Below are 144,179 nucleotides of genomic sequence, written 5' to 3'. Positions count from 1 at the left end.
TCGTTCCCATAACAACGATTAAAACATTCCCAAACCAGAAACCGTGGATTGATGGCAGCATTCACGTGAAACTGAAAGCCCGAACCACTGCTTTAAATCAGGGCAAGGTGACCGGAAACATGACCGAATACAAACAGTGTAACTATTCCCTCCGCAAGGCAATCAAACAAGCTAAGCGTCAGTATAGAGACAAAGTAGTATCTCAATTCAACGGCTCAGACACAAGAGGTATGTGGCAGGGTCTACAGTCAATCACGGATTACAAAAAGAAAACCAGCCCAGTCACGGACCAGGATGTCTTGCTCCCAGGCAGACTAAATCATTGTTTGCCCGCTTTGAGGACAATACAGTGCCACTGACACGGCCCGCAACTAAAACATGTGGACTCTCCTTCACTGCAGCCGACGTGAGGAAAACATTTAAACGTGTCAACCCTCGCAAGGCTGCAGGCCCAGACGGCATCCCCAGCCGCACCCTCAGAGCATGCGCAGACCAGCTGGCTGGTGTGTTTACGGACATATTCAATCAATCCCTATCCCAGTCTGTTGTTCCCACATGCTTCAAGAGGGCCACCATTGTTCCTGTTCCCAAGAAAGCTAAGGTAACTGAGCTAAACGACTAGCACTCACTTCCGTCATCATGAAGTGCTTTGAGAGACTAGTCAAGGACCATATCACCTCCACCCTACCTGACACCCTAGACCCACTCCAATTTGCTTACCGCCCAAATAGGTCCACAGACGATGCAATCTCAACCACACTGCACACTGCCCTAACCCATCTGGACAAGAGGAATACCTATGTGAGAATGCTGTTCATCGACTACAGCTCGGCATTTAACACCATAGTGCCCTCCAAGCTCGTCATCAAGCTCGAGACCCTGGGTCTCGACCCCGCCCTGTGCAACTGGGTACTGGACTTCCTGACGGGCCGCCCCCAGGTGGTGAGTGTAGGTAACAACATTTCCACCCCGCTGATCCTCAACACTGTGGCCCCACAAGGGTGCGTTCTGAGCCCTCTCCTGTACTCCCTGTTCACCCACGACTGCGTGGCCACGCACGCCTCCAACTCAATCATCAAGTTTGCGGACGACACAACAGTGGTAGGCTTGATTACCAACAACGATGAGACGGCCTACAGGGAGGAGGTGAGGGCCCTCGGAGTGTGGTGTCAGGAAAATAACCTCACACTCAACGTCAACAAAACTAAGGAGATGATTATGACCTTCAGGAAACAGCAGAGGGAACACCCCCCTATCCACATTGATGGAACAGTAGTGGAGAGGGTAGTAAGTTTTAAGTTCCTCGGCGTACACATCACAGACAAACTGAATTGGTCCACCCACACAGACAGCATCGTGAAGAAGGCGCAGCAGCGCCTCTTCAACCTCAGGAGGCTAAAGAAATTCGGCTTGTCACCAAAAGCACTCACAAACTTCTACAGATGCACAATCGAGAGCATCCTGTCGGGCTGTATCACCGCCTGGTACGGCAACTGCTCCGCCCACAACCGTAAGGCTCTCCAGAGGGTAGTGAGGTCTGCACAACGCATCACCGGGGGCAAACTGCCTGCCTTCCAGGACACCTACACCACCCGATGTCACAGGAAGGCCATAAAGATCATCAAGGACAACAACCACCCGAGCCACTGCCTGTTCACCCCGCTATCATCCAGAAGGCGAGGTCAGTACAGGTGCATCAAAGCTGGGACCGAGAGACTGAAAAACAGCTTCTATCTCAAGGCCATCAGACTGTTAAACAGCCACCACTAACATTGAGTGGCTGCTGCCAACACACTGACTCAACTCCAGCCACTTTAATAATGGGAATTGATGGGAAATGATGTAAAATATATCACTAGCCACTTTAAACAATGCTACCTAATATAATGTTTACATACCCTACATTATTCATCTCATATGTATATACTGTACTCTATATCATCTACTGCATCTTTATGTAATACATGTATCACTAGCCACTTTAACTATGCCACTTTGTTTACATACTCATCTCATATGTATATACTGCACTCAATACCATCTACTGTATCTTGCCTATGCCGCTCTGTACCATCACTCACTCATATATCTTTATGTACATATTCTTTATCCCCTTACACTTGTGTGTATAAGGTAGTACTTTTGGAATTGTTAGCTAGATTACTTGTTGGTTATTACTGCATTGTCGGAACTAGAAGCACAAGCATTTCGCTACTGTAACGGTTTTCTGTATGAGAAGGAGAGTCGGACCAAAATGCAGCGTGTAGATTGCGATCCATGTTTTAATGAACAAACGTAAAACACGAATCAATACAAACACTACAAAATAAAGAACGTGATGAACGTAACGAAAACCTAAACAGCCCTATCTGGTGAAAACACATAGACAGAAACAATCACCCACAAACACACAGTGAAACCCAGGCTACCTAAATATGGTTCCCAATCAGAGACAATGACGAACACCTGCCTCTGATTGAGTACCATATCAGGCCGAACATAGAACTGGACAAACTAGACATGTAACATAGAATGCCCACTCAGATCACACCCTGACCAACCAAAACATAGAAACATACAAAGTAAACTATGGTCAGGGTGTGACAGCTACACTCGCATTAACATCTGCTAACCATGTGTATGTGACAAATAAAATTTGATTTGATTTGACATAGTACTCTCCAAAAAAAGAGACCACAGTGACACATTGCTCTGGGATATAGGAGAAATAAAAAATCTATTGCAATAATTTTTTGGTAAAGAACACAAATAAAAAAACAGAAATGTTTAAATCACCGAAATGCATATATCCGAGAATAATGTGTGAAAGCACACAATCCATAGGTGTAGTACAGTTTGTATTCTCTAACAAACAAACCACATAGTTGCCGGTCCTGAATTTCCAGTACTGTCTGAAAGAATCCTGAGAAGTGAGGTCTTCCCTCGCTGCAGTGATAAGTGCAGGCTCTGTCCTCTTGAAGATCTAGACTGCTTCAGAACCCCTCTTGGATCTGTAAACTGCCTTGGTCACCTGACTGAGCCAAGACTGGTGCATGCGGTCAATCATCCGGTCTGCCTCATCAATGATCTGAGAGAAGGATTTATAATGAGAACATCATGAATTATGAATACTTTATTTAAATACTGTTAGTCATAACATCCATGCAAATAAAATGGACACTGTACTTGTATTAGTGACCCACAAGGAAGCGGAGGTGTTCCAAACTGAAACCATAAATCTTATTGATGTGATCAACCAGTCTCCCAGGGGTTGCGACAACAATGTCTGCCAAACTGTGGCTTGTTCCACCTCTGTAAAAATAGCAAAAGGTATCTCTTTCAGACTGATTCTCTTTAAAATCATGGTGCCTGTCACGCCCTGACCATAGTTTACTTTGTATTTTCTATGTTTTGATTGGTCAGGGTGTGATCTGAGTGGGTATTCTATGTTTCATGTCTTGTTTGTCTATTTCTATGTTCAGCCTGATATGGTTCTCAGTCAGAGGCAGGTGTTCGTCATTGTCTCTGATTGGGAACCCTATTTAGGTAGCCTGGGTTTCACTGTGTGTTTGTGGGTGATTGTTCCTGTCTATGTGTTTTTCACCAGATAGGCTGTTTTAGGTTTTTCGTTACGTTCATCACGTTCTTTATTTTGTAGTGTTTGCATTGATTCGTGTTTTACGTTTGTTCATTAAAACATGGATCGCAATCTACACGCTGCATTTTGGTCCGACTCTCCTTCTCATCAAGAAAACCGTGACAGAATCACCCACCACAAAAGGACCAAGCAGCGTGTCAACAGGCAGGAGCAGCGCGAGGAGATGCGCAATAAGGATTTCTGGACATGGGAGGAAATCCTCGACGGGAGAGGACCCTGGGCTAAACCAGGGGAGTGTAGCCACCCAAAGGTGCAGCGGGAGAAGAAACAACAGGAGCAGCCCAAAGAGGAGTGCAGTATGGAGTATACGACTTGGGAGGAGATCGACAGGTGGGCGGCCGACCCAGGGAGAGTGCCGGAGCCCGCCTGGGATTCGATGGAGCAGTGCGCGGAAGGATATAGGAGAATGGAGTTTGCGAAGCAAGCAAGGCGGCGCGGACGGAGGCCCCATAGTCAGCCCAAAAAAATTCTTGGGGGGGGGCTCAGGGAGAGTGTGGCAGAGTCAGGAGCCAGACCTGAGCCAACTCTCCCTGTTTATCGTGAGGAGCCAAGGAGAGCAGAACCAGAGCCGGTGTTGGAGGTGAGTGAAACAGAGACTGTGAAGGAGTTAATGGGGAAATTGGAGGAGAGAGAAATGAGGGAGTTGCTGTGTTGGTGCATTTTGCATAGAATTCGCCTGACGGAACGTGTCAGGGATTTGATGGCACCTGGGTTAGCGCTCCATACTCGTCCTGAGGTCCGTTTTAGTCGGCTGGTGAAGTTGGTTCCAGTCTCACGCATCAGGCCTCCTGTGCCCATCCCTAGCCTTGCACGTCCTGTGCCAGCACTATGCATCAGGCCTACAGTGCGCCTCGCCTGTTCAGCGCAGCCAGAGCCTCTCTCATCTCATGCGCTATCGGAGTCTTCCGCCTGTTCAGCGCAGCTAGAGCCTCTCTCCTCTCCTGCGCTGCCGGAGTCTCCCGCCTGTTCAGCGCAGCCAGAGCCTCTCTTCTCTACTGCGCTATCGGAGTCTCCCGACTGTTCAGCGCAGCCAGAGCCTTTCTACTCTCCTGCGCTGCCGGAGTCTCCCGCCTGTTCAGCGCAGCCAGAGCCTTTCTGCTCTCCTGCGCTGCCGGAATCTCCCGCCTGTTCAGCGCAGCCGGAGCCTCTCTCCTCTCCTGCGCTGTCGGAGTCTCCCGCCTGTTCAGCGCAGCCAGAACTGCCAGTCTGCATGAAGCAGCCCGAGCTGCCAGTCTGCAATGAGCTGCCAGTCTGCAAGGAGCTGCCAGTCTGCAAGGAGCTGTCCGTCTGCATGGAGCAGCCTGAGCTGTCAGTTTGCAAGGAGCAGCCAGAACTGTCAGTCTACATGAAGCAGCCAGAGCTGCCAGTCTGCAAGGAGCTGCCAGTCTGCAAGGAGCTGCCAGTCTGCAAGGAGCTGCCAGCCTGCAAGGAGCTGCCAGTCTGCAAGGAGCTGCCAGTCTGCAAGGAGCCGCCAGAGCTGCCTGTCTGCAAGGAGCCGCCAGAGCTGCCTGTCTGCAAGGAGCCGCCAGAGCTGCCAGCCTGCAAGGAGCTGCCAGCCTGCAAGGAGCTGCCAGCCTGCAAGGAGCTGCCAGTCTGCAAGGAGCTGCCAGTCTGCAAGGAGCTGCCAGCCTGCAAGGAGCTGTCAGTCTGCATGAAGCAGCCCGAGCTGTCAGTTTGCAAGGAGCAGCCAGAGCTGTCAGTCTACATGAAGCAGCCAGAGCTGCCAGTCTGCAAGGAGCTGCCAGTCGGCAAGGAGCTGCCAGTCTGCAAGGAGCTGCCAGTCTGCAAAGAGCTGCCAGTCTGCAAGGAGCTGCCAGCCTGCAAGGAGCTGCCAGCCTGCAAGGAGCTGTCAGTCTGCATGGAGCTGCCAGTCTCCAAGGAGCCGCCAGAGCTGCCTGTCTGCAGGATGCCGCAAAAGCTGCCAGTCTGCAAGGAGCCGCCAGAGCTGCCAGTCTGCAAGGAGCCGCCAGAGCTGCCAGTCTGCAAGGAGCCGCCAGAGCTGCCAGTTAGCATGGAGCAGCCAGGGCCGCCAGTCAGCATTGAGCAGCCAGTCAGCATGGAGCAGCTGGAGCTGCCAGTCGGCATGGAGCTGCCAGTCAGTATGGAGCAGCCAGAGCCGCCAGTCAGCATGGAGCAGCCAGTCAGCATGGAGCAGCCAGAGCTGCCAGTCAGCATGGAGCAGCCAGAGCTGCCAGTCAGTATTGAGCAGCCAGTCAGCATGGAGCAGCCAGATCTGCCGGTCGACCAGACTCTCCCAGATCTGCCGGTCGACCAGACTCTCCCAGATCTGCCGGTCGACCAGACTCTCCCAGATCTGCCGGTCGACCAGACTCTTCCAGAGCTGCCGGTCGACCAGACTCTTCCAGAGTTGTCAGTCGACCAGACTCTTCCAGATCTGCCCGTCGTCCAGACTCTTCCAGATCTGCCCGTCGTCCAGACTCTTCCAGATCTGCCCGTCGTCCAGACTCTTCCAGATCTGCCAGTCGACCAGACTCTTCCAGATCTGCCCGTCGTCCAGACTCTTCCAGATCTGCCCGTCGTCCAGACTCTTCCAGATCTGCCCGTCGTCCAGACTCTTCCAGATCTGCCCGTCGTCCAGACTCTTCCAGATCTGACAGTCGTCCAGACTCTTCCAGATCTGACAGTCGTCCAGACTCTTCCAGATCTGACAGTCGTCCAGACTCTTCCAGATCTGACAGTCGTCCAGACTCTTCCAGATCTGACAGTCGACCAGACTCTTCCAGATCTGACAGTCGACCAGACTTTTCCAGATCTGCCAGTCGACCAGACTCTTCCAGATCTGCCAGTCGACCAGACTCTTCCAGATCCGCCAGTCGTCCAGACTCTCTCAGATCCGCCAGTCGTCCAGACTCTCCCAGATCCGCCAGTCGACCAGATTCTCCCAGATCCGCCAGTCGACCAGATTCTCCCAGATCCGCCAGTCGACCAGATTCTCCCAGATCCGCCAGTCGACCAGATTCTCCCAGATCCGCCAGTCGACCAGATTCTCCCAGATCCGCCAGTCGACCAGATTCTCCCAGATCCGCCAGTCGACCAGATTCTCCCAGATCCGCCAGTCGACCAGATTCTCCCAGATCCGCCAGTCGACCAGATTCTCCCAGATCCGCCAGTCGACCAGATTCTCCCAGATCCGCCAGTCGACCAGATTCTCCCAGATCCGCCAGTCGACCAGATTCTCCCAGATCCGCCAGTCGACCAGATTCTCCCAGATCCGCCAGTCGACCAGATTCTCCCAGATCCGCCAGTCGACCAGATTCTCCCAGATCCGCCAGTCGACCAGATTCTTCCAGATCCGCCAGTCGACCAGATTCTCCCAGATCCGCCAGTCGACCAGATTCTCCCAGATCCGCCAGTCGACCAGATTCTCCCAGATCCGCCAGTCGACCAGATTCTCCCAGATCCGCCAGTCGAACAGATTCTCCCAGATCCGCCAGTCGACCAGATTCTTCCAGATCTGCTAGTCGACCAGGATCTGCTGAAACCGCCAGCCAGCCAGGTTCTGGTAGTTTCTACTACCTGCCTGGGCTTCTTCTCAGTGCTGAGCTTCTTCTCAGTGCTGAGCTTCCTCTCAGTGCTGAGCTACCCATCTGTCCCGAGTTACCTCTGTCCCGAGCTGTCCCTCTGTCCCATGTTATCATTGTGGTGGGTAACCTATTTAGGGACGTTTAGGAGGGGGATTAAAACTGTCATGGAGTGGGGTCCACGTCCAGTGCCAGAGCCGCCACCGCGGACAGATGCCCACCCAGACCCTCCCCTATAGGTTCAGGTTTTGCGGCCGGAGTCCGCACCTTGGGGGGGGGTACTGTCACGCCCTGACCATAGTTTACTTTGTATTTTCTATGTTTTGATTGGTCAGGGTGTGATCTGAGTGGGTATTCTATGTTTCATGTCTTGTTTGTCTATTTCTATGTTCAGCCTGATATGGTTCTCAGTCAGAGGCAGGTGTTCGTCATTGTCTCTGATTGGGAACCATATTTAGGTAGCCTGGGTTTCACTGTGTGTTTGTGGGTGATTGTTCCTGTCTATGTGTTTTTCACCAGATAGGCTGTTTTAGGTTTTTCGTTACGTTCATCACGTTCTTTATTTTGTAGTGTTTGCATTGATTCGTGTTTTACGTTTGTTCATTAAAACATGGATCGCAATCTACACGCTGCATTTTGGTCCGACTCTCCTTCTCATCAAGAAAACCGTGACAGAATCACCCACCACAAAAGGACCAAGCAGCGTGTCAACAGGCAGGAGCAGCGCGAGGAGATGCGCAATAAGGATTTCTGGACATGGGAGGAAATCCTCGACGGGAGAGGACCCTGGGCTAAACCAGGGGAGTGTAGCCACCCAAAGGTGCAGCGGGAGAAGAAACAACAGGAGCAGCCCAAAGAGGAGTGCAGTATGGAGTATACGACTTGGGAGGAGATCGACAGGTGGGCGGCCGACCCAGGGAGAGTGCCGGAGCCCGCCTGGGATTCGATGGAGCAGTGCGCGGAAGGATATAGGAGAATGGAGTTTGCGAAGCAAGCAAGGCGGCGCGGACGGAGGCCCCATAGTCAGCCCAAAAAAATTCTTGGGGGGGGGCTCAGGGAGAGTGTGGCAGAGTCAGGAGCCAGACCTGAGCCAACTCTCCCTGTTTATCGTGAGGAGCCAAGGAGAGCAGAACCAGAGCCGGTGTTGGAGGTGAGTGAAACAGAGACTGTGAAGGAGTTAATGGGGAAATTGGAGGAGAGAGAAATGAGGGAGTTGCTGTGTTGGTGCATTTTGCATAGAATTCGCCTGACGGAACGTGTCAGGGATTTGATGGCACCTGGGTTAGCGCTCCATACTCGTCCTGAGGTCCGTTTTAGTCGGCTGGTGAAGTTGGTTCCAGTCTCACGCATCAGGCCTCCTGTGCCCATCCCTAGCCTTGCACGTCCTGTGCCAGCACTATGCATCAGGCCTACAGTGCGCCTCGCCTGTTCAGCGCAGCCAGAGCCTCTCTCATCTCATGCGCTATCGGAGTCTTCCGCCTGTTCAGCGCAGCTAGAGCCTCTCTCCTCTCCTGCGCTGCCGGAGTCTCCCGCCTGTTCAGCGCAGCCAGAGCCTCTCTTCTCTACTGCGCTATCGGAGTCTCCCGACTGTTCAGCGCAGCCAGAGCCTTTCTACTCTCCTGCGCTGCCGGAGTCTCCCGCCTGTTCAGCGCAGCCAGAGCCTTTCTGCTCTCCTGCGCTGCCGGAATCTCCCGCCTGTTCAGCGCAGCCGGAGCCTCTCTCCTCTCCTGCGCTGTCGGAGTCTCCCGCCTGTTCAGCGCAGCCAGAACTGCCAGTCTGCATGAAGCAGCCCGAGCTGCCAGTCTGCAATGAGCTGCCAGTCTGCAAGGAGCTGCCAGTCTGCAAGGAGCTGTCCGTCTGCATGGAGCAGCCTGAGCTGTCAGTTTGCAAGGAGCAGCCAGAACTGTCAGTCTACATGAAGCAGCCAGAGCTGCCAGTCTGCAAGGAGCTGCCAGTCTGCAAGGAGCTGCCAGTCTGCAAGGAGCTGCCAGCCTGCAAGGAGCTGCCAGTCTGCAAGGAGCTGCCAGTCTGCAAGGAGCCGCCAGAGCTGCCTGTCTGCAAGGAGCCGCCAGAGCTGCCTGTCTGCAAGGAGCCGCCAGAGCTGCCAGCCTGCAAGGAGCTGCCAGCCTGCAAGGAGCTGCCAGCCTGCAAGGAGCTGCCAGTCTGCAAGGAGCTGCCAGTCTGCAAGGAGCTGCCAGCCTGCAAGGAGCTGTCAGTCTGCATGAAGCAGCCCGAGCTGTCAGTTTGCAAGGAGCAGCCAGAGCTGTCAGTCTACATGAAGCAGCCAGAGCTGCCAGTCTGCAAGGAGCTGCCAGTCGGCAAGGAGCTGCCAGTCTGCAAGGAGCTGCCAGTCTGCAAAGAGCTGCCAGTCTGCAAGGAGCTGCCAGCCTGCAAGGAGCTGCCAGCCTGCAAGGAGCTGTCAGTCTGCATGGAGCTGCCAGTCTCCAAGGAGCCGCCAGAGCTGCCTGTCTGCAGGATGCCGCAAAAGCTGCCAGTCTGCAAGGAGCCGCCAGAGCTGCCAGTCTGCAAGGAGCCGCCAGAGCTGCCAGTCTGCAAGGAGCCGCCAGAGCTGCCAGTTAGCATGGAGCAGCCAGGGCCGCCAGTCAGCATTGAGCAGCCAGTCAGCATGGAGCAGCTGGAGCTGCCAGTCGGCATGGAGCTGCCAGTCAGTATGGAGCAGCCAGAGCCGCCAGTCAGCATGGAGCAGCCAGTCAGCATGGAGCAGCCAGAGCTGCCAGTCAGCATGGAGCAGCCAGAGCTGCCAGTCAGTATTGAGCAGCCAGTCAGCATGGAGCAGCCAGATCTGCCGGTCGACCAGACTCTCCCAGATCTGCCGGTCGACCAGACTCTCCCAGATCTGCCGGTCGACCAGACTCTCCCAGATCTGCCGGTCGACCAGACTCTTCCAGAGCTGCCGGTCGACCAGACTCTTCCAGAGTTGTCAGTCGACCAGACTCTTCCAGATCTGCCCGTCGTCCAGACTCTTCCAGATCTGCCCGTCGTCCAGACTCTTCCAGATCTGCCCGTCGTCCAGACTCTTCCAGATCTGCCAGTCGACCAGACTCTTCCAGATCTGCCCGTCGTCCAGACTCTTCCAGATCTGCCCGTCGTCCAGACTCTTCCAGATCTGCCCGTCGTCCAGACTCTTCCAGATCTGCCCGTCGTCCAGACTCTTCCAGATCTGACAGTCGTCCAGACTCTTCCAGATCTGACAGTCGTCCAGACTCTTCCAGATCTGACAGTCGTCCAGACTCTTCCAGATCTGACAGTCGTCCAGACTCTTCCAGATCTGACAGTCGACCAGACTCTTCCAGATCTGACAGTCGACCAGACTTTTCCAGATCTGCCAGTCGACCAGACTCTTCCAGATCTGCCAGTCGACCAGACTCTTCCAGATCCGCCAGTCGTCCAGACTCTCTCAGATCCGCCAGTCGTCCAGACTCTCCCAGATCCGCCAGTCGACCAGATTCTCCCAGATCCGCCAGTCGACCAGATTCTCCCAGATCCGCCAGTCGACCAGATTCTCCCAGATCCGCCAGTCGACCAGATTCTCCCAGATCCGCCAGTCGACCAGATTCTCCCAGATCCGCCAGTCGACCAGATTCTCCCAGATCCGCCAGTCGACCAGATTCTCCCAGATCCGCCAGTCGACCAGATTCTCCCAGATCCGCCAGTCGACCAGATTCTCCCAGATCCGCCAGTCGACCAGATTCTCCCAGATCCGCCAGTCGACCAGATTCTCCCAGATCCGCCAGTCGACCAGATTCTCCCAGATCCGCCAGTCGACCAGATTCTCCCAGATCCGCCAGTCGACCAGATTCTCCCAGATCCGCCAGTCGACCAGATTCTCCCAGATCCGCCAGTCGACCAGATTCTTCCAGATCCGCCAGTCGACCAGATTCTCCCAGATCCGCCAGTCGACCAGATTCTCCCAGATCCGCCAGTCGACCAGATTCTCCCAGATCCGCCAGTCGACCAGATTCTCCCAGATCCGCCAGTCGAACAGATTCTCCCAGATCCGCCAGTCGACCAGATTCTTCCAGATCTGCTAGTCGACCAGGATCTGCTGAAACCGCCAGCCAGCCAGGTTCTGGTAGTTTCTACTACCTGCCTGGGCTTCTTCTCAGTGCTGAGCTTCTTCTCAGTGCTGAGCTTCCTCTCAGTGCTGAGCTACCCATCTGTCCCGAGTTACCTCTGTCCCGAGCTGTCCCTCTGTCCCATGTTATCATTGTGGTGGGTAACCTATTTAGGGACGTTTAGGAGGGGGATTAAAACTGTCATGGAGTGGGGTCCACGTCCAGTGCCAGAGCCGCCACCGCGGACAGATGCCCACCCAGACCCTCCCCTATAGGTTCAGGTTTTGCGGCCGGAGTCCGCACCTTGGGGGGGGGTACTGTCACGCCCTGACCATAGTTTACTTTGTATTTTCTATGTTTTGATTGGTCAGGGTGTGATCTGAGTGGGTATTCTATGTTTCATGTCTTGTTTGTCTATTTCTATGTTCAGCCTGATATGGTTCTCAGTCAGAGGCAGGTGTTCGTCATTGTCTCTGATTGGGAACCATATTTAGGTAGCCTGGGTTTCACTGTGTGTTTGTGGGTGATTGTTCCTGTCTATGTGTTTTTCACCAGATAGGCTGTTTTAGGTTTTTCGTTACGTTCATCACGTTCTTTATTTTGTAGTGTTTGCATTGATTCGTGTTTTACGTTTGTTCATTAAAACATGGATCGCAATCTACACGCTGCATTTTGGTCCGACTCTCCTTCTCATCAAGAAAACCGTGACAGTGCCATTTATGCACAAAGGACTATTTTGAGTGAAAGGAAACTCTAAGCTTAAACAAATAGAATAATTTAATATCTACCCAGGAAGAAAGACCTTGATGTGTCTTGACTGGGTTTCAGAGAGCGATGCCTGCTCTTTGGCAAAAAACTTTTGACCAGCGATTATAACCACTTTCAAGCTGGTGCCCTCCGCATATGAACTGAATACTTTGCAAACCTGTTTGAGGAAAAACATTCAACGATTTTCAGTGGATGTGAGCTAACCAAAAACAATCACAAGTTATCTCCATCATGGAGATTGAAGGTTTGACCCTAGTTACCTGCTGTGCAAGCTCTTTGGTGGGCAACACTGTCAAAACCCGGATGTCACATAAACCTCGCTCCATCAGTGCCTAAGACGACATGAGAACATCAAACTTTCTATCTAATGAAAGAAAACACACCTTCCATAAAAAATGTATGGCTGATGGTTTAATTCATACCTGAATAACAGGTATAACAAATGCACTTTTATTACCATTTTGTTCCACAAATCGAATTGCACCGAATCGTTTCAAACTAAAAGTATTGTATCGTAGCCCATGTATCTAGATGCGTATCGAATTGTGCTTGTAAGGAGAGATGCACATCTCTAGGACAATTTCCACTACAAGTTATATCAATGTGATAGTGCACTTAACCAAAATACGGTACCTTTTGAATAATCTTTTTCTCAAAATCATCCCATCTAAGACCAAGGAGAGAAGCAAAGACAAAATAAGGGATACAAATATAAAAATGTATTCTTATGAATGTTATACTATTTCAAATGTAAATGTGTGACAAAATGATAGATACAGACCTTTGTCTTCTGTTAGTTGTATATTTTTTGTAGCATTTTTCTTCTTTGCATGCATTGTCACCTTTGGAAAGTTCTTCAGGGTCAGGTGGAGACATGTTGGTTTACTTGCTCTTTCCTCTTCTTTGGGTGTTTTGTCTCCTCAAGGTTGTCTCCGTTGTTTTTTATTTTCTTCTTCGCAGAGGTGTCCCTGTCATTCTGAACTATTGTTTTTGACTTGTGTTCCCCTTGACATGCCAAGCTCTGTTGCTCCTCGACTTTGGCCTTCCTCTGAAGCTTAGCCAACAATACTTTGGATCGAGACTCGTTGCTAGAGCCATCACTTTCCTCATCTCCAAGATATCTATGAAAAGCATAATGTATGTCATTGTAGTTCGTTTTAGGTCCTTACTTTATTTAACGTTACTGTACACTTTATAAACACACGTATTACTACATTAATCCAGGAGGTTGCTAGCCATCACACAACAAACACAAACAGTGAACATACATATTAATAAGTAACATAGCTATTGTTCAAATGTTGAAACGGGCTACAACAAAAATATGTGGGCAAACTTCATGTAGCTCTATTAGCCTATCCACGGATGGCTAGCTGGAAATTAAGTCAGGAGTCTACAATATCACAATGCATTTTTCAAACAGTTCACTATGTCAACTATTATGAGTCGATACAATTTAGATCTCAGCGTTTGCTTTGCTTTTACCAAAGATATTAGCCACAGTTCTCTCTGCATTTACACACATGTATTTTCCTGTTGACAGACGCTTTAAAACGATGTTGGTCGCTTTTTGATGCGAAAACAGAAGGCTTGACCACTTAAAAAATATAAAGGGAAATGTTTTCTTCCTATCTTGTGAGTAAGTAAAGCTATTCTAATTATCCTCTTTGTTAATAGATATATTGTTCATATTTTGCTTAGTGATAACAATATTTATATATTTCAAAAATGCATTGAACGCGTTATAAAACAAGCAGCCTTTTCTTTAAGACCCCTTCCACCCTGTAACGTGCAGCCTTCCAAATGATGACGCAGTCCAAAGAAAATCAAAGGATGAGACTGCGCTAATTTGATTCTACAAGCCGTAATCATCCACAACGCGCTCTCTTTTAGCGGTGAAATACGGATAACGTGTAGCTAGTTACCGGAGAATATTACGTTCGGAAACATAGCTGAGAACATCAAGCGGGTCAACTTTATAAAGTAGGTTGTTTTGGGACGCTCCCGACCGACTGGAAACCAAGTAAACGAAAACGTTACAGAACGTGAGCCACATGAGTTCTGACGCTAAGCCCGAGCCTAAACAAGCCTAAATGGAGAATGAAAGCAAGTATCTCCCTGAGCTTCTGTCAGAAAAAGACCGTCTGGATTCTTTATTCACACATGCAATAAAACTTATATCTACAGAGATAGAAAGGAGAGACAAATAAAGAGACAGAAAGAGAAACTAACCTGGGCCTGTTTACCACAAAGAACATCAAGGTCAAGGAACGTGTACTCATTCCAGTCAAACAGTACCCAAGGTTCAACTTTGTTGGTAAGATTTTGGGACCCCAGGGGAACACAATCAAGCGCCTCCAGGAGGAAACTGGAGCAAAGATCTCAGTATTGGGCAAAGGTTCCATGAGGGACAAGGTGAAGGAGCAAGAGCTGAGAAAGGGTGGTGAGCCCAAATATGCTCATCTGGGCATGGAACTGCAGGTCTTCATAGAGGTGTTTGCTCCTATACCTGAGGCATACCTGCGCATGGCTCACGCCATGGACAAGGTCAAGAAGTTCCTCATCCCTCAGAACACCATGGATGGTATATGCCAGGATCAGTTCATGGAGATTGGCTACCTGAATGGCGGTCAAGATTCACAATCCAGGGGACGAGGGGGCCCTCCAGACAGGGGCAAGGGAGCACCCCCACCCAACTCAGTAGGAGCCAGGGGCAGAGGAATGCTACCTCGTGGAGGCACTCAAAGTGGTGCCGCTTCCCAATGAGGACCTCCCAGGGGTGTGTCGGCCAGAGGGGCTCCAGCTGGTCGGGGTGGACCCCCCTCTCCACCTGCTAGAGGAGGCACTACACCCCGTTCCAGACCACCCACCCCAGGGACACCAAGGATGCTACCATCCCCAGCCCACTCCCACCAGCAGCACCACCACCCAAGGCTGAGGCCTACAATGAATATCCTGTCTATGAAGAAAGCTACGCTGAGCCTGCATATGAAGGTTATGACAACTTTTACAGTCAACAACCTCCACAAGCGGACACAGAGTACTATGACTACGGACATGGTGAGGCTCAGGAGACTTATGAACCCTATGCCCAGGATGATTGGGAGGGTTAATGGTCCTCCACTGGAGGCAAAACCCCTCCAGCGAGGCAGGATAAGAGGGGGGCCTACGGAGAGCATCCATATGGAAGATACTGAACAGTCTCTGGTAGAGGGTTGCCATTTATAACTCACTTAACTCTCCAAAGTAATTTCCTTAAATGTTTTTATTTTACATTTTCTGTAGTTTTTTTGTTTTTTAATGATTTGAGAGCAGGACAACTGGATGTATGGTATCGAGTGTGCGTAGCAAGCAAATGCAAGGATTTGGATAATACGTTTTCATTCAATGTTTGTTTCCACTGCATCATTGACAGTTTTAATATCTAATTTAATGGTTACTTAGAGAAACGTGATACCTTGTATAGTGTTAAATGTTATTTTTTAAGGTTTGTTTCAGTTTGTCTTGAAATGATTTGTGGCAGTTGCAGTCTCATTTAGGCTGCATTTCTAACGTATTTTTAGCTAAAACTTGATTAATGACGTCAATGTAACATCGGCAACTAGACTAAGAATATATGGGGAAGAACCAACATTTTCTAGACAAATCATTTTTGCAGAAACTAACTCCCTATAGAGGCATAGATTTCAATGTTTTTTTTCTTTTCTTAGGGTTTTGAAATCTAGCCTTATTAGACACTGAGACAGTCTGTCCTAAAATATCTGTAAGTATTTTAAATTCGACTTGGTAGTAAGTACATTCTACTTTAGATAACTTTTGTTTGGCTTACTTTGGTCTACATTTTATTGGGCTGACTTTGATAGAAATGCTGATAAATTGCTCACTTTGTTTGAATGGTCCTACAAGAATTTGGACATGGTCCTCACATGGTCTTCTTGTGAAGGAAAACTGCAGCCATCTCAATATTATATGCACTTACACTTATTAAGAACGTTTTGTATATTGCTTTCTAAAGTTGTGCCGTCTCCAAAATGCATAGTGCTACGTACGTGTGTACTCTTGCCTAAATAGGATACTAAATATATCCCCAAAATGTTTTTCTGCAGTGCGTTGTATCAATAAAGCATAATCTTTTTTCTTTTTTTTATCACACAAAAAAAAAAGACTGCGCTAATTTTCAGTCAGCTTTTGAGGCTAGCCAGAAAGCTAACGTTATTCATCAAGTGAAGGGTATCGCTAACTGACAGGGAAATTGACGACTTTTTCACAATGGCAGAAGAATCTGCTGTCAAAGTCTGTGTACGTGTTCGACCTCTCATAGAACGGTGAGGCTGTTTTCTCACCTTAAAATATAGCTAGTTAGTTTACTGAACAAGTACCGTTAACAATTTTGATTAAAGTTAGCTAACGTTAGTTTGCGCTGACTTAGTTCTAGTTACAGTAAGTTAGTAGGTAACTAATTAATATAGCAAGCCAACAGATCTAATTTGTACCAACTAATGATTGTATAATAACTGTAAACTGGGTTAGGGTTAGTTGAGACATTGGCTTGCTAACTACCTACAGTAGCTTTATCTGTGGTGGAGCTCTAATGTTGTCGTCGTAGGGAGGAAACTGCTGCAGAAAGCGCCGAGCCGGTCAAGTTGTATTGGAAAGCTGATAAGCAGACAATTCATCAGGTTGATGATGGACATTTTACCAAGAACTTCAGTTTCGGTGAGTATCAATGTTGGACGGAAATGCAGGCAATAACGTGAATTACTTGTTTGTATGATTTGTTTCCTTACAGACCGTGTATTTAGTGTTGAAGAAACAACTCTACAGCTGTACCAGGAACTTGCAAAGTCTCCTGTCTCCACTGTTCAAGGTTATAATGGTAAGGGATTGTGAACAGTATTCCCAACTAATTTTCAGGGTAAGTTGCTAGAGGCAGTGACAACTTCAACAACCGGGGATGAATCAATGAGCATGTCATGTTAGTGGGTCCAGATCGAAGTGGGACATTTGGGTTGCAATGCAGAGCAGACTTACCAATCTCATTGTGGTTGAGGTCATAGAGGCGCTCGAATGGGAAGTTCTTTTCAATCTTAATGACTTCCTCTGGGAGCTTCCTGAACTGACGCAGAGGAAACATGGACTGCCACCTGTGTAGGAGAGGGAAACATTCAGACAGAGAAGACCAGAGGAACATCACATTTCATTCTAGCCTCGTCATGTACACTGAACAAAAATATAAACACAACATTTAAAGTGTTGGTCCCATGTTAAAATAAAATATCCCCAAAATTATACATATGCACAAAAATGTTATTTCTCGCAAATTTCGAGCACAAATTTGTTTAAAACCCTGTTAGTGCGCATTTCTCTTTTGCCAAGATAATCAATCCACCTGACTGTTGTGGCATATCAAGAAGCAGATTAACAGCATCATCATTACACAGATGCACCTTGTGCTGGGGACAATAAAAGACCACTCTAAAAAGTGCAGTTTTGTCACACAACACAACGCCACAGATGTCTAAAATTTTGAGGGAGCGTGCAATTGACATGTTGACTGCAGGAATGTCCACCAGAGCTGTTGCCAGATAATTGAATGCTAATTTCTCTACCATACACCGCCTCCAATGTAGTTTTAGAGAATTTGGCAGTATTTCCAACCGGCCTCACAACCGCAGACCACGTGTATGGTGTCGCGTGGGCGAGGGGTTTGCTGACATCAACGTTTTGAACAGAGTGCCCCATGGTGGCTGTGGGGTTATGGTATGGGCAGACATAAGCTACAGACAACTAACACAATTACATTTTATCGATGGCAATTTGAATGCACAGAGATACCGTGAAAAGATCCTGAGGTCCATTGTTGTGCCATTCATTCGCCACCATCACCTCATGTTTCAGCATGATGATGCACGGCCCATGTCGCAAGGATCTGTACATAATTCCTAGAAGCTGAAAATGTCCCAGTTCTTCCATGGCCTGCGTACTCACCTGACATATCACCCATTGAGCATGTTTGGGATGCTCTGGATTGACATGTACGACATCGTGTTCCAGTTCCTGCCAATATCCAGAAACTTTACACAGCCATTGAAGAGGAGTGGAACAACATTCCACAATCAACCGCCTGATCAACTCTGTGAAGTAGTTGTGTCGTGCTGCATAAGGCAAATGGTGGTCACACCAGATACTTCACACCCCTACTTTTTTTTCCCTAGTCATGTGAAATCCATAGATTTGGGCCTAATGCATTTTTCAATTGACTGATTTCTTTATATGAACTGTAATTATGTAAAATCTTTGAAATTGTTGAGTTTATATTTTTGTTCTGTAGAGATTATAGTATGTTGACCATATAAATTAATTAATTAATATAATTAATTAATATAAATATATTTTGAACACTTAGTAACACTATTTAAACAAATTGTATTTGACTTGTTTATTGACATAGCTATATTAAATGGCAAACATTTTCTCAGGAACAATATTTGCTTATGGACAAACTGCATCTGGGAAGACATTCGCTATGATTGGGAGTTCTCTTACCCCAGGAGAGGATGTCTTCCAGACTATAAAAAACATGAGTAGTTAGAAAATAAACAGCCATATGCATGTGTAAGATGTGTTGTAATTTTTTACTTCAGTGTCCAAAAAAGGAGTTCCTTCTGAGGGTGTCATACTTGGAGATCTACAATGAAACGGTGACAGATTTGCTCTGACAGTTGGAAAAGGAAGCCTCTAGAAATCCGAGAGGGGAACAATGTAAGTTTGATGGAAACATTGTAAAACAATAGAACTGTTGAACTACAATAACCAAGATATGACGGGTGTTTTTAAATGGTGAAATGTCTATGTAGCTGACCTTACTGAGGAACTGGTGACATCTACTGAGCAAGCCCTTGTGTGGGTTAGAAAAGGAGAACGTAAAATGCTCTTAGTCCTTATTTAAACCATCATGTTAGATTAAATACAATACATGAATTGACTTTAACATACTGACACTATTCAATGTTAAATGTATGCCCTAGAGAATCGCCATTATTGAAAGTCAAAAATGAACCAGCGACGCATTTGTTCCCATACAATTTTCCGCATGGTAAGACACTTTATTATACATCACAATAGACCATGCATATCTGGTTAGCTGTGTGCTGGAGATAATGCTGGTGTTTTTTCTCAGATCTTGGAGAGTCGTGACAGGGGTGACCCTGCATCTGGTGAAAATTCAGACAGCGCCATTATTGTGTTCCATTTGGTAAGCTGCCACAGGGAAGTGTGTTTGGTGAACTCAGATGTGTCCTCCATTTTGTATTTTCTTACCAGTCTCATGTTCATGTAGAATTTGGTTAACCTGGCTGGGGCTGAGAGAGCAAGTCAAACAGGCGCTGAAGGTAAGTGGTTTGATATTTGTGCTAATGTAACAATAGTGTGAAATATCTGAACAACCTTCCTTTGGTGGTTGAGTTCAGTTGCATTTTGGGATTTTTGACATCTGATATTGTAGGTACACGTTTCAAAGTAGGATGTAATATAAATCGCAGCCTGTTCACCCTCGCTCAAGTGACCAAGAAACTGTCTGATGAAACCCAGAAGTAGGTGTTTGGTTACTTACCTTTTTCCACAGCATTTGTGTAACTTATGCAATTTGTTTAATGTTCATTAATGTGATTTTATCCATATATTCAGGGGTTTTACTAACTACAGGGACAGTAAACTCACCCGTATCCTCCAAAATTCCTTGGGTGGAAATTGTAAAAACTGTCATCCGCACAATCACCCCAGTTACGGTGGAAGAAACGCTTAGCACTCTTCAAGTGGGTGAAATATTTGTCCATCTTAAATCCTTATTTTAAATGATTAATATCAGACAAATGTAACATTTATTTTTAAATCAAGTATCTGCCCAGCTCTACAATGTAGTTTTCTAGTGCAGCAAAGAACATGAAGAATGTCAGAGGTTTCTGATGACGGAGCCCTTCTTAGAAGATACAGAAATGAAATTGTGGACCTCAAGCACAGACTTCATGAGGCAAATCTAGCTGTACTGGCTATTGGGGTTCTTTAGAAATGTTGCCGGCTTTCCTTTCAAAGAATTTACCCTTTTTACAACTGCAATTTCAACCTTTATTTTTGTGCACTGTCTTAGGTCTCCTCAGTCACTCAAACAACTGCGACAGAAGGAGACTCTGTCCCAGATTTTGCAAGAGAAGGATCAGCTCCAAAGAGAACAAGAAGACAGGATTAAGAATTTTACCAAACTTCTAGTCACCTCCTCAGACTTTGTTTCCATCAAAAAGGTTAACTTTTTGTCCCTTACAGATATGTATTGGATGCTTAATTCCTTAACAGTTGTACTTTTAGGTTATTTTTACTTTGTTTTACCATGTCTTTATATTTGTAAAGATGCCAAAATGGAGGGTTACGTGCGGTGGAAAACTGCCATCACCAGCCTTCCACCATGCTGGAGAGTCTGACCTAAGCTTTGCTGAGCCTTTTCTCAAAAAGAGAAATGCTGATATGTCTGTCTTGACAGAGCATAATGAGGGTAATAACCATAGGAAAAATAAACTAAATGTCAGTGGTAGCTTTTATTCTGCAATACGGTATGCTATATTTTGCCATACTGGCGCATAAATCATGTTGATTAGCTTTTTTTCTGTTTGTGTATTCACAGATGGCGATGAGTTAGATTCTTCTACCTTTGACATGGAGATGAACCAGAGCAGTGTGACTGCGTAGTTTATCAGAAAGGTGAACATGGACTATTGCCATCTTATCGTAACGCTGCATTACCTTCTTGTTGTCCTTCATTCTCATGTTCCTGCGTTCTCTTCTGTTCTAGTGAATTTTTATTTATTTAACCAGAAGGGCTCATTCAGATTTAAAATCCTGGCCAACATAGGCAGCACCAAGTCATTACAAATATTACAGACAAACAACATGAAAAACTACAAGTAATCTAGTAAAAAAAATATAGAATTCACAAGAGTATAACAAAATCAAAAACAGCTAATTAAAATCATTGTCAGGTCAGGGAATCAGTCTCAAGATCATTCATCAGTGATTTAAAAATACCAATCGGGACAAGTTCTTCCAAGACAATGGCGCAAAGTACATAAAAGCCCTTTTACCAAATTCAGTACGGACGTTTGGAACAGTTAGCAGGATAAAGTCCAGCGAACGAAGAGTACCCACCACATTTCTGAACAATAAAAATGACCAAATAAGAAGGTAGTAAACCCAAAATGGCTTTGTAAATAAAAGTATATCAGTGACTGAGCCTATGAGTGACTAGAGAAGGCCAGCCAACCCTGTTATACAAAGTGCAGTGGTGCGTAAGGGTTTTGCAGTTTAAAATAAATCTCAAAGTGCCATGGTAAAGGGTGTCAATTGATCTCAAACACTGAGCGGAAGCATTCATATATAAAATATCCCCATAGTCTAGTAAAGGCATACATGTAGCTGATACTAGCCTCCTCCTGGCTTCAAAAGAAAAACAGGCCTTATTCCTAAAATAAAATCTCAATTTCAGCTTCAATTTTTTTGTAAGTTGTTGAATATGCAATTTAAAAGAGAGGCCGTCATCAATTAAAATCCCAATATATTTATGAGGTAACAACCTCAATCTCCTTGCCATTTTATCTCCAAACGAGTTGAACAAATTGTCTGAGAAGGTGTCCCGTCTGGAGATCCAGCTGTAAAATGAGGCTCGGCAGAAGCAGGAGGCCATGGAGAAAGTGGAGACTTTCGAGAGGAGGGTTGCCGAACTGGAGATGCAGTTAGAGAAGTTGCAAATGCCCACTGATGCACAGCTGGAAAACGAAGTTCAGCAGAACCAGGAGGCCATGGAGAAAGGGGTGGTTTTTGAGAGCAGGGTTGCTGAACTAGAGAAGCGGATAGAAGAAAAGTCACAAATGCCTGCTGATGCGCAGGAGGCCATGGTGAAGGTGGTGACTTTTGAGAGGAGGGTTGCTGAACTGCAGAAGATGCTAGATTTCCACTGACTCACAGGAGCAGGTTGGCTATCACCAATGCCTTCTCACTGGTTTATCGTGCAGAATGTCAGAAATCATTTAATCTAAATGCAAAAATGGTCCAACTGTCATTCTTTACAGATGAAAAGGGGATTTGAGGAGACAATTCAACTCTGAGACGTTGGTGTCTGAGAAGGTATCTAGCTATAATTTGTTTTTCGGTTATTTTTGTATTGAATTCTCAACTCACCATGTGGTCTGTCAACAGGAAATGGCTGCTGCTGAGTGTGATTATCTCAAGCAGGAGCTCAACATTCTAATGGGATGGACTAAAAACTTGAAGAAAAGGCTGCACTTCTTCAGGAGATGGAGGAGAAGAAAGAGATGGATGAGTTCAATTTTCTGGAAGAGGAGAGCAAAAGAGAACGAGGTAATACAGACTGCTGCAAAGATTGCGTAGATTTGTCAAAAGTTATAAAACCAATCTATTTCAATGTAGTAGTTAAGCAAATTGGAATGTACTATGTATGGCATAAGACAATTGCAATTCCATGAATGTCATAGGGACTTACTATAAGTCATTAAGATGGTTTGTGCTTGTAACCTTTTGTATAACTACAGAAAGAACTACTGAATGAAATGTCCTTAAAGAAGGCTGTGGAGGCATCTAGATGCAAATCTCAAGAGCTTGAGGTGAGACTACAAAATGTTTAGGCAGGAGCAAGAAGCGAGGCTAACGAGATGTATTGTATGTCAATGAGTGCTGGGCTGCATGGCTTTTGATTGATTTGCCAATTACGGTCCATCCCTAGGCTAATCTGGTGGCAATGTCAGAGGAGCTGAAAAAGAAAGATGACTGGGCAGAGGAACTACAAAGATCGGTACATTCATTTAAAATCATTTTAGCTCATTGATTTGTGCCAAACGTGTTCACCACACTGGTGTAACATAGCCATCATACTTTTCTCTTTCAGAGTGACATTGACTTGGTCCAACAAATGAAGCAGCTGCGACGCACTCTGGACGATGCTGAGGGACTGAGCTGTGACACTAAGAAGGAGTGGGCCCACCTGCGCAGTGAAAATATCTCACTCAAAGAGAGGGATGTGTCTTCAACCTCAGTGTCAGTTTGCAGCCTGTATTTAAATGCAAACTGCGCTCAATGGATTGACCATTATCGTGTTGCATTAGCTTTAACTCTATGCCTTGGCCTAGCTTTCATGTCACACTAACTGCTGGCTATGAGAGGATGGAAGCTGAGGGGAATGGCCTTAGCTATCAGTTGGAGACAGAAAAATCACGCTTCAAAAAGATGCAGGTTGACCTTCAGAGGGAGTTACAGGGAGCCTTTGAGGAGAACACCAAGCTTACTACTCTCCTGGATGGAAAAGCTCCGAAAAGTATGTAGTTAGTGTTGGTTGTCTTTTGTATAAAATTTCCTCTCTTCCCCAACCTCTTGTTTATTTGCTATCATGCGGTCTCTTTTTGCTTAGATCTCATAGACAGCATTGAACTTGAGAAAAAAAGTTACTGACCTGAAGAAAGAGCTGGAGAAGTCTCATGAAGATGAGAAAACCCTACAAGCTAAGATCAAGGATTTGAGTCCACTGCAGGATCTTCCAGATAAAGTGGACAGTTTGATGAAGCAGGTAACCCCATTGTTGTAATGTAAAGCAATAGAGACTTGTCTTTTAAGAGAAGTTACTTTTAATGAATCCCCTCTTCTCTGGCTGTTCAGGTATATGTCCTCAATGAGGAGTTGTGTGCAGTCCAAATAGCGAGGGAGAGCCTGGGTGTCTGCTAAGGAGGAAGCTCAGCAACTCAGAACATTTCCAGAGCTCCCAGGAGCAGCAAGTCAAACTGCTAGATGACCTGAGTGAAGCAAAGTTGAGGGAAAACGACCTAACCCATCAGTAAATCGACATCACTGAACAACTGGAGACTCTCCGTAAGGACTTGGTGTGCTCGTCTGTGGAGAACAGTCAGCTTCTTACTACTGTGGAAGAGTCCAGCCTGAAAGTAAGTTGGTTCTTGTCAAATCACATGACCTTCAATTGTTTTTTTGTTGTTGAATTTTTTGTAAGGCTGTCCACCAACAATGTATTTTTGATTTAGCTGAAGGAGAATGAAGAGCGTCGAGCATCAATTGAAAATACACTGCTCAAAAAAATAAAGGGAACACTTAAACAACACAATGTAACTCCAAGTCAATCACACTTCTGTGAAATCAAACTGTCCACTTAGGAAGCAACACTGATTGACAATAAATTTCACATGCTGTTGTGCAAATGGGATAGACAACAGGTGGAAATTATAGGCAATTAGCAAGACACCCCCAATAAAGGAGTGGTTCTGCAGGTGGTGACCACAGACCACTTCTCAGTTCCTATGCTTCCTGGCTGATGTGCAAGGAGGAGCAGGAGGAGCACTGCCAGAGCCCTGTAAAATGACCTCCAGCAGGCCACAAATGTGCATGTGTCTGCTCAAACGGTCAGAAACAGACTCCATGAGGGTGGTATGAGGGCCCGACGTCCACAGGTGGGGGTTGTGCTTACAGCCCAACACTGTGCAGGACATTTGGCATTTGCCAGAGAACACCAAGATTGGCAAATTCGCCACTGGCGCCCTGTGCTCTTCACAGATGAAAGCAGGTTCACACTGAGCACATGTGACAGACGTGACAGAGTCTGGAGACGCCGTGGAGAACGTTCTGCCTGCAACATCCTCCAGCATGACCGGTTTGGCGGTGGGTCAGTCATGGTGTGGGGTGGCATTTCTTTGGGGGGCCGCACAGCCCTCCATGTGCTTGCCAGAGGTAGCCTGACTGCCATTAGGTACCGAGATGAGATCCTCAGACCCCTTGTGAGACCATATGCTGGTGCGGTTGGCCCTGGGTTCCCCTAATGCAAGACAATGCTAGACCTGTAGTGTGGTTTTCCACTTTAATGTTGAGTGTGACTCCAAATCCAGACATCCATGGGTTGATAAATTTGATTTCCATTGATAATTTTTGTGTGATTTTGTTGTCAGCACATTCAACTATGTAAAGAAAAAAGTATTTAATAAGAATATTTCATTCATTCAGATCTAGGATGTGTTATTTTTTAGTATTCCCTTTATTTTTTTGAGCAGTGTACATTGTGTGGAATGCAAGAAGTCATGAAAGACTTGATTGAGAAGCTTGCTGACAGTGAATAATTCAAGGACCAAAATGACAATCTATCCCAAGAACACCAAGATCAGGTGCAGTGCCTCTCAAAACAACTAACTTCAGCTGTCTCTCTACAGTAGGTAATTCATTTTGTTAATTTGTCCTTCAGATAAGGCAACTGTGAGGAGCTTGAGTCTGCGATCTGAGTGAGATAATCTCCTGTCTGAGAAGACAGACAGTCCTCAGAATCATGCAGAGGAGTTGGTGCTCTCTACTGTGACCTCCCTGACTGAAGAGAGAGACCAGCTCCAGGAGATACTGGGTGGAGTCAGAGAGGAGAGGAACCAGCTGAAGAGAGACCTGGAGGAGAATGTGGAGATGGTGATTAGTAACTGTTGTATCCTTAGGAAGGTCATTTTGTTTGAGAAAAAATTGGAGCATCAAGCTGTGAACGGGGATGTAAGAGGAATATGCCATTTTCACATAATACAGGTCCAGGCAGAGCTAAAACGGCAACATCTGAACTCAGAACAGCAGACGTGGCCAACAAGATGATCAACTTCAGCAACAAGTCAGTGCCAGTGTCTTTTATACGTAAGTTACTTTCTGGGATCCTTTTTAAATGGAAGATTTCACTTGTGATATTTCCAGTTTGTTCAGGAACTAGAGGCTGCATTGGAGACCATGAACGAGGAAAGTAGTCGAACAGTGACCTACAGCAAAATATGTAGATGGTGAGGACATGTCCAAGTGTTTTTTGGTCTTCCAACAGCTGGACTTTGGTGTAGCTAACTGTCAACAAAAACATCAGTGTCAGTTTTATTCAGTGCTTGACTTGGTCTGAAACAGGTTTGGGTACTAGTTTTGGGGGCTGGTACTGTTTATATTTAAATGCAAGAGCTCCACAATACCTTTGAGCTAATATTCTATTAGAAGAACAAGAGTTCAAATAGTAGAAAATTGGTGGTGCCGGTATTCAGCTCCGGTGAGCTACTGCCCAAGTCAAGCACTGGTTATATTGTGATATTATTCTCCTCTCTAGGCTGCAGACTCGTGGGCGTCTCTGTTCCATCCAAGAAAAGCTCAGACAACAGAGACAACTGAACTCTGACCTCGATAACCAAAGTTTATAGAAGGAGTCTCTCCTAGAACAGCAAGTTAATTTCTTGGACGGTTTGATTTTTCTTCAATTGTTTAGTAATAATACAATTAGATCATATCTTTTTTCTCCTTATAGGAGAAGCAGCTGAGTGAGGAGCTTGAGTCTGTGTGAGCTGAGCGAGAGTGTCTTCTGTCTGAGAATACAGACAGCCCTCAGAATCATGCAGAGGAGTTGGAGAAGCTGCTCTCTACTGTGACCTCACTAACTGAAGAGAGAGACCAGGTCCTGGAGATACTGGGGGAAGTCAGAGAGGAGAGGAACCAGCTCAAGAGAGACTTGGAGGAGAATGTAGAAATGGTGAGTTGTACCCTTAGGAAGGCCATTTTGTTTAAGAAATAGATTGGAGCATCAAGCTGTAAATGGGGATGTAAAAGGAATCTACTTTTCCCCCTCAGAACATCAAGAAGCTCAACTTCAGCAACAAGTTAGTATCTGTCAACCCTTTTACATTCAGGTTACATTAGAACATTGTTGAAACACTGGATACATTTCTTATTTTTTGTTTTGTTCAGATACAGCAGCTAGGAGAGGAACAGGAAACCATGACAGAGGAGAGGCGTCAGTTGAAGGGTGACCTGCAGGAAAAATATGGAGATGGTGAGGCCGTGGCCAAATGTTTTCTAGTTCAACAACCCTCAGTGACTTTGAAGTGTTCACTGTGAGCACCATAATGCTTCTACTGCTACAAGTGTAACACATTATTTTTTATTCTAGGCTGAAGAAACCCAGGGACTTCCCTTGGATGGAATGGAGGAGCTCTGACAACAGAGCCAACTGAACTCTGACCTTGAGAGGCAAAGTTTACAGAAGGAGTCTATTCTAGAACTGCAGGTTAATAGCCTACTCTTCCTTACTTTTTGACACTGTAGCCTCTTCAGATCACATGCATATTGATGAAACATTTCACCGGTTTCCCCCCTGATAAAAGCTAAGCAGCTGAGAGAGGAGGTTGAATCATTGCAAGCTGAGAGAGAGCATCTCCTGTCTGAGAAGACCGATAGCCCTCAGAATCATACAAATTAGTTGGAGAAGCTGCTCTCCACTGTGACCTCACTGACTGAAGAGAGAGACCAGCTCCAGGAGATGCTGGGGGGAGTCACAGAGGAGAGAAACCAGCTCAAGAGGGACCCTGAGTAGAATGTGGAGATGGTGAGTGATTTCATCGATTTTAATTACAATATTTAGAAAATGCATGCATTGATAATTGCAATCAAAATAAGCTTTTTTAAATTCTACTAATGTACCTTTCATCATTTTGCAGATTATTTGAAAACCAGGAGGAGCTGATTCACCATCAAGAGGAAAATATTAAACATATGGATACTGCACATCTGTTACATCTAGTTGAACTGCAAAGTCAGGTAAAATGTGCTTTTACTTAACGACTGAAATTAATTGACAACAACAATGGCGCTGGAGAAGAAGGCTGACGTTTTGTGTCCCCAACCGATTGTGTTTTTTGTTCATTTATTTGTGTTTAACTTATTTTTAAAACTTATTTTGTACATAATGTTGCCGCTACTGTCTCTTATGACCGAAAATAACTTCTGGACATCAGGACTGCGATTACTCACCATGGACTGGCAGAATCCTTTTTTTCCTTTAACGAGTCTGATGAGCCCGACGCAAATTATGTACTGATACACTGCAGTGAGTAAAACAAACTTAGGGAGGAGGCTTCTGATGTTAACATGCATGAAACCAAGGCTTTTATGGTTACAGAAGTCAACAAATGAGAGCGCCTGGGTTAACCTCTACATCACCCAAGGAACAGAGAAGGAGTAGGATGAGGGTATCCGGCAAAAGGGAAGAACAGCCGAGAGCTGCCAGTGGCACGAGCGTACCAGACAAGGCCGCGGGGCCAGATGGATTACCAGAACGTGTAGTACAAGCATGCGTTAACCAACTGGCAAGTGTCTTCACTGACATTTTCAACCTGTCACTGACCGAGTCTGTAATACTAACATGTTTTAAGCAGACCACCATAGTGCCTGTGCCCAAGAACACTAAGGTAACCTGACTAAATGACTACCGACCTGTAGCACTCACGTCTGTAGCCATGAAGTGCTATGAAAGGCTGGTCATGGCTCACATCAACACCATTATCCCAGAAACCCTAGACCCACTCCAATTTGCATACCGCCCCAACAGATCCACAGATAATGCAATCTCTATTGCACTCCACACTGCCCTTTCCTACCTGGACAAAAGGAACACCTACAGTGCCTTGCGAAAGTTTTCGGCCCCCTTGAACTTTGCGACCTTTTGCCACATTTCAGGCTTCAAACATAAAGATATAAAACTGTATTTTATTGTGAAGAATCAACAACAAGTGGGACACAATCATGAAGTGGAACGACATTTATTGGATATTTTAAACTTTTTTAACAATCAAAAACTGAAAAATTGGGCGTGCAAAATTATTCAGCCCCTTTACTTTCAGTGCAGCAAACTCTCTCCAGAAGTTCAGTGAGGATCTCTGAATGATCCAATGTTGACCTAAATGACTAATGATGATAAATACAATCCACCTGTGTGTAATCAAGTCTCCGTATAAATGCACCTGCACTGTGATAGTCTCAGAGGTCCGTTAAAAGCGCAGAGAGCATCATGAAAAACAAGGAACACACCAGGCAGGTCCGAGATACTGTTGTGAAGAAGTTTAAAGCCGGATTTGGATACAAAAATATTTCCCAAGCTTTAAACATCCCAAGGAGCACTGTGCAAGCGATAATATTGAAATGGAAGGAGTATCAGACCACTGCAAATCTACCAAGACCTGGCCGTCCCTCTAAACTTTCAGCTCATACAAGGAGAAGACTGATCAGAGATGCAGCCAAGAGGCCCATGATCACTCTGGATGAACTGCAGAGATCTACAGCTGAGGTGGGAGACTCTGTCCATAGGACAACAATCAGTCGTATATTGCACAAATCTGGCCTTTATGTAAGAGTGGCAAGAAGAAAGCCATTTCTTAAAGATATCCATAAAAAGTGTTGTTTAAAGTTTGCCACAAGCCACCTGGGAGACACACCAAACATGTGGAAGAAGGTGCTCTGGTCAGATGAAACCAAAATTGAACTTTTTGGCAACAATGCAAAACATTATGTTTGGCGTAAAAGCAACACAGCTGAACACACCATCCCCACTGTCAAACATGGTGGTGGCAGCATCATGGTTTGGGCCTGCTTTTCTTCAGCAGGGACAGGGAAGATGGTTCAAATTGATGGGAAGATGGATGGAGCCAAATACAGGACCATTCTGGAAGAAAACCTGATGTAGTCTGCAAAAGACCTGAGACTGGGACGGAGATTTGTCTTCCAACAAGACAATGATCCAAAACATAAAGCAAAATCTACAATGGAATGGTTCATAAATAAACATATCCAGGTGTTAGAATGGCCAAGTCAAAGTCCAGACCTGAATCCAATCGAGAATCTGTGAAAAGAACTGAAAACTGCTGTCACAAATGCTCTCCATCCAACCTCACTGAGCTCGAGCTGTTTTGCAAGGAGGAATGGGAAAACATTTCAGTCTCTCGATGTGCAAAACTGATAGACATACCCCAAGCGACTTACAGCTGTAATCGCAGCAAAAGGTGGCGCTACAAAGTATTAACTTAAGGGGGCTGAATAATTTTGCACGCCCAATTTTTCAGTTTTTGATTTGTCAAAAAAGTTTGAAATATCCAATAAATGTCATTCCACTTCATGATTGTGTCCCACTTGTTGTTGATTCTTCACAAAAAAAATACAGTTTTATATCTTTATGTTTGAAGCCTGAAATGTGGCAAAAGGTCGCAAAGTTCAAGGGGGCCGAATACTTTTGCAAGGCACTGTATGTGAGAATGCTATTCATTGACTACACTAGCATTCAACACCATAGTGTCTTCAAAGCTCACCAATAAGCTAAGGACCATGGGACTAGTACCCCCCCCCTGTATATAATCTCATTATTGTTATTTTACTGCTGCTCTTTAATTACTTGTTACTTTAATTTCTTAAGTAAGCATTTCACTGTAAGGTCTACACCTGTTTTCGGCGCATGTGACTAATACAATTTGATTTGATTGTCACATCAATTGAGATATAGATTCTAATATAAATGCTAACCGCACTGTTCAGCTGAATGAGGAGCTTGAGTCGGTGCGAGCTGAGAGCGAGCGTCTCCTGTCTGAGAAGACAGACAGCCCTCAGAATCATGCAGAGGAGTTGGAGACGCTGCTCTCCACTGTAACATCACTGACTGAAGAGAGAGACCAGCTCCAGGAGATTCTGGGTGGAGTCAAGAGAGGAGAGGAACCAGCTCAAGCGAGAACTGGAGGAGAATGTGGAGATGGTGAGTTGAAGTTAAACATTCTCTAATCACATTGTTCAGAAACCATCATTATGATTTATTTTGTCCATGAATATAATTTGAAGTCTTTGAACCAGTCCATCAAAGTCGAGGAGGAGCTGAAACAGCAGCAACATCTCAACTCTGAGCAGCAGGCTGAGACAGAACAACAAACAACTCAACTTCAGCAACAAGTCAGTAATAGCTTCAACTCATCCAGGTGATGGTGTCTCCTAGTTTCTTGTTGACAGTTTCGATCATTGCATGTTGTTTCACCTTGTTCAGATACAGTAGCTAGAGGAGGAACACGCACACATGAAAGATGAGAGAGCCCAGCTTCAGAGATCTTCTGGAAAATATGGACATGGTGAAGCCTTTGTTAGTTTTAAAATATGAATTTTTATATATTAATTATTATTTTGATGTGGTCTAAAGTGAAATGTCTCCCCAGGTCATACAGGTCCAGAGGACATTAGAACAGCAGCAACATCTGAACACAGAACAGCAGGCTGAGAGAGAACAACAAGAGGCCCTACTTAAACAACAAGTAAGTCGTAGTTAAACCATATACCAGTACAAAGCTGGTGGTGTTAGGCCATTAGGGGAAATATATTTTATTTCCTTGAATGTTGTTTTGCAGGTCCAGCTTCTTGAAGAGCAGTTGAAGACGGTGAAAGATGATAGGAGCCAGGTGAATAGCAACATTCAGGACAGTATGGACATGGTGAGAGTCTGTGACTGTTCTGAACTTAGAGAAGCAGTCATAATGTGAGAGAACCAAGATCAGAATGTTTTGGTACAAGTGGTTTTGGCTTAAATTGCATTAAATGGTTCCTTTGCATTGCCCTCTAATGAAGCAGTTGAAAGAAGAATTGCAGGGCTTCAAAGAAGGACAGTCTGTTTCCTTCTGGTGTGTCTGAAGTTGCTGTGGCATTTTTCTAATTAACTTTTGCCCCCATTCCAGATGCTCAGTGATGCAAATGCAACCATCTCCATATTGACAGAACAGTTCAATAACATGGAGCGCGAAGTGTTTTACCACTAGCGAAGCAGAGGGAATTTGCTCCAGATGTATGCCAGGCTAATCCTTGTATGCCAAGGATTACAAAACACACTTTGAAGCCCTGGTCCTGAATGACTTGGCTGTATTTGAGGAGAAGAGACTGCAGCACCTGCTCATCTGTAGAGCCTAGGCACCCAGTCACTCAGTCAAGGTGGCTGAGAACAAATTTCTTGGAGTCTGGGACCAGAAGCTGAGCTGCTGGACAAGAGTCGATTACCTCCAGGTGGGTAGGCCTCACATTACTGCACCGTTTTGTCTTTAAAATGAAATGCCAGAAAATGCATTTATACTGTATGTTGTGAAACTAATTGTGTTCATGGGTTATCAAAATAATAATGTTTTGGATAAGCTTAAGGAGTGCCTGTCCACTCACTCAGCAGTGGTGTCAGAGGAGCTGAGGGTGTGAGAGAGGAGCAATGAGGAGGCTGAGTGCTCTATGCATGGTCCACTCACCTGGCTCGTCAGCTGTGGAGAGCTTCCTGGCTCGTCAGCTGTGGAGAGCTTCCCGCGGCAGAGCTGGCCCGGCGCTCTGCCGTGGCACAGGCCAACACACGGGCTCTCCAGGTAGTTAACCCCACCAATCATCTCCAGTCTTAGTTAGCACATACAGAATGTCAATTGCTTCACAGGGTTCGATCATGATTTGTGCGTCAGTGTTTTTCCTCTTGTCTTACAGGAATTGTGAGATGAGCACCGTGGTCTGCTGAAAGAGCTAGGTGTGGTCCGAGCACAGGCTGACAGTCAGCTGAAAGAAGAGCGGAGTAAGACCTTTACTCTACTGCAGATACTGGAGAATGACCCAGTCAAGACTGAAGCTGACCAGCTGAGGGACAACCAGCATCTTGCCATGTAATGTCAGCAGTTGGAGGGAGAAATCAAGGTACCATTTTAACCTGTTTTCAATCTCATGGATAATTTCCATTGTTCTTCTATCTGAACCCATGACTAGTTTACAATGTATATTTTGTGTTTGCAGGAAATGCAAATGAGAGTTGAGCACCAGATTAAAGCTGCTAATAGGGTCTCAAACCACAAACAAGCCACCCAGCTCCTACGAACTGAGCTTCAGGATGCTTGTGCACAAGTCAAGGATAGGGAGGGCTCTATCCAAATCCTCAAAGAGAGACTGACGTAGGAGTTGGAACAAGGTGGAATTTCACCCCTACGCGTTTTTGTATTTTGTGTGGGATGTGTTCAATACTGTATAAACTTTACAATACTGTTTTTTTTTCTTCTCTTGTTTGTAGGTTCTGGCCAAGAGAAGAGCATCGCCTAGTGTCTTGAGCTTGAAAAGCTGAATGCTAAAGTTGTGAAGATGGAGATGACTTCATTGTCCTCTAAACACCAAGAAGAGTAAGGCTTAATTTGTTTTAATCATGAGCTTCAATGTCATTTTAAATGTGTATTCTTCCTTTGGTTCCATCAGGTTTGTACCACTACTGAATTTGAGCAGGGCTTGTTTAAAGTATCTCTCCATGAGTCATCATTGGAGAAGATGCATGTTTATGACGTTCTGCATTTGTTTTCCCAAGGTTACTGAGGATGACCACGCTCCTGAACCACAAGGAGGACGCTCTGAGGACGCTGAAGGAGACTCTGAGAAGATCACAGCAGGAGGGAGAACAGTTATGTAAGTCTGCCCCAGACAATATTAAGAATAGAATTTGAAATGACCACAAAACAAGTGAATAGTTATGAGCCCTAATTGAGATGTTTGTTATTGCAGTCATGGGGGGAGAGGATCTGCATGCCAGACTGACAACCACCAGAGGACGTACGGTCCAAAGCAACATTCTCCTTGAAAAGAACAAACTTGAGGAAGTGAAACGGCTACAAAAGAGAATTTCTGAATTGGTGAGGTAAAGATGAATCTAAGATTACTGTAATGTTTCGAAGTTCCTTGAGATATCGTATCACTGACATTCTGCCATTTCTCTCTGTTTTCACAGCCGTGTTTCCACTCAGCAAGGAGATATTTTCAAGTGGAAGGCTTGAGCAGTTAAGCTGAAGGAGAGGAGGGACGTGGTTGAAACGCCTCCATCTGCATGTACTCATACAAAACGACGCCTTCCCATGACTTCTGAGGACCTCAACTCTCCCAAGAAGTTCCTCGACTCGCCCAAGAGAAAGTTCTTTGATGTCCGTCCAGGCTCTGAATGTCAATTAACTGTCCCAATCAGTTTTTTGATAACTCCAACCTTGGAACCGTTCAAGGTAATTACAGTCAAATTTACCTGAGTTTACCTTATATTTAAAGTTTGTATCCAGTCACCAAACAGCAGTTGGCCTTAATGAAGTTACATTTGACCAGAAGTGGTGTGTATTCCCATAACATCACATATGGAGGCTGCTGGAAGTGCAAAAGCGGGTAATTGGTGTAATGTTATCCCCTGTGTTTGTGATAAAATGGTGGTGTTATTATTAATTGGAGCACAAAAAACTTCTCTTCTGGCAGTTAATGTCACTTGTCACGTACTGGTTTAATTGAGTAAGGTACTGTATCATAGGGGTTGGTAACAAAAGTTGGATAACACTTAATCACTGATTTCTCTCTAACATTTCCTCCATCTTTGGAGTTGTAACCTATACCCAGTGTTTCCTTTGGAATTTTTGTTAAGCAAAGGTATCGGGTGTGGGTCTCTTCACTGCACTAGTCTGGGCTCAAGCCCCCTGGGATATTTGGAATGACTGAGAAGGTCACTTCTGGTGACTTTAAAGAAAGATAGTTTACTCCAAAATGCATAAAAATTTACTGATGCGTGCCACCGCACTGTAGGGAGATGAGGAGCAATTGGTGGCTATGCGCTCGTTGGCTCCAAATATACAGTACCAGTCAAACGTTTGGACACATACTGATTTAAAGGGTTTTTCTTTATTTGTACTATTTTCTACATTGTAGAATAATAGTGAAGACATCAACTATGAAATAACGAAGTAACTCCCTACATTATTTTTTTACTATATACACTGCTCAAAAAAATAAAGGGAACACTAAAATAACACATCCTAGATCTGAATGAATTAAATATTTTTATTAAATACTTTTTTCTTTACATAGTTGAATGTGCTGACAACAAAATCACACAAAAATGATCAATGGAAATCAAATTTATCAACCCATGGAGGTCTGGATTTGGAGTGACACTCAAAATTAAAGTGGAAAACTACACTACAGGCTGATCCAACTTTGATGTAATGTCCTTAAAACAAGTCAAAATGAGGCTCAGTAGTGTGTGTGGCCTCCACGTACCTGTATGACCTCCCTACAATGCCTGGGCATGCTCCGGATGAGGTGGCGGATGGTCTCCTGAGTGATCTCCTCCCAGACCTGGACTAAAGCATCCGCCAACTCCTGGACAGTCTGTGGTGCAACGTGGCGTTGGTGGATGGAGCAAAACATGATGTCCCAGATGTGCTCAATTGGATTCAGGTCTGGGGAACGGGCGGGCCAGTCCATAGCATCAATGCCTTCCTCTTGCAGGGACTGCTGACACACTCCAGCCACATGAGGCCTTGCATTAGGAGGAACCCAGGGCCAACCGCACCAGCATATGGTCTGACAAGGGGTCTGAGGATCTCATCTCGGTACCTAATGGCAGTCAGGCTACCTCTGGCGAGCACATGGATGGCTGTGCGGCCCCCCAAAGAAATGCCACCCCACACCATGACTGACCCACCACCAAACCGGTCATGCTGGAGGATGTTGCAGGCAACAGAACGTTCTCCACGGCGTCTCCAGACTCTGTCACGTCTGTCACATGTGCTCAGTGTGAATCTGCTTTCATCTGTGAAGAGCACAGGGCGCCAGTGGCGAATTTGCCAATCTTGGTGTTCTCTGGCAAATGCCAAACGTCCTGCACGGTGTTGGGCTGTAAGCACAACCCCCACCTGTGGACGTCGGCCCTCATACCACCCTCATGGAGTCTGTTTCTGACCGTTTGAGCAGACAAATGCACATTTGTGGCCTGCTGGAGGTCATTTTGCAGGGCTCTGGCAGTGCTCCTCCTGCTCCTCCTTGCACAAAGGCGGAGGTAGCGGTCCTGCTGCTGGGTTGTTGCCCTCCTACGGCCTCCTTCACGTCTCCTGATGTACTGGCCTGTCTCCTGGTAGCGCCTCCATGCTCTTGACACTACGCTGACAGACACAGCAAACCTTCTTGCCACAGCTCGCATTGATGTGCCATCCTGGATGAGCTGCACTACCTGAGCCACTTGTGTGGGTTGTAGACTCCGTCTCATGCTACCACTAGAGTGAAAGCACCGCCAGCATTCAAAAGTGCTTTTGTGCGTTTTGCCAGCAGCTCTTCTCAAGCACATCGGTCATAAACAGCGCTGTGCTTGCGAAGAGCTGCTGGCAAAACGCACAAAAGTACTGTTTGAATGAATGCTTACGAGCCTGCTGCTGCCTACCATCGCTCAGTCAGACTGCTCTATCAAATCATAGACTTAATTATATCATAATAAAACACAGAAATACGAGCCTTTGGTCATTAATATGGTCGAATCCAGAAACTATAATTTTGAAAAGAAAAAGTTTATTTCAGTGAAATACGATCCCTAAGTCTAAATATTCTTGTTACATTGAAGGTTGTGCAATGTTATGTCATAATTACATAAAATTCTGGCAAATTAGTTCGCAATGAGCCAGGCTGCCCAAACTGTTGCATATACCCTGACTCTGCGTGCAATGAACGCAAGAGAAATGACACAATTTCACCTGGTTAATATTGCCTGCTAACCTGGATTTCTTTTAGCTAAATATGCATGTTTAAAAATATGTACTTATGTGTATTGATTATAAGAAAGGCATTGGTGTTTATGGTTAGGTACAGTCGTCCAACGATTGTGCTTTTTTCGCAAATGCGCTTCTGTTAAATCATCCCCCAGCGTTGCATCAATTATATGCAATGCAGGACACGCTAGATAAACAAGTAATATCATCAATCATGTGTAGTTACAACTACTGATTGATTTTTTTTTTAATAAGGTAAGTTTAATGCTAGCTAGCAACTTAACTTGGCTTCTACTGCATTCCCCGAGCTGACACGGTGAAAATCTGTCGTTCTGCCCCTGAACAAGGCAGTTAAACCCACCGTTCCTAGGCCGTTATTGAAAATAAGAATGTGTGTTCTTAACTGACTTGCCTAGTTAAATAAAGGTATAAAATAAAGGTATAAAAAAATCTGCGCCCAAAAATACCGATTTCCGATTGTTATGAAAACTTGAAATCGGCCATTCCGATTATCGGTCGACCTCTAATGCAGAGATCATCCGTTCACCTACTCTGCGTCTCAAAGACATGGCGGTTGGGGCCAAAAATCTCACATTTGGACTCATCACACCAAAGGACAGATTTCCACCGGTCTAATGTCCATTGTGTTTCTTGTCCCAAGCAAGTCTCTTCTTATTATTGGTGTCATTTAGTAGTGATTTCTTTGCAACAATTCGACAATGATGGCCTGATTCACGCAGTCTCCTGAACAGTTGTTGAGATGTGTCTGTTACAGGAACTCTGAAGCATGTATTTGGGCTACAATTTCTGAGTCTAGTAACTCTCTAGTGAACTTATTCTCTGCAGCAGAGGTAACTCTGGGACTTCCTTTCCTGTGGTGGTCCTCTTGAGCCAGTTTCATCATAGCGCTTGATGATTTTTGCGACTGCACTTGAAGAATCTTTCAAAGTTCTTGAAATTTTCCAGATTGATTGACCTTCATGTCTTAAATTAATGATGGACTGTCATTTCTCTTTGCTTATTTGCGCTATTCTTGCCATAATATGGACTTTTACCAAATAGGGCTGTCTACTGTATACCACCCTTAGTGGTAAGTTTTTTTGGTAACTACATGTTTCCATATGTGTTATTTCATAGTTTTGATGTCTTCACTATTATTCTACAAATGTAGAAAATAGTCAAATTAAAGAAAAACCCTTGAATGAGTAGGTGTCAACTTTTGACAGGTACTTTGTTATAACTTGTCACGCTGATCTTAAAGGGACAGTGCGAGATTTTGGCAATTAAGCACTTTTTCTACTTACCCAGTTTATGGAATCCGTAAACTCATGGATACCACTTATGTCTAAGCATGCGGTTTTGGCATATATTACAAACAATATTTGGTGGCGGTGACAAAAATGAACATAGAGGAAACACTGCCATACAAGGCTTGCTTTGGTTTTGCATGGTGGTTTGTTTGCTTTGGTTTTGTTTTGGCTCATTTGGTCTTCTATTTTTACTCTTTTCAGATGCAACTGTGGATTAAAAAGGAGGAATGGTGGCCTGTCACCAAAGCAAGCTGATCTATGCAAACAGCAGTAAATGATTTACCTAAATTGCACTTATCATTCATTGTTTATCTATTTTTCAATATTCAAAGTGTTTGTTTTCATATTGTATTTGATAGCCTTATATTTTAAAATAAAGAGCAGTTTATTTTAATAAGACTCAACTTTACCTGCTCTCTATGTAATAGGACTTTCAGTTGTTCTGACAGCAGATGGCATGCTTACACCATTTAGTTTGAGAATGTTTTATTTTGACAATGATGGAGGATTTTAAACTTGGTGTCTATGCAAAGTGGTCTTGATGTTCAGTTTCTCCCATTAATAATTTTCAGACTAATGCTTTTACATTTTTAACTGTAGATTGCCGTTTTTGAGGATATTGTACATTCATGGCTCCATTGGAAGTGCTTCCTAATTTCAGAGTTTGGAGTTGTCTAAAGGGATATCTGTTACATTTTTGAAGATGGAACATCACTAGGGTAATTTAGCTATATGGCAGAATTAAACTCAGAATTATTCTAAATAACTGTATTTGCCTGTATGTTGTGCAGGTAAACAGGAGGCCTGACTCGGTCCACTTAGACTTGGGTCTCAGTAGCTGCCCCACAGCTACATTCTCTTGGTCGCTTCCTCTGCATGGCTTCACATTTCATTTAAGAGGGTGCAGAAACCACATTCTTCCTGTTCTCTCTGTTGGGATTACTGTAAGAATGGTACTAAGCCTTCAGAAGGAGTACTGGCACCATGGTAAATAACCTTTAGAGTTCTGTAGCACATCATCAAAGGTAATTTGATCACAGGTTCCCAAATGGAAGGGAATTAAGTGATGTTTTCTGACTGCCTGACAAAGTAAAGAAGACAGATCTTAAGATACACGGAATGCATTACTTAATTTGTACTCCAAGACATTCCAGTGACTGAGCCCTGCATACTTATCATGCAGTAGTTTTCTGTAACCTAATGACTGCACCAGCTAAAAAGACACGACCGATTGGGTATGAAAGTGCCACAAGACTGGTAGACTTCTGAGCTGAAGTCTCTGCATTATCTTTGAGAGTTAACAGGTTCAGGCAAGATTATTCAGTACACATGTGCTCCAAAAGTTATTTTCATTAAACATTGTGATGCCATCGAGGCTGAAATACTTTATTTACCAAAACCTCTAGCCGGAGAGGAGTAGTGGTTTTCATTATTTCACAAATATCAACATACAGTAACTGTCAAATCTGGAAATGGAAGAGCTGAAGTCTGCACTCAGATTATCAACAAAATACACTTTCCCCAAGCTTCTCTTGGACACCTAACTCATTAATAGTATTATTAAGACTTGGTATCTTTTGATACTTTTGTTCCAAGGATATCACAATATTGATGGTAAATAGGTTTGCCAGTTTTCTACAGGGCTTTTCTTATGTAGGCAATACAAGAAGAAGATGGAACACAATTGGTCAGAAAAAGAACAAAGTCCTTGTGAAGAAGTTCAAGAATAAAGGGAGACCTTCTTAAAAGGGAATTACAGTCTCAATACTGAACCAGTCATTCCTCAAGCACAAGTTGTCGGAGTAGCCCTCATTGCAATTAAAGTAAGCAAAAGTGTCAAAGTTTGAACCTCTCCCGGCAGCCCACCTAATTGCTGAGGTGGCTTGTTTCATCTAATAGTATTATTTGTATATTTCCATAATGTGTTACAGTGGGAATCATCCAGGACAGGTCTTTCCCTTGTTCAATTATTCAGGGCTCAGTCACAGACAGTCATTAAAGTTTCATGGGAGGCAATTTGGAGGCAGTGCTGGTTGCTTTAGAAAACAAAAAGCCCTCTCTGCCTTTGGAAGTGCATGTTGTGAACTTGTGACAGAGGTAAAATGAAATTCATAATTACATTTGTGGACTATTATTGACCCAGAAACTAAAAGGTGGAATTGTATGGTGACCAAATGTATTTGATTAGGTATGTCACTCAAAGTTCTTCTCAAATATAGCAAGTTTTTTAAGTTAACTAATTTGCTGTATGAGACTGAGGAACACATCCACAAAATAGTCAGGAGTTCTCAAGACAACATTTAATACTGATGCACACAAATAGATGCTCCAAAAAGTTTGTTTCCTTATAATTGTCAGATTTAGAAATGTATTCTTGCCAGTGCTTAAAAACTAAGAGGTAACATGCACACTTAGAAATAACACTTGTTTTGGGAAATACTAATATTACAAACATATTACTTTGATCATTCTGCATGCCTTGAATCCTCTTAACAGCAAAATCACATGCCCACATAAATATCCTTGAGTAGAAAATGGGTCATGTAAGATTTTTTTAGGGAGGTAATTAAAACTTTGAGTGTATGTGGCTTGACATGGGATAATACATACACAACAGCAGCTTACTGTAATACTTTGCTGGTAAAGATTAGGTTGGAAAATATCTGAATCTTCTAAATAAAAATTTGTTTTTAGAGATTACAAATATTTTACAAATAAAACGCAGTGCTCTAAATTGCTGACAGAAATCTTACCGAGATGGGAAAGGAAGTAAAAATGACATTCTTTCTCAATCAAGGACAGTTAAGTTGTTCAGTAGAATTGCAACAGCAATATTCAAACATGCACAGGCCAGGGACAGTGCATGACAGGCAGTCCTGGGCAGGCCAGTTTCTCTCATGAATTCACTGTTAAAGATGTTTGAAAATGTTTTGTAGGAGGACCATCATACTACATTTTCTTCTCTATTAAAGTCTGAATAAAAGTCAAGTCTGAATATGTTTATTCACATTTACTCCTACAATAGGTCTTGATATTGTTCCTTTAAGGCATGTTTTCACGTCAGTGGCTATTTTAAGGATTTTAGGCTTGCTCTATTCTTAGCGCCAACTCACACTGGTAGCATGACTACTTGCAGTGTTTTAATTTCCAATTGTCAGGGTATAAATATTCCATTTGCTCTGGGCTCCATTCCCAGAATAAGATGTGAATACATGAGCTGAATTAGACTTTTTAAAACCCTGTTTACCAAAATAAACTAAATGAACTAAAATGTGTTGGTTATTTGTCCCTTAAATTTTTATTACGTAAGTAAGTATTTAATGTTCCGAATGTGGTTATATGCAGGTGTAAAATGTGGATTTTGGACATTGCATTGTGATGGAACTCCATTCCTGGTTAATCCTCCAATGTAACAACTCTCTTTGGTCAACAGTCTATAACTTACTTTCTGCATTCATAAAACGCATGATGGCATCACAGTGTTATCCCTTGGGCTGTGCTGCCTGCCTAATGACTGAATTGGCTTGATTGGTGCCAACTGCAGTGTATTAGTGATGTGAGCTAAAGTGTACATTTTTGTAGTTAGTGTGGTCACTAAAAGGGCCACACCAGAAATGACTGAGCTTGAGTCAAAGTCCCATTAAGAGGTCATGAGGCAGCGTTTGTTTATTCATGACACATTTAAGTGAGTAAGTGCAAAGTGCAACAATGGCTGAGTAGTGGCCAAAAGTATGTGGACCCCCTTCAAATTGGTAGATGTGGCTATTTCAGCCACACTTGCTGACTGACAGGTGTATGAAATCGATCACACAGCCATGCAATCTCAGCTAGAGCTGCCCCGGTCAACTGTAAGTGCTGTTATTGTGAAGTGGAAACATCTAGGAGCAACAATGGCTCAGTCACAAAGTGGTAGGCCATACAAGCTCACAGAACGGGACTGCTGAGTACTGAAGCATGTAAAAATCATCTCAGTTGCAACACTCACTACCGTGTTCCAAACTGCCTCTGAAAGCAATGTCAGCACAACAACTGTTCGTTGTGCTGACATTGCAAGTCTACCAGTCTTATGGCACTTTCAAACCCATGAAATGGGTTTCCACGGCCGAGCAGCCGCACACAAGCCTAAGATCACCATGCGCAACGACAAGCGTCGGCTGGAGTAGTGTAACGCTCCCTCCGACGTTGGACTCAGAAGCAGTGGAAACGTGGTCTCTGGAGTGATCAATCACGCTTCACCATCTGGCAGTCTGACAGACGAATCTGGGTTTGGCGGCTGGCAGGAGAAAGCTACCTTCCCCAATGCATTGTGCCAACTGTAAACCTTGGTGGAGGAGAAGTAATGGTCTGGAGCTGTTTTTCATGGTTTGGGCTAGGCCCCTTGTGTTCCAGTGAAGGGAAATCTTAACGCTACAGCATACAATGACATTCTAGATGATTTTGTGCTTCCAACTTTGTGGCCACAGCTTAGGGAAGGCCCTTTTCTTTTTCATCATGACAATGCCCCATGCACAACGCGAGACCCATACAGAAATGGTTTGTCAAGATTGGTGTGGAAGAACTTGACTGGCCTGCACAGAGCCCTAACCTCAACCCCATCGAACACCTTTGGGATGAATTGGAACACCGGCTGCGAGCCAGGCCTAATCGCCCAACATCAGTGCGCAACCTCACGAATGCTCTTCTGGCTGAATGGAAGCAAGGCCCCACAGCAATGTTCCAGCATCTAGTGGAAAGCCTTCCCAGAAGAGTGGAGGCTGTTATCGCAGCAAAGGGCGGCCCAACTCCATATTAATGCCATTGATTTTGGAATGAGATGTTAGACAAGAAGGTGTCCGCATACTTTTGGTCATGTAGTGTATCTTTACTGTGCCTCTATGCCTTTTATTTCCTGCATGGTTTAAATGATGAATGGAACGGAATAAACGGCAGAACATATTGCATATGAAGAGAATTTCTACTGAAATTACTAGTGTAGCCTACACCTGATGCCTTTATTTCTTGATATATGGGCTAGATGCTTTTAGCCTTGGCTTTAAGTTTAAGCCTGCAACCTTATATACTTGCTGAAATCAATAAATAATCAGCAACGTTATGTTATTGTGTAGTAAGTAGCCTTACAGTTCATTGTTCAGACATAAAACATGGTCTATTCATTTTGTGTATATTCATCCATCCATTTGATGGCAACTGCTGGCACGCGTTATGGCCAGGAGAGGGCATCCTTAATAGCCTTGTCTGGCGAGGCTGAGCGCACTGGCAGTCGACAGAACTGTATAATTGTATGTATTTCTCTCATCAGGACCAGTTGCGACTAGACTATGGAGCGAAAACCTTTGCCAGTGATCTGCTTGGCTAAATCCCACCAACAAAAGCTTTAACTGGCGCTTGCTGACTGGATTACACGCTTGCTGCTCGGAATATCAGCGTATTTTGTTAGTTGATAGGCTATTAATTTGGCGTTTCTTGAGTTAAGTCACACATAGGCCTAAACTTATTTTCAAAGTGTATTTTTCCATGGGTGGAATTCTGTTTATGGGCTTTTTACATCATCATCTGTTAGAGTACAACGCTTTGCTTTGCTTATGTAATTGGAGTCGTGGTATGCAACTGCTATAAGGATACGAGCGCTAAATAAGGCTACTCCATACTTACAAGACTTTTGATCACAGCGGCAGGTGTGCACAGTGCAGTGCCTTTGGCTGTGGAGCAAATTGGCTGCACTGACTTCGTTGCATTGGTTAGTTGAGCAGTGTTGGTTATTTGTCCAACCAAATGAGGACTGCGCGTGACATGCGGGCTTTGGAGTCAAGCATCAGAAGGCTCTAACCTGTGGAAAGAAGCCGACAGCACGCAGACATGGGTATGTTGAAGACAATATGAAAGAATGTGTTCCATTTGCCCATATACATTGTGCTCATGTTAGGCAAGACAACAGCTCAGAGACGAAGGAATCACGTCATTGATTACATGATTGTGTCATAACCCATGTGTTATGTATTTCCTATGCTACTGGAATATATTGATAGGCCTATAATTTCTTCACAAAATAGAGAAAATCCCTAGAGGCATAATGCCATGCAGACCCTCACACATTGAACGGAACACCATTATCAATCTGCCGCATGCCAATACGAATGTGCCTCTGGGGTAGGCTAGGGTAGCAGCCTTTATGAAATTAGCCTACCAGGCAGACAGCAGGTTAGAAACGATCTTGTATCTCAAATGTCTTGCTATTAAGTTATAGCTTTTATAACTTTATTCCTTGTCTCGAGATGGTAACCAGAGCGAGGACAGACTATGGTCACTACACATAATACAGCTTTTATATATAATACCCTAGATAAATCGTTTTCACTTTGATCAACAGGTTTGCTATGTTTTTGGTTTTATCAGTGTCTGCCTTCATTGGATGATGTTTTGACACTGTTCTCCTGAGCATAATGCCCCAGCTAACAAATCTAGGAAGATATATCGTTTTTGTAATGTTACCCATAATGTTCCTCTAATGCATGAGTGTCCAGTTTTCCTTTTAGTTAGGGGAACATTCTATCTATGTTAGCAAAAACCTTCTGAGATTGTTTTGGTTGGTTCCCTTAATGTATGAGTGTCCAGTGTTCCTGTTAGAGGAACATTCTATCTATGTTAGCAAAAACCTGACATTTTTTGTTGTTGCATGTTTTGCTATTAAATTTAGAACATTTCACCAACCAAACATACACAGACCATGGTTGCCATGTTCCCAGAATATAAGATATACATTTTCTAGACACGTTTCTTGGGAAGTTGGAAGAACATTCATGTGTCCAGTTTTCTGAGGGTTGGGAGAATAGTCTATCAATGTCCCACCAAACATGGTTGTCATGTTCTCAGAATGTACAATTTAAATGTTCTCAACACGTTTCATAGGAACGTTGCATCAGTCGATAGGAAGTAGCCTAATGGTCCCAAATAAATGACCACCCCATACATATCATGCATTGTTACTGTTGCCAAGGCCATGATTGGTGAATCACTGATCCATTCATAGCTCGTTTTGTCTGTTGGCAAGGTTAGGGATACTCACACACAGTGCTTTTAACATAGTGTTTTCAACTTAGATATTTGACACACAATTACATTGTGCATGATCATTTATAGAGCAAATATTATTCTACATGTTGTCACCTAGGATTTGAACTCACAATCTCTTGGTTTACAGCATTCAGATCTTCCTGCTACGCTACTATGTCTATGTCATTTATCAGTTAATTTGACTATACTCTCTCATCATTGATTTGATTGACTTATTTCAACAATTAAGCGCTTTCTGTATTGTTATCTATTGTTGGTGGGGAACATTAAGCTGATTTAATGATACTCCTCAATCACTATGATCAATACAAGTTTTCTTGAGGGTACTTTTAACAGAGCTGAGATTTACTTTTAACAGAGCTGAGATTTACTTAATTCTATTATTTACACATATCAAGTTGTTTCACATCTACACAAGTGCTTAGGGAGTAGGGGTTAGGGTTTATTCTGGTTAGGGTCTAACTATACGGGTCCAATAAGCACATACCCTAGAGATATCCCTTATTGAGACAGTTGTTAGGGTGTTTGTCATTGGTGCTGGTGGCCTGGGTTCAAGACCTGCTAGGGGAGTCACCCTACACTCAGATTCTTAGCAATATATGCTAATAATGTCATTATTTGGCAACAGTTACAACACACTTATCTGATCTAATTCAAATTTGTTTCTCATTGAAAGATGGGAATCGGTAGAATTCTAGATAGCTGAGCATCTCAAAGAGAACTCTATCTTCTTTTTGAAATCCACACCACACATACTATGTAGAACTAACGCGTGTCTCTCATTAGGAATCACATCAGCTCTCCTCATTGCATTTCCAGTGGCATGTATTAATGGATGCCAAGGGAAGCCAGGCTTCCCCCAAAAATGTACCAAGAAAAAAATGAACAAACTGATTTATTATTTAGTCTCTCTGTGTTTCATAAATTTCCTTCAATTCACAAGTGGCTGAATGTATCTCACCAGAGAAAGCATCTGAGCAAATGAAACAGCCCCCCTCTGTCTCAGTATGTGTAGCGTATGTATCTGATGCTGTTTGGTCAAAAAGAGAATGCCATTATTGCCGCGAGTAGCATTGACTGCAAGGGAAGCCAGCGACCATTTGGCCTCCCTTGATAAAAAATAAAAATAATAATAGCCAATCAGTGTTGAGATAAACTGGGTGAGCTCAGCTGTGAATGGTCCTGGTGCACCAAAACAAGTGTCAAGGAAAGACAGTTTGTATTTGGCTTCAGACCAATCACATCAAAAGCCAAACGTCATTGACAGAACAAAAATTTGAATTGTTACATCTCGTGGTGTTGTTGTCCTCCGGTGGCTAGCTAGCTAGCTAAAATTGTCTCTTTCCTAAGTCAGCCATGGATGGAGATAGGGATTTAGTCTGAGCAATTATTATAATTACGATTCTGATCCAACTATAAATTCGACATGTAGCTAGATGTAGTATGCTAATGTTAATTAGATGGCCTGGGGTATCATTGCCCATGAAAGGAAGTTAGGCTAGCAAACAAGCATTTTAGCTAGGTAGCCTAGGACAACATAAAACTAGAATTGTGTACTATAGCTTGTTTCCGGTCACAGGTTCAGGAATGGCTGAAAAAAAATCACCAAATGTATCTACAATGAACCCTACAAATAGCACTGTTGTGAGCCATAGTCAATCAATCAACCAAAAAACTGTACTTTTAGTAAAAATATATCTTTAACCTAGAATCTGTTGATACTATGTAACTAGACCAGTTCAGAATGTATGTGAAACATCACAGAACAGTTGAAAAATATGGCACATGGAAATCATAAACAGGCGGTTTATGGAGATAGGCGGGATGGACTGAGAGTAGCTGAGGGGTGTGTTTAAAAGTTCATGTTGTATAATAGTTATGGCTGAAAACATGATGTATATTGTATAAGTACTATCTATCCAGATGTAATGTATATCAAAAAATCAAATTACTTTATTCTTGCTATGTAACTACTGTAAAAAAATATATAAAAAAACATGTACAGTATGTAAATGTGTGTAGAATGTTCAAACAAGGTACTTTTTTTTACTTTGAAAGGCCCCAAAAATAATAATAATAATAGTAATACAAAATATAAAACCATTTAGACAAAATGAAAGAAGAGGATGGCATCGGCGTTTTTCTACAAGTAGGGAGAGTCAACATGTTTTTTCTACACACACGCACATGCAGGCACACACACACACAGAAATCAGTACCATGGACAGCCAACATCATACACTGCTCAAAAAAATAAAGGGAACACTAAAATAACACATCCTAGATCTGAATGAATGAAATATTCTTATTAAATACTTTTTTCTTTACATAGTTGAATGTGCTGACAACAAAATCACACAAATTATCAATGGAAATCAAATGTATCAACCCATGGAGGTCTGGATTTGGAGTCACGCTCAAAATTAAAGTGGAAAACCACACTACAGGCTGATCCAACTTTGATGTAATGTCCTTAAAAGAAGTCAAAATGAGGCTCAGTAGTGTGTGTGGCCTCCACGTGCCTGTATGACCTCACTACAACACCTGGGCATGCTCCTGATGAGGTGGCGGATGGTCTCCTGAGGGATCTCCTCCCAGACCTGGACTAAAGCATCCGCCAACTCCTGGACAGTCTGTGGTGCAACAGTCTGTTGGTGCGACAGTCTGTTGGTGGATGGAGCGAGACATGATGTCCCAGCTGTGCTCAATTGGATTCAGGTCTGGGGAACGGGCGGGCCAGTCCATAGCATCAATGCCTTCCTCTTGCAGGGACTGCTGACACACTCCAGCCACATATGGTCTCACAAGGGTTCTGAGGATCTCATCTCGGTACCTAATGGCAGTCAGGCTACCTCTGGCGAGCACATGGAGGCCCCCCAAAGAAATGCCACCCCACACCATGACTGACCCACCGCCAAACCGGTCATGCTGGAGGATGTTGCAGGCAGCAGAACGTTCTCCACGGCGTCTCCAGACTCTGTCACGTCTGTCACATGTGCTCAGTGTGAACCTGCTTTCATCTGTGAAGAGCACAGGGTGCCAGTGGCGAATTTGCCAATCTTGGTGTTCTCTGGCAAATGCCAAACGTCCTGCACGGTGTTGGGCTGTAAGCACAACCCCCACCTGTGGACGCCGGGGCCTCATACCACCCTCATGGAGTCTGTTTCTGACCGTTTGAGCAGACACATGCACATTTGTGGCCTGCTGGAGGTCATTTTGCAGGGCTCTGGCAGTGCTCCTCCTGCTCCTCCTTGCACAAAGGCGGAGGTAGCGGTCCTGCTGCTGGGTTGTTGCCCTCCTACGGCCTCCTCCACATCTCCTGATGTACTGGCCTGTCTCCTGGTAGCGCCTCCATGCTCTGGACACTACGCTGACAGACAGAGCAAACCTTCTTGCCACAGCTCGCATTGATGTGCCATCCTGGATGAGCTGCACTACCTGAGCCACTTGTGTGGGTTGTAGACTCCGTCTCAAGCTACCACTAGAGTGAAAGCACCGCCAGCATTCAAAAGTGACCAAAACATCAGCCAGGAAGCATAGGAACTGAGAACCACTCCTTTATTGGGGGTGTCTTGCTAATTGCCTATAATTTCCACTTGTTGTCTATTCCATTTGCACAACAGCATGTGACATTTATTGTCAATCAGTGTTGCTTCCTAAGTGGACAGTTTGATTTCACAGAAGTGTGATTGACTTGGAGTGACATTGTGTTGTTTAAGTGTTCCCTTTATTTTTTTGAGCAGTGTATTTATCTTACGTTGATTGGACACTAAATTGTTTTTGGTATCTTTTAGTTGTCGCTGTTTTAGACTAAGCATAGGTGATTAGATGATGTTGCAATGGTGCTGAAATAGTGGAGGCAGCTCCTGTTTTCTTTGCAACTTGCGGTAACTCTCCGTGGTTCTAAATAAATAGTTGTTTAGTTGTCTGAAAATGTTGGAAACATTACCTTGCTTGACCATGCTGTAGGTCATGTAACTGTTTGTTCAATGCAATATGTTTTATGCACTTGGGACAAATCACAGACATCACAATATGTTAAAGGGGGCAATCTGCAGTTGAACATCCATTCTTGAACTTGTAAATGCATGATATAGATGGTATGTGGTGTGGATGTCAAGAAGACAATGGAAAGATGCTCAGCTATATAGAATTAATAAATATTGATCATTCATGAAAGGTAGTGGAAATGTGGTCATAATTCGTGCTCAAGGGGTAATCCTACATATTCCAATCTTTCAACGAGACACTCATTTGAAATAGATCAGATGAGTGTGTTGTAACTGTTGCCAAATAATGACATTAATATAAATTGCTAAGAATGTGACATTAAGAGGATTCCCCTACCGGATCTCAATCCCAGGCTATCAGCACCAATGACGAGCTCCCTAACCACTCTCCCAATAAGGGATATCTCTAGTGCATGTGCTTATTGGGCTAGTATAGTTAGGCCCTGTCCAGAGGAAACCCTAACGCAGGTGTTCGCAAACGATATTTGAAAATTCTTGCGACCCCAACCATGTTATTAACAGCCAATGTTTACTTTTTTAATTGGGGCTATCGCAGTCAATTGCAAAACAGTATTTCTGATTGTATTCTGAACTCACCATCATATACTTTTAATGTGGGGCTATGACAATCAATTGCAAATTAGTCTGACATATTTATCTTATCTTACCACCACTAATGAGATGGGTGTGCTTGATGCATGTTGCGTCGGAGCTTCTCAAAGTCAGGAGGCGTGGTCGACATTCAACCTGGATCTATATTTATTTTTTATGCAGACGAGAGCACTGAATGAGCATTCCATAAGTTTTAATGCTTGGAGGGAAACGGCACAGTATTCTCTTTGAGTCAGGAACCAAAGCTGTTCCGTAGTGACCCGTGAATGGGTTGTCTGCAGCATTCAGTCACATGACAGCTCGATCAGCTGTTCGATTTCACTTACCAGCATGTCAACTGAGCCAGGATTCCAGTCAGGTGGATTTAGCTGATTCGGTCACTCATCTGTAGAATGTGTTGGTATTTCCCCTGCATGCTTGGGTTCAGTTTGTTGAGTTTCCCAAATATGTCTGTTACCTAGGCAAGGAGACACATTTCTTTTCATTACACAGAAAGTCTACTAAGACTGTTTTTTTTACATCCATTGCGGATGACAACAGCTCCTCTCAATTTGAAAAATATTTCCAACACTCCCCCTCTCGGTGTGAAAATAGAACATCTGATCCCATATCTCCACATAGTTTTGCGAACAGGCGTGTGCAATGTAGTTTACAATCAAAGTTACGTTCTGAATATCTCAGAGTTTTGCACTCAGCTCTTTTTCCACCCGTTTCTCTCGGTGTATCCATTATAGATAAGTGGGTGTAACATACATACATACATGCGTCCATATGGCAGAGGGAGACACATTCATAACTAGAGTGCAGAGGACTGCCAGCCGTCCCGTGATAGATGGAGTTTTTGAGTCGTTCAGTCAGTTGCCTTTTGATTACTAGCTATAGCATCAATTCTTAGTTTCACAGGGTTATCTGACAAAGGTTTTGATGTGAGTTCCTGTGCCTCTACCTCCCCATACATTGTTTTCATAATATCAATTGCAGCTGATAATATCAAAGTCTCTGTAATAGTGTGTGGTTTCATAGCTTAGTCATTCACCAAATGATTGAAGTGCAGCCTTTTCCCACAATCTAAGGGCATTCTCTGGTTGAATTTTAACTTATTAGGCTTGTCAGTTAAGAACAAATTGTTATTTACAATGACAGCCTATGAACAGTGGGTTAACTGCCTTGTTTAGGGGCAGAACGACAGATTTTTACCTTGTCAGCTCAGGGATTCGATCAAGAAACCTTTCGGTTACTGGCCCAACGCTCTAACCACTAGGCTAACTGCCACCCTGGCCGCCACAATCACCCGACCTCAACCTATTTGAGATGGTTTGGGATGAGTTGGACCGCAGAGTGAAGGAAAAGCAGCCAGATTTGAATAATTTAGATTTTTAAGGTTAACCACATTACAATGATTTTGAGAGACAAAGACCATATTATTTTTTTAAAGTAAAGATTTTTAACCAGGATTTTGGAAATGCTCCCGCAATCCCATTTTAATATCAGGTGACCCCACATGGGATCGCGACTCCTAGTTTGGGAACCGCTGCCCTAACCCCTCCTCCCATAGGCACTTGTGTATATCTGAAACAACTTGATAGGTGTAAGCAATAGGGTGAATGTGCTGAGTAAATCTCAGCTCTGTTAAAAGTACACTCAAGAAAATATTTTATTCATGAGTATCATTAAAACAGGTTAACATGCCCCACCGACATCAGACAACAATATAGAAAGCTTTTAAATAGCTGAAATAAGTAAATAAAATCATTGAAGTGAGAATAATCAGAGTAATTTATACAGTACCTTACACAGGCATGGTGGTATAGCAGGACTCAGGAAGATCGAAGTAATGTGAACCGAGAGGTTGTGAGTTCAAATTCCAGGTGAGGACATGTTGAATAATAATTTCGGATTAATTGAACGCGCACAATGTTATCATGTGTGTCAAATATGTCAATTGAAAACACTGTATCTTAAAAGCATTGTGTGTGAGTATCCCTAACATTGCCAAGAGACAAAGAACTATGAGTGGTTCACCAATCAGGGCCTTGATGGGCTTGGTAACATGACATGATGTATAATGATCTTTTTTGGACACATTTTTGCAACGTTCCCATGAAACTTGTCTAGAACATGAATATCTTATGTTCTGAGAACATGGCAACCATGTTCTGTGTATGTTTGGTGGGATATTGACGGAATATTCTCCTAACCCTCAGAAAACTGGACACAAATGTTTTTGCAACGTTCCCATGAAACTTGTGTAGAACATGAATATCTTATGTTCTGAGAACATGGTAACCACGTTCTTGGTAAGTTATATTTGACATTAAGAGACATTGGTCTCTTGGAAACATCACAGGAACATTTCTATGAAAACGTTAGTTCATGACCAAATTAGACTCTAAAGGGAACGTTGTGGGTAAAAAAAAATCCAGGGCATTGTGTTACATAGAGACAGAGAAATGAACGGGGCAAGAGAATCATGGGCTGATTCTTATGGCTTTTTCTGTAGAATTGCCAACCAGAAACATAGCCTAGCCTACCACTGACTCTTTAGTCTTTTTCTGTAGAATTGCCAACCAGAAACATAGCCTAGCCTACCACTGACTCTTTAGTCTTTTTCTGTCTCAGTTTTTATTTGCATTTATGCATACATCGTTCACAGTCCCACAACTGGGCTGCCCAATTGTTTTTCAGATACCTCTCTTGCCCCATGATATAGTACTCCACTAAATGTCCAATTACTGCAATGAAAGTATTATGATATGTGAGACGGAAGTTCACCACTTTTATAACAGCTTTTATGCCACATAGACTTCTTGTGCCTTGAGCTCACATGCATGGGTCACTAATAGATTTTCTCAAATTACAAATCCCCATCAATTCTCTTTTAATTTACAAATATTACTGCTTGGCCATTTTAATAGTAGTTCATTCCAAAAAAAAACTCAAGAGCATGATTCCTTTATAGCTGCTAGACCTCTTGAACTACTAACCTTCAATATTACCTCACATTACTCTCAATATCACCCACAGGAATACAACATTGATGGATGTGATTGCTAATTAATCTATAAAAGCACACCAGCAGCTGAACTATTGCAGCATGCAGCTTTTGTATTTATACTGAACAAAAATATAAATGCAACATGCAACCATTTCAAAGATTTTGCTGAGTTTACAGTTCATATAAGGAAATCAGTCAATTTAAATAAATTCATTAGGCCCTAATCTATGAATTTCACATGACTGGAAATACAGATATGCATCTGTTGGTCACATATACCTTTTTAAATAGGTAGGGGTGTGGATCAGAAAACCAGTCAGTATCTGTCGTGACCACCATTTGCCTCATGAAGCGGGACACATCCTTCCCATCCTCGCGTAGAGTTGATCAGGCTGTTGATTGTGGCATGTGGAATGTTGTCTCACTCCTCCTGAATGGCTGTGTGAAGTTGTCGGATATTGGCGGGAACTGGAGAATGCTGTCGTACCTGTCTATCCAGATCATCCCAAACTTGCTCAATGGGTGACATGGCTGGAAAGTATGCAGGCCATGGAAGAACTGGGACATTTTCAGCTTCCAGGAATTGTGTACAGATCCTTACGACATGGGCCGAAACATGAGGTGATGTGGCGGATGAATGGCACGACAATGGGCCTCGGGATCTTGTCACGGTATCTCTGTGCATTCATATTGCCATCGATAAATGCAATTGTGTTCTCTGTCCCTAGTTTATGCCTGCCCATACCTTAACCCCACCGTCACCATGGGGCACTCTGTTCACAACGTTGACATCAGCAAACCGCTCACCCACTTGACACCATACACGTGGTCTGCGGTTGTGAGGCCGGTTGAACGTACTACAAAATTCTCTGAAGCAGGTTGGAAGCAGCTTATGGTAGAGACTTTAACATTATATCCTCTGACAACAGCTCTGGTGGACATTCCTGCAGTCAGCATGCCAATTGAACACTTGTGTGACACTTGTGTGACAAAAATGCACATTTTAGAGTGGCCTTTAATTGCCCCCAGCGCAAGGTGCAGCTGTGTAATGATCATGCTGCTTCATCAGCTTCTTGATATGCCACACCTGTCAGATGGATGGATTATCTTGCCAAAGGAGAAATGCTCGCTGACAGGGATGTTAACAAATTTGTTCAGAAGATTTGAGAGAAATAAGCTTTTTGTGAGTATGGAATATTTCTGGGATCTTTTATTTCAGCTCATGAAACATGGGACCAACACTGTACATGTTGCGTTTATATTTTTGTTCAGTGTAAGTTAGATGTTTTACCACACAGTACCACTCTCCACTATTCCCCTAAACAACCCCTAGTTACGGGGCTTTCATTCAGATCAGTGTTTCTCAACCTCTGACCGTGGATAGGCACTGGTCCCTGGGATGAAACCGATTTATTCTCATCTCAAGTGCTAGTTTGAATGTAAGCGGTTCTAGAAGCGGGAAGGACAATAGCCTGCTGGTCCCCTAAAACAAGTTGATAAAGCTTGTTTAAGAAAATAGTGCAGAAAATTTGATAACATTTTCCCTCCCACTTCATTCATAGTGTCAACATGTTTATTCTCAGCATGATCATTTAAAACAGATACTGACATAAACATATACACTTTTTGAGTGTCCTTATCTTTTTTCCCCATGTCTGCAGGATCCCTGATGCGACGTAGATGGTTCATGATCCCATTGTTGGTGCAGGGCTGGCTGCTAGCGTCTCCAATCAGTGAGCGAGCCTGTCCTCAAAGCTGTAGATGTGATGGGAAAATAGTATACTGTGAGTCCAATGCCTTCCGGGATGTGCCAAACAATGTGTCTGTGGGATGCCAGGGCCTCTCTCTGCGCTACAACAGTTTAGTGAATCTCAGAGCTAGTCAGTTCGCAGGCCTCAGTCAGCTTGTTTGGCTTTATCTCGACCACAACTACATTAACACAGTGGACAGCCAAGCCTTCCATGGGGTACGGAGGCTCAAGGAGTTGATTCTCAGCTCTAACAAGATCACACAGCTACAAAACAACACTTTCCATACTGTCCCTAACTTACGCAATCTTGACCTTTCTTACAACAAGCTGCAGGCCCTCCAGCCCAGTCAATTTCAGGGCATGCGGAAGTTGCTTAGTCTCCACTTGCGGTCTAACTCCCTGAAAACTGTCCCAATGCGTGTTTTTCAGGATTTGCGCAATTTGGAGTTCCTCGATCTAGGCTACAATCGATTGCGAAGCCTGACTCGAAATGCTTTTGCTGGGCTGCTCAAGTTGATCGAGCTTCATTTGGAACACAATCAATTCTCAAAGATCAACTTCTCTCACTTTCCCCGCCTCACCAACCTGCGGGCACTCTATTTGCAATGGAACCGAATTAAGTCAATAAACCAGGGTCTAACCTGGACGTGGACGTCCTTGCAAAAACTGGACCTTTCTGGAAATGAACTGCAAGTTGTGGATGCCAGTACGTACCAATGTCTCCCCAACCTACAGACCCTGAACTTGGACTCCAATAAGCTTCGCAACATGTCCCAGGAGACAGTGGATGCCTGGATCTCCCTCACCACCATCAGTCTAGCTGGTAATGTGTGGTACTGTAGCCCTACCATCTGCCCCTTAGTGGCCTGGCTGAGGAACTTCAAGGGGAACAAGGAGACCACTATGATTTGTGCTGGGCCTAAGGAGGCCCAAGGAGAGAAAGTGATCGATGCAGTAGAGACATTTAGTATCTGCAAGGTCACTCCCACCACCCCTTTTGTCTCAACCACAGCCTCCCTCAACATCCCATCTCAGCCTGAGCTCCTGCCCCTTCCCACGTTGTCTCGGGTTGAAGAGGAGTTGACTCGCAGTGCTACGACCATTCCGTCTCCTTCAGGGGTCTCCCCTACCACCCCAGAGCAAGACTTTGAGTATGTGTCTCTCCATAAGATTATTGCTGGCTGTGTGGCACTTTTCCTGTCGGTGGCTATAATTCTCCTGGTTATTTATGTGTCCTGGAAGCGCTACCCCAACAGCATTAAGCAGCTCCAGCAGCGCTCCATGGTCAAAAAGCAGCAAAAGAATGTGCGGGAAACAGAAAGCACTCTCAGCTCACCTCTGCAAGAGTATTATGTGGACTACAAACCTGCAAACTCTGCAACTATGGATGTGCTGGTTAATGGGACTGGACCCTACACATACACAATCTCAGGCTCCAGAGAATGTGAGGTATGATCCATTTCCACTGCGGGGCACCAGAGGTAAATTTCTCAGTGATTTTGGGGATAAAAATATATTTTACATTATCCTCTTGCTCTGTTTGTTTGTTGGATAGGAAATATGAGTCAATGCATTGTGACTTGAGTCATAACATGCCAGGCTAGTTCAGATCCATTTGTAAACCCAGATCATGTTGTAAAGTACAGTATGCCTCTTTCAGTCAAAAAATAAGCATCATGAATTGATTAAGAGAGAGTGAAGCTTGAGCTTTCCTGCACTCCTGTTTGAATATATATCTTACTGTAGGCAAAATAGAATGTTTTTTTTTTTTTACATACCATATCAAGTCACTGTGCAGTGAGTCTTTGCCTATCGTGTATATTCGCTACAACAGCAAACCTTGCCGATGGCTTTTTTATGTGGTAAAATGTCACTATTGTCTTATTTGAACCCTCTCACTCTCTTACTTACTATCTTGATTGTGATAAATTGACAGAGGCTATACCTTTATCACCTCTCGGGTGTAATGGCTTGTATATTACATGACATTAAAGCTCAGTAAAGGTATTGAATTATCAAGTACAGGAGATCCTCAGTAGAGGATAAGTTCGATCTAAAGTATTATCTCAAACCTGGCCTCTCTCTCTCTATGCCTCTTTCATTAGATGTTTCTGGTTCTAGCCAAAGAGGTGCAAAACCAGGCAGGTTTTTGTTGACAATGTAGTACCACAGTAAGCAGATGCCCTTGATGTTGTAAGACTGCAATCAGGCTGTTTTCTTACAGTTTATAAACAGGACATTGGAAGTCTGCATTGGAGATCTGACACTGAGTGGTTTAGAACTGAGTAACAGAGGAATGTATACTGTAAAGCAGTGTTTCCCAACCAGGGGTACTACAGGGGGTACTTGAGATGACTCATGAGACCATAGGACTACTGGTAAGATGCACATGAGGGGTACTTCAGGGGTACTCCGGGCAGAGCAATATTCAGTTTGTGGTACAATAACCGAAAAAGGTTGGACACTACTGAGGTAGAGGTAGAAGGGAAAGGCAGAGAAGGAAAGTGGAAACAAGGTTCATGGACTAGAAAGGTTTTCCCTTTACTACTTTTACCCTTTAACATATCACCACTATTTTATCCAACCACCTGTGTTTCCCCTGATGTCTCTCAAAGCCTCATTTGATAAAGATTAAGCAGATTTATGGTCATCAGTTCATTGATTTGTTTCCCAGCCAAAATAATTATTGGAAAGAGAGGGGACATTGCGTAATTGCGCCACCAGATGAACAAAAACACAGGGAGCCCCAGCAGATCTCATACTGTTAAGCTTTACAAATTGAGCATAACAATAATGTGAACTGATATTATGGCCCTCTGGCCCCCTTAATTACAAGCCATCTAATCAGATTAAGCCAGTCTATTTCGCACATTTTACCTTACAGCTGCAGTATTACAGTATACCATACATTGAAATAATACTTATCAAAAGTAAAGCAATGGCATTCATATTTTGACCACTGAAGATGGAAATTCATGCTGCATAGCTTCTTTTTACATGACCATTTCTCAGGACCACAGACAGATGCTAAGGTGTTGAGGGAGGAAGTCGCACAGAAATACTTATTGATTTGCCCATGCTTAATTAGGCACTTTTGCGTGTGCCCTCTTTCCCTGATGCCATGTATCTGCCTTTCCCTGTATTGCTGCTGGTTGGCCTTTGGCAGAATAGTAGATAATGATTAACAGGGCATGCTTTGCTTAGGGAGATATAGCAGGGCCACTTAAGTCTGCACCTTTCTCTCTGACTCAGTGTTCCCTTTGGTAGCCAAAAGGCCCATACACATTGGAGTGGAGAAAGGTTGCTCATGAATTGCACCAATATTATAGAAGGTAGTTTCTATTTCCTATAATTTTTTAGCACCACTTACCAGTGCTTTGCCTCGTTATAGTATGTTTTTCTTCATTTCCTCCTCAAGTATCTCAAATCCCACATAACACACCGAAGGCGAAAGCACAAATGTATTTTAGATGCATGTTCTCAGTAATGTCATCCATTATTAAGTGCACAGGTGCAGAACAGTTTCTAGTCAGGAGGACGTCCTCTGCAGAACATTTCTCAACCACAGTCTGCAGGAGAAAGCTGAGGTGAGAAGAACTGAGGCAGTCTGTCTATCTTGCTCTTATATGAGAATGAGGCGATTCCAAACCAGGACAGCCCAAAAATATTTTGGGTATCTGAAATTGTCACAATTTGTTTTTAGAAAATCATGATGAACGTTAAGAATCTGTTCTTAACTGGCTAGCCTACTTAAATGATGGTTAAATAAAAATAATAATAAAATCCTTCTGCTGCTCTATCGTTTGCTGCATACTTTAGTCTGAGACTGCCATCATTGAAGTCATTTGTGGTGATGATGGGCACAAGGGGTGTTATACAAAAAAAGTTTGGGTAGCCAAGCAAGATGAAAGTTGTCATTTTAGGCCCTTTTTAGGCCTATACATGCTTCCTGTAAGACCCTATTGTCTGTGAAACGTACCTGATACAAACAACATCTTGGTATATTTATGCTCACAAAATGTTACATTAATTTATCCAACATCAAACATATTTATATTAATATTTCAAAAGTACCCTTGCATCCTGTAAAATCCTGTGATCCGTGAACCGCACATGATACAGACAAATATTGGTGTCATTATAGTCCTTACAGTGTGCTTTAAGGTATTATATTATCTCAATGTACTCCTTTTTATTTTGTTAATTTCTAGACATGTTGTAAGGAAAAAATATTTTCAAACCGGTGTAATCTGGCACCTTCTACCATACCCCGTTCAAAGGCACTTCCATTTTTTGTCTTTCCCATTCACACTCTGAATGGCACACATACACAATCCATGTCTCAATTGTCTCAAGGCTTAAAAATCCTTCTTTAATCTGTCTCCTCCCCTTCATTTACACCGATTTGAAGTGGATTTAACAGGTGACACCAATAAGGGATCATAGCTTTTACCTGGTCAGTCCTCCCAATGAAGTATCTATGTGACAATTTCCAGAACAATCGGAGATCCCAAAAATATTTTTGGGCTGTCCTGGCTTGGATTTGTCCAATGTGGTATATGAGAGCACTAAATGGAATACTTAATCTGTTTTCTGTTGGCAGAATAACTAATAGCCTTGCAGATGAAAAGAGCAGAGGTTTTCCTCATCTCTATTATCCCTTGTCCTCTCTTCCTCAATGGGCAGTCAGAGCAGTTGGAAGTGTAATAGGATTTCTGTAGTTCTCTTTTATGCCAAACATCAGAATGCAGAGCAAGCTTAAACATGTCCTCTGAATATAAGACAATTAACATTTGAATTACATTTTTGGTCACATTTCATTTTCAGGTGGAAACATTTCAAGCCCCAATAGCCCTACTTTCTTGTCTCTACAATCTAATTTTGCCCTCCCTCTTGCTTTGTAATGTAAAAGCTGTTAGTTTGTGTTTTCAAGCTGTGATCTCATGTTACAACCTGGTCTCAGAGAATTTTGTATTATTTTGTATGTACAGTACCAGCCTAAAGTTTAACCACACCTACTCATTCAAGGGTTTTTCTTTATTTTTAACTATTTTCTTCATTGTGTCAAAAATAGGAAGTAACACATATGGAATCATGTAGTAACCTAAAAAGTGTTAAACAAATCAAAATATAGATGCCAAGAGTGTGCAAAGCTGTCATCAAGGCAAAGGGTGGCTACTTTGAAGAATCTCAAATATAAAATATATGGACTTTTTTGGTTACTACATGATTCCACGTGTTGTTTCATTGTGTTGATGTCTTAACTATTATTATACAATGTAGACAATAGTCAAAATAAAGAAAAACCCTTGAATGAGTAGGTGTGTCCAAACTTTTGACTTGTACAGTAAATCCGAGACACACCATTTAGTATGATATGTTATGTTTCGTATGGTATGTATTAATTTGTGGATGTCCATCATCCATTTCGTATGATATGTTACGAATTTGAAAAACGTACACAATGTTACAAATTTGCAAAATGTACAATATGTTACAAATTTGAATAGCTGGCTAACATCAGCTAGGCTAGGGTTTATGGATAAGGTTAGGGTTAAGGCTAAGAGTTAGGTTAAAGGGTTAAGGTTAGAGTTAGAGGAAGGGTTAGCTAAAAGAGTTAAGGTTAGGTTGAGGGGAAGGGTTAGCTAACATGCTAATTAAAGTAGCTAAAAAGTAGTAAGTAGTTGAAAGGTTGCTAATTAGCTAAAATGCTAAAGTTGTCTGTGATGAGGTTCAAACACACAACCTTTGGGTTGCTAGTCGTTTGTGTTATACGGCTACTTATCCACCCCAACCAACCACCCTACTTTCCTTTTTGCCTTAAGTAACCTTCTGTGTATGTAACCATATCAAACGTAACATATCATACTAATTTGAGTGGCCCATATTTACATTTTCTATGTTACATATATTCTATGAGACCAGGCTGCATGTCTGTGAGTCATTCAGTACAGAGGGAGATGTAATGATATAGTAAAGCCCAGAATCTCTCCTTCCTCTATGGCTCCCCTGGTCTGTTTATGTTTCAAGTATCACTCCCTTTCTTTTGAAATCAAGGAAAGAGTTTCTGTATAGGTTGATTTGATTTATAGAAATTAGATATGAGTATGGCTCAATCAGACATAGTGTAATGTCCTTGGTTAAACAAGTGGACAGCATCCCCCCCAATATTCCTCAACAGTACTCAATGGCTAGTTCATGAAACCATTATTCAGATTAATCTTTTAATTGGAATGGAGATGCCATGACCCAGTCCTTTATACTGATCAATTTTCCTTCCATTTTCTGAATGGAAATATATTTGACTGATAATTGTTTACAGGTTCCTATGGTTTTATACCATTCTTACCTCATTTATCATCTCTGCTACAGCTTCTTGTAGCCTATAGTATATCAATAGATGGAACGTTTGTCAATGGAAAACATGATATTTCCAACTCTTTTTCTATGGAAAAATCATAATCAGATCCATTATGATTTAGTTTGATAAGGTTTTGTCCATATCAGTGGTGCTGACATCTTCAGCTTTAAAAAAAAAGCTCAAGTACCTCATGTGAGGTTATTGCTGTTCTGTTCTGCGCTGCATCCATGTCGTTGTCATGTGCTCCATTTTGTTTTGTTGTTACATTACATTTTGTGTGACAGAGAGAGTGAGTGGATGGAAGTGGATTGGGAGGAAAGGGAGAGGGATCAATGTTCTGTAAAACATTCTCATCACAGATAAATCAGTGGGTGAGATTATCCTTTGACCGGAGAACAGAAGCATTTCATCAATTGGAGATCAGGAGTGTGTATCAATCTCCCTCCCCATGCATGTTTGACATTATTGAATCCTCCCGTTTATGGCAATTCTTCTCGATCTCAGTCAATCTCTTTCTGTAGTGATTGAAGCCCAACGTCCAGAGAGTATACTGGAGGGCATGCTTAGCAAGAGAATGGTACTATCCAGTGTTTACATGAGTGACAGAAGTTAAGTTGTTTAAATAAATGCATTTGTACCCAAATAAACAGGCGTTTATAAAATACAATGTGTACAATCTGTGTACTAACGACCAAGAATATGATGAGCAAGACACAAACTGGTGTGTGTGTGTGTGCATGCTTAGAGAATTAACTGAATTTAACACATATTTATGGTTGTGTATTGAATCAAGGCTCTGCATATGGAAAAGTCTTTATTGTGTCATCTTAACATTGAGTCTGGTTTCATTCACAATTGAAGGCCAATCCTTGAACATATGTTGAGTGGGCATTGTTTTGATATTTTTAGAAACTATTTGAATGAAATGTATTGTAACAAATTGGCAGAGCTGCCAACCCAGATATGTAATGGAACCCTGTGAGAGCCCAGGCTAAAAGGTTAATTGGTCGTTATCCAGTGATTGATGTCAAGGTTGTCTAGACATGCCAAATTAGCAGTGTCTGAGGTGAGATGAAGATGGGTAATGGCTCATGAGACAGGGGGTAGCCTGGAAGTTTATACAGAATTGCTTTGGGAGAAGTTAGATACAATATGCTGCTCAAAAAGCTGTCAGATACCATGAGACTGATTGACTTTTGACTTTTTGGGTATACCGCCCTCGTAGGTTCAATTGATTTCATCACACTCGCACTGCTCATGGCAACCTTGTTCTCAACTCTTTTGATCAAAACAAACTGTAGTTGGAGACGTCAGGTTGACTATAGCTGAATTAAAGCACCTCAAACATATGTTGATAAAACCCCATTTCTCACAGACTAATTGTAGGCCTGTTGTTGTATTACAGAATTATGTGTATGCATTACTGAATACTCATTAGCTAGCACCCATTATACAGCCATTACAGAAATCTGAGGGTCTAAATCTGAAGCCTGCAGTACATATTATGGTGGAAAGATGGGGAGGTAAATATTGGTAAGGTAGTGTCAATATTTAAGGGCACTGACAACCTGCCTGGTTTTAGAACAACTGAGTTATAGCTCTCTCTCTATCACCTTCCCCCTCTCTCTCTCTCCTATCCCTCTCTCACCTTCCTCTCTCTCGCTCTCTCCCTCTCACCTTCCTATCTCTGCCTCTCATTAATCATTTGCTGGTGACACAGACATTGCGCTGTGGCCCAGTCCCTCTGAAGGTCATGCCTTGTGAATCAGCAGACAGCACCCAGAGAGCAGCTCTACAAACAGGGGCCTGTAGCTGGCTCTGGAGAGATGCTGAGTTCATGTCTTACACTGGGGCGCACAAATATTATGTGTCAGACAAGCAGAGGGAGTTCAAACAGGCTGAAATCTGAGAAAACACTGTGCTTTTTGACATTGGATTGTGTTTGTGTGAGCCTGACTTAGAAGGCCACATTTGTTTTCATATTTTTTTTACACACTTCAAAAGCACTTGCACTGATATTTGATGTTTGGACCCCCATGTCACTGTTGCCTCTCAAACAAGACTGCAATGAATCAGCATCTGAATACAAACCTACAATGTGTTTTTTAGGACTCTTTTAGTTGTTTTGGCCAATTTCATTCGCTTGAATTTACTTTGTATTGCATTGGCTTGGTTATTTTGACAACATGAATGCTCGTATAGCAGTTGTACATCTGTCCTCAATGGGGGTCTGATGTAGTTTTTAGTGAGGAAAAACCACCCTCTCTTCTTCCCTCTGCTTTCTTCTCTTATTTCCTCTCCCCTCTTTCCTCCCCCTTCTCCCATCTCCCCCTAAGCTCAGCCAGCCTTCATGGGAGTGCATACAATAAACAGCTCAGAAGGATTAGTGGCCAGAGTTCCTACTAACCAACTCATTGCCCCACAAAATTGTATTTGTGCCCTTATTTCCACCAAGGTCCTCTCGACACTGCCTCGGCCACAATGAGGAAAAAGGCCACCAGGCTGGCAGAGATGTTCCATTGGGTAGAGGTTCAGTTACTTCAGTTGTCATGGAGCAATACATGACAAATGAAGTGGCTGGCACCAGCTACTGCTAGGGGGAGGCCGCTTCAGAATACTAATGTCATTTCTGTCTGAATCTGGACGACGAGGAGGGGGAAGTCTCAGGTTTGGCATTAACTGGAAGGATTTTTCACTTGAAATGTTGAAATAGATTCATTGGTAATGATCTCTTCAATAGAGCCACTTCTACAGCATGGACACAACAGTAACAACCAATAAGGATGTCATGGAGAGGCATTCCTAACCTTTTGAAATGACAGTATAATGGGGGATATTTATTTGTCTATATAGGCTAGGATAATGACATTAAAACCACACATGCCGTTTGTGACGGGGACTTCAGTGTGTGTGGGAGTGATAGAGGAGTGGTCCATCTGAGGAGATTAATGGTTAAACCCTAATCTGCTTGTGTTATTTATTTCTGAAGAGAGCCCTGTTGGATAATCAAACTGTGGCAAAATGGATCCATTAAACCTTGTAATCAATTACATTTAGTGCCCTCAATCCTGCATGGCTGAAAGAACAGATGTAGGCTAGTATTTCACCACCCAAACTCCTGTCAGCATCCTGAGCCTCACCAGTACTGCCACATCAGAATACACAGCTACCGAATCAGCATTTTCAAAGGGAGCTTTATGAAGATGATTACCAGATGCTCGTCTTCTCTGTAACTCTCCTCGCCATAAAGCCCCCCCTTTGTCATCTGATTTGTTGATGGCTGTGACGTCCTCTCCATCCCTTCTTTTTTTTGTTTGACCAACTTTTATTTATTTAGTATTTTTTTGTGAGGGGTTCAGATCCCAGACAGGCAATACTATTCAAATTGTACATATATAAAGAAACAAAAAACAGTAGATTAAAAAAACAAACATTATTTGTCCTGTCTGTCCCATCTCCTCCCCCCGTTCTCAGTAGGTGTGACCCATTCCTATTCCCACCTCCCTCCCTCCCTCTCTCCCCCCACTGGCTCATGTTGTGGACATATCTATGCATGAAACAAAGCGTCATGGGCAACTCATCTTATGTTTGTATAATTATTTGTGGGACCAAGGCACACATGAATAGAATCAGCCTGCATACATCGATATTCGATACAGATATTAAAAATACAATTGATACGTTCAAACATGATTACATTACATGAACTCATAATAAGCTTTTGACCTTTTCGATTCCTCTACTGAATGTATCTAATATTGTTTCCTTGGCGCTGTTCAAAAGAGCTATGGAGTGCTCTAGTGAAAGAATGTCAAGGAAGTTGTGTACCCCTCGAGTTATGCTGAGTTTATGTGGAGGCTTCCATCTGGTCACTAACATTATTTTTGCCGCAGTCAGTCCAGACAACCATACTCGTTTCTGTGGTACTATGAGAGTCAGTGAAGAGTCATACTTCAACAATAATATATTGGTTGAGATAGGGAATGGCAGCACCAACTATACTCGACACAGACCTGGCAACTTGTGACCAAAAGGTCTTCACACTGGGGCAGTCCCACATCATGTGCATGTAGGCTCCAATATTTTTTGAGAACACAACAGACAATTTGGAATAGAAGCAAGTTTAAATTGACAGTGTTTCCGGAGTAAAATAACATCTGTGAATTAATTTGTAGTGTATTAGTTGATGATTCAAATTCCAGGAGGACATTGAGATATTGTTTTAGACTCTTTTCCAATCTGTATTTTGTTTGTAATCTTTAATATCTCTATTCCATACCATAACTATTCATATTGGTTTACAGAGGGCTTCTAGTAGTTTTTTTTATATAGATTGGATACAAAACCTCCACTTCTGTTTTGACTGACTAAAATCTCAGCGAGTGGATGGAATGGGAGTGGTTGACTCTATAAGTGTGCATAGCGGCTCTTAACTGCAAAAAAAAAATATCTAAATGATGAACGATAAATTAGACATATTTTTTAGGTCATGAAAGGTTAATAAACCTTCATCATTCATTATGTCCAGAAGTTTAATTTCTTGTTCAGACCATTGTTTTAAAAAAGTAGGTTTCCCTCCCAAAGGTAGGGAGTTATTCCTAAATATTGTTGTTTGGTTATGCCATTGCACTTCCCAATTACCCAGTTTCTCAATTTGTTGCCAGGTCTGTATTGAGTGGGTGATGATTGGTCCAAACTGAGTACGGCAAAATATAGGAGTTAAGGCAGAGAATTGTACATCTTTCAATGTAAATGGTGACACTATATTTTCCTCTGTTTCCAACCAAGGAAGAAATTTTATCTTGATCAAGTTGGGTAAACCTAGACCCCCAAAACCTTTGGGTTGCTGGAGTGTACTCATTTTAATTCTGTGATGTTTCCATTTCCATATAAAATTCAAGACTAAACTTTGGATCTTTTCCCAGTATCCTAATAGCGAGGACAAAGGAAGCATGCTAACAAAGAAATTGTCAAGACAAGAAAAGACATTCATTTTGACTTTTGAAATTCGTCCTGATGAAGTTAATGTTCGTTTAAACCATCTGGCGAGATCTGCTATAATTGCAGTTGTGACATTTTGTAGTTCTCCAAAACAATTTTATTTAGAGAGGGAAAAATGTCAATGCCCAGATATTTCAAATGGGTCACAATTGGTATCTTCAATTCTATATTGAGATTTAACATTGCTTTGTTAAGTGGGAGCAGACATGATTTAGTGAAGTTGATCTTAACACTTGATATACTGCTGAATTGTCTGAATATACTTAATACATTAGGGAATTAGGGAGGGATTGTGGTACATAGTCAAGGTACAATAATATGCCATCTGCATACAATGCGATTTGGTGGCATGTGCCCTTAACTGATATTTGCCCTATACCTTGGGATTTACATATTTTTTTTTTAGCTAGTCTCCAGTGATAGGGCAAATAGGAGGCTGGATGCTGGACAGCCTTGGCAAGTTCCCCATTTGATGGCGAACTGTGAGGAGCATTGGTGACCCATCAAGACCATCGCAGAGGGGTTACTAGACAGTGTTTTTAACATAGTCATAAACATTTTGCCAAATCCCATACATTCCATATTAGCTGTGGGAAGTAGTCGCAGCACCCCCAAACCACATCTCGCGGCTTTGCCTCCTGTAGTATACCAGAGGTAGGACCATTCAAGACGGTCAAAACCCTTCTATGCATCAATTGAAAGGACTGCACAGGGGGTGGTATATTAGGTGTAATATGTATTATATGTACAGTAGGATATGTCTCAGATTGTCTGACGTCAGTTGTCATGGAGCAATAAATACAAAATTAAGTGGCTGACTACTGCTTGGGGGAGGCTACTTTGGAATGATTTTTTGCTTAGATATGATATGTTGAAATGGATTCATTGGTAGCAATCTCTTCAATAGAGCCATTTCTACAGCATGGACACAACAATAACAACCAATAAGGATGTCATGGAGAGGCATTCCTAACCTTTTTGAAATGACAGTATAATGGGGGGATATTTATTTGTCTATATAGGCTAGGATAATGACATTAAAACCACACATGTCGTTTGTGACGGGGACTTCAGTGTGTGTGGGAGTGATAGAGGAGTGGTCCATCTGAGGAGATTAATGGTTAAACCCTAATCTGCTTGTGTTATTTATTTCTGAAGAGAGCCCTGTTGGATAATCAAACTGTGGCAAAATGGATCCATTAAACCTTATAATCAATTACATGTAGTGCCCTCAATCCTGCATGGCTGAAAGAACAGATGTAGGCTAGTATTTCACCCAAACTCCTGTCAGCATCCTGAGCCTCACCAGTACTGCCACATCAGAATACACAACTCCTGAATCAGCATTTTCAAAGAGAGCTTTATGAAGATGATTACCGGGTGCTCCTCTTCTCTATATCTCTCCTCGCCATAAAGCCATAAAGCCCCCCCTTTGTCATCTGATTTATTGGTGGCTGTGAATTCCTCTCTATCCCTTCCTATTTCACAGCTAAATTATACATGCAATAGGAAATTACTTGTTCACAAGATAGCTATTTTCATCCTTCCCTTATAACTCCTATAGATTATTGATAACCAGACCAGGTCTGGTCAGGAGCAGAGATGGGCACTATTTCTGTTACATGTATTTGAAATATGTATTTAAATTACTCCTGATTATTTAGCATTTTTTTTATTACAAGTGACTGAACTACACTCCAATGTATTTTGTAACAAGATACCTTCGAGAGCTATAATTTGTATTTTCAAAATACTAAATACTTTTCTATAAAGAAATCACATCTGTCCACAATTTTGTGGCCCCCTTTCACCCTGTATTGCTATCAGAAGAAGCACTATGGTGTGATAAGAGCGTCTGCTAAATGAACTAAATATAAATGTATTTGTAAATATTAACAATTGCAAAGCATGCTGAGGATTATTCAAATGATAAAAAAGGCCAATAGTAATACCCAATGTTAGGTGGTGGACCGTATGAAGCTATCTTAAAAACAAAACAAATCCAAGCAGTGGGAGGTCTGTTTTGACTGTCTTGTCCCGTTCCTTGTATATATCGTTTTTCTTCATAAATATTTTTATTGTTTTAAATCTCATTTTCCATCTATGGACTGAAAATACTCTCCTGCAACATGCCTCACCCAATGTGTTATGGATCTGCTATTTTTACACTTTTGAACCGGAACCCCTTTCATAGGCTAGCCAGCTAACTAGCTACGAGCTAGTCTACAGTTAGCCACTGCTAGCGGTCATCACCGTTAACTCGGACTGCCAGCCTCAGCCCGGGCAACTCCTGCCAGCCTGCACAATGTGATATCTACCCAGAGCATATCGGACTGCTTTTCTCTACCACATCTCCGGATTCCTACCGCAAGCTCTGAACCTTTACTCGGATCATCGTAGCTAGCTAGCTGCTATCCGGGTGGCTACTCCTGTCTAACTTCTCTGTCCCAAAGCAAACACCAGTTAGCCTGGAGCTAGCCTCGAACTAGGCTCCTGGCTATCCGAAGAGATCCATCAAGCAATCCCTGGGCTTCAATTTCCTCTTTTGCCAATTGGCCTGGACCCTTTGCTGCCGACACGGAGCCCCGCGATCCATCACGACTGGTCTACCGACGTAACCGTCTTAGGGGGTTTCAACAAGCTCTTCCATTGCGACGTCCCCCTGAGGCACATCTGCTAGCCTGCTGCTAGCCCTGGCCTGCTAGCTGTCTGAATCGCTGTGCCTCCACCTCACCTATCTATTCACTGGACCCTATGATCACTTGGCTACACATACCTCTCCCTAATGTCAATTACCTTGTCTATTGCTGTTTTGGTTAGTAATTTTTGTCTTATTTCACTGTAGATCCTCCAGCCCTGCACAATATGCCTTAGCTGGCTCTTATGTTCCACCCCCCCACACATGGCTTAAATGGTGCCTCTAGAGACAAAACCTCTCTCATCATCACTCAATGCCTAGGCTTAACTCCACTGTACTCACATCCTACCATAACCTTGTCTGTACATTATGCCTTAAATCTATTTTTCCGCGCCCAGAAACCTGCTCCTTTTACTCTCTGTTCTGAACGCAATAGACAACCAGTTATTTTAGCCTTTAGCTGTACTCTTATCCTACTCCTCCTTTGTTCCTCTGGTGATGTAGAGGTTAACCCAGGCCCTGCAGCCCACAGCATCACTCCCATTCCCCAGGCGCTCTCATTTGTTGACTTCTGTAACCGTAAAAGCATTGGTTTCATGCATGTTAACATTAGAAGCCTCCTCCCTAAGTTGGTTTTAATCAGTGCTTTAGAACACTCCGCCATCCCGGATGTCCTAGCCGTGTCTGAATCCTGGCTTAGGAAGGCCACCAAAAATTCTGACATTTCCATACCTAACTATAACATTTTCCGACAAGATAGAACTGCCAAAGGGGGTGGAGTTGCAATCTACTGCAGAGCATCCAGAGTTCAGTCACACTAGCCAGGTCTGTGCCCAAACAATACGAACTTGTACTTTTAAAAATCCACCTTTCCAGGAACAAGTCTCTCACCGTTGCAGCTTGTTATAGACCCCCCTAGGCCCCCAGTTGTACCCTGGACACCATATCTGAATTGATCGCCCCCATCTATCTTCAGAGTTCGTACTGTTAGGTGACCTAAACTGGGACATGCTTAACAGCCCGGCCATCCTACAATCTAAGCTAGATGCCCTCAATCTCACACAAATCATCAAGGAACCTACCAGGTAAACCCTAAATCCGTAACCATGGGCACCCTCTTAGATATCATCCTGACCAACCTACCCTCTAAATACACCTCTGCTGTCTTCAACTTCAAACAGCCACCCCTCATCACTGTCAAACGCTCCCTAAAACACTTTAGGCGAGCAGGCGAGCAGGCCTTGCTAATCGACCTGGCCTGGGTATCCTGGAAGGATATTGACCTCATCCCGTCAGTAGAGGATGCCTGATTGCTCTTCAAAAGTGCTTTCTTCGCCATCTTAAATATGCATGCCCCATTCAAAAAATGTAGGACTAGGAACAGATATAGCCCTTGGTTCACCCCGGACTTGACTTCCCTTGACCAGCACAAAAACATCCTGTGGCGTTCTGCATTAGCATCAAATAGGCCCCGCGAAATGCAACTTTTCAGGGAAGTCAGGAACCAATATACTCAGTCAGTTAGGAAAGCTAAGGCTAGCTTTTTCAAACAGAAATTTTGCTTCCTGTAGCACTAATTCCAAAAAGTTTTGGGACACTGTAAAGTCCATGGAGAATAAGAGCACCTCCTCCCGGCTGCCCACTGCACTGAGGATAGGAAACACTGCCACCACCAATAAGTCTACGATAATCGATCATTTCAATAAGCATTTTTCCACGGCTGGCCATGCTTTACACCTGGCTGGCTACCCCTACCCCGGCAAGCATCTCAGCACCACCTGCAGCAACTTGCCCAACCCTCCCGCTTCTCCTTCACCCAAAACCAGACAGCTGATGCTCTGAAAGAACTGCCAAATCTTTATCCCTACAAATCAACTGGGCTAGACAATCTGGACCCTCTCTTTCTAAAATTATCTGCCGGAATTGTCGCAACCCCTATTACTAGCCTATTCAGCATCTCTTTCGTATCGTCTGAGATCCCCAAAGATTGGAAAACTGCCGCGGTCATCCCCCTCTTCAAAGGGGGAGACACTAGACCCAAACTGTTATAGACCTATATCCATCCTGCCCTGCCTTTCTAAAATCTTCGAAAGTAAATTTAACCTCTCTGATCTACCCATCCCGGATCCGGGATCGTGAATACAGATTCAAGCTCATTACCATTACGCAACGTTAACTATTCATGAAAATCGCAAATGAAATGAAATAAATATGCTAGCTCTCAAACTTAGCCTTTTGTTAACAACACTGTCATCTCAGATTTTCAAAATATGCTTCTCAACCATTGGAAAACAATCATTTGTGTAACAGTAGCTAGCTAGCGTAGCATTTAGCATTAGCATTATCGTTAGCATTTAGCAGGCAACATTTTCACAAAAACCAGAAAAGCATTCAAATAAAATCATTTACCTTTGAAGAACTTCAGATGTTTTCAATGAGGAGACTCTGTTAGATAGCAAATGTTCAGTTTTTCCTGAAAGATTATTTGTTTAGGAGAAATCGCTCCGTTTGGTGCGTCACGTTTTGCTACCAAAAAAAAACGAAAATCCAGTCATCAATATGCCAAACTTTTTTCCAAATTAACTCCATAATATCGACTGAAACATGGCAAACGTTGTTTAGAACCAATCCTCAAGGTGTTTTTCACATATCTCTTCCATGATATATCCTTCGTGGAAGTGTGCTTTCTGTTCTGAATCCCAGGAGAAAATGACCGCAATTGAAGATTACGCACAAATGTACACAAAGGCCACCAGGCGGACCCCTGGAAAATGTAGTCTCTTATGGCCAATCTTCCAATGATATGCCTACAAATACGTCACAATGCTGCAGACATCTTGAAGAAACGACAGAAAGGGCAGTCTCGTTCCTGCTGCAGTCACAGCCATATAAGGAGACATTTGAAAACAGAGCTTCAGGATTTCTGCTCATTTCCTGTTCGAAGTTTCATCTTGGTTTCGCCTGTAGAATGAGTTCTGTGGCACTCACAGATAATATCTTTGCAGTTTTGGAAACGTTAGACTGTTTTCTTTCCAAAGCTGTCAATTATATGCATAGTCGAGCATCTTTTCGTGACAAAATATTGCGCTTAAAACGGGCACGTTTTTTTATCCAATAATGAAATAGCGCCCCTATAGACTTAACAGGTTTTAATAAACAGATCACCGACCATTTCGAATTCCACCGTACCTTCTCCACTTTGCAATCTGGTTTCCGAGCTGGTCATGGGTGCACCTCAGCCATGCTCAAGGTCCTAAACGATATCATAACCATCATCGATAAAAGACAGTACTGTTTTGTTTAATTTGTATTTAATTCTAAGTGAGTCAAAGCATGCATACGCAATTAATAGACTACAATGATCTAATACAATGAAAGGTTGTTTAAATGCTTGTCAGAGCCGTGTGTATAGGTGGCAGGGAAGTCAGGCGCAGGAGAGTCAAACGGAGTGTAAATGGAGTCTTTTAATATAAGTCCACTTAACATGCTCCAAACACTAAATACGTACATACATAAACGAACATGGGTACGAGGACCCGTCGCGCAGCTATACAACAAAAAACAACCCTTGACATAAAACAATCTCTGACGACAAAGAAATGAGGGGAAACAGAGGGTTAAATACACAACAGGTAATGAATGGGTTTGAAAACAGGTGTGTGGGAAGACAAGACAAAACCAATGGAAAATTTAAAATGGATCAATGATGGCTAAAAGGCCCGAGCACCGCCCGAACAAGGAGAGGCAACGACTTCGGGAGAAGTCGTGACAATGCTGAGCGCTTTAAGTCCCTTTAAAAAAAATTATTTCACCTTTACTCAACCAGGTAGGCTAGTTGAGAACATGTTCTCATTAACAACTGCGACCTAGCCAAGATAAAGCAAAGCAGTGCGACACAAACAGCAACACAGAGTTACACATGGAATAAACAAACATACAGTCAATAACACTATAGAAAAAGTCTATATACAGTGTGTGCAAATGAGGTAAGGCAATAAATAGGCCATAGTGGCGAAATAATTACAATTGAGCAATTAAACACTGGAGTGATAGATGTGCAGAAGATGAATGTACAAGTAGAGATACTGGGGTGCAAAGGAGCAAAAAATAAAAATAAATAACAGTATGGGGATGAGGTAGTTGGATGGGCAATTTATAGATGGGCTATGTACAGGTGCAGTGATCTGTGAGCTGGTCTGATAGCTGGTGCTTAAAGCTAGTGAGGGAGATATGAGTCTCCAGCTTCAGTGACTTTTGCAGTTCGTCCAGTCATTGTCAGCAGAGAACTGGAAGGAAAGGCGGCCAAAGAGGAATTGGCTTTGGAGGTGACCAGTGAAATATACTTGCTGGAGCGTATGCTGCTGGTGGGTGCTGCTATGGTGATCAGTGAGCTGAGATAAGGTGAGGCTTTACCTAGCAAAGACTTATAGATGACCTGGAGCCAGAGGGTTTGGCGACAAATATGAAGCGAGGGCCAGCCAACGAGAGCATACAGGTTGCAGTGGTGGGTAGTATGTGGGGCTTTGGTGACAAAACGGATGGTACTATGATAGACTACATCCAATTTGCTGAGTAGAATGTTGGAGGCTATTTTGTAAATGACATCGCCGAAGTCAAAGATCGGCAGGATAGTCAGTTTTGAGGGTATGTTTGGCAGCATGAGTGAAGGATGCTTTGTTGTGAAATAGGAAGCCAATTCTAGATTTAATTTTGGATTGGAGATGCTTAATGTGAGTCTGGAAGGAGAGTTTACAGTCTAACCAGACACCTAGGTATTTGTAGTTGTCCACATATTCTATGTCAGAACCGTCCAGAGTAGTGATGCTGGATGGGCGGGCAGATGCGGGCAACAATTGGTTGAAGAGCATGCATTTAGTTTTACTTGCATTTAAGAGAAGTTGGAGGCCACGGAAGGAGAGTTGTATGGCATCCCTACCAGGCTATTGTGTCGCACTCGCAAATACTTCACAATGTATTTATTTGTAGGCTATAGCCTTGAAATAATATTGCCTAAATAATTCATTTTTGTTCCTTCTTAGGCTCCTGTCTGGCTCCTGACCTATTTAGAGTGTTTATATGATGTTTAATATGACATGTAGCCTATTTGAAATCATGTTCGCTTCTTACATTCACCTTTTCATGTTTACTCAAATAGTTTTCATTCAAATCTATATGTTTTGGTTTCAATACTTAAAAACCAATTGGTAGGTCCTGGTAGTCACAAAAATAGATGGATGTTGGTTAAATTGTCATTTTAATGAATGGAGCAAATTTGGAGTGGTAGTTTTTTCCTGTAAGTGCGGAGCAGTTTTTAGTGGAGCGGTTGGAAAGAACATGGAGCGGTTGGAAAGAACATGGAGCAGTGCACACAGGACGAGAGAGAATTTTGAGGTGACAGACAGACAGTGACCCATTCAATACCGCCTTGCACACTCTTGCCTGCATCTAGCTGATCTAGGGCTACTCTTTAGTCCGACAGTTGCAAACGAGAGTTTCTATTGGACAAATTCAGGTATGTTTATCCCTGTTTCGTTCCGTTTGCTTCCGTCTAAGAAACATTTTCAACAGAATCGGTGGAATGAATACACCCCTGATCACGCATAAACACAGTTCCCTTTCATAGCAGCCACATTGTATTCCTTTTTGCATCTATATGCTTTCCTCATCTTAAATTCACAACACATTAGCTGTATGTGACCAGGCAAAAAAAACTTTCCAAGTCAAACCATATCATAACTGCTACACACAGCCTATATTGTTGTCACGATATTAGCTACAATCATGCAGTAATGTTAGTGTATAGTCAGTAAGCAGTTTAGCAGTTACACCAGCGGGCGCCGGTGGCAATAAATTAGTAAAACCAAGAGCTTACCTTGACTTGGAAGAGTTCCAGTGTTGTGTTGGATAGTCATAGCCAGCTAGCTAAAATAGCATCCCTCTGTTTGAGCAGGGTGTTTGAATAGGCTAAACTAGCTAGCTGCATTTGTTAGCTACAGTAATTAAGTGAAACTGAAAGGTTAAAAAAATATATGAAATCTCTCTTGCTTCTCCATTTAAAAATGATTTGTTCAAAACTGTTGTCTTTCTCTCTTTGAGTCAACTACTCACCACATGTACTGCAGTGCTAGCTAGCTGTAGCTTATGCTTTCAGTACTAGATTCATTCTCTGATCCTTTTGTATTGAAGTCAATGTACCCAGAGGAGGACGTAAGCTAGCAGAGACGTGAATATATTTAAGATAAAACTATCTAAAAAGGATAACTTTTTAAATATTTTAAACATTTTATTTTTATGAAATTGACTGAGGAGGATGATCCTCCCCTTCCTCCTCGTCAGTGGTTACAACAGACAACGCTCTAGGATCGGTCTTTGTTGAGCTGTCTATTGGGCTGTAGTCCGCTGGCAGGTATACAGTTGTTTCCCCTGTTGATATGTGTTTTCCTATTCTATTGCTTCTTCCTCCTCCACTGCTCTGTCAATAGACTGTTCCTCTGGCATTATACTCCAGGGTAGTGGGTTCAATTCTCCTGGCCACCCATACGTAAAATGTATGCATGCATGACTGTAAATCGCTTTGGATAAATGCGTCTACTAAATGGCATATATTATTAACAATTAATAACAAAATGGTATTAGCCATCATGTTTCACAAATATTCTTCTGGAAAGGAAGCTACACACATAAACAATATACAGTCATTTGAGACATAATGAAATGCATCAAATGATTGTTTTCTCATTATTCTGCACGTTCCTAAAGTACATTGTTTGTCTTAGTCTGTCAGTGTTATCACAGTGACACACTGTAAAAAATAATTTGTTGTTTCAACTTGTTATTTCCAGTCATCTAGTTGCGTGGCCTTTTTCAAGCTCAGAGTACTTCACATTTAACATTATCCTAGCTTTTATTACATTTATTTCGACTAACAATAGACACTTAATTTGATATATTATTCCATAAAAACATTTGGAAAGTTTAGTTATTTTAAATGAAGCAAAATGTAGGTTAAAAAATACAATTAAGTTAAGTCAACTTTAACGTTTGTCGTTGTAACTATTTTGAGTTTAATCCATTTCCAGTTTTGTAATGTCAAATGTTAACTAATCTTAACTAATCAAATAAACCTAAGTCAACCTAACAAGAAATGTGGAGTTCTAATAACTAAAGCTATATTATTGTTGACAAATGAAAGACAGTTAAGTCCACTTATTCATTTTTCAGTATAACTTACTATTCTCATTTGAATCAACTTAAACATTTATTACATCAACAATAAATGTTGAGTTAGCATAGCTAAAGCAACATTTATGTTGACAAATGTTAAAAAATCATGTCACTATAACCGACCATTTATAGTTGAATTAATTTCACATTTTGTCAAGTCAACTTTCAATTTAGTTATTGTAACCATGTATTAATAAACATGTCCTAAATGCTCATTACGTCAGTGCAGAGCAAGCCGTTTGGTGTGTTCTTGACCTCATGTATGATCACATGCTTTATCACAAGAGACATGTTTACAATTCCAGATGGCAACGGGTTGTCTGCTCAACTGCCCTCCACTACAACTAGAATACCAATTTTCACTGGAGGTTGACTTCCACCATTTAAATCAGTTGCTGTTCTGTGAGGGGAGTAGTAATCACACCCACAAATGCTGATGCTCCAGATACTAAACTAGTCTAAAGAAGGCCAGTTTTATTGCTTCTTTAATCAGGACAACAGTTTTCAGCTGTGCTAACATAATTGCAAAAGGGTTTTCTAATGATCAATTAGCCTTTTAAAATTATTAACTTGGATTAGCTAACACAACGTGCCATTGGAACACAAGTGTGATGGTTGCTGATAATGGGCCTCTGTACGCCTATGTAGATATTTCACAAAAAATCAGTTGTTTCCAGCTACTATAGTCATTTACAACATTAACAATGTCTACACTGTATTTCTGATCAATTTTATGTTATTTTAATGGATAATGGACATTTCTAAGTGACCCCAAACTTTTGAACGGTAGTGTACCTAAAAAGTATACCTCAAACATTTTGGGTAATCCATGTTCAGACAATAAAGAAGTCCAATCAAAGTGGCAAAGGCATTTGGGACATTGTGAAGCTCATGTATGATCACCTGCTTTTCTATCACAAGGGCAACGTCCACATTGTCAGCTGGAATTGGGCCATCTGCTACAGCTCCATCCACAATGTCAAGGATACCGATTTTCACTCCGCATGTCACTTCCTCAGAATCAGTAGTCTTCTGAAAAACAGAACAAAAATAGGCAAAGATTTGTCCTACAAAACATCCTCCAATACAATCTTTCTGTGAAGCTGTCTGCAAATGTACTGTTGCATATTGATGCAGGCAAGTGGGGTGGCAGGTAGCCTAGTGGTCAAGAGTGTTGCACCAGTAAACAAGCATGGTCCTTAAGCACGTCAGTCAACCATGTTTGCTCCCAGGTCTAGATAGAATGCGTTCTTAGTTGAGGTAAAACATGTCTGTTCTTTTCCTATTTGCAAAAAAACTATTGATTGTCCGCTATAGCGCCACAAAGGCCCATGGTCATCCAACATTCTTTAAAAAACTGTGCTTTGCCTCAAAACGTATGGTCCAAAAATCTATCAATGGGCCAAAGCTGTGAATCAATTGAGCATAATGCTCAAGAAAATGGTGTTTGGGACAAAGTTTGTAGTCTGAGAATTCCTCTTTCAACACGTTCCTATGGTCAGATATTTTTTGACTCGAGGTAACAAGGTTTCAGTAGTAAAGTGGGTTGAAGCCAGAATATCAGCAATATCCTTCAAGTCTAATAATATTTCCAAATATTTCTAATTTTCAGGAATCTTGTCACCAATTTTTAGGAGCAGTAATCTCAAAAGAGTCCAGTTCTCATGACTATCGCTTCCGATTGACCCCTTTAACTGAAAATACTTTATAATTACCTTTGGTTTGTTTGTTTTATCTGAGAATGTGTTTGAAAAAAGAATGAATTGCAGCATTTAACTCCTCAAAACTAAAAGAATGTTTCGATATCAATCTCCTTAGGCACAAACTTATATCTACTAGTACAATGCCTTCAAAAAGGTTGTGGAGGGAATCAGGAGGAATTCCTTTAATGGTGGTAAAATGTACAAGCCCGATTACACAGTCACACTTCACTCCATTCAATGTGTGCAAATCTTAATTTCTCTGAAGTTCGAAGACGGTTTTCTTATGTGACTCAACTGTTTGATGTGGAAAGAGTCCCTCTCTCACTTCCCGAGTTTGTATCTCTACCCAACTTGCTAAACAAAACCTACAGAACTTGTCAATAGTAAAGCTTTCCTGAAAGCCAGAGAGGGAGTGGGCACCTAAATGATCTGCCGTCACATATAGCACAGTCCCTTTAACACTTACTCCCAATTTTTTGCACGAATAGCCCTTGTTGTTCAAGAACTTCAATGTCTTTTAGTAGTGGTTTTAAAATTGTATCATAACCATATGTTTTCAAATCATTGCTCTTACACAAAATAGCAAGATAGATGGATTGCAAAAATGACCTAAATCTTACAGGTAAATTTGCGATGACCCAGTATATGGCACACACTTTATGATTTTTCCTAGATGTACCCAATGGGTTGCACACTTCAAAATTGTCTATGTATAATCCAAGAGCAATGCTTAGTTCTTCTGAAGATGGTAATTGGTTATCTTTATAATATTGTCCATCTCTGTATGTTTCAAACAGACCATTTTGCCTTCTTGTTTCAACTTCCTCTGTCTGTAGGATTTTGTCTAGGACATCATTCCGATTCAAGAGCTCTGTTAAGTTTCAAAACTGGGACATAAGTATAGGTTCTCTTTAGAGCTTCATCAAGAACATACTCCACTGGCGCAATTATGGTAAATTATTATTGTAAAAATATTTTCTCCTGTAGTTGGTACTAAGAAGACCCACCTTTGATAGGGTGGCCAAAGGATTTGTAGTCTGAAATGTTATGGCTGTAATGAGAGAGTCCTCTAAAGTACAGTTATTCTGTACTAATACGGTTTGAATTGCCTTTTTGGTAAGTTCGCTGGAAGCTGAGACAATACTATGAAGTTCCTCAACTATTTTCTGGGTTGCTGCCTTGAAGACATGCAAAATAGTTTGCATTCGAAGAAACAATGATGCTAGTTTGTGTTTCAGTGACTCCTCTAAATCTTCATCACCTCCATTCTCGCAGTTTGATATGGAAACGTCAAGATCGAATATGTCCTCAGTTTCTGTATCCTCAATACTGGCACAAACATGTGCAGTGTGATTTGTTTTAAAGTCGACAATGTTCTGGCGTACTGAAACAATGTTTCCTACTTCTGTGTGACTTGAAAGAGGTGTGCACAACAGATTTAAAGCTGCAATCTTGAAAAAGGCATCGGACTGTTTCCTTATTATTGAAATGACTTCTCAAATGAGAAAAGTACTGCTTAACATTACCGGGCTCAGAAAAATTAGAGGTCACATTTTATACAAGCAGTAACTGTTTCATGAACATTTCTTCGGTGTTGAGTCAAATGCTTCTTGAGTGCTATTTCTGTTTGAAAGGTGCACGGACACTCTTGATAGATACATGGTAATGGACATGTTCTTGCATCTCTTGAATTTGTAATGTCTAATAAGGATGCGTTGATTTGATGTGTCAAATCTGCAGTACTTACATACTTACAGTTGCACTTCATCCATTGAAGGAATAATGCTTTTGGAGATCCAAGAATCTAAAAAAGGATGTTTCAATAAAAAAAATGTATTCACTTTAGTTAATATGTTAATTATTAACAAATTATTCTGAAATTGATTAGGAATTCAAGATATAAGTGCTGTCTAGGTAATCCTGTTTACTAAATCAAATCAAATTTAATTTGTCACATACACATGGTTAGCAGATGTTAATGCGAGTGTAGCGAAATGCTTGTGTTTCTAGTTTCAACAATGTAGTAATAACCAACGAGTAATCTAACCTAACAATTTCACAACAGCTACCTTTATACACACACAAATGTAAAGGGATGAAGAATATGTACATAAAGATATATGAATGAGTGATGGTACAGAACGGCATAGGCAAGATGCAGTAGATGGTATCGAGTACAGTATATACATATGAGATGAATAATGTAGGGTATGTAAACATTATATTAAGTGACATTGTTTAAAGTGGCTAGTCATACATGTATTACATAAAGATGGCAAGATGCAGTAGATGGTATAGAGTACAGTATATACATATGAGATGAGTAATGTAGGTTATGCAAACATCATATTAAGTGGCATTGTTTAAAGTGGCTAGTGATACATTTTTTACATGTATGGCAGCAGCCACTCAATGTTAGGGGTGGCTGTTTAACAGTCTGATGGCCTTGAGATAGAAACTGAAAAACAGCTTCTCAGTCCCTGCTTTGATGCACCTGTACTGACCTCGCCTTCTGGATGATAGCGGGGTGAACAGGCAGTGGCTCGGGTGGTTGTTGTCCTTGATGATCTTTATGGCCTTCCTGTGACATTGGGTGGTGTAGGTGTCCTGGAGGGCAGGTAGTTTGCCCCCGGTGATGCGTTGTGCAGACCTCACTACCCACTGGAGAGCCTTACGGTTGTGGACGGAGCAGATGCTGTACCAGGCGGTGATACAGACCGACAGGATGCTCTCAATTGTACATCTGTAAAAATTTGTGAGTGCTTTGGTGACAAGCCAAATTTCTTCAGCCTCCTGAGGTTGAAAAGGCGTTGCTGCGCCTTCTTCACCACGCTGTTTGTGGGGGTGGACCAATTCAGTTTGTCCGTGATGTGTACGCCGAGGAACTTAAAACTTTCTACCCTCTCCACTACTGTCCCGTCGATGTGGATAGGGGGGTGCTCCCTGCTGTTTCCTGAAGTCCACAATCATCTCCTTTGTTTTGTTGACGTTGAGTGTGAGGTTATTTTCCTGACACCACACTCTGAGGGCCCTCACCTCCTCCCTGTAGGCCGTCTCGTCGTTGTTGGTAATCAAGCCTACCACTGTAGTGTCGTCTGCAAACTTGATGATTGAGTTGGAGGTGTGCATAACCACAGCAGTCATGGGTGAACAGGGAGTACAGGAGAGGGCTCCCTTGTGGGGCCCCAGTGTTGAGGATCAGCGGGGTGGAGATGTTGTTACCTAACCTCACCACCTGGGGACAGTGCAAAATACATTTTTATAGCATGGTTTCTTTAACATAACATCTCATTACACCCAAACTAACAATTGTAAAATAACAAAATATATACTAACATTACTACTTGCAAGATTAGGCTAAGATTAGGCACATGTACTGGAGCCCCACAAGGGTGCGTTCTGAGCCCTCTCCTGTACTCCCTGTTCACCCATGACTGCTGTGGCCATGCTAAGCTACAATTATACTACAGTACACGTAGCAGAATTGCACAAGTAATCCGATTTAAACTGATATCTTCTTACGGACGTGGTTCCTGCACAGGAACACATCAGCGGAAATTTCAGAGCGCCACCTATAGTACTATAGTATAGTACTCGATAAATCTCAAACTTTCATTAAAACACACATGCAAGATACTCAATTAAAGCTACACTTGTTGTGAATCTAGCCAACATGTCAGATTTGTAACATGCTTTTTGGCGAAAGCATGAGAAGCTATTATCTGATAGCATGCACCCCCCCAAAATACCTGAACGAGACCTAAACAAAAGATTTTGCGGTAGCCGGCGCTACACAAAACGCAGAAATAAAATATAAAACATTCATTACCTTTGACGAGCTTCTTTGTTGGCACTCCTATATGTCCCATAAACATCACAATTGGGTCTTTTTCCCGATTAAATCCGTCAAAGAATGCCAAAAATGTCCATTTATGAAGGCCGTCTGATCCAGGGAAAATGCACCGTTACACGACGCAACGTCACTTTTTAAAATTAACAAAGTTGCCTATAAACTTTTACAAATCACTTCAAACTACTTTTGTAAACCAACTTTAGGTATTAATAAACGTTAATAATCGATAAAATTGATCACGGGGCGATCTGTATTCGATAGCAGCAAGTCTTGAAATCATCGTCCATTTTTTTTCCCTTTCATAATTTCCTGGGTGCACCCCAAGACAGGAAGTGCCTATACGTCATCCCACCAAGGATAAATGCCAGTATTGGCGACATCGTGTGGAAGCTGTAGGCGTTGTAAACGGAACCTCATCTATTTTCTATCGCCTTAGACAATTCAAAGACTGGCGGATGATTTTTTTTTTTTGTGTTTTTGGTGAACAGTTTTCCCTGGGATTTTTACTGCTGAACACGTTCTGTTATAGCCACATACATGATTTAACCAGTTTTAGAAACTTCAGAGTGTTTTCTATACACACATACTTATTATATGCATATACTATATTCCTGGCATGAGTAGCAGGACGTTGAAATGTTGCACGATTTGTAAAAAAAAAAAGCTGCGAAAATTCCTTAACAGGATATAGTAAAATACTATTTGCCAAACATAGCCAAATATCTGTTTATTTCTTAATTTAACCAAATAACCATTTTAACATGGAGTGTGTGCGGTGCTAACCAGTTAGCTAGCATGTAACATAGTGGCTAATGTCCTTGTTATTCTTGTGCTGAAAAGTTATAATTATTTTTTATAAAGGGCACTTCTTAACTTACCCAATAAATATTTATACTGTGTATGTTACCATGTAGGTAAATAACATGCTAGTGGTTGTATTGTTTTAAAGGAGATAATGTTACTCACCTTTTGCCAAGCTTCTCACTCCTGCTTGGAAAGCTGTTGAATGCAGTAGAGGAGTTGCTGAAGCATGGTCTTGATCAAGCCACTTCCTGAAATGCGCCGCCGCCTATAAATTACCACTGAGTTCTAAAATAAATTGTGCTAGTACAACAAGGCTAAAGTGAATTTTAAAAAATGTGTTCGATTCTAAACATTATACACTTTGTTTAAGAATTTATTGATTACTAGAATTACAAGGAGCAAGTGCTAAACCAAATTAAGTTTGATCTATATCCCCTATCGATGTGCAAACAAGGAGCAAACTCTACACAAACATGGGATAGGTGATCTCATGCATTCCGAGTGTTTTTTTTGTAGTTAATCTGTTTTATAATCAATTGTAACATTACACATATTCATTTCACTACATTGGCCTCACCAAACACAAATTGTTAGATGGCTAGCTTCGGCCCAATATTAGGATCACTAATATATGTGCATGCATAGAGAAATAGTATTTGTAAATCATTCTCTTACAGTTTACTCAGTTAGCAGACACTCTTATCCAGAGTGATTTACAGTTAGTCTTACAGGAATAAGCAATAGGCCTACTTGCTAAGCAAGCAGCTTGGCCTTAGTTACACATGTGTAGACTTTCATGCCATAAAAACCTGTAACCCTCAGCTAACACAATATGAACCCATAGCCAATAAAATTGACGCAGTTCATGCTATGTGGCTCCATATTCTTTAACATGTGCTGCATTGGTGTCACAAATGAGAAAAAAGAGAGATTGCATGTGACCTTTGCCCACACAGACAAAAAATGTTTTTTTTTTGATGCAAGGAATATGGGGGAAGTCACTCCAGCAAAGTTGCACCAATCAAATTCCATTTAAAACAAACCGATCAACAAAATGACAATTGTGACAATTGTTGGCACCCCATAGGGATTCTTACTTATGAAAAAAGGAACTGTATTGTGGCCTTGCATTGCTCCCTTTAACTGGGGTATAAAGATAAGGTTAACACACACGGAATATGCATTTTTCATCAATCACAATGTGGAAAGGCAAAAACACTCAAAAATGTAAAAAGAAAAATGGTTTCCACTATTAATTAAACAATGATAGGTACACTATTAGGGCAATAATTAAAATGTTCAAACCCAGACTCAAACCCACACAACAGTACATGTGCACCGGAGGCAGTTGCACAGACCACTGATTTGACTTCTTGGTTCTGACTTGAATGTTAAATAAACACATAGGTCGAAACCAATTTAACTTGTAAGTTAAGTTAATGTACAGATTTGTAGTTATCCTGACTTGACATTTAAAGTCAAGACAACTGTTGACTTCGTTTAGTTCATTTGACTTATTGGATCTAATTTGAAAGTTGAGGGAACACAATTCATAGCTGATTCAACAAGTTAAGACAATGTAATGACTTGTCGTTATTATAACTTGACATTTTTCGTCAACACAACTAGGATCTTGTTTTAGTTTAGTTAACTTATTAGTTCTGATTTGAAAGTTGACTGAGCAAATTGTTCTTTGCTAACTGAACTTGACGTTTTAAGTTTACAGCTTTTGTTGAGTTGAAGTTAACTTAACGTGATTTGTCAAATCAACACATTCTGCATATTTAGTTGACTTAATAGCAAAACTTTTTTTTACAGTGCAGGGACTGTGACAAGCACTCTGGAGCGGTTGGCTTTGTCAACTCAGTGCCTGTAGAACCTCTGGGGAGATCCTTTCAACTCTACCCTAGCTAGGTGACAGTTGGCTTCCTGCTCATGCCTGAAGAACAAGGGATAATTCTCCACAGAAATGACATGTCGATCACTGACATACAGCGTTACTCGGGGGCTAGTCACACGGGCAAGGTTCATTCATTTTAATAATCTGGTTCCATCTAAAACTGTAGTGGTGGTTCAGAGTTGTTAGTGGAGTAGAACAATGCAAAGAGATGAAGGTGAAAGGCCACACCTTCACAGGAGGTTTGTATAATGGCAGGCCCATGGGGATTTATTCAATGATATGAGATCTCTGTTCTCAGCAGTACACCAACACTGAACCGTGTGATGATCTACCTGTTGACAAACTGCTGGCTGTGTTTTCATCTAGCGTAGCTTATTCTACACTCTAAAAATAAAAATTTTTGAACCCCCACACTGTGTGCCAGAATACTGATTTGTCAGGTGTTTGAAGTTACACTGAAACCACAGTTCTTCAAGCAGATGCAAACTTCAAAACCTTATTGCGGGTTTGTAGCCAATTATTTAGGTGTTGTCCTTATACTGTTTTCAATTGAGTTTCCACAGTAGTATGGCTGGTAACTAATTTCAAAGTGTCAGACCATTCTTCTCAGTATTCTGTGGTAAGTTCATATAAGGCCAACATCTGGCTGCCTCATCTCCTTGTCGGCTCACATTTCCAACCACATCAATATTGAGAGAGTGCGCTCAAGTTCAGGGCCCATCTTATATCACTTACACAGCTGGTAAGCCTCCTGCTCCTTCTATAAGACACTTGCACAAAAAAGTCGCCTCAGGATCATCTAAATCTGATCTTACTGAGTGATTCATTTTTACGTTGTCTGCTGCAAATGTTATTATGTATGAGATAACAGAAAATATCCTACAATGTGAACCAGCAGCTTGTTTTACACAGCAAATTATGGCAATTTCCCAAAGAACCATAATAATTTCTGAATCTTTTAGGTGAAGGTCAGTTCATCTGAGTTTAAAAGTTGAGGAGAATCTACGAATATGTTTTACCCTCATCCCCTGTCACACAACAATATAATTGCCCATAGCCTCAGAGTTAGACTAGTCCTGTATTGTTATCACCATGGAAACTGAAGCATAGTGAAAGGCCTGCTGGTGTGGGGGAGCTGACAATGGCATCACAACATGCTGGGGCTTAGACCAAAGACACATGTAGATGAAAGAGGGATTTCTTGAACACAAACTTTTCTCCCAACTCTCCCCAAATATTGTATTATTTGTTCTCTACAGTTGTGTTGCTCACTCTACGAGAACTCTAGACCTTCAACATAGTGACACGCAGGCTAGATGTATGTACTCTACTAGACTCTAGTCGACTAGAGCAGGGTTTCTTAAAATTGGTCCTGGGGACCCCCCTGGGTGCACATTTTGACTTTTGCCCTAGCACTACACAGCTGGCTCAAATAATTAAAGCTTGATTAAGAGTTGGTTTTTGAATCAGCTGTGTAGTGCTAGGGCAGGAAACAAAATGTGCACCCAGGGTGGGCCCCAGGACCCAGAAACATTGTACACCTGGCAACTGTGTATTGCACCCAGCCCGCCACAGGAGTCACTAGAGTGTAATGTAACAAGAACATCTCTGCCGGCCAAACCCTCGCCCAACCCAGACGACGCTGGGCCAATTGTGCGCCGCTCCATGGGTCTCCCGATTGCGGCCGGCTGCGACAGAGCCTGGACTCGAACCAGGCTCTCTAGTGGCACAGCCTTAGACCACTGCGCCACTCAGGAGGCCCCTGAAATTGTTTGTTTTATTTAATCTGTTAAACAAGTTTGCAATGATTAAATAATGTAGATATCACTTTGCAAGAAAATGGAAACAAGATCGGTTTCACGCAGTATCTACAATATGATAATTAGTTGGTAGTGGATATTTTTGGGGGGAGTGCATGCCTTATCCTATATAAATCAGAGCATAAAAGTTTAGTTTGCATACAGTACCCCTATGCTCTGTAAATAATACCTGTTACTAGGCTGAGGAATTGTCTGAGTGTGTCACACTGTGAGAGTACTGGTTGTGTAGCGTTGTTAACTGGTATGTTAAGAGCTGGTGACTCTGTTTAAGGAATTATTTCAAAGGAGGCGTGTGTGGGCACCACTGTTTTTGAAAACATTTTGATTAGACGTGGTAACTGCGGCCAGACGTGTATTCCAATTAAATGAAAGTGATGATTGAGACAAAATAGAACATCTCCAGTACCACCATTCAATTACACACCGATCCACAGATATTGTGCTCTTAATGCTGCTATTTTCTAGCTCTCAACGTTCAGCTTGTCTGGCCTGCAGGGAAGAACTGTTATATTTGTAGTCAATCTTATCTGTTCACCTTTCTCTATTTTCAATCAGCAGCCTTTCCTTTGTTTCAGAACACATTGATGTTCATGGATTTTCCCAAGATAATCTGACCCATGTGTTTATACAAGTTCATAAACCTTGCCTGCTGACCAACATAGAGCCTTTAAGGTTTATCCAGAGGGTGCTTGACTGTGCTGTTTAAACAGCACGTCTTTTATCAGTGAGGAACTGGAGATCTGGCTGATATCTGTATACTGTTTTAGAGAAGGTTTTATCATATGAGAGATATTGCCTTATTTCTGTGAACAAGTACTGTACAGTCAACCACAACCAGTGCCCTTTCAGTCAGATCTGGGGTGATTGCATTATTATTTTCATTAGAAGTTAATGTTTCTACTGGTTATTTTCTTATCATTTTGCACTTACTAAAGTATCTCTGTTTTGCAACATTAGCTTGATATCCCATCCAGAGACAGCCAGCCTGATAAACCAAATAAATACATTAGGGAATTAAATGGTCTGTCCCATGCACAGTGGGTCTCTATCCATATGTACACAGGTATTGAAACTGGCTATATTTCTTAGTGAGAGAGGGAGGAGTACAATTTCTAGAGAATGAAAAACGAAGGTGTTCTCTAACCATGTACTGTAATATGACTGTCTCTTTGAACTTATTTCAAATCTTTTGTATCATGTCATTGTGTTTCTCTTTGGTATAATGTACTAAAATATCACTGTCTATTCAGCATATGAATACAATTAATAACATGAATAATAATGTCTTTCAACATTGTGTAATATGAAAACAAACACTTAACTAAAGACAGATTGGCTCATGCTGTTACAGCAATAAGCCAAGAAGAAATTAACAGCATGTCCTTGCGTAATTTTTTCTATGGCACACTGTGATTTCTCTTGTACTCTGTTAGTTCTCAATTTCAGACAGTGAGAGGGTAGGGGCAGGAATAGCATGTAGGGTGCTGTACAAGGTCTCTGTTCTATGTTTGGACATTAAACATTCTTTGAGTGGAAATTTAATTCATTTTGTCAACGCTTGTTGGAATTGCAACAAGGCTTGTAAATTTGTAAGAACGCTTCTATGGGCATTCACTTCACAGTACTACTGAGTATATATTCTGTTATCATCACTGTCCACAGCTTAATCCTACAACACATTTAATCCTACAACACATGGTGCATCATGTTTGAATAATGGAAAATAGCTTTATACTCGCTATACTGTATTGGCTAAATAGTACTGAAATTGTTGTCCACAGGGATCTACCAGCTTTCTTAATTGAATATTTGTTGTAAGTTTTAATAATGCATACAGATGTAGAATCTTAATTTGATCACCCTGTTGCAGGAGACATTAAACATTTGTTGTGTATTTGAAGTTAAAAATAGTTTTTAATTTCCACTCTGAAATTTCAAGCTTGATTTCCCTACAAAAATGTCCATTAATTATAATCCACATAATAATTCACATTTTCCTGCTATAACAAACTGTCTCAAATGTAGATTCTACTTCTGAAAGGTGATTAGGAAGGTGTGAAATGCACTTGTTGAAAGCTTAGTCTACTTGATATATTGCCCTAGTTTGAATTGGTTTTTAGTTCCCATTCTCCACTATATTAATCAGTGGCAATCTTCCTTCCAGTTGCAATCCTTCCAAAATGTAATTCCCAGAATACTCATTGACACCCTTCTGAATTATTGTTGCACCATAACAATTGCCAACACAACCTGCTTAATAACATATTTATCAGGGTTTTGAGGAATACAACTATTTTAATTACCATTTGCTAAAAATAAACTTGCATTGGATTTCTAGTAGCATGTGCAAGAGAGAGAGAGAGAGAGAGAGAGAGAGAGAGAGAGAGAGAGAGAGAGAGAGAGAGAGAGAGAGAGAGAGAGAGAGAGAGAGAGAGAGAGAGAGAGAGAGAGAGAGAGAGAGAGAGAGAGAGAGAGAGAGAGAGAGAGAGAGAGAGAGAGAGAGAGAGAGATCATCAGCAAGCTGTCAAACTATTGTAAATAAAGCACAAGCAACACGGTGTTTATCACTGCTCAAAATCACTATCTAGTTCCATCTCTGTGTTTGTCAGTTAAGCTAGCTAGAAGCTAGCAGGCACATTGAGCAGGCAGGCCACGTTAGCTAAATCAGCTTATCAAGTCACTGGCGAGTGGCAAAGTGCTTCGGTGCCGTTTTGTTTTTACAACTTTTTGACTATCTATTATCGAAGTGTGTGTCTATCTTGCAGTGTTTCATAGCGAATCTGTCACAACTTCCGCCGAAGTCGGTCCCTCTCCTTGTTCGGGCGGCGTTCAGCGGTCGACGTCACCGGCCTTCTAGCCATCGCCGATCCACTTTTCATTTTCCATTTGTTTTGTCTTTGTTTTACACACCTGGTTTCAATTCCCCAATTACATGTTCATTATTTAACCCTCTGTTTTCCCCATGGTTTTTGTGAGTGTTTGTTTGTTGTATATACGGTCCGTAATGTGGGCTCGGTATTATCGACTTGTATTTGAAAGTTTTGAGTAAATGTATGTGTATTACTCATCTCTGTTGTCCTGCGCCTGACTCCTCCGCACCAGCTACACCCAGACCGATTACAGAATCATATTACAAAACAGGTCGCTCGGTGCTTGCGAATGGATTTTGAAAATGTTATATTGACAAGTGTCAGTTGGGATGCAAGTGTGCATCGTCTCAATTCCCATTTTGCCCAAAACAGTGGCAGATTTGAGTGATCACTATGAAACACATCAGCAAGAGTCCACTCGATAAAGGGCTTAAGAGCCAAGTGTTCTTTCAACATAACATTGGCGAAGTGTTGTCTTATGTAAACAAGTCTGAGGCGCAGTGGTCTGTCTCACTATCTGTAGGTTCTGCCGTAAGATTGGATAGAGCGCAATCAGCGCAGCTGTTTCTCTATGCATAACAATTCTCCCTAGGTGTTACCATCCTGTGTTAGTGGGCAAGTGGGTATGATCGGAATCAAAACCCAACCCTTAAATATCCAATGGATCTAGAAATGTAACAGCTTCCACAAATCTCACAAATCTCTTTTTTGGAAGATACTGACTTTATTATTTGATATCTGTTTTGCCGACTGGCCTGGACCCCCACCGACCCATCACGACTGGACTACCGACGTGATTCGCCCTAGGGGGTCTCAACTGGCTCCTCCGTCGCGACGTCACCTGAATGCCCATCCGCTAGCCTGCTTGCCGCGGGCCACTAGCTGTCTAGAGCACATCGAACTGTTAGCTTAAGAGGCCCATCGGACAAATGTTTTGGCCACTATACCTATTTTGCCAACTGGCTTGGTTTACCACACAGAGCCCTGCTGATCCGTCTGCCGACGTAACTGCACAAGGGGACCACAACAGACTTTCTTCTGTCGCGACGTCCCTCAAAGGCCCTTCTGCTAGATTTCTAGCCCCGGCCCGCTAGCTGCCTGAAGCCACTTGCTGGACTCCTATGATCACTCGGCTACGCATGCCTCTCCCTGACATCAATATGCCTTGTCCATTGCTGTTTTGGTTTGTAATTATTGCCTTATTTCACTGTAGAGCCTCTAGCGCTGCTCAATACCCCTTAGTACTTTAGTTCCACCTCCCACACATGCGGTGACATCACCTAGTTTAAATTATATTTCTAGAGACAATATCTCTTTCATCGTCACTCTATGCACAGGTTCAACCCCACTGTATTCACATCCTACCATACTCTTGTCTGTATATTATGCCTTGCCCAGAAACCGTGCCCAGAAATCTTCTCCTTTTACTCTCTGTTCTGAACGTACTAGACGTCCAGTTCTTTTAGCCTTTAGTCGTACCCTTATCCTACCCCTCCTCTGTTCCTCTGGAGATGTGGAGGTTAATTCAGGCCCTGCAGTGCATAGCTCCCATTCTACAGGCGCTCTCATTTGTTGACTTCTGTAACCATAAAAGCCTTGGTTTCATGCATGTTAACATTAGCCTTTTACTTTTAAAAATCCACCTCTCCAGAAAAAAGTCTCTTACCATTGCCGCTTGCTATAGACCACGTTCTGCCCCCAGCTGTGCCCTGGACACCATTGGCGAATTGATTGCCCCCCATTTATTTTCAGAGCTTGTGCTTCTAGGTGACCTAAACTGGGACATGCTTAACACCCCGGCCATCCTTAACACCCCGGCCAATCTAAGCTTGATGCTCTCAATCTCACACAAATTATCAATAAACCCACCAGGTACAACTCCAAATCTGTAAAAATGGGCACCCTTATAGATATCATCCTAACCAACCTGCCCTCCAAATACAACCTTGCTGTCTTCAACCAAGATCTCAGCGATCACTGCCTCATTGCCTGCATCTGTAATGGGTCTGCGGTCAAGCGACCACCCCTCATCACTGTCAAACGCTCCCTAAAACACTTCAGCGAGCAGGCCTTTCTAATTGACTTAGCCCGGGTATCCTGGAAGGATATTGACCTCATTCCGTCAGTAGAGGACACCTGGTTGTTCTTTAAAAGTGCGTACCGCACCATCTTAAATAAGCATGCCCCATTCAAAAAAATGAGAACCAGGATCAGATATAGCCCTTGATTCACTCCAGACCTGACTGCCCTTGACCAGCACAATAACATCCTGTGGTGTACTACATTAGCATCAAATAGCCCCCGCGATATGCAAATTTTCATGGAAGGTAGGAACCAAGATACTCAGTCAGTTAGGAAAGCAAGGCTAGCTTTTTCAAACAGAAATTAGCATCCTGTAACACTAACTCCAAAAGGTTCTGGGACACTGTAAAGTCCATGTAGAATAATAGCACCTCCTCCCAGCTGCCCACTGGGCTGAGGCTAGGAAACACTGTCACCACCGATAAATCCGCGATAATTGTGAATTTCAATAAGCCTTTTTCTACTACTGGCCATGCTTTCCACCTGGCTACCCCGACCCCGGTCAACAGCCCAGCACACTTCACTGCAACTTGCCCAAGCCTCCACCATTTCTCCACCCAAATTCAGATAGCTGATGTTCTGAAAGAGCTGGAAAATCTGGACCCACACAAATCAGCAGGACTAGACAATCTGGACCCTTCCTAAAATTATCCACCGAAATTGTTGCAACCCCTATTACTAGCTTGTTCAACCTCTCTTTCGTATCTTCTGAGATCCCCAAAGATTGGAAAGCTGCCGCGGTCATCCCCCTCTTGAAAGGAGGAGACACTCTAGAACCAAACTGCTACAGACATATATCTATCCTATTCCGCTTTTCTAAGGTCTTTGAAAGCCAAGTTAACAAACAGATCACCGACCATTTTGAATCCCTCCGTACCTTCTTCGCTATAAAATCTAGTTTCCGAGCTGGACGGGTACACCTCAGCCATGCTCAAGGTCCTAAACGAAATCATAACCACCATCAATAAGATACAATACTGTGCAGCTGTATTCATCGACCTGGCCAATCACCACATTCTTATCGGCAGACTCAACAGCCTTGGTTTCTCAAATGACTTCCTCACCTCACTTCTTCACCAACTACTTCTCTGACAGAGTTCAGTGTGTCAAATCGGAGGGCCTGTTTTCCGGACCTCTGGCAGTCTCTATGGGGGTGCCAGAGGGTACAATTCTCAGGCCGACTCTTTTCTCTGTACACATCAATGATGTCGCTCTTGCTGTTGGTGATTCTCTGATCCACCTCTGCGCAGACGACACCATTCTGTATACTTCTGGCCCTTCTTTGGACACTGTGTTAACAAACCTCCAAACGAGCTTCAATGCCATACAACTCTCCTTCCGTGGCCTCCAACTGCTCTTAAATGCAAGCAAAACTAAATTAATGCTCTTCAACCGATCGCTGCCCACACCTACCCAACGCAGCATCACTATACTGTCCTATGTTGAGTTAACCTTGAGATTTAGCCAATATTAGCACACATGTCAGTCTGGGGTAAGTTGTCTCAATGACTTTGGGGCAAGTCTTCACATGTGACAACTTGCCCCAGTTGTCACGCCCTGGTCTTAGTATTCTGTGTTTTCTTTATTATTTTGGTTAGGCCAGGGTGTGACATGGGTTTTTTATGTGGTGTGTTTTGTCTTGGGGTTTTTTCGTACGTATTGGGATTGTGGCTTAGTGGGGTTTTCTAGGTAAGTCTATGGTTGCTTGAAGTGGTTCTCAATCAGAGGCAGGTGTTTATCGTTGTCTCTGATTGGGAACCATATTTAGGCAGCCATATTCTTTGAGTGTTTCATGGGTGATTGTTCCTGTCTCTGTGTTTGTTTGCACCAGATAGGCTGTATAGGTTTTAACGTTACATTTGTTGTTTTTGTATTGTTCGTGTTTATTCGTTATTAAACATGTATCAAGAATACCACGCTGCATTTTGGTCCGACTCTCCTTCACCGCAAGAAAACCGTTACACCAGTATACATAGACACATAGAACATATTCAAATAACATTGTGATATTGTGTAATCAGCTCTGATAATAGTATTAAATGTTATTGTAAATGTATTATTATATATACATGTAGTTTAGAGGTGTAGACATATCCCTGGACAACACAAGACAGGCTCTGGTGTGTGTGTGTGTGTGTGTGTGTCTACTAACACACTACATGCCTACTGTATGAGACAGTATATACACACACTACTTCATACAGAGGCAACAAGGATAGTAGACAGGGAGGTGGGTGTAATAAGCCTGTAATGAATATGCAATTGCAATGAGGAAATGTGTTTTTGAAGGAAAGAAGAAAGGAAGGAAAGATGGTTAGAAATGATAAAAGAAAGACAGAGAATGGCAGCACACCACCTGGCGTAATGTTAAAGGCAGTGAGGCAGGTGAAGTTGCAGAACAAATCAATCAGGAGTACAGCAAAGGATTTTGACATAAATTACCGTACTCTGACCCAGTATTGTCAAAAGATTACCAGAGAAGAAGTTGAAAGTCAGACAGCCATGCCAACAACAGCTATACAAAGCTACGGCCGTTTTTTTCACCTGATTTGGAGATGCAGCTTGTTCAGTATATTACTAGGTCGGCTGACATTTATTTTAGTCTGTCAACCAAGTGAGGTCAGAAGACTTGCCTACCAGTTTGCTGTGGCACACCAGCTGAAGTTCGCACCAATGTGGGCAGAAAAAGAAACGGCCAGCTCGGAGTGGTTTTTAGGCTTCTTAAAGCGGCACCCAACGCTGTTGCTGAGAAAGCCAGAGGCAACTAGCCTTGCCAGGGCAAGTAGCTTCAACAGAGAAAATGTTAATGCTTTCTTCGACAATGTAGCAGAAGTGCTACAGAGATATCAATTTGGACCAGGAGACATATGGAATGTAGATGAAACTGGGGTGACCACTGTACATAAACCTGACAAAGTGGTGGGCAGACGTGGATTCTAACAAGTAAGGTCACTGACCTCCGCTGAAAGGGGAACCCTTGTCAGACTGGCCTGTGCTGTCTCAGCCACAGGGAATAGTATACATCCATATTTTATATTCCCCTATGTAAACTTCTGTGATCATTTCCTGATTAACGGGCCACCTGGCAGCAAAGGAGGGGCAAATCCGTCTGTGTGGATAAAAGATGTGCACTTTGTTGACTTCCTGAAACATTTCGTTGAGCATACGAAGTGCTCAAAGGAGAAGCCCCATTTACTCCTTTTGGACATCCACGAGTCTCATCTGTCCATTGATGGACTCAATTATGCCAAACAAAATGGCATGATTATGCTGTCATTCCCACCCCATTGCACTCATCGGCTTCAACCCTTAGACAGGTCTGTCTACGGGCTGTTAAAGAGGCACATCAACACCGCATGTGATGCCTGGATGAGGAATAATCCTGGGAAGACAATGTCAATTTATGACATTCCTGGGATTGTGGCAATCACCCATCCTTTGGCTGCTACCCCCTTGCACATTCAGGCTGGCTTTAGGGTGGCTGGGGTACAACCTTACAACATGGATGTATTTCTGGAAACCGAGTTTGTGCCATCCTACGTTACAGATCGCCCCATTCAGAACCAAAACCTACCAGGCCCCAGCACCAACCCTGCCCTGCCAGGCACCAGCAACATTCCAGCCCAGCCAGGTCCCAGCACCAACCTACCAGGCCCCAGCACTATTCCAGCCCTGCCAGGCCCCAGCACCAACCTGCTTGGCCCCAGCACCATTCCAGCCTTGCCTAGCACGAGCTCAGACACTGCCCAGATCTTATGCTTGCACCAGCTCACCCTTGCACAGAAATGCCATTGCTGACAGTGGACTACCAACTCCAGACGATATCCGGCCATGTCCAAAAGCTGGCCCCCAAAAACCAGCTTGCAAAGGAGAAATGGTGCAAAACAGCAATTCTAACTGACACACCAGTGAAGCAGGCACTAGAAATTGAAACTAATAAGGCACAATCTAGCAAAAGGCTGTTTCTGAAGAAAGGGAAGCAAGGAGGGGGGAGGAGTCAAAATCTGGATCTGCAAAGAACAAGAAGGTAGCTAAAGACAGAAAAATCATGTAAGAGTATTCATCAGATGAAGAGGAATGCTTCTTCCTCGTCTGTGTGGAGCCATTTTCAAACAGCCTTCCAAAGGAGACTTGGGTGAAGTGTGTGAGATGCAACAAATGGGCCCATGATGCTTGCACCTCAGACCAGGCAATTTATGTGTGCCAGACCTGTGACTCTGAAGATGAGTCTGATTAGTCCAGATATGGATGTACGTCGTAAAGGCTGTTACAAAGCATTAGTGCGTTAGTGTGTTTAAACACCACGTCTGTTTTGTTAAGACTTTAAACATTTAAGCAAGTTATCTGCAGCATTACATTCCATTCCGATTCCAACAATTACCGTGGATCTATGTACACGCCAGAGAACGTTCGATTTCAAAGTTCAAAGTAAAGTGGTTGTGCCACTTAATTCATGTGTGCTCTGCCATCATTATTGTTTTGATTGAAAGGCATGATTTGCCAGAGTCTCTAGTGTCGTGTCTTTACTATCATTAAACTGAAGACTTATAGTTTTTATCAAAGATTCTCTGTAATTAGTATTATGCGATCAACTGATTAATCATGTAACTGTAATTAACTAGGAAGTCGGGGCACCAAGGAAAAATATTCAGATTACAAGGTTATAATTGCCCAATATAACCTTTCAGATATTTTCATATCTGATCAATAGTCTTCTGATTAAGGAATTATTTACTTTACCTCACGTTAGTCTCATTCCAAACGTCGTAAATTGTTGGTTATCTGCACGAACCCAGTCTTCACTATGAGTCATCCATACATCAATTGTATTAAATCATTTATTTATTACTAACTAAGTAATTCACAGAAATGCATAAGCAAACAGTAAACATGGTTACAAGAAATGATAGGAGAATGTGCCCTAGTGGGCTAAACCGACATCGCGGCTTGTTATACAAAAGGGGAAGTGGGGGTCAACTGAGATGAGACACTACAAAGTTGATAAGTATAACAATTAAAATGCTAATCCTTTGCACATGAATGCTCACTCATTTGGGAACAATTGCAATCAATATATATATTTACGCTCAGTGTGTCGTCGGGATCTTTGTTGAAAAGTTTGTTTCTGTTGGAGAGTTTTGTCCTCTCTCTCTCTCTCTCTCTCTCTCTCTCTCTCTCTATCTCTCTCTCTCTCTCTCTCTCTCTCTCTCTCTCTCTCTCTGTCTTGGTTAGAAGGGATAGTTCAGAGTGACATTCATTCATTTGTGATAGAATGGATGTTTCGGCGGTTGTCGTTCTTCGCGTTCAGTGATACCGAATTCCTAGCTGCAGACTAGTAATTCATATCAAAGACTTGTTATTATTCTGTCGGTATCGATAGTCTAAGAGTTTAACCACGTGGTATGGTTAAAATATTCAGCAATGGTCTACAACCTTTGTACTCCAGTGAATGAGAGAAACATGGTCTGGTGATAATTTCTCAAAGTTGGGTTTTATTCGGAATTGCAGAAAAGGGCTGTCCCAGGATGCCTGACCCTAACTGGGCTCAGGGGCGGTCCTCTGATTTAGTTCAAATCAAAAGGGAATTGGATTTTCCTTCATTAAACAGTCCAAAATCATATTACACAATTTTACAAACAGTATCATACTCACTCGTTCATCCTTATACAACAATTACATGTAAAACCTCATATCTGAGGCTATTATATAAACAGCGTTATGGTAATGTGGCCACACCGTTTCCCATGAGCTTCCCCAAGTTGTAACAAACGGACCAGTTCGTAGCTGGATTCTTCACTGATCTTTTATACTTTCTCCGGAACATGAACTTTGTTCGTACTTCAAGTTCTGTGAGGTGGAAGAAATTCCTTTGTTCTCTATGAAAATTCACTCTGCCTCTTATACTGTGTGGCCATGTGGCAGGGTCTTCTCCTCAAGAATTTATGACCTCTCTCTGACCACTGCAGCCTAGTTGAAGGAGGCAAGGGGGAGGCAGGGAGAGGGGGGTGGGGCTTGCTATACCCAAAGAGGGCAACGTCATGACACTAGGCATGATTGTTTTTATTTTGAGTTCTTTAATGAAGTTGAATTTGGTTTTGAATTTGAAATTAAAATCAATATTCACCATTAATTAGTTGTGTTCATATTTGTTGATAATCCTATGTGACAACTTACCCGATGTAGTGTGACAATTTACCCGCTGATGGGGAAAATTGTCCCAAGTGCACACTCTCTATTTAACGGTCTACAACTCCGTACTGAAATAAGATATGACGATGTAATGAATGCAAAATATGTGCCCAAGACCTCCTTCTTTCATTTGGTATGACATTTATACCATTGTGATGTATTGTGCGCAGTAAATGTTAGACAGCGTGAAAAGTGTGACAACATACCTCGCTCTCCCCTACTATACAGTATATTGATGACAGACATCAGAAAAGTATACATAATGTAGCCAAGACATCCATCCAGCCATCGTCAGCTTCAACATTGATGAGCTGGAAATGGGATGAGCAGCGTTAGGGAGCGTTCATTCCCACATAACCCCATTTGGAATGATTTCACTGGGACCCTTTTACACTATCAATGATAGCTGCCATGACTTGCTTAATAAATTATTTATCAGGGTTTTGAGGATTAAGGCTATTTTAATTACCAATTGATAAAACGACAGTATATGTATTGAGAGTGTGTGGGTATTTGTGAGTGCATGCGTGCCTGCATATGTTCAGGGGGTCGGTGGTCGGTGTGTGCATAATTTGTATGTACCTATGCAAGAAGCATGCAACATACATGGATTAAATCAGCTTGTTTATCTCTCTTGGCATGTCTGGCTTCAGACATCAGAAAAATTCCCATAATGAACCAGTAAATAGCATCGATGGTCAGCTCCAGATCATCTGAGCATGCATTGCCAACATTGATGAGCTGAAAATGGGATGAGCAGCATTAGGGGAAGATACATCCCTACATCTGAAGGATTATGGCTTTTTTGACAACCGTAAAACGCTTTAAAAAAAATGTAATTACATGGTGAATTTCAAGTCCAAAAATTGCAATGTAAAAGTTGCTGTGCTGATTTGTCTCTGCTTCTATTTTTCCTTGCAAAACAGTTTAACTACTGGATAGATGGCAGACAAAAGCAATTATAGTATTTAGTTATAGATATTTATGTATAATAGAATGTTTATCAATAATTTTGAAGTAGTGAATTGATAATCCTTACTTGAGATGGGTTGTGTGTATCTTAGACTTGAATATAAACCATGCATTGTTGTCAATGCATGTATTAGTGCAGATCATTTGAGTTCGATTCATAGGATGCAGCCCTACTGATTATCATCTTATCAACTATAATCTGAATTGTTAGCAGACCCATGATATTCTGGGATAATTAGTGAAGTTCCAACCTCTGTGGTCATTCTTGTCCTACGCCGAGTCAAGCTTTATCATCTTTCTAATTAGACCACCTTAATTTCATTATACTCTCTTTCTATGGAAAGCAAGCAGTGGAGAAAAGGCCCTTGGGTCATTAGTATGCCATTAAGTGCCCATGTAATGGCCAGAGATGATAATAGCAGCCTGGCCATGCTCTCTGCAGTGTTCAGGCCACATACACCACTGAGTGAATTATCCAGCTGATAGGGAGAAGCCCAGCCTGAGGATGTTGTTAATATGCCAATGTGGGATCATGCTACCCATGGCTGGCTGAGATTGAGGCTGTGCCATGCTGGCACGCTGCAGCTGTCTGTCTCCTAATGGGAAATCATTATTTTGCAGCCTGACCCCAATTCAGAGCAGCGCAAAGACGGAATGACTTGAGTGAATGCTTTGATAAGCATTCCAAACCTAATAGCTTGGAAAATGGAATTAATTGCGGTGCGCAGGGACATAAGTGTTTATAGCCTGTTCTCTTTGGTATCCTCAGCACTTGTCTTCTAACATCTGTCATTTCAACTAGGGAAAGGGGGAATGAGTGACAGGTTTTTGTATAAGTCCATATAAGATGGAGCTACAGAAATATGATTTCCTTCTTATATAATGATCAACTGTTATTACTTTGAATTGTGAAGAAATCCCAGGTCCAAATCCTCAAAGGATCCCAGTAGGAGTGCTGATCTAGGATCAGTTGAGGATAATGGATAAGATTATATGGACAGGTGGGGACCTGATCCTAGATCAGTACTCCTACTCCAAGATACTTTGTGGATATGGGCCATATAAGTCTTCAAACTTTTCTTCTTCCAGATTATTTGCAAAATGTTTGAGTTTTGGTGAACAAATCTTGTTATAGCCTATCTACAATATGCAACTTGTAGTTATTATTATTTTTAACTAGGCAAGTCAGTTAAGAACAAATTCTTACTTACAATGACAGCCTACCAGGGAACAGTGGTTTAACTGCCTCGTTCAGGGGGAGAACAACATATATTTTCCCTTGTCAGCTCAGGGATTTGATCCAGCAACCTTTCGGTTACTGGCCCAACACTCTAACCTCTAGGCTACCTGCCACCCCAGTGTTTGGGTTTAGATATTTGATATTGTTTGTAATGATAACATAGGACAGATATTAATAAGCCCAGTGTAAATAGTATTCGGTGTACTAGGGGACTAGAGTAGCCTATTGGCCAATGTAAGGAGACAAATGTGCGGTACCCCGCTCAAATAACTTTGAAATGAAATGTCTTAAATTGATATATAAAAAGGAGAGGCAGGCTGTGATATTCAAAGCTATTAATAGAGATAGAGAGTATTTTCGAGGGTGTTCTATTTAGAGTTTTCCAGAGTGAGTAGGCCTATTTATGTTTTTGCAGTGTTAAAATGTGAATAGGAGAAGACCACGTTCTGTTGAGGGAAGATGTCAAGGAGGCCTGAAGCAAACTCCTCTGTCTGCAACATTCAGCCTTTAATGCACGGTGTTGGCTGTTGCCCAGGCTACGCTAACCCTATGAGTCATGCCTTTAAAAGCCCCCACCATAATAGCCAGCTATTCACAATATTCCCGATTAAACCTGGATGGACAATCAAACCAGGAAGCCAAAAAGCCTTTTATTTGTTAAATATTCGTCACTCAGACCTGGATTTAATGCTATTTCAGAAAGGGGTGCAGGGAAGGGGATATTCAAACTGAGTACACTGGATGATGTTTTCATAAGACAACATCAAATCACTCACTCTATTACAAAGTAAAATAAAAAAAAGACTGTCTGGTCAGTGTTGTCTTGGTTATTGCTCGAATAGATCCTAGAGCAGAGGTCCCAATGTTGTTGTGTTTGAGGACAGGAGTCATGTGGTTTAACTTAAATCCCATTTAGCTAAATGCTGTTTCAAAATGTTCTTTACCATTACTGCATAGAGATTAGAGTGCAGATTATGGTTGTAAACTGAGTTTGACACAAAACACATGTAGGACTTCTGATCAGTTAGGTCAATCGCAACAAGTTTAAGCCCTTGTCGCCAAACTGATAGCAAAGTATGTTCACTAGCCCTCCATGGTAGTTGCGTCCAAACTGTTACAGTATGAAGTAATGTATCTATTCTCACAAAGGAGCACAAACATTGGCAGGTCTTTCAACACTCTTAAAAAGTGCACAGTCCTGTTGGGAAATCCCAGGTGCTGACTTGCTAGAATACAATCGTATTAGAAACTAGAAAATAACAGGAGACCATCAAAGAGCTGTTTTAAGCTATGGCCCCCACTTTGTTTAGTGCTGTTGTTAACAGAGAGAAGGGGCAATTTGCTCAATACAATAGGGCCATAAGCTAATTTAAAGGTTTCCACATAGACATTTGCCTCCTCCAATTTCACTAATTAGGAAACTTTGTCCTAAAACGAGTCATTCTGCTGACAATTTGTGTGAAGTCATAGATACAGACCCCCTACTGAACACATTATCATTCTGGGTATTCTGAATATTACGTTCCCCAAAGATCAAGCTAGGTTCAGGAACTTGAAGACTGGAAACAAAGTAAACACATGATTTAGGAGGCTATGAAATGATAAATAAATGTCCTGACACCCACAGCAACATTGTAAAGTATACAGTTGAAGTTGGAAGTTTACATACACCTTAGCCAAATAGATTTGAATTCAGTTTTTCACAATTCCTGACATTTAATCCTAGTAAAATTCCCTGTCTTAGGTCAGTTAGGATCACCACTTTATTTTAAGAATGTGAAATGTCAGAATAATAGTAGGTCAGAAGTTTACACTCAGTTAGTATTTGGTGGCATTTCCTTTAAATTGTTTCACTTGGGTCAAACGTTTCGGGTAGCCTTCCACAAGCTTCCCACAATAAGTTGGGTGAATTTTGGCCCATTCCTGCTGACAGAGCTGGTGTAACTGAGTCAGGTTTGTGGGCCTCCTTGTTCGCACACACTTTATCAGTTCTGCCCAGAAATGTTCTATAGGATTGAGGTCAGGGCTTTGTGATGGTCACTCCAATACCTTAACTTTGTTGTCCTTAAGCCATTTTGCCACAACTTTGGAAGTATGCTTGGGGTCATTGTCCATTTGGAAGACCCATTTGCGACCAAGCTTTAACTTCCTGACTGATGTCTTGAGATGTTGCTTCAAAATATCCACATCATTTTTCTTCCACATGATGCCATCTATTTTGTGAAGTGCACCCGCCCTCCTGCAGCAAAGCACCCCCACAACATGATGCTGCCACCTGCGTGCTTCACGGTTGGGATGATGATCTTCGGCTTGCAAGCCTCCCCCTTTTTCCTCCAAACATAACGATGGTCATTATGGCCAAACAGTTCTATTTTTGTTTCATCAGATCAGAGGACATTTCTCCAAACAGTACAATCTTTGTCCCAATGTGCAGTTGCAAACCGTAGTCTGGCTTTTTTATAGCAATTTTGGAGCAATTTTGGAGCTTCTTCCTTGTTGAGCGTCCTTTCAGGTTATGTCGATATAGGACTCATTTTTACTGTGGATATCAATACTTTTGTACCCATTTCCTTCAGCATCTTCACAAGGTCCTTTGCTGTTGTTCTGACATTGATTTGCACTTTTCACACTAAAGTATGTTTATCTCTAGGAGACAGAATGTATCTCCTTCCTGAGCGGTATGACGGCTGCGTGGACCCATGGTGTTTATACTTGCATACTATTGTTTGTTCAGATGAACGTGGTACCTTCAGGCGGTCGGAAATTGCTCCCAAGGATCAACCAGACTTGTGGAGGTCTACAATTGTTTTCCTGAGGTCTTGGCTGATTTCTTTTGATTTTCCAATGATGTCAAGCAAAGAGGCACTGAGTTTGAAGGTAAGCCTTGAAATACATCCACAGGTACACCTCCAATTGACTCAAATTATGTAAATTAGCCTATCAGAAGCTTATAAGGCTATGATATCCTTTTCTGGAATTTTCCAAGCTCTTCAAAGGCACAGTCAACATAGGGTATGTAAACCTCTGACCCACTGGAATTGTGATACAGTGAATTATAAGTGAAATAATCTGTCTGTAAACAATTGTTGGAAAAATGACTTGTGTCATGCACAAAGTAGATGTCCTAACCGACTTTCCACAACTGTAGTTTGTTAACAAGCAATTTGTGGAGTGGTTGAAAAACAGGTTTTAATGACTCCAACCTAAGTGTATGTAAACTTCCGACCTCAACTGTATATCTGTATATCTTAGGCCTTTTATTTCTAGTTGAAGAAGGTGCGGCTTAATCAACATAACCTAATTCTGAGTACAGATATCTCAATCCAATGAAATATTCAAAATCGAGACGATATTGTATTTATATTCAGTACCCAGACATCCAGATTTACAATTGTGTATGATTTTTAAAGAAATGGTTTTGAGAGCTTAGCTGTAGAAGAGATAATCAATGCTATAATAATGTGATTCATTCAGTTGTGGGGCCCTTGTGAGACTGCTCAGTTCTACTGGATTGCGTCTTTAAAAAGGAAGGCTGACCACCTCCGAAGTAAAAATAAGAAAAAAAAGCAGTGTACAATAGTTGCTTCGAATGATTAACATATTTTGTTTAGTCCCTGTTAGTGCTTCCAGTGTGAAATCAAATGGCCACCGGACTATTACATTGACCCCCCTCCCCCCTTCATTTTTTTTGTCCACTGCAGCTATTTGCTGTTTATTATCTGTGAATAGTCACTTCACCCCTACCTACATGTACAAATTACCTCTAACCTGTACCCCTGCAGACTCGGTAACGGTACCCCCTGTATATATCCTCATTATTGTTATGTTATTGTGTTACTTTTTATAATTTTTTACTTTAGTTTAGTTGTTAAATATTTTCTTAACTCTTCTTGAACTGCACTGTTGGTTAAGGGCTTGTAAGTAAGCATTTCACGGTAAGGTCTACACTTGTATTCGGCGCATGTGACAAATAAAGTTTGATTTGAGTGTGTGTGTCTATTTGTGTGTGCATGCGTGCTGATGCATGTGTGTATGTACTACTAACAGAATCAGTTAAATATTGTGATATTAGTTTCAATATTTAATGTCACATTAATATAATTTGATCTGTTTTAATGAAGTGATAATGCCCGAGAAGCTAGTGTTTGGAGAATATATTGGCACAGGTGTTGTTAGGCATGAGACAAAGTCGAGGCCCGGCAAACCGTGCCAATATATCCTCCATACACTTGCTTCGAGGGCATTATTACTTTTATACAAAGGGGTAGCAACATATTCCAATAATGGTTGACATATTTTCATGACATTTGTTATTTAATTCATTCATTAATTCATACAATTTCATCCTTCGACAAGATATAGTCCGGACACAAATATAGGGTTGCTACCCAAGCCGGCTGGTCGTTCGTTCGGTTTGGTTGCCAGAGACGCGATCCAGTTGTTCAAACTTTTTGTTCTGTATCTATGGACGTGAGCGACCCAGTCGTTTGTTCTAAATGTTCTATTGCCATACTGGCTGGCAACGTTATTATCCCTTGCTTGCTAGCTAGCCAACTACGGCTAACTGACAGTCACGTAAAACAGTGCAGCCAAAATAACAACAGTAGCTACATTTTGTTTGTTTAAGCTTTTTTCTATTGACATTTATTTGGATACATCCATAACAATGAGCTAATGATGCGCGATTTCACCTGACAGAGAAAATGTACTCTTTCTGACGTCAGGACACTGTTGTTCAGAGGAGCTAGCCAACAACACAGCTAACACAATCGCTTTAAATTGAAGCTGGAAAGACTGCAAACTAGCTGCACTTCATTTAATTTGACTTTATTTCAATTTCTTTGTATATATTTGTAAAAATGATACCACCTGATTCATGATTTCGACAGACTGAGAAACACTGCCTGCCTATCTGTCTGTCCAGACGAAATGTTAGTGTAAAAGATATGTGAGATAATGTCTAGATGCTTTTTATAGTGGATCAAGTTTATAAATTGCCTGTCTGGGCTGATGAGACAGTGGATTGCGCAGTCAGATGGAACAGAGTAAATAGGCATTTTAACGTTATAGATTTAGCCGGTGGTAGTTTGTGGAATAGACACCGGCTGGAGTGCGGTTTTAACCAATCAGCATTCAGGATTAGACCCACCCGTTGTGTAATTGTACATAGTTCAAAGCACTGTAGACCATAGAGAGAGGCCTTTGAATCAGCAAGCGCTTGTAATGTAACAAGAGCCCTCTGCTTAATGGAGTCAAGATTCCATTTAAAAGAGTAAAAGCAAGTATGTATGCACTCTTGCTTAAGGCTTTAATCTTGTATATAATTGAGTTAAGCTGAGTGGGTACTCTCTTACTATTGATGCAAGTTTTTGGTCCTGCATGCAATGTGGCACATACATATGTCATTTTGGTGTTTAGATTGAGATAATTCAGTTATTACCTTTCACAAATGAGCTCAGTGATCTAAATGTATTTCATGCATTATACCACAACTATTGCATGCAATGATCATATTTATAAAGCCAGATGTTCATTTCAACATCCCTAATTCAATCACTAGAAGATACAACTGACACACACTGCATACTGTTCCTCTCACACATGTTGGCGCAAAACCATTCCTGTCCCTCAAATACAGACTAACATCCCTCAGAAATCTAGACTAACATGTCAACAAACTATCTACTAACCCTAACATTAACCCTTATCCTTGCTACAGATGGACTATCCAAATAAATTGAGACCAGATTTTTGCATGCAATATATCTGTAAATCTTCAGCCTATTTCACTTTGCACCCTAACGTAAAAAGAAATCCTCTAGTTGAGAGGGAAAATGTTTAAACCACTCTTTTTTTTTATCTTACTCTCTCTCCGTCCCCCTCTACTTTTCCTTTGTTTTCTCAGGTACCACAGCAGTTGAGTGCCCTGACGTTGAACAGGTATGAGCAGCCCGTAGTGGATTACTGCCAGGCCCAAGGGGCGCTGCACCTCAACATGGGCTTTGAGCCCCCCTCCCAGGCACAGGGCTGTCTGAGGCCACCGGGCTGCAGTACAGGTCATACAGCTGGTCTCCCCTCTACACCCACCACCTTGCTCATACGCACGGACCCCCATTCCCTCTAACAGTGACTTGTGACCTGTGCAGATGGGGAGACCAGACCAGTGCTCCCCTCTCCATCTAGGCTACTGAGCATGGTGTTGTTACAGTACTGTATACCGCAGCAGATAATGAGTGAAACAGATACAAATCTGCACTGAGGAAGAACATTCTGACTGGAGAATCTGTTATTAATGGAGAGAATACATTTATCTAACACTGAATATACCTTGACTAATGAAAATGAAAATATTCATTAATGGAAATTGCAGTGTACTGTTACAGTATATTACATGATAGCTGCCCCTTTGATGTCCATTATAATTGAATATAGTCCAGTTGCAGTATCACATTCCTTCTGCTTCTAAAATGTTCTCCAGCATCATGGGGAGAAATATAAAAAATGACATGATTCATTACTCTTATTGAACTTATTGACTCTGCTGCTCACAGTTTCGGCACCTTCACTGTTTTAGGTAAGTAATTATCTACAAAATGCAATAATAGATCTGGGGAAACAGTAGGGTGAGCAATGGAATAGCAGAACAAATTAAAGACTAACAGAGCTGAAAGGTTTTATGCTGCTTTTTCTAATAATGCTGCCAGTCAGAGGCCTTACAGATTTTCCAGTCTCCGTAGCTATTTCATTTCAAGAAGTGAGCCACTCAAATGAAATGACCCACAACGACAAGGGCAAACTTGGTAAGTGATGGGCACACCGTTTTCATGTCAAGTGTACAGATTACATTTCTTTTCCAGAAGTACATTAATGAATATTTTTATTATTTTGGTGATTTTTATGTTAATTTTACTATAATGCAATTATTATTATTATTTTTGTTTCCAAGATGAAAAGTAAAACGTTGATGCGTAATAGACTAATTGTTTTCATGTGAAGTGTAGCCTACAGCTGACATATCTTGTCAGAAATACATATTTGTTATTGTGTTGATATGGATTTGTTCATCATGATCATCATTGCATTTTCATGATTAATGTAATGACAATTTATTTTATATTTATGTCACGTCAATCGTCAATCTAATTGTAGGATTGTCTCTCACATACCATGTGTAGTTACTTAAAGGGAAGCATTTTAGTGTGACCATTAATTGACTTTGTGACCTCAGATAATGACATTCACCTAGAGATCAGCAGTGAATTCACTCATAGTGGAGATAACTGTTGTAACAGCTTAACCCAGACTGTCTAATATTGATGCCTGTCTGCTCTCCCCAGCTGTGACGCATTCGATCTTTGTATCCCTTTTCCCCAATGTCTACTGTGACTGTTACAGTTTTCATCAAGGAGCTCATACTCATACTCCACTTCAAGGACATATGTAATAACAAAAACCCAATGAACTTGTTCAATACTATGAATAGGTATCAAATAAAGTGTCTCGGCTGCTTCATGAACACGGCCATTTGCCCATGAAGAGGAGGAGCCTTATCTGAAGTTCAGATGAACATGCCCTGATTTGGGTTTGCAGGCTGGGTATGAGAGTGTGACTGACATTTTGTGAAGTCGAGGACTTGCAATATTGGCTTGCTGTTTGAAGAAGATGTTATCCTGATTTCTGTTAATTAAACCATATAAAATATCAGCTTGAACTGTCGTCACACGATAAAATTATATTTCAATAGATTTTCTGACCAAATGTTTTTTATGCTCATTGAAGAAAAAATTCCTGTGAACATTAAAATTACTTTTAACATGTATTTACTGAGATTTAATTTTTATTTTCATACCATGAAATTACACTGCTTATCATGTCTGAGAGTGTGGTGTTTTGGGATAATCTTGACCACAAGTAATACAGTGCTGAATGATAACTTTTTTAAATTTTTATGTTCTGCATCAAAGCATCACTGATCTGAAAAATGTATGAATAATTTAAACAAAGTAAAGTCATTATTAACTGATGCAACACCATTTACCTAATTGTCACATCTTTAAACAGTATCGTTTGCTTTTGTAAATTGTGAGATTTTCGTGTGCATGGTGAGGAAGGAGACTACTTTCCACATCATACTCAAACTCAGATAATGAAAAGCAAAGTGTATTGAAGAGGATTTATTGACTTTATAAAGCAATCAAATACACTGATTGAGCTCAATCCGGTGGCATGCTCAGGATAGCATACATAGAACATTTATTTCCCAATTATTCTTCACCCTCTGAGTTATTCCCATCCCAGTGAAATATTCATTGACAGTGCATAACCGCTATCATCAAGAGAGAAGAATGAGATTCTCTCAGTCTTAAATTCGGCTGAAATACTTTCTTCAAGGCTGCCACATCCTGGTTTGTCTTTGTTCTCGACTATGCAAGAATAACAGTCTTTGTCTTCTTTCTGAGACTTAATCATTTTCAATTTGCTCTATTTTCTGACTGTGGACCTAATTTTTAGAAGTGAAAAGTTTGCTGCAATAGCAAGAAAAGTTGGTTATTTTTCCTACCTGGACTCAAGGGTAGACTTACAGTAACTTAGTAACCGTAAAATCATGACACTCCAATTAGTATGATATGTTACGTTTCTTATGGTATGTATCCATTTTTGGATGTCCATCATCCATTTCGAATGTATGTTACAAATTACAATTCATATGATATGCTATGAATTACAATTTGTACAATATTTTACTAACTGCAATTCATACAATATGTTACAAATTTGCTAAATGTATGAAATCCTAATGTTAGCTAGGTGGCTAGACTACGGGTTAGTGTTAAGGATAGGGTTAAGTTTAGGAGCTAGGTTAAAGAGCTTGGGGAAGGGTTAGCTGACATGCTAAGTAGTTGCTAATTAGGTCAATTTCTAAAGTTGTCGATGATGAGATTTGAAGTCGCAATCTTTGGGTTGCTAGACGTTCGTGTTATACTTCTGACCATCCACCTCGACCAACCACCCTATTTTCTTTCTTGCTTTAAGTAACCTTCTGTATTATGTAACCATACCAAATGTAACATATCATACTAATTTGAGTGTCCTGGATTTATATTTACTATGTTACGTCTAGTCTATGAGACCAGGCAGATTCTTCACCCTGATTTTTTATCTTCTTGGAAGGTTGTTTTTTTTTACTTCCTCCTAAGAGCTATTAAAAGTAAGCCAGGCCACACAGCGCTTTTTATCATTTGGACTTACGTCCTTTTCTTCTGTTTCTGCTTCGGGAAAATTGTCCAGTGGTGTGAGAGGCATCTCTGAGAACCCTGTCTCCTGATGGTGAAGAATAGGCCTTGAACCTTTTGAAAAAGGGACAAAAAGGTTTTACATTTAAATGGTGCACTAACCAAGAGTGACCTCCAATACAGGTGATTCAAAGCATAATATTAAGGATGCATTCATAGACACATTTTGTGCAGGCTTGCACAGATGATCAGATTTGTACAAGGCCTGTGGAAGTGTTTAACATTTTAGAAACATGTCAGCATGAATGTACATAGAATCTGAAATCTAGGCCAACACTCTGTTTCCTCTTAAGCAATTTAAAATCCTACACAATTTTTGAATAAATATTTTTTTCTCAGAACAGAAGGTACATTTAGTTGCATGGCCTACATTATAAGACACACATTCCCATCCAGTATATCTCTGCAGTAGCCTACTTATCTTGTGCTTCTTAGAATTACAGTTGTGGCATCTGTGATTTTTAATCCCCTTTATCTTGTTTGTCCTTTGTATCATGCAAATGACATAACTAACATCTTAGAAATAAAGAGATTAGATGACGTAGCAGTAACAGATGAAGTAGTGCTTCAGTACAGTGGTCTTCAGTTTTTCTTTGCCCTTTCTTTGTTCCTGTGTACTGGGTATTGTCATCTTGGAGTTGTGTTAAGACTTCAAGCAGGCTGGCAGGGCAGCTGTGAAAGCTCCTGATTTCCCTTGGGATGTTTTGGGACTGCTATGCCAACACTTTCAGATTACCTTTGCCATTCCAGACAGAGCAAACCCAGTATGGCGTCTGTCCTGCACCCAGTTTATTTTTAAACTCCTCTATCCTCTCAGCAGGTGGTGTTTTTTTCTCTAAAGCAGTCCTCTGCCTTGGCCTTGGTTTGCAGGGTCAAGGGTAAGCTACATCATCCCATGGTTTTATATATTCAATCTTATTCTCTACAAAGGCTAAGAATGAGGTGATTCCTCATATCATACACCGAATCAGTGTTCAATGAAGAACTGTAAATGATGGAATCTCAAAGCAAAGCAAAATAGCAGTATGAGAAGACGTGTAACAATGAAAGAGCAGATAAGATCATTGATTCTATTTTTTACTGCCTGTCCCTTGTTTCCCCCCATATTGTTCAATTTTCACACAGTGGAAATATCATGTGTACCGTGGCACTGACTCATTTCTAATGATGGAGCATGTCTATTTGTTGACTGTTTGGGTGATGTCTTTGTTGTCTTCGGCCTCTCTTTATATGTAGTGTTGTGGTGTCTCTCTTGTCATGATGTGCGTTTTGTCCTATATTTTATTAATAAAAAAAAATCCCAGCCCACATCCCCGCAGGTCTTTTGCCTTTTGGTAGGCCGTCATTGTACATAATAATTTGTTCTTAGCTGACCTGCCTAGTGTTATAGCGTGGACACTATATACATAATTACATTGAATATGTATTGTACTTACCTGAAGTATAGTATGATTGCTATTCATGTGTGCATGGTAATTATTGGCATTGACGGTGACCTTCCCCTTTGATGAGGTCATCATCCAGAGTTGGATCTGTACAAGGCGACTCTTATCATATGTTGAGTGGGCTGTATCGTTTTGCTGTATTGGTACCGTTTGTACATGGTTGTACACCTTTTATTTTTTAGGTTGAAAATAAAGGAAAGTAATATAAAAATGCTTGTGGGCATTCCTTGTCAAGTTACTACATCTTTTTGGCAATGAGGATAAAACGTATAAATCTACATGGCGATGCACTCGCTAGCTAAGAAACGGAGGTAGTCAGTTAGCTAGCTGGCTTAATGAGCAACTGAGAGCAGCCACCGCTGGAGGGAAACGCTGACAGTGACAATCAGCAGCAAGTGAAAATCACTAACGAGGACCAAGAACAAGTTGACGTTATAATGGCAATGTTTGGGACTATCACTGACTTTGTGGAAGAGAACGAGGACTGGACAGGATATGTGGAAAGGTTGGGACATTTTTCTTTGGCAAATGGAATTACAGATGAGTCTAAGCAGGGCTCTATTCTTTTGAGTGTGTGTGGGGCTAAAACCTCAAATCTAATGAGGAATTTGGCTACACCACGGAGACGGAGAGAAATTCCTTTTGTGGATCTAGTTGCTCTCGTTCAGACTCGCCACAATCCAAAGCCTTCAGTGATTGTCCAGAGGTTCAAGTTTAACTGCCATTTTTGGAAAACAGGTCAGTCTGTTGCTAACGTTGTTGCTGAATTACGTGAACTCTCGAAACATTGTGAGTTTGGGGCTATGTTAGAGGACATAACCCCAACAGTGGAAGTGGTACAGTGCATCAGGTGACAAAAGAGGGGGCAGTGGAAAAGCAGTGGAATGTTTCAGATGTGGGGGAACACATTACGCAAACTGCAAGTACCCGGATACGGTCTGTCACAATTGCAAGAAAAAGGGACACAGCTAAAAAATGCAGGGGTCCTGGGAGCAAGCCAGAGGGTGGGCAGACTGGACAGGGAAAGTTCACAGCAAAGAAGTCACTGTCAGCAGCACATTACCTAGAGAGCACAGAAGAGGAGGAAGAGCATTGTTCCTACAACATGTTTAATATGAGTGAGCCCCACGCAGAGCCTATCTATGCTACAGTGGAGGTAGGTGGAAAAAAGTTGAGGATGGAGATGGACACGGGGCTTCTGACTCTGTTATCAGTGAGGAGACCTACAAACAAATGTGAGGCTCAAAACAGGCTTCCGCCTTCACACCGGCAGGGATCAGACTGGGTACATACAGCAGGGAGAGCATACCATTGCTGGGTGCTCTAGAGGTGGACATTGCATACAACATGGCTCCTGGTGGTGAAAATGAATGGGCCTAGTTTACTAGGGCATGATTGGCTCACCAAAATACAACTGAACTGGGGTGAGATAAATCACACACACGAGTGACTGAGGATGCCATTCAAAAGTACCCTGAGATTTTCAAAGATGAACTGGGAACACTGCAGGGCACTGCAGTTAAGCTGTTTGTGGATCCTCAGGCCGAGCCTTGCTTTTTCAAGCCCAGGAGAGTGCCTTACGGCATGAAAAAGAAAGTGGAGGATGAGTTGGAGCGGCTGCAAGTAACATCATTACTCCCATTCAGATCTCCCGCTGGACAGCTCAAATCATTCTTGTTATGAAAAGTGACAGAACTGTGTGTACATGCGGGGACTACAAACTCACCATCAACAGAGCCTCTAAGCTGGACGCGCAGGACCGGTTTGCGATGCTTGCAGGGGGCAAGATGTTCTCAAAGCTTGACTTGAGTCACGTCTAGCAACAGCTCCTCCTGGACGAAGACTCAAAAGAGTATGTCCCAGTCAACACGCACAAAGTCTTGTTCAGGTACAACCGCTTGGTTTTTGGAGTGGCATTCAGTCCAGCCTTATGTAGCAGTGTACTTGGACGACAGCCTGGTTACAAGGGAGACGGAGGAGGAGCACCTCCACCATTTGTACCGGATGTAAAAGAGATTCTCTGAGGCAGGGCTGCGCCTGAAGCGTAGGAAGTGCACATTCCAAGCACCTCTACGGTCATCATTCACCATATGCACTGACCACAAACCACTGATGAGCCTTTTCAGTGAATGAAGATGCATTCCTCCCATGGCTTAAGCAAGGATACAGTGCTGGTCCCTCACACTGTCAGCTTACCAGTAAACTATTGTGTACAGAGAGGGGAAGGACAATGCAAATTCAGACACACTCAGCCGTCTCCCGCTACCAGAGATCCCCGCCACAATGCCTCCCAAGACAATTTTCCTAATGGAGAGATTGTTAAACTCACCTGTGAATGCCAAACAGATCAAACAGTGGACAGACCGGGATCCTATCCTGGCCCAAGTGAAAAGATTCCTCATGCAGGGTTGGCCTCCTGTCATAGAGGATGATGGACTGAGACCTTATGCAAAGTGCAAATCTGAGCTGAGTGTTCAGGATGGCTGCATACTCTAGGGGTCCAGAGTGGTTGTTCCGTCCCCTGGCCGTTCACAAGTCATGGATGAGGACCATGAGGCTCACCCGGGTGCCTCCCAGATGAAGAGTTTAGCCAGATCTTACATATGTTGGGTTAACATGGATCAGGATGTAGAAAACAAAGTGAAATCATGTTCTGAGTGCCAGATCAAACAGAAGATGGCGCCACCCACACCACTACATCTGTGGGAGTGGCCTGACCGCCCATGGGCCAGGCTGCACATAGACTTTGCTGGCCCTTTTGTGGGCCACATGTTCCTTGTCATGGTGGACGCCCACATGGTGGAGGCTCACATCATGAGCAACATCACAGCGACCACAACCATCAAAAAGCTTCGGTAGGTGTTTGCAACCCATGGTCTGCCTAACTATGTTGTGTCTGACAACGCAACAACCTTTACCTGTGACTTGTTCCAAGAATTAATGCGGAGAAACGTGATTCGCTATGTCCGCAGTGTGCCGTTTAACCCGGCCTCAAACGTTTAGCGGAGCGGGCTGTGCAGACAATGAATGAGGAGCTCAAAAGGATGACTGGGGAACCATCACAAATAAGCTCTCTCGGTTCTTTTTCCAGTTGAGATGTTGATGGGCAGAAAGCCTAAAGCTCACATGGATCTCACATGGATCTACTGCGTCCGGACATCAAAGCACTAGTGGAACGGAAGCAGGAGAAACAATAAGAGAGACATGACCACCACGTGAGGGAGAGTCAGTTAAAACCCAATGACGCCGTCTACATCCGCAACTTCACAAGCAGCCAGCGCTGGTTGCCAGGTAACATTCTGAGTCAGAGTGGCCTCCTTTATGGTCAAACTGACTGATGGTCGAGTCATGCGCAGACACCAGGACCACATTTGCCTGTGCTATGACGAAGAAAATAGCATGTTTTCAGACGGAACAGCTGCGTGTGGTTAGTATACAAGTTGAAACCCCACAGGAAACAGTATCTGAGGAACAGGGGCATTCAGTGGTTCCTGCAAAGGGTTATGGAATTTCTCGCTCCTATGCCCTCAGACGCAGCTCCACCGGGACACGCCTTACCTGTGTCTTGTGGCACATGAGGAGTACTGCGCAGATTAGTCTAGTCACAAGCCTCCTGAAAGACTAGCTCTGCCGTTGAGACTGAGAGTCTTGTGGTGTTAGTGTTTGTTTGGAGCAGCAGACCTAGTTGAATAGAAATAAGGATTGTCATATTTTTTGTTTTTGTTTACATTTACAGTAACAATAGCAGAAGTTCTCAAGTGTTGTGAAGAAGAGAAAAGAAAACACTGATGTGGTTGACTGGTTAACCGTGTGTTCTTTCCTTACATGGGGGATTGAAATTAAGGGGGAGAAGTGTCATAGTGTGGACACTATTTAAATAATTACATTTGTTGGAATGTGCTAAACTTTGAACATTGAGATATTAAATGAATGATAGGAAATGAAAGAGACTGGGTTATGTTCGAAGTTAATGGTTCTCAGACGAAAGAAGGCGGCTTTGGAATGTGTTTGATGGAGGAGAGGAGAATGATGTGTTGATACAGGGGAGACAGATGGACATCTGTGTATTAGATGAAAGACAGATTCTTTTAAGAGAGTAATAAATGTTTGGAATCCTGTTACCCTCTTTATTAGCTTCCTGTAGAGCCATAAAATGTAAGGATTGGAGAGAAAGGGGAGTGTCTTAAGTAGGATGCATATAAACTGTGAAGTCTGAAATCTCTGTTTTCAGCTGTACAGAACCTTTGGGAAGAATAAACTTGGTTAAAGTTCTCTAGTGTCGGTGGGTTATTTACTCAGAAAAAATAAGAACCTAACACATTGAATATGTATTGTACTTACCTGTAGTATAGTATTATTGCTATTCATGTGTGCATGGTTATTATTGGCATTCTCATTGACGGTGACCTTTCCCCTTTGATGAGGTTATCACCCAGAGTCGGATCTGTACAAGGCAACTATCACATGTTGAGTGGACTGTATTGTTTTTCTGTATTGGTACTGTTTGTACATGGTTGTACACCTTTCATTTCTTAGGTTTAACTAAAAAAAGAAGGAAAGTAATATAGAAATGATTGTGGGCATTCCTTGTCAAGTTACTACACCTAGTTAAATGAAGGTTAAAAAAAAGCAAAATAAATTGAAGGATTCAAACTTAGGGGGGGGGGAAGAGATTGTTTAATCAAACGCTTTTTTAGCAGGTATTGGATATTGTTCCTCTGTTGATGACAAGCATCCTCCTTAGGCAATTGTAAGTTAGATTGTGTGCTCAGCAAGACTGGAGGTTCTAAATTAGTTATTTTGTACCTAAATTAGTTTTTTTGTACCTCTGTTGACGACAAGCATCCTCCTTAGGCAACTCTAAGTTAGATTGTGTGCTCAGCAAGACTGGAGGTTCTAAATTAGTTTTTTTCTGCACCATTAAAAGAGTAGCAGCTCAAGGCAAGCCCACGACAGAGTTCTTATTCTGAATTACAGCCTCACGTCCTCAGAGTTGCCTCACCACACACTCATGGGCAGTTTGGACGATAAAATAAGGGGATATAAACAGGACATGTTGTCAGGTCATAGAACTGCCCCCAAAAAGCCACACTATTTCATAATTTGAGATTTGTACTGTAAATGAACTGTAGCATGATCTATGTGAAATTAGCAAAGCTGACTGATGAAATGTATGTGTCAGGAGTGGCGTATAATGCCTATGTAAAGTATGGCGCAGATCCCGCCTCATTGCCCTTGCTGAAGGCTGAGGAAACATAGAGCTGCAGTCTTTCTCAAAAGAGAACACATCCTTTTTCCATATTGTGCTACACTACAGCCTTATCAAATGGATTAAAACAAAACAAAAATAATACCTCATAATGACAAAGCAAAAACAGATTTTTAGAAATTTTAGCAAATTTATTAAAATTATAAAACAGAAACACCTTATAACTTATCAGACCCTTTGCTATGAGACCTGAAATTGAGCTCAGGGTCATCCTGGTTCCATTGATCATCATTAAGATGTTTCTACAACAACTTGATTTGAGTCCACCTGTGATAAATTCAATTGATTGGACATGATTTGGAAAGATACCTGTCTATATAAGGTCCAACAGTTGAAAGTACTGTACATGTCAGAGCATACCAACCTTAGGCCAGACATGGTACTCTGGTCCCCTTCACGAAAGGTTGTGTACATCATAGAGCTCACAGTCCCGTGGGAAAACTCTGTTGAAGAGGCCTACGAGCGTAAGAAACTGCGTTACACAGAGTTGGCAGCAGACGCAACTCAGCGTGGCTGGAATGCAAAAGTCTGGCCAGTTGAAGTGGGATGCAGAGGATTTGTGGCTTCTTCCACCATCAGGTTGCTGAAAGAACTTGGAATCCATGGACAGGCTCTGCGGCAGACCGTCAGAGCAGTTTCTCAAGCAGCTGAAAGAGGCAGCCAGTGGATCTGGATCAAACGGAAGGACCCTTGCTGGGCTATAACTTCATGACCCCCCACCCCCACCTGAGAACCCAATTCAGATCCCTCCAACTTGAGGAGGGCATATGAGGTATGCGGTCAGCTGTAGGGCTGGCTCAGGGAAGAGGACGCCCCTGCCTTGCATAGTCCCGTGGGACATCTTAATTGGGCATGGGACACAAGCTAAGGCTTGATCACCCTTTAGCTGGCCACCTTTGATGAGGGTGTTTAGTGATTAAAGGCCGAAACACCCACTGATTTGAAGGCACACTACTGAGGATGTGTCCCAAAATTGACATCTTAACCCAGTCTAAGAAATAAACCTCCCATGCCACTCTATCAACATCACGGCAAATCTCATGTGAGTGCATTCCATCTATTGGCACAATGGACAGTTTTTAACATCTCGTCCCGTGTTTTATGATTCTAATTCATGTCAGAGCAATAACCAAGCCATGATGTGGAAGGAATTGTCCGTAGAGCTCTGAGGCATGATTGTGTTGAGGCACAGATCTGGGGAAGGGTACCAAAACATTTCTGCAGCATTGATGGTCCCCAAGAACACAGTGGCCTCCATCATTCTTAAATGGAAGAAGTTTGGAACCACCAAGACTCTTCCTAGACTCGGCTCCCTGGCCAAACTGGGCAATCAGGGGAGATTGGCCTTGGTCAGGGAGATGACCAAGAACCTGATGGTCACCCTGACAGAGCTCCAGAGTTCCTCTGTGGAGATGGGAGGAACTTCCAGAAGGACAACCATCTCTGCAGCACTCCACCAATTAGGCCTTAATGGTAGATTCGCCAGACGGAAGTCACTCCTCGGTAAAATGCACATGACAGCCCACTTGGAGTTTGCCAAAAGGCACCTAAAGGACTCAGACCATGAGAAACAAGATGCTCTGGTCTGATGAATGCCAAGCGTCACATCTGGAGGAAACCTGGCACCATCCCTATGGTGAAACATGGTAGTGGCAACATCATGCTGTGGGGATGTTTTTCAGCGGCAGGGACTGGGAAACTAGTCAGGATCGAGGGAAAGATGAACGGAGCAAAGTACAAATCAAATCGTATTGGTCACATACACATATTTAGCAGATGTTATTGTGGGTGTAGCGAAATCCTTGTGTTCCTAGCTCGTGCAGTAGTATCTAACAATTCACAACAATACACACAAATCTAAAAGTAAAATAATAAATACAGTTGAATAGAATACAGTATATACTTTTGGGCTCCCGAGTGCACAGCGGTCTAAGGCACTGCATCTCAGTGCTAGAGGCATCACCATAGACTCGATCCCGGGCTGTATCACAACCGGTGTTGATCAGGAGTCCCATAGGGTGGGTGACAATTGGCCCAGCGTCGTTCGGGTTAGGGTAGGGTTTGGTCATGGTATGCCGTCATTGTAAATTAAGAATTTGTTCTTAACTGAATTGCCTAGTTAAATGAAGGTAATACAGTGGCTTGTGGAAGTACCACGTTGAAGATACAGTATAAGACAGTCCAAGACATTTAAATGTTTCCCCTTAAACCACTCAAATGTTGCTTTAGCAGTATGCTGGAAGGTGAACCTCCATCCCAGTCTCAAATTTCTGGAAGACTGAAACAGGTTTCCCTCAAGAATTTCCCTGTATTTAGTGCCATCCATCATTCCTTCAATTCTGACCAGTTTCCCAGTGCCTGCCAATGGAAAAATATCCTCACAGCATGATGCTGCCACCACCATGCTTCACTGTGGGGATGGTGTTCTCGGGGTGATGGGAGGTGTAGAGTCTGTGCAAGACATATTGTTTTCCTTGATGGCCAACCATTTTTAGTCTCATCTCCCACATGTCTCATCTCCCACATGCCTTTGAGTGAACACCAAACATGTTTGCTTATTTTTTTCTGGACACTCTTCCGTAAAGCCCAGCTCTGTGGAGTGTACAGGTGGTGGACAGATACTATGGACAGATACTCCATTCTCCGCTGTGGAGCTTTGCAGCTCCTTCAGGGTTATCTTTGGTCTCTTTGTTGCCTCTCTGATTAATACCCTCCTTGCCTGGTCTGTGACTTTTGATGGGTGGCCCTCTCTTGGCAGGTTTGTTGTGTTGCCATATTCTTTCCATTTTTAATAATGGATTTAATGGTGCTCCGTGGGATGTTCAAAGTTTCTGATATTTTTTTATAACCCAACCCTGATCTGTACTTCTCCACAACTTTGTCCCTGACCTATTTGGAGAGCTCCTTGGTCTTAATAGTGCTACTTGCTTGGTGGTGCCCCTTGCTTAGTGGTGTTGCAGACCTTGGGGCTTTTCAGAACTGAGATCATGTGACAGATCATGTGACACTTAGATTGCACACAGATGGACTTTATTAAACTAACTATGTGACTTCTGAAGGTAATTGGTTGCACCAGATTTTATTAAGAGCTTCATTTAGTTCTTTTTTTTCATTTCACTTCACCAATTTGGACTTTTGTGTAAGTCCATTACATGAAATCCAAATAAAAATCTATTTAAATTCCCGGTTGTATTGCAACAAAATAGGAAAAACGCAAATGGGGTGAATACTTTCGCAAGGCACTGTATATATATGCAACAAAATAGGAAAAACGCAATATATATATATATGAGATGAGTAAAGCAGTATGTTAATAATGTTAAGCATTATTAAGGTGACTAGTGTTCCATTATTAAATTGGCCAGTGATTCCAAGTCTATGTATAAAGGGCAGCAGCCTCTAAAGTGCAGGGTGGAAGCCGGCAAGTGATGGCTATTTAACAGTCTGATGGCCTTGAGATAGAAGCTGTCTCTCGGTTCCAGCTTTGATGCACCTGTACTGGCCTCGCCTTCTGGATGTTAGCGGGGTGAACAGGCAGTGGCTCAAGTGGTTGTTGTCCTTGATGATCTGTTTGGCCTTCCTGTGACATCGGGTACAGTAGGTTTCCTGGAGGGCAGGTAGTTTGCCCCCGGTGATGCGTTGGGCAGACCGCACCACCATCTGGAGAATTGTGCATCTGTAAATGTTTGTGAGGGTTTTAGGTGCCAAGCAAATTGCTTCAGCCTCCGGAGTTTAAAGAGGCGCTGTCTTCACCACCATCAGTGATGTGTACGCCGAGGAACTCGAAGCTTTCAAACTTCTCCACTCCAGTCCCGTCAATTTTGGATAGGGGGTGCTCCCTCTGCTGTTTCCGATCAGTTCCTTTGTTTTGTTGATGTTGGTTGAGTTTTTTTCCCTGGAACCACACTCCCAGGGCCTTCACCTCCTCCCTGTAGACTATCTCGTCATTGTTGGTAATCAGGCCTACAACTGTTGTGTCATCTGCAAATTTGATGATTGAGTTGGGGGTGTGCCTGGAAACGCATTCATGGGTGAACAGGGAGTACAGGAGGGGGCTGAACACGCATCCTTGTAGGGCCCCAGTGTTGAGGATCAGCAAAGTGGAGGTGTTGTTTCCTACCTTCACCACCTGGGGGTGGCACGTCAGGAAGTCCAGGACCCTGTTGCACAGGGCGGGGTTCAGACTAAAGGCCTCAAGCTTAATGATGAGCTTGGAGGGTACTATGGTGTTGAATGCTGAGCTATAGTCAATAAACAGCATTCTTACATAGGTATTCCTCTTGTCCAGATGGGATAGGGCAGTGTGCGGAGTGATGGCAATTGCATCGTCTGTGGATCTATTGGGGCGGTAAGGAAATTGGAGTGGGTCTAGGGTGGCAGGTAAGGTAGAGGTGATATGATCATTGACTACTGTAGTCTCAAAGCACTTCATGATGACAGAGGTCAGTCCATGCGGAACATTTCAAGAACTTTGAAAGTTTCTTCAAAACCATCAAGCTCTACGAAGAAACTGGCTCTCATGAGAACCGCCACAGGAAAGGAAGACCCAGAGATACATCTGATGCAGAGGAGGAGTTTATTAGAGTTACCAGCCTCAGAAATTGCAGCCCAAATAAATACTTCACAGAGTTCACGTAACAGACGCATCTCAACATCAACTGTTCGGAGGAGATTGCGTGAATCACGCCTTCATGGTCTAATTGCTGCAAAGAAACCACTACTAAAGGACACCAATAATAAGAAGAGACTTGCTTAGGCCAATAAACATGAGCAATGGACATTAGACCTGTGGAAATATGTCCTTTGATGAGTCCATATTTTAGATTTTTGGTTTCAACCGCTGTGTCTTTGTGAGACGTAGAGTAGGTGAACGGATGATCTCTGCATTTGTGTGCTTCCCACTGTAAAGCATGGAGGAGGAGGTGTGATGGTGTGTGGGTGCTTTGGTGGTGACACTGTCTGTGATTTACTTAGAATTCAAGGCACATTTAACCAGCATGGCTACCACAGCATTCTGCAGTGATAGGCCATCCTATCTTGGTTGCGCATATTGGGACAATAATTTGTTTTTCAATAGGAAAATGACCCAAAACACAGCTCCAGGCTGTGTAAGGGATATTTGACCAAGAAGGAGTGTGATGGAGTCCTGCATCAGATGACCTGGCCTCCACAGTCACCCGACCTCAACCCAATTAAGATGGTTTTGGGATGAGTTGGACCGCAGAGTGATGGAAAAGCAGCCAACAAGTGCTCAGCATATGTTGGAAAAGCATTCCTCATGAAGCTGGTTGAGAGAATGCCAAGAGTGTGCAATGCTGTCATCAAGGCACATTTTTCTAACACTTTTTTGGTTACTCCATATGTGTTATTTAATAGTTTTGAAGTCTTCACTATTATTCTACAATGTAGAAAATAGTCAAAATAAAGAAAAACCCTTGAATGAGTAGGTGTGTCCAAACTTTTGACTGGTACTGTATATAAACATCTTCAAAACATACCCGTCAGCACCCCTTATGAGTCAGCACCCCTTATGAGTTCTCATGAAAAGGGATTTGGCTGCAAGTAGAGCAGATGCACAACTGCCAGCATTATATACAAAAATATACTTAATATTATTATAATCACTGTCTGGGCTCAATGTGGATTTAGGCATGGACATATCCCCACAGTAAGCACTCTAAAGACTTGAAGCAAAAAAATGCATCTAATTGAAAATACTTTCTTTAAAAAAAATATCTAATAATTATAAACAATTGCCCTGTGGACGTCTGAATTTATGAGATTAAATGTTCATCTCTAAATCCAATAAGAACTTTAGATTTGCCTTGAATCTGCAAATGTTATGGGCTGAGTAAGGACAGTTCTATAAGAAGTGAATCATTGGAAAAGTAGGCACATATTCTCTGTGATCGATACTAAGCTCTTGAAAGAAAATTAAAGTCAATACTCATGATGCTTCAATGAAAGATATCAGTGATTGTGGGAAGAGAGCAATCATTTTCAAAATACATGGCTCTCAATGTAACATCCCCTGGTAAACAATCAGATGTAAAATTACAGGCTGTGGACAGGGCCGTTTTTGCTGCTATTTTTACTCAAAAAGCTGACACATGAAGAGGCAGCTTAATGCAAACTTAATGCTGCTATTTAAATGCTTTCTGAATCCGTCTTCATTAATGCCAGGTTTAGTGTTGAAAATACAAAATAAATTATGTTAAACAGCTCTTTTGCTAAGCATGTATTGTGTTGTTGCTTAGCCCTGCACGTGGTTTTCTTGGCACTCATGTGAACAGAGGCACGTCCTTGTCATGATGATAAATAGACTCAGTATGTGTTTAACAATGTGAAAAATATTCCTTCCATTTGTTTTCACAAGCCAATTCACCAGAATTGAACTTGATCCAATTTGGCATTGAACTGAACCTGGGAAATGAAACTCTAAATAATGCCGGATCACTTGTTGGACAGATTATTTTCTGCTTTTTCCCTGCTAGGTAGCAGATTTCCCAGTGCAACTTGTCTAGCTACTAGTTAGAGGCAGGTGTTGATTGGTTTTATTAAACAGGGAGTTGGAGGAGTAGGTCCTATCCACCTGTCATTAATAGTTTATATTATTTCATGCTGCATTCAGCTTCTTCTCAGACCTCACAGCACTATCGTCCACAAGTAGGTCTATTGTTTTAGTGAGTCAGGTCTGTGAGCCTGGATACTACTATCAACATTTTACATTTTATAATGGTGGTGTATGCATGCATTTAAGAGAGGATTAGTATTTTAAAAACAAGATACATTTGGGTTGTGCTATAGAGAGATATGACATCTGTAGTGCAAAAGAGGTTACTAGGCAATACAACACACTCATTGCCAAGAAAAAGATTAAAACAGTGAATTATTGTATAAGATGTAAAGAGAAAAGCCTGAGAGAGAGAGAGAGAAATGGAGAGAGAGAGAAATGGAGAGAGAGAGAGAAATGGAGCAAGAGAGAGAGGGAGAGAGACAGAGAGGACGGCGATGCCAGAGTGAACTGGAAAACAGAAGCAATGGGTGAAACAAATGAGCTGTTTCATATACCCACATTAACCTCTTCCCTTTACACCCAACACACAATAGGAGGAAAAGACCAGTGTAGCCCACCAACACCTGGTCATTACTAATGCTTAATTTGATCCGGCACCTCTCCATTTTGGACTGTTTCACTCCAGAACCTATTTGGCCAGGCGGCATGAAAATTAATTGTCACTTTTTGCAATGTAAAAATTAGATAAGCGGTCAAAGTTCATTAGAGTTGCCTCTTCGTTAATTGTCGTGGCCGTGTGAGAAGCACGCCTGTATCTCTTACAGAAACTGAATGAAATGAACTTTCTATGAGCCTGCAACTCTCGTCTCTCCAGCATTGCACTTCATATTTTTTTCCTTACAGAATCATAGCCGCGCAAAGGTTTCTGGAGGAGCTGCAACACCCCTGATGAATTTGAATTAATTTGCCAAAGTCATAGAATTAGTGCTGTCTGTTCAGAAAGAAATCAAATAATTCAGAATAGCCGACAACACCATGACAAGGCCTAAAATGTAGCCACATAGGATCAATAGCTTCTTTTAAAAAATAACTGTGGATTGTGTGTAGCCTAATAACAAGGTATAGCCTACAGTCGGGAACACGAGGAAAATTTGTCAGTGAACAGCATGCATACAAAACAGGCCTTAACCAATATTTCATATACAAACGCAAGAAAACACAGGTTGGAAAGCAAATGGCTCTTGCTAAAAGGGAGGACCCTAATCTGTCTGCTGTCGGCTACCAAAATATTTGATTAACTTCCAAATATTGTTTTACTAAGTAAACAAGAGAGAAATATAGGCTTTTGGCAAGAACAACACATCAGCCATCACCAGCATGTCACGACTTCCGCCGAAGTTGGTCCCTCTCCTTGTTCGGGCGGCGTTCAGCGGTCGACGTCACTGGTTTTATAGCCGCCACCGATCCACTTTTCATTTTCCATTTGTTTTGTCTTCATTGTACACACCTAGTTTCTATTCCCATAATTATGTTCCTTATTTTACCCTCTGTTTCCCCCCATGGTTTTGTGCGTGTTTGTTCTGTGTTAAGCAGTCACTTATATTTGTGAGCTGGTTGGTATATTTTCCCTGTGTGGAATATTTTGTTGTTTTGTTGAGTAAGTCCGTTATTACTCATTCTCTGTGTCTTGCGCCTGACTCTGTCCCACCTGCTGCACATGGACTCTTAACAGAAACACGCATCCAAATTATGGAGTCAGCAGTTGCACCCAGTCCTCCGTTACCTGTGGACGAGCGCTTCCAGCAGCACGTGACAATGCTACAAAATCTTGGCACATCCATGGATCGCATGCTGCACACCATGGAGAGATGGGAGAGAGGGGGTTTTCCTACACCCCCATCAACGTCACCCCAACCCACACCGCTGTCCACCCCTCTGTCACCTGGACCCAGTGGGATTCGGCTCTCGCTCCCGAGGGCATATGATGGGACGGCTGCCGGGTGCCAGGGGTTCCTACTCCAGTTCCTACTCTACCTGCCGACCGTCCACCCGGCTCCCTCGGGACACGAGAGCATGTCCGTCCTCATCTCCTGTCTGTCGGGGAAAGCACTTGAGTGTGCCAACGCCATATGGGGAAGAGAAGGCGCAGGGTTGGTCCACTATGAGGAGTTCACATGCCGCTTTCGGGCGGTCTTCGATCATCCACCTGAGGGGAGAGCGGCGGGGGAACGCTTGTTCCACCTTAGACAGAGGATGAGGAGAGCACAAGACTTTGCACTGGACTTCAGGACCCTGGCCGCCAGCGCGGGATGGAATGAAAGGGCCCTGATCGACCATTACTGGTGTAGTCTACGGGAGGACGTTCGTCGGGAGCTGGCATGCAGGGACACCACCCTTACCCTCGACCAGCTGGTGGACTTATACATCCGGCTGGATAACCTGTTGGCGACCGCGGACGTCCGGATCGGGCCCGTCCATTCCATCCCCCAGCACCTCCGATCTTACACCTATGGAGCTCGGAGGTGCTGCTCTGAGGGTGACCGGAGGGGGGGCCATCTCCTGCACCACATGTTCCCCAGGAAGTCGAGGCAGCAGGCAGGGCACTGGTAGATCATCCCAGGTGAGTAGGCACCCGACTCACCCAGAGCTCCCTGTTGCGCACATGTGTGTGTGTGTATAGAATTTCCTGAGTTTTCTCCGCAGTCCCAGCATAAGGCGCTAGTAGATACAGGAACTTTATTGACCGTTCATTTCCACTTACATTTGGGATCCCTATTGTTCCTGTTGATGTGCCCTTCCCTGTACATGCCTTAGATAGTCGTCCTTTAGGGTCGGGGCTGATTAGGGAGGCCACTGCTCCACTATGTATGATAACGCAGGAGGGTCATGAGGAGAGAATTAGTCTCTTCCTGATTGATTCTCCTGCATTTCCTGTGGTGTTGGGCCTTCCCTAGTTGGCCTATCATGACCCCACTATTTCGTTGCAACAGAGGGCTCTCAAGGGATGGTCACGGAAGTGCTTAGGGAGGTGTGTAGGTGTTTCCATCGGTGCTACTACAGTGGAGAGTCCAGACCAGGTCCTTCTGTAAGAAGAAGGTGACTCAACTACCACCCCATTGACGGGGGGATTGTGCGATAAATCTCCTGGTAGACGCAGCACTTCCCAGGAGTCACGTGTATCCTCTGTCACAGGAGGAGACGGCGGCTATGGAAACATATGTCTCCGAATCTCTGGGGCAGGGATACAGTTAGCCTTCCACTTCACCTGCCTCCTCGAGTTAATTTTTTTGTGATGAAAAAGAAGGACGGTGGTTTACGCCCGTGTATTGACTATCGAGGTATCAATCAGATCACTGTGCGGTACAGTTACCCGCTGCCTCTCATAGCCGCCTCTCATAGCCAGTGCGATTGAGTCAATGCACGCTTCTTCACAAAATTGGATCTCAGGAGCGCTTACAATCTAGTGCATATCCGGGAGGGGGGTGAGTGGAAGACGACATTTAGTACCACATCTGGGCACTATGAGTACCTCGTCATGCCGTACGGGTTGATGAATGCTCCATCAGTCTTCCAATCCTTTGTAGACAAGATTTTCCGGGACCTGCACGGGCAGGGTGTGGTGGTGTATATCAACGACATTCTGATATACTCCGCTACACGCTCCAGGCATGTGTCCCTGGTGCGCAAGGTGCTTGGTCGACTGTTGGAGCACGACCTGTACGTCAGGGCTGAGAAATGTCTGATTCAAGACAAGGTCATTATTATTGATCTCAGATTCTCAGTTTGTCAGTGTCAAAGTAGACTGTCATTTCGATCAATTGTACGGTGTTAAAAAAATTCAGCCAAAGTCTCCAGTCATGTAAAATGATGCAGAATTGCATGAAATGTGTTTTTAAAAGGCCACATTTTTCCCTCACCCTAAGCTACTACAAATGTTCCACATGTATGTCACTACGCAAATGCGATGATATGCATGTAATGCTTTATTATTAAGTTTTTCCTATCTGCTGTGTTCCGGTACCTGGGAGCTCCCTACAGTAGGTCACCCCCCTCTCCAGCTCACTTTTTATTCCGGCACCTCCCGATTGACAAAATAAGCACTGGTCATAACAGGGTACAGTATGTAAATCGTACATATTCTGATGGGTTCTGTTAATGTGATTATAAATAGATGTTATCAAAATAAACATGTCTGCAATGATATCTCATTATCCCAATAACAGACGTAGGATTTGTTCCCCCTGTTGCAGGAGAACTTTCTTACAATGTAGGAAATGTAAATATTGAAGTGTATTTAAGTTTAAGTTTGTAATTTCCACTTTGAAATTTCAGACTTGATTTTCCCTTGCGTAAAATGTATCGGCCCCCTACATGTCCATTAATTATGAAACACATAATAATTTCAGGCCAGAGTGCCTAGTGTAGTACCAGTCCCCTTACACAAATACTCATATCCATAGCCATGAAATGCTTTGAAAGGCTGGTCATGGCTCACATCAACATCATCATCCCAGACACACTGGACCCACTCCAATTTGGATACCGCACCAACAGATGATGCAATCTCTATTGCACTCCACACTGCCGTCACCCCCCTGGACAAAATTAATACCTATGTAAGAATGCTGTTCAATGACTACAGCTCAGCATTCAACACCATAGTCCCATCCAAGTTCATAACCAAGCTCAGGACTCTGGGACTGAACAACTGGATCCTGGACTTCCTGACGGGCTGCCCGCAAGGGGTGAAAGTAGGCAACAACACATCCACCAACAACACATCCGCCACATCTGCCATCAACATGGGTGGCCCTCAGGGGTGTGTGCTTAGTACCCTGCTGTACTCCTTGTCACTTACGACTGTGTGGCTGTGAATAGGGTACGACAGCGCCTTTTTCCCCTCAGGAGGTTTGGCGTGAGTCCTCAGATCCTCAAAAGGTTATACAGCTGCACCATTGAGAGCATCTTGATTGGCTACATTACCGCTTGGTACGGCAACCGCAAGGCACCCGACCGCAAGGCTCTACAGAGGGTGGTGAGTACGGCCCTGAACATAACTGGGCCCGAGCTTCCTGACATCCAGGACCTACAGTTCATCTACACTGATTGAGGTGGATTTAACAAGTGACATCAATAAGGGATCATAGCTTTCACCTGGTTTCACCTGGTCAGTCTATCATGGAAAGTGTTCCTAATGTTTTGTACACTCAGTGTATATCCTGTTGCCTAGTCACTTTTCCCCTACCTATGTGTATATAACTACCTCAATTACATCTTACCCTTGGTATTCCCTGTATATAGTCATGTTATTTTTTACTCGTTATTGTTATTCGTTATTCACTGTCTATTTATTCCTCGTGTCACTATTTTATTTTAATATTTGATCTTTAACTCTGCATTGTTGGAAAAGGATTTCACTGCTAGTCTACACCTGTTGTTTACAAAGAATGTGGCAAATGAAAATTGATTTTAAAAAACTGTTAAAAAATAATAGTTTTACTAATAACAAAAGGTCTGTGTTTTTTTTTACTCTTTATCCCCCCAAAAATGTTGGAAGCTAAAGTGCTTCTAATGGTAAAATGTAGTACAGTAACTTCATTGTTTTCTCTTAAATATCTCAGATGATACTAATAGTTGCAGAATGTTTAAACCATGGTTCTAGTCACTAGTGGCAGATAGAAGGGCTCCATGTACCATAGCACATATTGTATAAGCCCACCATCCCCAGCACCCCTCACACTCATAAAGACAGGAAACATAACAAACAGGCTGTTGATGATAAAGGTCTACAGTGCTTCACCCTGTCCCAGTTCACCCACTGTCTTTTCAAGATGGCACAGATTTCATTCAGCTGTCTCTCTTTCAGGCTAATACACAGGTGTGACTGTGCCCTGTGGAGTCAAGGGGATTTATGGATGGAGAGACTGTAGCTGTCATGTCCCTGCAGCAGGCACATCACTGTTCTGCCTTTCTACCAAGGCGCAGTTTGTTTTCCAAGGGCTGCTCTTGCATCACAATGAACTTCATGCAGGAAATGGATAATGTTACAATCTCACCCCCAGGTAGTTTGGGACATAGGCTCCATCAACAGAACATAATCACTGTGGATGTGGATTCTTGAAACCCATGAATTTGCACACTGCACTGTAAATCAAGAATCACAAAGAAAGCCATTAAGATAATATCTATATGGTTGTATCTTTAACATATATTTAACACATCCATTTTTTTATGCTGTACTTCTGGGTCTCTTGCTTCTTTAACTGTGGCATTGGATGTGATTTCCAGAGCCTGAAATAAAAGTGTGCTCAGCCAGAAAATGCCCCATCAATCTGAGCTCGCTACATTGATTTACATTTTCCTGACAGAGGGCAATTTATGACTTGCGGAAATCCAGGATTTTTTCCCTTCTTTTTTTGTGGCTCAGAATCTATCATGGGTCACCTAATCAGAGTCACAATAGAGGGAAACCACTAGAAGGATCTCCATCGATCATATTTTGCCAGCTCGCAGACATACTGTTAATCTTAATTATAGAATGGAATAGATTGCAAATGTTGGTCACAGATTATAGGCTACAACCCCTCTTCTCCTCTCTGCTAAGAACATTGTGCAAATTATGTTATGATTAATGCCCCACTGCATGCCCACCAGGACATCTACAGCACCCGGTGTCACAGGAAGGCCAAGCAGATCATCAAGGACCTCAGCCACCCGAGCCACAGACTGTTTACCCTTTTAGAAGTCAGAGACAGTAGTACACGTGCCTCAAAGCTGGGACCGAGAGACTGAAAAACAGTGATCTCCAGGCCATCAGACTGTTAAATAGTCACCACCAGCCGGCCTCCGCCCAGTACCCTTTTCTGAACTTAGTCACTGCTACTAGCCAGCTGTAATGAGGTCTGTGTGTAGCTTGTGTAGAGGAGTCAGGCGCAGGACAGCAGATATGAGTAAATAAACGTAATTTACTCAAAATAGACAAATACAATACAATAAAGCGAGCCCACATAACGGACCGTATTACATACAAACAATTATTCACAAACAAACATGGGGGAACAGAGGGTAAAATAATGAACAAGTAATTGGGGAATTGAAACAAAACAAATGGAAAATGAAAAGTGGATCGGCGATGGCTAGAAGGACGGTGACGTCGACCGCTGAACGCCCGAACAAGGAGAGGGACCGACTTCGGCGGAAGCCATGACACCGACTTCGGCGGAAGTCGTGACACCAGCTACCAGCTGGTACTCTATCCTGCACCTTAGAGACTGCTACCCTGTGTGCATAGTCATCAAACACTGGTCACTTTAATCATCTTTACATACTGTTTTACCCACTTTATACTGTATGTATATGCTGTGTTCTAGTCAAGGATTATCCTATATATATCTACTGCTGTCAATCAATCAAATGTATTTATAAAGCCCTTTTTACATCAGCAGATGTCACAAAGCGCTATACAGAAACCCAGCTTAAAACCCCAAACAGATAAGAGATTATAAGAGTACATGGCCATTAAGGCCAGATTGTTCTTCAAGATGTTCAAACACTCATAGATGACCAGCAAGGTCAAATAATAATCACAGTGGTTGTTCAGGGTGCAGATGGTCAGCACCTCAGGAGTAAATGTCAGTTTTCATAGCTGAGCATTCAGAGGTCTAGACAGCAGGTGCGGTAAAGAGAGAAAGTCAAAATCAGCAGGTCCAGGATAATGTGGCACGTCCGGTGAACAGGTCTGAGTTCCGTATCCGTAGGCAGAACAGTTGAAACTGGAGCAGCAGCACAAGCAGGTGGACTGGAGACAGCCAGGAGTCAACAGGCCAGATAGTCCTGAGGCATGGTCCTAGGGCTCCGGTCCTCCGGGAGGGAGAGAGAGAATTAGGGGGAGCATACTTAATTCACACAGGACACCAGATAAGACAGGAGAATTACACCAGATATAACACACTGACCCTATTCCAGATACTGGAGGATTAGACGGGGGGGACTATGGCCCCCGTCCGACGATACCCCTGGCCTAGGGCCAACCAGGCAGGATATAACCCCACCCACTTCGCCAAAGCACAGCCTCCACACCACTAGAGGGATATCAACAGACCACCAACTTACTATCCTGAGACAAGGCTGATGTCGTGTCTTTGCTATGCCGGATTAAGTGATATGACATGCTATTCTATAAAATTATTTCTCTGTAATTAATATTACCTGATTGAACTAATCATGTACATGTAATTAACCTGTCTACGATACTGGTTCCCAATTGGGAATCAACCCTCCCACGTGCAGCTGAAACGGTGGCGCATGGAACGCAAAAATATTCTTAAAAATATTTAACCTCCACACATTAACAAGTCCAATAGCTCAAATGAAAGATAAACATCTTGTTCATTTAGCCAGCAAGTCAGATTTCTAAAATGTTTTACGGCGAAAACATAGCACATATATATGTAAAACCACCACCAGACACAGCTCATTTCAATAGCCAAAACATGCAATCAACAAACGCAGGATTAAAAAATAAATCGCTCACTAACCTTTTGAAAATCTTCATCAGATGACAGTAATATGACATATTACACAGTACATATTTTTTTTTTTCAATAATATGCCATTTATATCCATAAATGTCCATTTACAGTGAGTTCACCTTCAGAAATTACTCAAAAATGCCTGCAGGAAATCTATGTAGCGCGGCAAGATAACGTAAATAGACATCATAAACTTTGACTAAATATACATGTTCTACATATAGTTAGAAAGATACACTGCTTCTTTATGCAACCGCTGTGTTAGATTTATTTTTAACGTTACAGAAATCGCACACTATTCCATATGCCGAGACAGCGCTCAGTTCCAAGCTACATTTCCACGTAATGTTGGAGTCAACAGAAACACAGATTTAAGCATAAATATTCCCTTACCTTCGATGGTCTTCGTTCAGAATGTTCTGGAAGGCTTCATACTTACCCAATACATCGTTTGGTTTCAAGTCTTGCGTCTTTGTATTAGCTACTGCTAATAACATCAGCTGAAATGCACCCAAAACGTCCTCTGGTCCGGATAAGTTGCGCATCAAAACTTCAAAATTACACATTATATGTCGACTAAACAGGTCAAACTAAGTGCAGAAGCAAGCTTTATGATGTTTTAGACGTGCAAAACAAACTTCAATTCAATCGGCCATCGTCTGCCCTTCTCTTCAGTGCTGGAAACAAAGGAATGGCTGTGACCAATTCGCGCCCATACGCACAGCCTATTCTCTCGTGGCACGCACTAATTTCACTCCCATAGGGTCAATTCTCGCGCGATTTGAACGGTTTGAAGCTCTAATGAAAGAGGACATCTAGCGGAAGAGATAGAAAGTGTCCGCAGAATCATAGCTGGTTGGGAAGGGTGGGGGCCATGACGTCAAAGTTGCTCCAACTTTCATGGCCACAAAAACTAGTTTGGAAGAATGCCTGCCCTGTGAGTTCTGCTATACTTACAGACATAATTCCAACGGTTTTAGAATCTTTAGAGTGTTTTCTATCCAATAATAATTTTTATTTGCATATATTAACAATTTTTGAAAGATTTTTTTTCCAGTTTACTAGGGGTACCCAATCTCTCCAAAGGGGGCGTATGTCTGCCAAGTAGAAAGTCTAGGCACCACAAAATAATGTTTATAGAGCTGTTATCTTCCGAATAAACTCTTAAAGACCTGGTAATCTTTTACATCAATAGCGGTCAATTCTTAATCGTCACCTTATTCAGTCTCATCTGAAGTCGTAGAATTCTTGGTTATCTTCACAAACCCTGGCTAACAAGTTGAATCAGCAATACAACATTTGGTTTAATTATTTATTTACTAAATACCTAAACAATCACACAGAATTACACATACAAAGGATGGGTCATACATTGATTACTAACTTTGTCATAAAAGAAAACGTCCCTAATGGACGGAACAGATATGACGGCTGGTTGCACAAATAAAGGGGGCTGTGTTGTGAATGAAAGCGTGGGAAGACTGAGGAACAAAGGAATTTGGTCTCTGATCGGACCTTGTAAAGCTATGCTATCGTAAATACAGAATCTTATGCATTCTAAATAACCGCCCATTTGGAAAACGAAAATGCAAGAAATATTTACTCTGAGCAGTGCTTCAATAGGTTGGTCGTAGATGGAAGGCCGTTTTGCCCAACAGAGATCTTCCTGTCCTCTGCAGAATGTCTGGTAGAACGAATGTGTTGTAGTAGCGTTGTGTGTTTGGTAGAAGAGATACTTTGTCCGTCCTTTCCTATCCCACGTTTACAGCTGCTACTGCTCACTCAACGGCTAGGAGGTATCCCTTATTTAGTGAATAAGAGTTCAAAGTTCATACCAAGTTGCCATACTTTAAGCTCACACTGAAGTTGGCTTAGTCCTGTAGTTTGATATTAGCCCTTTTAACATATGGACCGTCGTCCTCATGTCCTCGGGAACACCAATGTTAATTTCGTTATATGTATATGTAGTGGGGAGAGAAGGGCGTGTTTCATAGTTTACAACCAATGTCTGTTCACTTGGGCGGGGACACGGAGTGACCAGAATTTGCCTTATGGAAACAATTCTCTCATTTAGAAGCTAAAACTACATTTAATCTTCTCACAAATAGTTTAATATTTAAACATTTAAATTGCACAACAATTCCATGTGAATATGATAACTAGAATGTGTAGAATTTCCAAGATACAATTTATGTCATCCTATCATCAGTAATAATGTCTCAGATGACAACTGATCTGACATCATATTCTTTAAGTACCGACGCATATTTTCAACTGGTTGGATTACCGAAATATGGTTCTGTTCACCACCCTTTTGATGTTAACAGACTCTCTCTATGTTAACAAAGGGCTTTCCAAGAGTCACATCTGTAGAGTAGAGAGGAAAGGGGGAAAGGTATTTATGAGGGTCATGAACCTCACCAACAGGGCAACGTCATGACACTGAGTATAGCCCACAAAGATCTCCTCCACTGCACAAGCCCGAAGGACCGCAAAACCAGACAGGAAGTTCATGTCAGTGACTCAACCCACTCAAGTGATGCACCCCTGGAAGAGTACTAGGACAGCATGGAAGAGCATAGGTAGAGACAGCAATGGCGGTTCGTCTCTCCAGTGACCTGCTGTTCAGAGTCTGCGCCTCTCACATGGACCATTCCATAAAAATGGAGCTCTATGGGAGAAAGCTCTGCCTCCAGCTGTTTGCTTAGAAATTCAAAGGAGACCTGCGTCTTGTGACCATAGTGTACGTGTAGGTATGTACAGGAGGACCAAATCGGAGAGATAGGTAGGTGCAAGCCCATGTAAGGCTTTGTAGATTAGCAGTAAAACCATGAAATCAGCCCTAGCCTTAACAGGAAGCCAGTGTAGAGAGGCTAGCACTGGAGTAATATGATCACATTTTGGGGTTCTAGTCAAGATTCTAAGTTTATTTAGTCCTTTAACCGGATAGCCGGAGAGTAGAGCATTGCAGTAGTCTAATCTAGAAGGGACAAAAGCATGGATTTTCTTTTCTGCATCATTTTTGGACAAACAGTTTTATGGTTTTTGCAATGTTACAAAGATGGAAAAAAAAGCTTTCCTTGAAATATAGCTCTCCTTGAAATATAATGTTAGTCAAAAGAGAGATACGGGTTCCAGAGTACACAGACGTCCTTCGCAGTTTTATTTGAGATGACTACTGTACAACCATCAAGATGAATTGTCAGATCCAACAGCAGATCTCTTTGTTTCTTGGGACCTAAAACTAGCATCTCTGTTTTATCCGAGTTCTACTTCCTTTTGTATGAAACACAGGCTAACAAGGTAGGCAATTTTGGGGCTTCACCATGTTTAATCTAAATGTACAGCTGTGTGTAATCTGCATAGCAGTGAAAGTTGACATTGTGTTTCCGAATGACATCACCAAGTAGTAGAATATACTGTGAAAACAACAGTGGTAAAACGGAACCATCAGGAACAGGGAAATATATGTAATATTTTAGATTCTTCAAAGTAGCCACCCTTTGCCTTGATGACAGCTTTGCATACTCTTGGCACTCTCTCAACCAGATTCACCTGGAATGCTTATCCAACAGTCTCAATAGAGTTCCCACATCTGCTGAGCACTTGTTAGTTGCTTTTCCTTCACTCTGCAGTCTAAATCATCCCAAACCATCTCAACTGGGTTGAAGTTGGGTAATTGTTTTCAACAACTGAAACATAAACTGAACAAGCTCCACAATCATGTGACTAACATAAATGGAATAATGTGTCCCTGAACAAAGGGGGGTCAAAATCAAAAGTAAAAGTCAGTATCTGGTGTGGCAGCCAGCTGCACTGTAGTGCATCTCCTCCTCATGGACTGCATCAGATTTGCCAGTTCTTGCTGTGAGATGTGACCCCACTCTTCCACCAAAGCACCTGTAAGTTCCCAGACATTTCTGGGGGAAATGGCCCTAGCCCTTACCCTCCGGGATCTTCGCTGGCCATGGTCGAACACTGACATTCCTGTCTTGCTGGACATCACGCACAGAACGAGCACTATGGCTGGTGGCATTGTCATGCTGGAGGGTCATGTCAGGATGAGCCTTCAGGAAGGGTACCACATTTGGGAGGAGGATGTCTTCCCTGTAACGCACAGCGTTGAGATTGCCTGCAATGACAACAAACTCAGTCCGATGATGCTGTGACACACCACCCCAGACCATGACGGACCCTCCACCTCCAAATCGATCTCGCTCCATAGTACAGGCCTCGGTGTAACGCTCATTCCTTCGATGATAAACGGGAAACCGACCATCACCCCTGATGAGACAAAACCGCGACTCGTCCGTGAAGAACACTTTTTGCCAGTTCTGTCTGGTCCAGCGACGGAGGGGTTGTGCCCATAGGCGACGTTGTTGCCGGTGATGTCTGGTGAGGACCTGCCTTACAACAGGCATACAAGCCTTCAGTCCAGCCTCTCTCAGCCTATTGCAGACAGTCTGAGCACTGATGAAGGGATTGTGCATTCCTGGTATAACTCAGGCAATTGTTGTTGCCATCCTGTACCTGTCCGTGTGATGTTCGGATGTACCGATCCTGTGCAGGTGTTGTTACACGTGGTCTGCCACTACGAGGATGATCAGCTGTCCATCCTGTCTCCCTGTAGTGCTGTCTTAGGCAGCTCACAGTACGGACATTGCAATTTATTGCCCTTGCCACATCTGCAGTCCTCATGCCTTCCTTCACGCAGATGAGCAGGGACCCTTGCCATCTTTCTTTTGGTGTTTTCAGACAGAGTCAGTAGAAAGGCCTCTTTAGTGTCCTAAGTTTTCATAACTGTGACCTTAATTGCCAACCGTCTGTAAGCTGTTAGTGTCTTAACGATCGTTCCACAGGTGCATATTAATTTATTGTTTATGGTTTATTGAACAAGCATGGGAAACAGTGTTTAAACCCTTTACAATGAAGATCTGTGAAGTTATTTGCATTTTTACGAATTATCTTTGAAAGACAGGGTTCTGAAAGGGGGACGTTTCTTTTTTTGCTGAGTTTATTTCAGGGTTGCAGAAACTGCTAACAAAGGGCTGACCTTTTAACAGTAGTCCTAAAATGAGTTCCCTTGCAAAATAAATATTTTTGATTGGTGGTTGTTGACCTGACTTTGTTTGCTTGTCCTTGTGTTGGTTGTGGTGAACTGTGATAGTTGATATGGCCTCCACTAATCAGCTATGGCATGCTGTTATTAGACACTATTTATTGTATCTCTTGCCTCCATACAAAGGTTTTCAGAATGTGTCTAGCAAGAGGAGGATTTTTTTATTTTCTGTCTGTACAGGTCCTAGCCTGGTTGTCAGCTCTAGAGAGCACTCTGACAATCTAGATGTCTGTCAGCTCAGAGTAACAACTTACTGGCTGAGGATCTTTGTGGGAACCCCTACATCCCACACATGCACGCACGCACAAACACACACACAATCACCTCCACTGCCACCCAGGCCCACTCGCACATCCATCACAATTATGCCCAACAAGACTTTGAATAGCTCTGCGTATTTAAGAGCCAGAGACCATCTTCCCAGTTACAGTTACTTTTTTCACAGTTTATTGTGTTACAGACTGATTTTGACCTACATACAATACCCCATAATGTCAAAGTGGAACAATGTTTTAGTTATTTGTCGTGGAAATTTCCTTAATTACCAAATGATGAGAGAGCAAATCACACACCAGTCAGAGTTATGCTTAATCTTCACCTTTAATTATAATTAAGCTTTTGCGATAGCATTTTGACTTTCAACAGTTCAGTATCTCTAATGAAAAGTTGAGAGTCGTCAACATAATGGCAACTGGGATCCTTTATAGCAAAGATCCACCCCCTCCCTAGACGACATGACAAACCACAGGTCTTAGGAACTTACACAAAGAAAGACTTTACTTCAGAGAGGAATATCCCCTAGCCAGACAGAGTTGGCTATAAATTATCGTTCAGTTTGGTCTCCTAAACAAAGCTCTTATCTCGTCCTTGGGACAAAATGGTACCAAGACATTACCCCCACCCAATGATATATATCAAATTGTCATTTTAGATACCCCATCCTAAATACAACCAATTCTGGACAAGCTCACGGAGAGGAAAGTGAGCCTCTAGGTCAAGATATGGGCAACAAGAGAGGGAGCATAGAATGATTCCAGACACTGCCATCCTCCTGTCCCCGATGGGAAAAGTAGGGAGTGACTGGCACACAGACACAGTGGAGCCAAAAGATAATTGGTTCCCCAATAATCATCCCTTCACATGGTTTAAAATATATGTTTACACATGATGACACCTTGACCTCTCCCCTCTCTGCGGCCCAAGCAACTTAGTCCTGACAGAGGAACAGATAAACTGCAAATGGCCACCACTATAGTACAACAAAATACATTCTTATGAGAAATAACTCATAAGCATGTCATGAAAATAAAACATCTTATCTATGTTTCCCAACTAATTCTGATTAATCCCCAACACATTTTTACAAATTAATAAAAAATGAAACGCTGAAATGTCTAGAGTCAATAAGTATTCAACCCCTTTGTCATGGCAAGCCTAAATAAATTCACGAGTATTTGCAAAACAAGTCACATAATAAGTTGCATGGACTCTTTGTGCAATAACAGTGGTTACACAAACAATATTCTGTAAGGAACCTCAGTCGAGCAGTGAATTTCCACTTGAATATCCCTTTGAGCATGGTGAAGTTATTAATTTCATTGTGGATGTGATCTGTTGGTGGTGAGGGAGCTGTGCTTTGGCAAAGTGGGTTGGGTTATATCCTGCCTGATTGGCCCTGTCCAGGGGTATCGTCGGACGGGGCCCTCCCTGTCTCAGTCTCCAGTATCCATGCTGCAATAGCCTATGTGCCAGGGCACTGGGGTCAGTCTGTCCTATCTGGTGTAAATATCCAGTCTTATCTGGTGTCCTGTGTGATCTTAAGTATGCTCCCTCTAATTCTCCCATATCTATTGCTCTCTCTCTTTCCCCTCCCGGAGAACCTGAGCCCTAGAACCATGCCTCAGGACTACATGGCCTGACGACTCTTGGCTGTCCCCGTCCCCAGTACACCTGATAGTGCTGCTGATCCAGTTTCTGCTGTTCTGCTTGCGGCTATGTAACCCTGAGCTGTTCACCTGTTTCTTTCTCTCTCTATATATCTCTCTACGGATCCTGCTGTCTCGACCTCTGAATGCTCTGCTATGAAAAACCAACTGACATTTACTCCTGAGGTGCTGGCACCCTCTCTATAACCACTGTGATTATTATTTGACCCTGCTGGTCATCTATGAATGTTTGAACATCTTGAAGAATGATCTGGCCTTAATGGCCATGTAATCTCCACCGAGGACAGCCAGAAGAGAACTGGCCACCCCTCAGAGCTTGGTTCCTCTCTAGGTTTCTTCCTAGGTTCTTTCCTTTCTAGGGAGTTTTTCCTAGCCACCGTGCTTCTACATCTGCATTGCATGCTCTTTGGGATATTAGGCTGGGGTCTGTATAAGCACTTTGTGACATCTGTAGATGTAAAAAGGGCTTTACAAATAAATGTGACTTATTAATGTGAATACACCTAGTCACTACAAAGATACAGGCGTCTTTCCGAACTGAGTTTCCGGAGAGGAAGGAAACCACTCAGAGATTTCACCATGAGGCCAATGGTGATTTTAAAACAGTTACAGAGTTTAATGGCTGTGATAGGAGAAAACTGAGGCTGCATCAATGCCACAATACTAAACGACAGAGTGAAAACAAGGCAGCCTGTACAGAATAAATATATTCCAAAACATAGGGGCAGAGAAGTGAGGGAGAGAAAGATAGAGTGAGGCAGGATCAGCATTGTAGCGCAAGACACAGGCTGCTGTGTGATGCCTTGTTTTATTTGTTCCATTAATTCATTTTTTGTCTATGGCTTTCTTAGCTTAATTTACATAATTGCAGGCCTACTACATTCAGCCAAAAAGGAATAAATATTATATGGAATGGATCAGAAGCGGTGCATGAGTAAACAGCCATTTTACAACCCGTGTTGTGATAATTGTAATCAAACCTAATTTTATTGGTTTTATGTGCAAAATACAACAGGTATAGACTTTACAGTGAAATATTTACTTAAGAGCCCTTTCCCAACTATGCAGAGTTTTTTATTTTATTTTTTAATTTTATCCTGTTTTCTCCCCAATTTCATGGTATCCAATTGTTTTAGTAGCTACTATCTTGTCTCATTGCTACCACTCCTGTACGGGCTCGGGAGAGACGAAGGTTGGGGTCTGCATCACAATAAAAACAATAATGAGGCTATATACAAGGAGTGCCAGTACCGAGTCAATGTGCAGGGGAATGAGGTAGTTGAGGTAATACAGTATGTACCTGTAGGTAGGGGTAAAAGTGACTAGGTAATCAGGACTTACAATAAACAGCAGCAACATCTGAAGAGTGTGAAAGTGTGTCTATGTGTGAGTGTGTGTGGTGTCAATATGCATGTGTGTATGTGTGTTTTGTGAGTGTGAGCTAGTGTAGTATGTGTGAGTGTGTGGGTAGAGTCAAGTGAGTGTGCATAGAGCAATTGCAAGAGAGTCAGTGGAAATAAAATGTCATAATGAAATAAAAAATAAAGGGGGTCAATGTAAATAGTCCAGGCAGCCATTTGATTAACTGTTCAGCAGCCTTATGGCTTGGGGGTAGAAGCTGTTCAGGAGCCTTTTGGTCAGAGACTTGGCACTCCATTACCACTTGCCATGCGGTAGCAGAGAGAACAGTCCATGACTTCCGTGGCTGGAGACTGACAATTCTTTGGGCCTTCCTCTGACGCCGCCTGGTATAGAGGTCCTGGATGGCAGGGTGTTCGGCCCCAGTGATCTACTGGGCTGTATGCACTACCCTATGTAGTGCCTTGCGGTCGGATGCAGAGCAGTTGCCATATCAAGCGGTGATGCAGCCAGTCAAGATGCTCTGACTGGTGCAGCTGTAGAACGTTTTGAGGATCTGAGGGCCCATGCCAAATGGAAGAGGCGTTGTTGTGCCCTTGTCACAATTGTGTTTGTTGATAGGTCCTTAGTGATGTGGGCACTGAGGAACTTGAAGATCACGACCCACTCAACTAAAGCGCTGTCGATGTTAATGGGAGCCTGTTCGGCCCTCTGTTTCCTGTAGTCCACGATAAGCTCCTATTGTCTTGCCCACATTGAGCGAGAGGTTGTTGTCCTGGCACCACACTACCAGGTCTCTGACCTCCTCCCTATAGGCTGTCTCATTGTTGTTGTTTATCAGGCCTACCACCACGTGTCGTCTGTAAACTTAATGATGGTGTTGGAGTCATGCCCGGCAACGCAGTCTTGGTTGAACAGGGAGTACAGGAGGGGACTGAGCCTGCACTCCTGAGGGAACCCCGTGTTGAGGGTCAGCGTGGCGGATGTATTGTTGCCTATCCGCACCACCTGGGGGTGTTCAGTCCCAGGTTTCTTAGCTTGGTGGTGCACTTGAAGGGTTCTATAGTGGTGAATGCTGAGCTGTAGTCAATGAACAGCCTTCTCATATTGGTGTTGTGTCCTTGTGTCCAGGTGGGAAATGGCAGTGTGGAGTGCAATATAGATTGTGTCATCTGTAGATCTGTTGGGATGGGATGCAAATTGTAGTGGGTCCAGGGTTTCTGGGTTAATGGTGTTGATGTGAGCCATGAAAGCATATCATGAGTACAGATGTGAGTGCTACGTGGCCGTAGTCATTAAGACAGGTTACCTTGGCGTTCTTGGGTATAGGGAGTATCGTGGTCTGCTTGAAACATGTAGGTATTGCAGACTGAGTCAGTAGGAGCTTGAAAATTCCAGGGAAGACAATTACTAGCTGGTCAGCATATAATCTGGGTATGCGTCCTGGTAATCCATCTGACCATGCGGCCTTGTGAATGTTAACCTGTTTATGGGTCTTACGCACATCGGTTATGGAGAGCGTAATCATACAGTCCCCCGGAAAACAGCTGGTGCTCTCATGCATGGTTCAGTGTTCCTTGCCTCAAGGCAAGCATAGAGGACATTTAGCTCATCTGGGCAGGTTTCCCTTTGTAATCTGTGATAGTTTACAAGCCCTGACACATCTGATGAGCATCAGAGCCAGTGTAGTAGAATTCGATTTTAGTCCTGTATTGACACTTTGATTGTTTGATGGTTCGTCAGAGGGCGAAGCAGGATTACTTATACATTTCCAGATTTGTGTCCCGCTCCTTGAAAGCGGCAGCTCTAGCCTTTAGCTCAGTGCGGATGTTAGCCTGTAATCTATAGCTTCTGGTTGGGAGATGCATGTACAATCACTGTGGGGATGACATTTTCAATGCACTTATTAATGAAGCCTGTGACTGATGTGGTACTCCTCAATGCCATCGGATTAAGTTATGGATAGAGTTATGGTCAGATTTGCCAAATGGAGGGTAAGGGATAACTTTTGTATGCGTCTCTCGTGTGGAGTAAAGGTGATCTAGAGTTTTTCCCCCCCTCTAGTTGCACAGGTGACATGCTGGTAGAAATGAGGTGAAATACATTTCAGTTTTCCTACATTAAAATCACTGGCCTCCAAGAACGCCACCTCTTGGATGAGCATTTTCTTGTTTGTGTATGGAACTATACAGCTCGTTGAGTGTGGTCTTAGTGCCAGCATCTTTTGTTAAATAGAAAGTTACGAGAAATACAAACAAAACTCTCTTGGTAAATACTATGGTCTACAGCTTATCATGAGGTATTCTAACTCAGGCGAGCAGAACCCTGAGATTTCCTTAATATTAGAGATTGCAAACAAGCTGTTGGTACAAAAGAGAGACACACGCCGTTCTGTTCTGCCGATGAATAGAAGAACCAGATAGATGTATATTATCCATGTCCTTGTTCAGCCATGACTCAGGGTAGAAAAAACATGTTGACTCACCCTACTTAGAGAAATGCCAATATCATCCTCCTCGCTTTCATGTTGCCAAAACGGTCTATGACTCTGTGTCATACAGTAGCCTACATGCTTTGTGTTTTTGTTATTGTAGACTTTCATGGGCAACTTTGAGCCAGCTAACTAGTTAGTTATTGTTATTTTCCTACATCTAGCTACATATTGAACTTCCATACTCTTAGTCCAGGGGCACAATGCATGAATTTATGGTAGGATCAAAATCGCTGTTATAATCATTGTCCAGATCCATATCTCCATCCATGGCTAATTTAGGAAAGGGCTGACTTTAGCTAGCTAACCAACAGAGGACAACAACACAACGAGATGCAACAATTCACGTTTTTTTTCTGTCAATGACATTTTGCTTTTGATGTGATTGGTGTGAAGCCAAATCCAAACTGGCTTCCCATGACACTTTTTTTTGGTGCGTGAGGACCATTCACAGTTCAGCTCACCAAAGATTATGGATAGGCGATACATGACTCTCCGCCCTAACAATTGGGAGTCATTGTTCACAAAGCGGTTCACATCTCATTATTGTATTCTTTTTTTAAATATTTGATGAGGGTTGTTGATGTCAACCGCCTGCTATGCTACCAGCCTCATACCATGAATATGCATATCCAGCTTGAGACAACTCCGATTTAAATGTTTTTTTACAAAGTTGTCGGGATGTCACTTCACGTGTACTACTTATATCAGTACACTCGTAACAACTTAAGCATTACAAAACTTCTGTTAGATCAAATAAACCTCACAGAGCAAATAAGCCCTTAAAAAAATATTGACCAAATTTGACACTGTCTCATTGACCCTCCATACAAAAACTCCTTGCTTGGTGGGTGAAACAATGAAAAACACACCACCTGCTGGAGGGAGATTTTCCGCTGAGTTAGGCCTCTCTTCTCTCTCCTTTCTGAGCCCACTCAGTTTAGCTTATCAAGATTGGTTATTCTTTTATTTTTTTAAATATCAAGGGCCAAATGCTTGCCTTACTTTTACCCCTATCTACATCACAGGAGGTTGATGGCACCTTAATTGAGGAGGACGGGCTGGTGTTAATGGCTGGAGCGGAATTAGTGGAATGGTATCAAATGTTTGATGTTTGATGCCCTTCCATTCGCTCCATTACAGCCATTATTATTAACTCGTTATTGTTATTTTATTGTGTTACTGTTTCCTTTAAAGTTTTTAGCAATTTTTCATACTTTCTAACGGTGCATTGTTGAGAAAGGGCTCATAAGTAAGTATTTTACAGTAAAGTCTATACGTTACACCTGTTGTATTTGGCGCATGTGACAAAACCAGTTTATTTTATTTGCTATTGAATTCAATGCTACTGGTGGCAACAATGTCATACTATTTTTGACCAGACAGCATCAGATAGATGGAATACACATACTGAGACAGAGGGTTGCTGTTTAACCCCCTCTGATGCTTTCTCCAGTAAGACATATTCAGCTTAGAAACTTGGGCATGGCAGAGGGAGATGGAGAGAAAGAGAAAGTGTGTGAGAGAGAGAGAAGTATGTGTAACTTGCAGCATTTAACGTAGCAATCATCAAGGAGATGATTGTGGACTACAGGAAAAAGAGGACCGAGCACGCCCCCATTCTCATCGACGGGGCTGCAGTGGAGCAGGTTGAGAGCTTTGTTCCTTGGTGTCCACATCACCAACAAACTAACATGGTTCAAGACAGTCGTGAAGAGGGCACGACAAAACCTATTCCCCCTCAGGAGACTGAAAAGATTTGGCATTGGTCCTCAGATCCTCAAAAGGTTCTACAGCTGTACCATTGAGAGCATGGTTGCATCCCTGCCTGTTATGGCAACTGCTTGGCCTCCGACCGCAAGGAACTACAGAGGGTAGTGCGAACAGCCCAGTACATCACTGTGGCCAAGCTTCCTGCCATCCAGGACCTCTAGAGGAAGGCCCTAAAAATTGTCAAAGACTACAGCCACCCTAGTCATAGATTGTTCTCTCTGCTACCGCACGGCAAGCGGTACCTGAGCACCAAGTCTAGGTCCAAGAGGCTTCTAAACAGCTTCTACCCCCAAGCCATAAGAATCCTGAACATCTAGTCAAATGGCTACCCTGACTATTTGCAGTGCCCCCCCTCCTCCCTCTTTACGCCGCTTCTACTCTGTTGTCATCTATGCATGGTCACTTTAATAACTCTACCTACATGTACATACTACCTCAACTAACCGGTGCCCCCGCACATTGACTTTGTATCTGTACCCCCCTGTATATAGTCTCGCTATTGTTATTTTACTGCTGCTCTTTAATTACTTGTTACTTTTATCTCTTATTCATATCTATATTTTTTTGAAACTTCATTGTTGGTTAGGGGCTCGTAAGTAAGCATTTCACTGTAAGGTATTCACCAGGTATATTCACCTGTTGTATTCGGCGCATGTGACTAATACAATTTGATTTGATTTGACATCCTTATTTTTATTCTGTTTGGCAAGTTACAATAAGCCATAAAAGTAGTCAATTCAAGTCTACAGTGCTCAGAAAAAGTTTGTGGATATGACTCAGCTTTTTAAGTGACGAGGGGAGGATATATGGCATGACAAGACAGAGGCTCACTCTTGACTAATACCATTTTTTTAAATAGTCATCCTCTCAAATAAGATTCTTTGAAATGCATGAGCTGAGAATGAGATTCTACAATACCAATAAGGAAAACGGGTTGTATTCATGCTGACAGTTTTTATTTCAGTAATAGTACAAGTATCCTGCTGCAAAATTAAATATGTTGTGAAATATGCTGCAACGAATTGACTTGTAGGTGACAGCTATCCCTCACACTGCTTTTATGTGCTGCAGAGGCTGCATTAATGAAGCATAGGTAGGTCACTTTAGTGGAGGAAGAAGGGGAGATAAGTATCATAAATGTGAATCACAAATGAGGAAGTTTTAACTCCTGGAAAGTGGAAGGTTGGCTGAAACTCGGGGGAGATTAAGGGAGATTAAAAATGCTTAATACCTGGCAGCTCTTCATTGGGCAGCTTTCCATGGAGCAGTGACATGAAAGGTGACTTTCAGGCAAAGACTAGAGCTGTATAACAGACTAACTGTCATGTTGGACCAGTTTCCTCAACAAGAGCATCAGCAGGATATACAGTATCTGTGGTCAATTCAGGAATAATCTTAATCATGCTTATTGGGATTAAATCCAAATGTCTGCTTTGAAGTGTCTGTCCTATATAGTTAACAATGATTAGTTAACATGTATTTAATAATCCCTTGAAAACGGCATGCAGTTGTCAATGATTTTAGCTGAGCTGGTGTCTCTTTGCCCCCCAGAAGGCAAATAGACCTTATTG

The 144,179-nt window shown here is 42.5% G+C and overlaps 1 protein-coding gene, 2 long non-coding RNA genes and 2 pseudogenes across 8 annotated transcripts; 4 read left to right on the top strand and 1 right to left on the bottom strand.

The window, feature by feature from the left end:
• LOC110526092 overlaps positions 1-13,812 on the bottom strand; it is a 15,649-nt pseudogene extending 1,837 nt beyond the window's left edge.
• A 30-nt stretch (positions 13,813-13,842) lies between these two features.
• LOC110525624 lies at positions 13,843-16,207 on the top strand (annotated as a pseudogene).
• A 5,334-nt stretch (positions 16,208-21,541) lies between these two features.
• LOC110525623 lies at positions 21,542-28,234 on the top strand. Its single transcript, XR_002473788.2, has 16 exons — positions 21,542-22,214; positions 22,287-22,448; positions 22,640-22,711; positions 22,831-22,899; positions 22,993-23,418; positions 23,512-23,667; positions 23,757-24,037; positions 25,339-25,550; positions 25,662-25,763; positions 26,407-26,628; positions 26,727-26,755; positions 26,844-26,928; positions 27,046-27,162; positions 27,260-27,480; positions 27,593-27,692; positions 28,054-28,234. It is a non-coding gene; the product is annotated as an uncharacterized LOC110525623 (long non-coding RNA).
• Positions 28,235-30,459: 2,225 nt separating this feature from the next.
• LOC110525622 lies at positions 30,460-41,030 on the top strand. 6 transcript variants are annotated; one of them, XR_005052049.1, is made up of 14 exons: positions 30,460-30,669; positions 30,765-30,860; positions 30,952-31,033; positions 31,118-31,213; positions 31,307-31,357; positions 31,631-31,952; positions 32,079-32,293; positions 32,406-32,609; positions 32,706-32,877; positions 32,977-33,082; positions 33,262-33,359; positions 33,456-33,583; positions 33,679-33,943; positions 37,972-41,030. It is a non-coding gene; the product is annotated as an uncharacterized LOC110525622 (long non-coding RNA). The 6 variants fall into 6 exon arrangements; XR_002473787.2 differs by having other exon boundaries at positions 31,307-31,390; positions 32,110-32,293; XR_005052047.1 differs by having other exon boundaries at positions 31,307-31,390; positions 32,107-32,293.
• A 2,057-nt stretch (positions 41,031-43,087) lies between these two features.
• LOC110525621 (leucine-rich repeat transmembrane neuronal protein 4-like) lies at positions 43,088-112,225 on the top strand. The gene is made up of 3 exons (XM_021605905.2): positions 43,088-43,630; positions 54,120-55,689; positions 104,771-112,225. Exons 1-2 carry the CDS (start codon positions 43,627-43,629, stop codon positions 55,661-55,663), a joined length of 1,548 nt encoding a protein of 515 aa, XP_021461580.1. The 5' UTR covers positions 43,088-43,626; the 3' UTR covers positions 55,664-55,689; positions 104,771-112,225.
• The last annotated feature ends 31,954 nt before the right edge of the window (positions 112,226-144,179 follow it).

Source organism: Oncorhynchus mykiss, chromosome 6, assembly GCF_013265735.2.
Source record: "Oncorhynchus mykiss isolate Arlee chromosome 6, USDA_OmykA_1.1, whole genome shotgun sequence".
In the NCBI taxonomy this organism is placed as follows: domain Eukaryota; kingdom Metazoa; phylum Chordata; class Actinopteri; order Salmoniformes; family Salmonidae; genus Oncorhynchus; species Oncorhynchus mykiss.
The sequence above is the reverse complement of the archived record's forward strand: the minus strand, read 5'-3'. Positions and strand labels throughout refer to the sequence as shown.